General features: G+C 52.1%; 8 protein-coding genes across 15 annotated transcripts in view; 5 read left to right on the top strand and 3 right to left on the bottom strand.

The window, feature by feature from the left end:
* LOC122387187 (cilia- and flagella-associated protein 161-like) overlaps positions 1-7,793 on the bottom strand; it is an 8,318-nt gene extending 525 nt beyond the window's left edge. Inside the window, exons 1-6 of the mRNA XM_043377116.1 lie at positions 7,255-7,793; positions 6,767-6,966; positions 5,992-6,129; positions 5,592-5,717; positions 936-1,097; positions 1-369 (exon numbers count right to left, since the gene is read on the bottom strand). The exon at positions 1-369 is cut by the window's left edge and continues 525 nt beyond it. Coding sequence (XP_043233051.1) covers positions 91-369; positions 936-1,097; positions 5,592-5,717; positions 5,992-6,129; positions 6,767-6,925 — 864 coding nt within the window. The 5' untranslated portion in view covers positions 6,926-6,966; positions 7,255-7,793 and the 3' untranslated portion in view covers positions 1-90. The remainder of the gene's footprint in view (positions 370-935; positions 1,098-5,591; positions 5,718-5,991; positions 6,130-6,766; positions 6,967-7,254) is intronic.
* Positions 7,794-9,255: 1,462 nt separating this feature from the next.
* LOC122387185 (E3 ubiquitin-protein ligase RNF167-like) lies at positions 9,256-22,976 on the bottom strand. Of its 2 annotated transcripts, none has more exons than XM_043377114.1 (11): positions 22,838-22,976; positions 21,998-22,220; positions 21,136-21,325; positions 20,568-20,667; positions 19,286-19,391; positions 14,498-14,675; positions 13,925-14,115; positions 13,543-13,623; positions 13,050-13,181; positions 12,130-12,241; positions 9,256-10,939 (listed from the first exon to the last, which is right to left on the bottom strand). In XM_043377114.1, exons 2-11 carry the CDS (start codon positions 22,181-22,183, stop codon positions 10,713-10,715), a joined length of 1,503 nt encoding a protein of 500 aa, XP_043233049.1. In that variant the 5' UTR covers positions 22,184-22,220; positions 22,838-22,976; the 3' UTR covers positions 9,256-10,712. The 2 variants fall into 2 exon arrangements, with proteins under 2 accessions (XP_043233049.1, XP_043233048.1); XM_043377113.1 differs by having other exon boundaries at positions 21,998-22,238; positions 22,838-22,958.
* A 416-nt stretch (positions 22,977-23,392) lies between these two features.
* Positions 23,393-28,458, top strand: LOC122387205 (male-specific lethal 1-like 1). 4 transcript variants are annotated; one of them, XM_043377156.1, is made up of 8 exons: positions 23,393-23,419; positions 24,203-24,316; positions 24,628-24,726; positions 24,908-25,337; positions 25,672-25,793; positions 26,262-26,386; positions 26,661-26,891; positions 27,359-28,458. In XM_043377156.1, the coding sequence occupies exons 2-8, from the start codon at positions 24,230-24,232 to the stop codon at positions 27,435-27,437; spliced, it is 1,173 nt and encodes a 390-aa protein (XP_043233091.1). In that variant the 5' UTR covers positions 23,393-23,419; positions 24,203-24,229; the 3' UTR covers positions 27,438-28,458. The 4 variants fall into 4 exon arrangements, with proteins under 4 accessions (XP_043233091.1, XP_043233089.1, XP_043233093.1 ...); XM_043377154.1 differs by having other exon boundaries at positions 23,406-23,467; XM_043377158.1 differs by lacking the exon at positions 23,393-23,419 and adding an exon at positions 23,438-23,460.
* A 997-nt stretch (positions 28,459-29,455) lies between these two features.
* Positions 29,456-32,156, top strand: LOC122387182 (small ubiquitin-related modifier-like). The gene is made up of 4 exons (XM_043377108.1): positions 29,456-29,592; positions 29,723-29,788; positions 30,995-31,072; positions 31,590-32,156. The coding sequence occupies exons 1-4, from the start codon at positions 29,584-29,586 to the stop codon at positions 31,719-31,721; spliced, it is 285 nt and encodes a 94-aa protein (XP_043233043.1). The 5' UTR covers positions 29,456-29,583; the 3' UTR covers positions 31,722-32,156.
* A 750-nt stretch (positions 32,157-32,906) lies between these two features.
* Positions 32,907-60,838, top strand: LOC122387181 (kidney mitochondrial carrier protein 1-like). Of its 3 annotated transcripts, none has more exons than XM_043377106.1 (9): positions 32,907-33,185; positions 48,662-48,769; positions 50,664-50,808; positions 52,237-52,373; positions 55,514-55,656; positions 56,288-56,412; positions 58,832-58,892; positions 59,182-59,298; positions 59,988-60,838. In XM_043377106.1, exons 2-9 carry the CDS (start codon positions 48,694-48,696, stop codon positions 60,105-60,107), a joined length of 924 nt encoding a protein of 307 aa, XP_043233041.1. In that variant the 5' UTR covers positions 32,907-33,185; positions 48,662-48,693; the 3' UTR covers positions 60,108-60,838. The 3 variants fall into 3 exon arrangements, with proteins under 3 accessions (XP_043233041.1, XP_043233042.1, XP_043233040.1); XM_043377107.1 differs by lacking the exon at positions 32,907-33,185 and adding an exon at positions 40,405-40,520; XM_043377105.1 differs by lacking the exon at positions 32,907-33,185 and adding an exon at positions 45,398-45,805.
* Positions 60,839-69,839: 9,001 nt separating this feature from the next.
* On the top strand, positions 69,840-76,094 carry LOC122387183 (zinc finger protein 628-like). Of its 2 annotated transcripts, XM_043377111.1 has the most exons (5): positions 69,840-69,920; positions 71,195-72,366; positions 72,659-72,859; positions 74,310-75,482; positions 75,948-76,094. In XM_043377111.1, the coding sequence occupies exons 2-5, from the start codon at positions 71,234-71,236 to the stop codon at positions 75,955-75,957; spliced, it is 2,517 nt and encodes an 838-aa protein (XP_043233046.1). In that variant the 5' UTR covers positions 69,840-69,920; positions 71,195-71,233; the 3' UTR covers positions 75,958-76,094. The 2 variants fall into 2 exon arrangements, with proteins under 2 accessions (XP_043233046.1, XP_043233045.1); XM_043377110.1 differs by lacking the exon at positions 69,840-69,920 and having other exon boundaries at positions 70,289-72,366.
* Positions 76,095-76,785: 691 nt separating this feature from the next.
* Positions 76,786-98,582, top strand: LOC122387184 (solute carrier family 25 member 36-like). The gene is made up of 8 exons (XM_043377112.1): positions 76,786-77,361; positions 78,329-78,613; positions 78,874-79,052; positions 85,835-85,959; positions 87,331-87,440; positions 88,448-88,548; positions 96,011-96,197; positions 97,796-98,582. The coding sequence occupies exons 1-8, from the start codon at positions 77,321-77,323 to the stop codon at positions 97,899-97,901; spliced, it is 1,134 nt and encodes a 377-aa protein (XP_043233047.1). The 5' UTR covers positions 76,786-77,320; the 3' UTR covers positions 97,902-98,582.
* Positions 98,583-112,250: 13,668 nt separating this feature from the next.
* On the bottom strand, positions 112,251-138,048 carry LOC122387204 (EF-hand domain-containing protein D2 homolog). Its single transcript, XM_043377153.1, has 5 exons — positions 137,901-138,048; positions 137,403-137,583; positions 114,847-114,997; positions 113,499-113,633; positions 112,251-113,223 (listed from the first exon to the last, which is right to left on the bottom strand). The coding sequence occupies exons 2-5, from the start codon at positions 137,570-137,572 to the stop codon at positions 113,086-113,088; spliced, it is 594 nt and encodes a 197-aa protein (XP_043233088.1). The 5' UTR covers positions 137,573-137,583; positions 137,901-138,048; the 3' UTR covers positions 112,251-113,085.
* Positions 138,049-139,918: the final 1,870 nt, after the last annotated feature.

Below are 139,918 nucleotides of genomic sequence, written 5' to 3'. Positions count from 1 at the left end.
TCGCCTCGTCTCTTGTCTCGTTTCTCCTGGTGGTGTGGGATTTCTGCGCTCTCCACCTGTCCCTCGGTGACCCACCGCGCGCTCGGTCAGTCAGGCGGCGCCGAGCGGCAGGGCGCTGAGGCACCAGCGGTTCTCAGGCAGCGGCCGGCGCCGGCTGTCGGTGGTCGCGTGCGCCGTCACCTCCCACTCGTGGCCCAGCAGGGAGGTGACCGGGTGGCCGGCCTCCAGGCGCAGCGCCTGGCCGCTCGGCTGGTGGCACACCAGCAGCGGACTGCCGGCCGGCACCGGGCTCCCCTCCGCCTCCATACGGTGGCTGTTCTCCAGCAGGTGCGCCACCCAGCGGCCGGCCGGCGCGCGGCACTGGGTCAGCTGAAACACGGCACGGATAGCTGAAATACGGCAGCGAATCAGCTGAAATATGGCACAGATAGCTGAAATACGACACGGCATCAGCTGGAACACGACACAGATCGTTGGAATACGACACTCGGTGAGCTGAGGCCTCTTGCACCAAACTACCTAGCAGAGCTAGGTAAAATCGAAAAACCGGTTTCAGAATAAGCTAATCTAACGGTGGTAAATTTGTTTGCAATAGCCCGATACATAATCCTACATGTGCTTGCTAAATTTTGCACGCAAATTGTTACATTTGAGACTTGGACTGGGTATACGATGCAAAATAATCCAAGCATTGGTGCAAGAGGATTTTGGTGCAAGAGGCCTCTGGAACGTGGACATAGCTGAGGTACGGCGTTGGGTCATAGCGTTGAAAAAGCGCAAATAAACTATCTGTCATGATTCATGCTTTTACCACTTGTCGGATGGGAAATTGTCACAGTCTCGGCACTGTGTCCCAGCCTCGCCCAGGTCTAAGCGCCTGTTCACCACGCTGGGCACGCTGTGCCACCCTGCCCCGCCCACCGGTCCCCGCGCACCTGCACAGCCTGCTGACGAGCCTCGTTGGGCGGCACGCAGTAGGCGGTGGGCGGCTCGCTGGTCAGGTACAGACCGGCCGGGTAGCCGTCCTGGAGACGCAGACTGAACGGCTGCCCGTACCGCAGAACCTCGCGGCTGACCGAGCCGTCCGGACGGGTCACCTGGCGCGAGGACCATGCGACAGTGTAAGGACAGGACGAAAGGTGAACATACGGAATGTCTGTCATCAAGTAGGCACATACGCTGCTAATTAATTTGTTAACAGCGATGTAAGAAAGAAAACGAATTAACTCAAAGGTCTAAAATGCTCGTAGCGAAATAAAAGAATATCGAACGGTAGCACCATTGAATAACAACAGTGAAACGGTTTATCATCGGAGCCCTAATATTCCCGGTCTTCCGAGGTCTCCTGCCTTGTTTTTTATTTTTTATTTTAGTCTGATCCACTTCCCAAAATCAGATTTACCCCAGGGCCTCGGCTAAGGAATTTTGACTGGTGGGCCACTTGGGCAGCGACATGAACTGACCTTCGTAGCCATAGCCCCGCCCCCCCCCCAATTTTCGATTTCTCCCCAGATTTCGGCCACTTTATCCTGCAAAAAAAGTCAGGATGGCATTAAAAAAATGTAAAAAACGGGTCTCGACCCCCCCCCCCGACTCTTCAGAGAGGAGAGAGTAGGGACCCTCAACCCTCTCAGTGGGGATACTCCGGCGGTGCACATAAAATCGCACAAGTATGCACAAAATATTGACGCAGATTATAAAACTTTGGACGATAACTTACGGCCGGTCGGATGTTAAAAATCAACGAGCCCTGAGTGGATCGCTCGCCGACTAGTCGGAGATTCGGAAACGGTCGGACGGGATCGGGCGTTGTCGGTTGGATCGGGAGGAATTGTGAACAGCACGAGTGCAACTTTATATATAAAGTGGGTTGTAGCAGGAACCCCAAAAGGGGGTTGTAGCAGGAACCCCAAAAGGGGGTTGTAGCAGCAACCCCAACATCGCTGAAAATGATCATTAAGCCTATTGGTGTCGCATAGAAAATAATTGACTCAAAAGCCCAAGCGCGCTGCGCAACCCTAATATTTTCTTAAAAAAAAGTTATGTACACTTCTGATGAACAGTGTCCCAAACTTCAGATTTCTCTTGGGTGTCTGCGTGGAAAATTCTAGCCACCCAAAATGTGAGAGTGGAAAATTATCCATTCTTATTCTTGAGTGTCATCTTCAGCCCAAATGAGAAATTTTTGGAACGCTGACTGTGAACGGTTTGAAATTCGCCCGACTGGTCAGATTTGTAACTGCAAGCATCATACCGGTCGTGAAGACGCATAATATCGCTTGCAGACTGCAATCGGCTGAAAGTCGCCGACACTACCTGTAGTTTAACTCTGGCTTATATCGTGTCCATCGGCGAGCCGTCCGAGATCGCTCGCAGGCATATCCCCGACCGTCTGAACTGGTCTGTTCTTTATTCGTAGTTTTTCTTGTAACCGACTGGTCTGCGGCAGATGCTTATGTGACTGCAACAACTCGATCGATCGGAAAGCTTGCAAGAACTCTCGCAGACCTCGATTGTCTGGAAGCCGCCGACACTATGTGTAATTTACAGAGGCAGACGTCTTTCACGATTATTGCATAAAATTTAAAGCCTCGGTCACACTTCACCGGATTGGACCAACGGACGAGAAACGGACGAGAACTAACAGCGTCTGGTGATGTCCGTTTGTCATCCGTTAATATCCGTTCCATGTCCGGTGGTGTCCGGTTGAGCACACCGGACACCACCGGACATGGAACGGATATTAACCCGCGCCCTGATGGGGGGGGCCATTTTGGCCCCCCCTGTGGTTTTTCTTAAATAGGGAGAAAACGGCGGCGCGCAGCGCCGCCAAATTTTGGGTACCTTACCGGGCATCAATTTAACACCTTCACACAAAATTTCAAGTCACAGATCACCTCAGGTCAGGAGTTATTGAGGTCAAACTGAGGTCATGTTCGAGCAAAAATGAGCAAAAAACATGACATCTTGAAACGCTCGCCAATTCTACAGTTAACAAGCAATTTTAAAATTCTTTATGTGGTTGTGTAGAGAAAAGACGGCGCTACAAAACTGCTATCTCGGATTTTCGTAATTTTGGGATTTTGACCCCCAAAAATAAAAAAAATGATTTTTTTTTTAGAAAAACTCAAAATATTTCCATTTTTTCGAATTTCGAAAAACCGGAATATATGTGATAGTCCCTACGCTCTTCGATACACATACCAAATTTTAGATCGATACCTCTTTTTTGGCCAAGTTATAGCAAAAAAACTGTTAAAAATTGATGACGTCAAATTTTTGAACTCAATTTTTAGCAATTCTAGACCTGGTAGCGCAAAACGGAGACCACCATTGAACTCCCCGTGACGAGCTGCATCGAATCGACCCATTTTATGCAAAAATATCAACTTTGAAATTTGACCTAATTTGACCTGACCTTGACCTGACCTTGACCTGACCTTGACCAAAACGTGACCTAAGCATGCCCTAAAGTCTGTCTGACCCACATAATCGCATTTGTCATGTAAAATGGACCATAAAACATGTATCACACGACACTTTCATATTGTGACCCCCCCCCCCCCCAGTGACCTGACCTCTGTGACCTGACCTGGTATCAGTGACCTCAAATAGCAAAATATGTGTTTGAAGAACATTTCTCCACCGATGATTTTCAATGAAATGCATTTTACTCGATTTTACAACGCATTTCTTGAAATGCCTGTAAACGGTGAAAATTCGACCTTTGACCTGACCTGTGACGTCATCGGTTTGACCGAGGTCAATGAAATTGGGTCACAAGGTAGTTCCCCGTTGGGGCTATCCAACACCGTTTACCGCTTGTCGCTATATTGCGTGGTTCTCGAGATCTGAGGGGGGGGGGCAAAAATGCCCCCCCCCCCCCCATCAGACCGCGTTGCTCGGCAGACCCCATCTGGGCGCGGGTTAAAGGGACCCTCCCACCTTAACATTAGATTTGAGTTGAGATAGCCAAATTGGTGGCCATGGCCTGAAAATACCGGTTTGGGCATTCACAACATCGAAAAATGCTTTAATTCGGAGATATCGAATTTCAAACTTGCAGTTTTCGGATTCTAAGGGGCTAATGCATTGGTATGCCCCCTTAGAATTTGTGACGTCAGCGGAGATCTAACGATTTTAAATCTTTTACTAAAACGTTTGGTAGCACGCGGTGGTATATGCTGCTTTGCGCGCAACAAATGCCGCACTTTCAAATAAAGTCGCTAGGAACAGCGGAGATCCCAAAAAGTAAACAAAAGTAAAAGTCTAATATCTTGAAAACCGGTGAATATTTTTCGATGAAATTTGGTAGATATTCGTTTTTGCTCTTTCTGAACCGAGCGACATCACTTTCATGCCAATTCATTAACTTTTTTGAAGGTGGGAGGGTCCCTTTAACGGATGAGAAACGGACGTCCAACGGAAACGAACGGACATCCCCCGGACATCACCGGACGCCGTCCGTTTCTCGTCCATTGGTCCAATCCGGTGAAGTGTGACCGAGGCTTAACCTACCGCTGTCTCAAGAAACCGGGAATGGTGATGGTATTAGGCGGCAACGACGATCAAGTTCTTACTTCTTAATAAATGCAACAATGTGCTGTAGTAGGGCCTCTGTCTCGGTCTGTATCACAATGTTACCTACGTCATAGTACGTAGTAAAAATCATACAGCAAAGACGTAGGTGATGGATTTTTTTTTAAGTTGCGGGTACTATAGTCCACTTTTTACCCCAAAAGGCTATTGCAAACAATAGGTTGAAGTTTTTCACAAGAATATGTTTCACCGATGGGTACTTAACAGCCTGAAAATGTATGATAAGATCTGCTAATTCAATTTGAAATGTGAAAAATGTGAAAACTTATATTTCTCGGAAAATTCCTGGTGGGCCAAATCTTTGAGGCTGGTGGGCCATTTCGGGTCACTGGTGGGCCATTTGGCCCACCAGTTAACATGTTAGCCGAGGCCCTGATTTACCCGATATGCACATTGTACCTTGTAGTAGTTTACTACCAATGAGCCATGCGGCACAGCATGCACCAGGCGTCACAACCCGCCTGACATCTAGCGGCTAGAATAGAAGCTGTATGAGTCGTGCGGCACAGCATGAGTCAGGCGTCACGAGTTACCTGACATCTAGCGGCTAGAGTACAAGCTGTACGAGTTATGCGGCACAGCATGCTTCAGGCGTCGCGCTATGGCTGACATCTAGCGGCTGGAAGAGTAACTGTTGTATGAGACATGCGGCACAGCATGCCGGCGTGACGACCCCCTGACATCTAGCGGCTAGTATAACAACCGTAATGAGAGCCTTGCGGCACAGCATGTGTCAGGCGTCACAATTTACCGGACATCTAGCGGTTATTGTAGAAACTACTGCATGAGCTATGCGGCACAGCATGTATTAGGCGTCACGATTTGCCTGACATCTAGCGGCTAGAATAAAAGCCGTATGAACCATGCGGCACAGCATGTTTCAGGCGTCGCGCTATGGCTGACATCTAGCGGCCGGTATAGAAACGAGCCTTGCGGCACAGCATGTATCAGTCGTCACAATTCGTCTGACATTACGTGCTCGGTGCGCTCACCGTGAAGACGTTTCTGGCGCACGGCTCGAGCCGCAGCGAGGCGCACACGGCCGTCGGAGAGGTCAGTTGGGTGGGACACGCGCGAGCAATGTCGAACACGTTGGCGGAGAGCGCCACCTCGGGTACCTGGCGGGACGGACAGGCAGAGCCCAGAGGTCTCAGGTCGGTGACGGGACTCACTGAGGTCTGTGATGGGATTGGTCTGTGATGGGATAGGACAGGTCTGCGATGGGTCAGAGAGTGAGAGTGATCCGTCACCTGTGACGAATCAGTCACAGCTCGGTGACAGCTTATCCACAGGTCGGTGTCGGATCAACCATAGGTCAGTGACAGGTCATTCGCAAGTCGGTCACGGGTCCGGAATCGGATCGTCTGTGGGTAGCAGAACCCGATAACTGACCTGGTTGCAGCGTCCCCCGGCGGCCCAGACCACGCCGGGACATCTCAGCTGGATGCTGTCGCCGATCCAGATGTTACCGTCGACGGCCGGCAGAAGGCGCACCGGCGCCAGCAGCTGACTGATAATGGCGTCCGCCTTCTACTCCCTCACACACATACATCAATGCATAGTCATTTCGCACCACAGTAACACTCAGGAAGGGAATTCAGTGGACGGCGCAACTAGAGTATGGACAGAGATCTGTGGTTCTGTGCCGAGCTATAAAATGATAAAACTTATGTTTTTTGTAAGTTAATTTGAGAGTTTGTTTTGTTGGGTTAGGCCCTTTCGGTCCAATGAGACCATTTCAGAGCCGGGAGGATGATAGGATATAGGGAGAGACATTGGTCTGGGCAGGCACCCTAGTAAATCGCCGGGGCTGAGCCCGTTAATTTGAGAGCTGGCTTATGTCGTCTTATACTTTACTTATCGTCTTATGTCGGTTTCGGAAAGCACAGCGCATCGTGGTAGATCCCTTCTGTCTAGTCTAGGAAAATTAAATATAGTTTTATCGGGGTCCGGTCAGAGCACGGTAACTCATAAAGATAGTGCGCGGTGGTGGGGTTGAAACTGGGCCTCTTATTAAGTTATCTTTATCTTTAATATCTAAGTTGAAGTTCAGGGCATATGTTCGAAGACACAAAACTCCAGGATCCATTACAATTAAATACCACCAGCCCAGCTTGGGCACCCAGACATTTCGAGTTCGTCTTGTCGCCCGTCTCAGCAAACTCGCCTGGATCATCAGCTCGCCTCGCTCTCTGCGCCGGAGGAAGTCGCGCACGCAGTCGTCCTTCCTGTAGCGGTCCTCGAACCAGTTGCCGTTCTGCGTGCACGGCTTGTAGCGGCACACGAGCGGCCGCAGGTCGCGCGGGGGCAGCTTGGGAACGGCCATGCCGACTCACTCTCCCAGCCGCCGAGACGTCCCGTACTCCACTGTCGAATGCATTGCAGAGGGTAGCGTCAAATGTGCACCCCAGCGACGATATAAAAATCAGTGTGAGGAGTCACCGTCTGACGTGTTATGATTCGTTCCAGGAAATAAATCACCTCAGAAATGCAATTAATTTGACCACCGATTAATTTGACGAGCAGTCTATCACGTTCTTATTGCCCTCGTATGTGCCCTGCTACCACGAAATGTTGTCAATTAATCTACGTAACACGCTCAGTGACGTGTCTTATCCGCGAGTTGCTTCAAACACTAGTTCTCTTATGACTCACGGCAGTTGGTGTGCTCTGGGGTGAAACTGATGGATCTTCGCAGAATTCGGTGCCTTGAGACGGTGAGCGCACAAATTTAATTACGACAGTCGGTCAAGCATCGATTCGATTTCGTTCAGCGATATCACAAGAGCAAGCGCACTAATTAGGGCAAGGCCATAATTCGGAAGCTGAATTTTATTGAGCATTTTGAGCGATTGAGAATGGAATTGAAATTACGAGCAATCCTCGCGGTTCATCAAGTGTGAGTTCCCCCAAGTCACAAAATTAGAGATTTCTGTTATATTTTCTGTTAGAGACCATTCGTTGACATGCGACGTACCATTTTCGTTGGACGATTTTAAGGTCATTGACAAAAAACGTTCAAACTTTAATTTAAGAATTCTGGAATCACTTCACATTTTCAAGTCTAGGCCTTCCATCAATGATAAGTTGTCGGCGTATAAGCTAGATATCGTTACCTAGGGGTCCTCGATGAAACATGAAACGTTTATGATATGCATGATTTTATGTGCGATACTGTGTTGCTCTTGTTATGTCGCCTGATTGCTTGTTTTCTCATAATCTATATTACTATTTGAGGAGGGTGCGTCTGTCCGTTACCGAGGTCCCGACTTGGTGGTGCTTTGCGTGGACTACAGGCCAGACCGTTGCACCTAGCCCGGTGAAATTTGCACAACTTATAGATCAAGGATGCGCGACGTGCCTTTGAGGGGTCTCAGCTCGATCGGATTGATAGGGAGCGCGTGGCGCGTGCCCAAAAAGTGCAAATTCGCGTCATAGACTTTACATGTATAAATCGGCGTGCGAAATCGGGCGAAAACGGCAAATTTTGGCCGACACGGGTCCGGTCCCCGTGCAATATCTTGGTGACCAGGGGTCCGACCGGCACGGGAAAAACAGCATCGTGTAGATAATTGAACGGGCTATCGAATGGTGTACGATGCAGAGGATGGCACGCGCCAAGTGCACCGAGGAGGGCACTTTTATGTGGAAAATTGACGTTTTGGACGGATTTTGGAATTGATTTTATTTTTAGGTGACCGTTAAACGGAGCGAATTGGAACAACGCCTGTTGGCAAGAGAAAGGTACCGCCTCTCATATAAAAATTGTGAAAAGCTGATTGATCCAAATCAAGGTGGTGCAAGTCACAGGAGAAAATGGTGTTTGTCAATTTTGTGCCACTTTATTTATCACACGGGTTTTGCTGCATAACCTGATACCTTTGGCAATTGAAAATGGCACCGTTGGAAAGAGCATTCAATTCTGTCCAAGATTCACTCTTCATGTTTGCATGATGAGCAACAGCATTCTTAAAAATGTAAATGTTCCAAACCATTACATTGTCATTTTTAGCGAAATTCAGCGATGGCCCTCAAAAGATTTCACGCCAGTTTTCGAATCATTCTTAAGTAGAACGCATGATAATACGACACGGGCACCTCGATGCGATGTATCTTTTTGTTTTATTACAAAATGCTTGGCCGTCAAAAAGCAATCGAACGAATTGGATACCAACCAAACCGACACAGACCAACCCAATACCCACGGGTCAAAAATAACCCTTCTTCGCGTTGCGGAGCACGCGGGTAACCCTAGTGTGTACTGTTATGTGTAACTTCACTGATGATGTCTTTGCTCAGAGACGAAACGTTTGATTTTACATGAAGAATATAACGATATGCCTTGTAATAAGGTTTTTACTGCTCCTGAAGCCAACAAAAGTCACAAAATTATGACCGTTCAAAGATATGTCGGTGACTTCTATGCAAGGTGTTTCGCTGCTACGCTATCAATAGTTACCAAAAAATACATTCAGCCTGATACATTTTTTTTTGGTGTGTGTGTGTGGGGGGGGAGGTAAGCTGGCAATAATCAGCGTTATTGATGGCCTGTCACTGCGGAGAACACCGCACCTTCATATAAACGCAGCAGTAACTAATCGAGACCTTCAAGCCTTCTCTACTGCGCTGATGTATCGCGGTGTTTGACAGAAATAGTGACGGATGATCGAGACTTTATTCGGTTAATCATTTGCATGGATACAATGTATGCACATACATATGCTCTAAAGCTATGTCACTAGTTCATACCCCGTCGGGATGGCAGCAGACAAACGGTTAGGCAACACTTTAAGAAGTTTCTAATGTCCCAAACAGTCGTCCGCACATCATACACTCACTAAAACGGTGTGAAAGACCCATTTACACAGTCGGCCCGCTGCATTCCACAGATAGCCCTCTCCGTCGTCAGACAGACGGAGCGATACGTCACTGTGCTGACTCAGACCCCCTGTCACTCACACAGCTGTCAGAGCCGCGTCACGGCGGAGCTGCAGCGCCGGCGGCGCGGCGCTCCGGTTCTGCTGTTAGTGGTACGGACCGGCCGGCTATCTACCGTCGGCAGCTGCCATAGCCCGCGAGCGGAGACTGACCCGGGAGTTGGACAGGGTGACAGTCCGCAGTGACCGGGTGACAGACCGCAGTGACAGGGTGACAGCCCGCAGTGAAAGGCTGACAGTCGGCTATCTGACATACAGGACCACACAGCCACCGACTCTACCCGTTACCACTCTGACCAGAGACGCACACACACCATGACTCGCGCTACAACACAGACGCTGTGTGACCGCTCACGGCAACACGGGACGCAGCCGACCGTCACGGAATCGTCACGAACCGATCGTAACAATGGTAGTGACTGAGCTATTCGTGACGCAGCCGACCGCCAGCGTCACACCGCGGTCGTAATGCGTCGTCCCAGCTATAGTAATACAAGATAAAACATACTGACAAGGATTGCAACCTTAAATCGGTACGAATATGATGACTCTAATGATAAAACGCTCCGTTAAAGGCAAATAAGCCTAGCCTTGGACCATACGTGGGTACCAAAATGAGAGTAACATTTAAACACACATACACACTGCAGTTCAGTGCTCACAACACGTAAAACAGGACAGCACATACCCAGGCGGTGCTCGGAAGGCCACTCAGAGTGCCTGTCATACAATCTCTCGGCGGTCGTAGTCCGCTCAATGGGCACACTTGCTCGTCGCACTCTGCACTGTGGCTCGCCTGCTGGTGGCTAGGGTCAGGCACCTATTCAGCGTTCGGCGTTCGCCTTGGCTGCCGGCGTAAGGAGTCGGGGTAATGGCACTCTCCACTGTCACGACGGATGGAACTCTGCGTGGCGGTCCACATCAACACACCAGCCTCTGTGGCGGTCACAGTGCAGCAGGTTGTTGTTGTTGTTCCCCCCGGTACCTGCCTCAGCCAGTCGCCTACGAAGGAGTGACCTCAGCAGCATTCCACAATGCCATCTCCACCCTCAGCAGTGTCCAACTGGGTCCAGTCGCAGACAGCGGCCGCCTCCTTCGTCCCCGTCATCAACGGACAGGTCGCCGCTCTGCCCGTATCCTCTCAGTGCCACGGCCGGCACTTCTCGCCGGTCTGTCTCACACGCGCTCTCCGGGAGCCCCTCCGTCGGAGCCGTCGGTATCGTCGTCGGCCTCGACGGTCACCACTCGCGGCTGCCGGCCGGCGGAGTCGGCGGAGGGAGCGCGAGGCCGTCCTCCGGTCTCTGGTGTCACCACCACCACGCGCGGCTCGATGGGGGCAGGCTGCTCCGCCGGCCGGTCGGCCGCCGCCTCCTCGGTGCCAGAGCCGGGGACGGGTTCGTCGTCTGTGAGACAGATACAGTCAAATGGGTGCATCAGATCTCCCGAGTAAGCATCGCACAAGGAGATGCGGCATCTTCATCAGCACGTGCATCGTGGCGATAACTACGGAGGTATGCAAGCTCAGCACTTACATTCGAGATAACACTGCATTCCAGTGTTTGATTTGGTTACGGAGCGAGCGAAGCGAGCGGAGTCTTTCCTTAGATTAACGGAAATTTCTGAGTATGAGCGGCCGGCCGGCCGTGCGGACGCTTTTGCGAGGCTTATATCTCAGCAACCACTTGACCGATTTACACGCGGTATTTTTTGTAGGGTAGCTTCATTCCTTCTACCAAGTATTGGACTATTCCCGATGCATGTGGCTGACCCCTTATGCACGTGCCACGTGCAAAACGAAGAGGTGTCAGTTTTGTAATTGTTGCAATATCTCGGTAACTTCTTGGCCGATTGCGCTGAAAGTTGGCATGTAGGTAGGCACCCACTAGGCACTGCATATCCATGTGCCAGAGTTGGGGTGCTGCTGCACGTGCGCACGTGCAGGGGTCGTTTCCAGATCTCGAGAACGGCTGGACCGATGGCGCTCAAATTTGGTACACGGCTGGCACTCTACTTTTGGCACTCTACTCTACACTCATCACTCACTCAAATTTGTGAGTACACTCACTCAAATTTGGCACTCTACCAGTTAGTAGAGTGCCGTGCACAAGTCAGTTGGGACCCATTTTGCACGTGCGCACGTGCAGGGTGCTGCTTCCAGATCTCGAGAACGGCTGGGCCGATTGTAGGTACTCAAATTTGGCACATCGCAAGAGACCGGTTAGTAGGGTGCCGTGCACAAGTCAGTTGGAGGTACCCCTCGAAATTTCGCACGTGCAAGGCTCACCCTCTCGCTCGCCCCGTTAGTCGCCCCAAAAGGCGTTATACTGGTATACCAACTTAATTGATGCATAGGTAATTTTTTAATATTCACTTTTTTAGTTTTGACCGGATTTTAAGTGCACAATTGCTACACAACGTCTAAAAGCGAAGAATCTGCATAACGTGAAAGGTCATAGAGTCAGGAAAAGAGTAATACATAACGCAACATACAATCATGGTAAGACTATCAGCCAAAGGTCAGTTTCCATTATACTCTACGTTACGCCACCCCCCCCCCATCCCGGGGCCTATCCACGCCTCCCGCCTGGCCCACCTGAGTCCTGGTCGTCGAGAGGACGGTAGCCACGGGCCGCCGGTCCCTGGCGCCGTGGCAGGCTGGGCGGCTCGACACTGGACGGTCCGGCAGCTGACGGGCCCTCAGCAGCCTGAAAAACGCGCCCGCTGATCAGACACTACGCTATGAAACATGACTATTTTGCGCGATGGAGCATGAATATTGATGAGTATGAACTATGAAACACAGCGAGAAACCAACATCTTTATAAATTGAGGCAGCAACAAAAAAGTTGAATGGCTAAAAAAACATAATATAAAAAATAATAACATATACATCATACACAAATAAAACATAAACACACGGAGAAAATAGGTAAGTGATGAAGAAACTGACAGAATACGCACATTGATCAAGTTCAGCCGCTCTAAAATCTTTCAAATTGCAACACACCGAACAAGACAGCTTACGACAAACAAGGAACTAGCAAGTCAAACCGATATCGGGTCATGCAGATATTGGGTGGAGACTTCCATTTCGCGTCCAGCTAGACGCGTCTAGCTGGACGGCGGCTGCGTCTATCTGGCGACAGCTAACTTTAGACGCGTCCAGCTTGGGAGTCTCCGTCCAACAGTTAGACGCCAAGTTAGACGCCAACTTGGACGTCTGCTCAGTAAGACGGCAGTGGACGCCAGTGGAAGTCTTCACCCAATGTTTGACAGCGAGAGATTAGTACATTGTTTACCTACATAGTTTAGGCTGGCCTAGGAATTCATCGTACGATAAAATCAGACTGTTTAAGTCGCACGTACGATAAGGTAGGGTTAGCGGTTCACAGTCAGCAAGAACGATAAAATGTGGTCCTATTTTCAGACGTTTCATCACCGGTACAATGAAGTTATGAACGTGGGCTCCTCCTGCAGTGTGTCCAGGGCGTCAGATGGAGAGGAGGGACTCACCGGTACAATGAACGTGGGCTCCTCCTCTTGCAGTGTGTCCAGGGTGTCAGAAGGCTGGGCAGACGGGGCCGGTGCAGAGGCGGGTCGGGCGGCAGCCAGCGCGCGCTGGTGTCTCCGCAGGCGGCGAGACGACTGCACCGACAGAAAAACATGATCACGTGGTCAGTAGCTGAACTGCCATAGCACACTGTGCTGCTCCTATCCCAGGCGGGCCATTCTGCCATATCCTGCCAGGTAGGTACGGTCACATAGATCGGTCCGACAGCACAGCAATCATTCGAGTATAATTGCTTAGGAGATTCATAAACATTGTATGAGTCCACACGGAAATTAGGACGGATATCACACCTGACTTGTAATTGATTTAAGCTTAAACTCTTCTAAATCTCGATCGTTAACGCCGACCCGGCAGTGGCTAATTGGGGGCAGGGGGGAGTGTTAAAAGAGAATAGATCATTGAATCAGTGTAGTAGGGGAAGTAGTAGCCACTTACCCGGTGGGGACGGCGCGGTGGCTGGACACCGTCCGAGTCCTGGCGAGATCCACTGGCTCCGGACGACGACCGCTCCCGACCCTGACGGAAACACCGACGGATACACACGGTTAGAGACCAGAATCACACAATGTCAATGTAGGTACTGCGACACAGTGCGACACTGCGATGACGATGCTTTGAAAGCTTGCGTGCCTGGATTGCAAACTAGGTTATCGAAACCCCTTGTCATGCAATGTCAGATCTGCCATAGTCGATGATCGCGATGTCTCGTCACTGGCAAGATAGCACTGCCCTGTAGGTCTAGTCCCCTTCATCCCTCACTGGTGTCGTAGAGTCGTCTCCCCTCCCCCGTCACGCCGACCCATCCCCCCTTCCTCACCGGTCCCGTCGACCCGTATCGCCTCTGTCGTCGCGCGATCAGCGGCTCGCGCTCCGTGTCTGTGTTGGCCGTGTCGGAGTCGGAGCCGGCGCCCGCCTCCGGGTCACCGGCCAGCCGTACGCGCTGCTTACACACCGGACAGACACGCCGCGAGCGCGTCAGCCATGGGTCCACGCACTTGGTGTGGTACGCTGCGGGGAACGGGGATAGGTCAGCCAAGGTTTCACGCACGCGCGCTGTTGAGTGGTGGTGACTACGTTTTGGTGTGATACCTATGCTATCAGGGAACAGTGGAAAGACAAGTCAGCCAAAGATCCATGATAGCTACCGCGGCTTTATCTCAGACTGAGCAGCTGCTGCTGAAGGCTGGTTGAATGGGAAAATCATAGAAGTTACACAGCTCACATACTGTGGTTACCGGTTTGTTTGTTTTTTTGGGGGCTTTAGGGCGCACCGACTACAAGGTCCTTTTGCGCCCAGCTGTGGTTACGGGGAGGGATGGGCCCGTCCGATGGGCCGCTGGCGTACCGTGGTTACATGGCCCACATAACCGTGGTTACAGGACTAACATACCGTGGTTACAGGGCAGTATACGCAGCTGTTCGCCGTCCTCATAGTCGTCCAGGCAGATGGCGCACGTGTCGTATGTGTGCACCGCCTTGTCGAACTTGACCACCGGCAGGGCGTCCAGAACGCGCTTGGGCAGCCGGTGACGGGTCAGCCGACGGTGGTCCGCCCAGCACCGGTACAGCTAATGGGGGAAGGGACGGGTCAGTAACACACCTGTACAACTGGCACGGGATGGTAAAGGGTTCAGTTAAGCATCAGTGCACTGCATACGATGAGTGTTGGAGAGAAGAGGGGTTCAACTCTTCATTGATTACGATATGTATAAGCAACATGTTCGTAAAATAAATAATGCTATTCTACGTTTGAAGGTGGTACTAAAAGTCGCACCATCATGATCAACATGACCATTATAAAAGAAAACAAAGAGACGCTAAGCTAAATATTTACACCCTGCCGACCACGACCACTGAACTCATGTCCAAGGCAATGCTGGAATTGTGAATTTTGGTCCTGGTTCCGGAGAATAAAATTTGTTCCGGAGAACCGGCCAGCTTTTAGAACACGCAACAGGAAAACCATATATGTTTGGCCTACTAAATGTGACAGTCGATAGAATGTACATGCTCACTGCTATAAATGTATGTTATAGGCGTAATAATAGCAGTTTCCTTTACATAGTTTGGAAATTTCAGAAATTTCAGGTGCCGGAGTATAAATTTGTAAAGAAGCACAAAATCGTTTAGACCCGACTGGGACCAGCGAAGGGCCTTATTTCCAACACTGGTCCAAGGTCAAATTCTGACGACAGACTCCCAACTCCAAATGTACAAACATCCTATCCTTGCGCCAGATTGCACCAAGAGACACCCCGGCTCGGTAGCGGCGTCCAATTGAGACCCACGCTCGCTAAAATACCCCGCCACCAGTGCCCTCTCCCTCCTCCTCCCTTCCCTCCCCCCCCCCCCGCGGTCGTGGGTGCCATGTCGCTGTGACGCGCAGTAGGCCGCTGAGTCGGCCGCCGCGCGCCGCACACGTGTGTCACTATTTACACTGCCCGTTTCATGGCCACCGTGCAGGGGCCGTCACTGGCCGGGCGGTGTCGACACAGCGCGGGCCGCAAGGTCAACCAACGCTGCGGGCGAACAGATGGAACAGACGTAGTAGCGAGGCGGAGGGGAGGGAGGGATAGGGGCGAGGGAGGGGATGGAGTGTGGGGATGGAAAGGCGAGGAAAAATAAAAGCAAAGGGAAGAGATATGGATACCAAAATGGGACGGGCAGACTAAAGGACAGACACGATGCGGAAATGCCCTACGACCGGACGGAGAGGCCTCAGTGAGGGGCGAACTCGGAAAGTGACGCAAGGCCGGTGAAGGGAGCGGGGATAGCCAGTGTATGTCGCCGACCCGAGTACCAGCTAGTGTTTTTTTTTTTCCCAACCGATCGTACTAGCGTATAACCAAAATCATGAAAGGCATCCTGCGGTCACCGTCTACATTGTATCGGCTGTCAATCTCGGCTTTCAACAGCAGCATCATTAGCTAAGTTACGAGCTGTAAACCCACTTTAATCGTATTTTAGTCGCGCGGGATTGTTTTCGCGCTGATGCGGGTCGGTAGAAGTACGAGGGGGGGGGGGGCACCTTACGAGGGAGATGAGGGAGATGTCCTCGACCGGGGTGAATTCAAGGGCCCGTTACAACCAAACTCCATAACGGCATTCGCTGGCTAACAGCTCGACCACCGGAGGCCCCGCCTACCGCTCCGCACCGCCAGTGGCATGAGTGACGTCACCACCAGCCCATGGTGTAAACACGGCCGAGAGGAGCGGCCGCCCGCTGGAGGGAGCGGCCGCAGCGGGCATCCATCAACAGACACCGCACACTGGGCCGATCGCCAGGTCTAGCACGACATGGGTGTAAAAATCGAACTTTGTGGATGTGCAATGAAACCTATACCAATTTGTTCAAAAATGATCATACTACATTGCTGTGGTCTTTGTTTTCCAACACAATTGCTATTTCATGGCGAAAACTCAGCTTAAACACGAACTTCGGAATCGTTTGGACCGAACTCGTCCCCCGCACTCTTCGACAGCGTATCTTTGATCCACGAAAACAATCACAATTTGAGGAGGAATTCCACATTTGTATACATTAAACGATAGCTCCGGGTCTGCAGAACACACATAACCACATGAAAATGGCGAACTCTTACTTGGCTATGATGTATTTGTACCACAAAGATTTAAAGATGAAAATATAATTTCACATAATTGATGTCACACACAAATAGACTTTTAAAAAAAGTACCGCAAAGTACCGCTTCGAAAATCTCGCTACATGTCAATGAGTTATTCCACTACAAGATCCAACAGTCATTTCTTGCGACTTTTTGCGACTTTGGATGTAGCAGCCAAACATCAACCCGCGCCGGACCGGTGCTCGGCGTCAAACGCGCCGGGCCGGGAGGCGTTGATTGAACACTCCCCTTCTAACTCGGCTCCTGGGCCACATAGAGACACGTAGTAAGTGGCATTCGAAAGAGCGCCCGAAATTCCAGATAGTATAATTAGTCATTTCTAGGTCAGGTCAAAGATCACTTCACCAGAGGTCATCAAAGGTAAAATGTTGTATATAACAACATTTCTCGAAACACCGGCCCTTACCTCGGGGACCAATAGAGCTGCATCGTTGCGTAAAAGTGCATTCAATTGCTCTTTTGGCGGTCTTTCTGAAATAAGCCCTCAGATTTGGCGTAACCCTCGCCCCTAGTGGTGTTTTTCCAGCCGCGGACGTATAGAAGGGGTCCGTTGGACCCCCTGCCGTTTCGCCCCTGGTCGAGCTAGAGCTTCCCGGAAAAGACGAGCGTGTTGCCCGTGACAAGAGAAAGCTGATGATACCCATTTGTAGGCCCTAGGTCATCGGTTGATCTTCCAGGTCAGGTTAATGACCCAAAAGTCGGGAAAATTGGGACCAGTTAGAACGTCGTAAAGGGTGGCTGCTACGGGTTTTTTGGGTGCTGATCACGAATATAATGATATTTATGATCATAGATGATGTCTTCATACATTTAGGCCAGGTCGGGTCAGGTCAGGTCAGGTCAACCAGTAAGGGTTTTGCCGGGTATTTGTAGTAGGTGGCAACCGCCTCTGACAGCTTCGTAACATGTTACGAAGGCACCAAAGCTACATAGCAAATGTTCAAATGGTTGCTAGATTCGAATTCAGCTCCAAAAACTAGCCTAGAAACATGTAAAACTCGAAAATTGACCCAAGGTCATCAAAGGTCAATGACCTTACCTGACCTTCCGGTGACCTTGACACCCACCCTAATGCATGGGAGCAACATAATACTCCATGCTTGAACGCTTTAAACCACGAAAAGACTGCAAACTCGCGGCTAATGCGAGCCGACATACGCTGAATCGCGATTCCGGCCAAACATGGTCTCGAAAGAAGGTCACAGGTCAAAGATCATTAAGGTCAGGGTCATGAAACTTCCAGGTTAGCTGTGAAATTAATTATCGCGAGGGTACTGAAAGTTTCGTTGCGATCGGCCGCTTTTTACGCGAATTACTCGGGAAAAACCGAGGGTTCCGTTCGAAGATTCAGGCCCTGTCGCGCTGGAATGGCATATCGGCCCACTGTGCACCGGCCGGGCCGGGCCGAGCCGGCAGCCCCCGCAGCCCGCACGAGGTCCCTGGGGGACGCGTGGCCACGGCCGGTCGCTCCGTCCGCGCCGGCGGGCCTGTCAGTCACACACACGGGCTGTAGACGGCTTGTTACCACCACGTGCCCCGAACCGTGGCTCCGAGTGCGTGTGTCGCAATCGCTATCGGCTCGCAAAGTGGGCTCGCCGGGCTGCGCCGATACTGACCCACTGGAGAACGATAGATAGGAACACAAATCGGCCGCACAAACGCTATCGATGTGTCACGAGAGACGCATAGAAACATAAATCCACCGGTAAACAGAATAAAACTTCAGCTTAACCACTTTGATACCACTATCTGAGCGTGGGAACAAATGTTTTACCAGCGATTTCGACGATAATTTTCACTTCACTCACAGACATCCGATGTGGGAATTACAGGCGTCAAGTGACTATGGAGACCAATGACCTCCACTGACCGCATTGTCACGCAAGCAGATAGGCGGGCCGCAGCGTCATGGTCGGAGCTAGACACGCTGCCGCCCGGGATCGCAGTGTGAGTATGATGGGGAATATATTCATGAGAACTGCAGCATCATACTGGGGGTGCCGGGTGGAAGATATAGGTACATTATATATACATATCCCCGGCGGTTGGAAATCTAACAAAGCGTCACGAAATCCCCGCCACAGGTCCGACCGGAAATGACGAGCTTCCGGTCCGCCTCTCGCTGTCACGGGACGACTTTCATCAGAAACCAACGTAGCCGACGGTGCCGAGGTTTGCGCGGAGTATACATAGCTCAGAACTTGGGCCAGCCACCGAGACGGCTGTACACCTAGCGACCGGGCCCCATTCGGCCGGTCTGACCCGCTAGAGTAATAATCACAACATTTGGACCGCCTTGAACCCCCTGACTCCTGACCGACCACCGACAAACACAAGCCGTCAGCTCGACCGAGCGACCCCAACGCTCAAACGAAGGTCTCCGAACCCAGTCCCGACCAATGGCGACCAACCAGCCCTCAGTCGCTAGCTAGTGATCGTCCCCCAGTCCCGGGAACCCGTTCTCAAGCCACGGTCGGCCGGTCCCCAGTCCCTGCCAGCCGGCCTCCAGCGGAGGGCACCGCTCAACTCACCATTATACCGACGAGCACCACGAAACAGACGGCGATCACCACGGCGAACGGGATCAGGTAGTCGGCAAAGTCGAACGGGTAACTGTTGGTAATGCGAAGGTGATACCTGAAACCCACGGCGGCAGCGTATCAGTTGGAGTCGGTCAGAGAAAGCCGAAGGAATGGGGAAGTGAGGCACTGTACACTGAAAATGCCGTACGGGGAGCTTGGCCTCCTACACCGCTCAGACAATGCGGGAATAATGCAACGGAATACCAATAAAATCTTGTGGAAGGGGGAGCCGAGACGGGCCATCAACCGGGGAACACTAGATTAAAGGGAGGGCGTCCCGAAAAAAAAATAGCACTCACACGTGTCAGTAGTCCCGTACAATAATGGCCATTAAATTCACAAAAGTCGGTCGCATGATAGTGATGGCAGCAAACACAAACACCCATCACGTAACAGGCCAGTGCTGCGGAGTCGGAGTCGCTCGGAGTAGGCAGTTCTACCCGAAGTCGGAGTCACCGAAAATCCATCGACTCCGCACTCCGCAGTTCTGTAACTAGCGTCTAGCAACATCCTATGCGTCATAGCGCACGCTTGATTGAAAGTGCGCCGCTTGCCCATCCCGTAACACAAAGGCATTCCCCACAACGCTGCACCGGCAGCAGTGCCCCTCCCCCCCCCCCCCCCCCCCGTTACGGTGTGTGAGTCATCGAGCGTGTACGACGTACGACCGCCGGCGAAGGGAGATCAGCGACCTATCGTCACGTGCGGCCATCGCATGCAACGACGGCCGATATTAGAGATAGACAGACCGGAGAAGGGAGTGGGCCCTGGGGAGTCGGGGCGGGGGAGTCCCTAAACCATGTCGTCTGCCGGCCTCTTGCTGTCCCAGATATCCGCTCTGTGTGTTATTGCTAGGCGGACAGCCCTTTTCCAGATCATCAGAGGTTGGGAAAAGGGGAGGGGATGGCAGTCGGCAACAGACCGTATTAAAACGAGCGGGCCCACAGACAGACCGAAAGGCAGACCGACAACAAAAAAACTTAACTACAATAGACGGGCAACAGGTGGTCCCCGCTCTACAGACCACTTATAAAATGCTTGTCTGTGCCGGTGCCCTAGCCCTGCCCACCCCTCTATCGCCACCAACAATCCCCGCTCGATCCCAGCCTTCTCTTATACAAGGTCGTCAGCATGCGGGCGACAGGCAGCCACCAGTCGGGAAGTGCCAGCGTAGCCGCACCCGGGACCTAGTCTGGTATCCGCACCCTGTGCAGCCGCGGTCACAACTCACCGTGACGCGTTGGTGTACCGAGTCAATCGAAGTCCATCCGTCATACCGACGAAAAACGACGGAATGCGTACCTCTTGTGCACCATTGCCGTGCATCGGTGCTGTAGGGGACACACTGTCGTTAGCTGCGCAGCCACCACAGATGGGCAGAAACACGGCGGGGAGGGGGACGAGGGGAGGTTAGGTAAGGTGACTACATCCACAGGTGACACCGCCCGGAGTATCGTCACGGCAAACAAAGGCCGACGTCTGCACGCCGCCATCGAGTGTAAATATGACCAGACTAAACACCGCAACACGCGACGCTGCATCGCCGTCGCGGCGATGAATGTAGACGAATTACAAGGTCACCGACATAGCGTAGCGTAAACGTGCGAGAATATGCCAGCGGCTATACACAAAACATGACTGTATGTAAACCATGCCACTATATCAGCTCCAGACAGTGTCGTCTTATCATGACTGAGCGAAGTCAGAGTATGACCAGACGGTGAGGCGGATACTCACTAATAGCATAATGGCATTAACTCACTAACTCACTAAAGGTGCACACTGCACAGACCACTCACTGATGGCATTCGAGCCGACATTATAGACGATAGCCGCGCCGAAGCCGGCGTTCTGCGCGTTCAGCACTTTGCTCTGGAACTGACAATCGCCACGCTCGATCAGCAGCACCCAGATCCGGTCTGTGGTCGGCGCGGTGACGTTCAGGCGAGCGCCGCAGGCGTTGGGCGGGTCACTGATCACCAGCGGACCCTGTCGGTAGGGGAGGGAGGTGATGCTGCAGACTGCAGAATTGTGACCACTGACCATCACCCTTAACTTTGCTGCAAAACATGCCAATTTTGACAAGTTCTCATTTTGTGATCGCTTAAACTGCATATCTTTCACCATAAGGTGCGGATAATTGCCCAGTTCGAGATTTTCTCGCAGAGATTTACCGCGGAGATTTGATGCTACGAGGATATTGTATGCGGCCTGATGTAAGCCTTAAGTAGTACCATGCTGAGTTGTGGAGCCAGTGACGCTGGTGGTCAGAAAATGATTCATCAGACATCATAGCATGGCTGGCCAGTGAGCAATCAGTCTTTGCTCACTCCTACCTTATTTGCTATTCAAAAGGTGGACATCCAAAGTATCTAGTGTGAACTGTGGATTGTAGGCCTTTTTTGGCATCAGCTGGTGATAATTTCCAGCCTGTTTGGCTCAGACCAGTGTGAATTGGTCCCCCGACTTGCCAAGCTCTGTTGCTATACCTTGTAGTCTGGCCACTTACAAAACTAAGCTGAAAACATGTTATAAAAGTTTCAGCTGTTTATGCAATTCAGCTAGTTAGAATCATTATGGTTATGATGGCTGAAACATTGTTACTGTGATGATTAGGTACTGAGCTTATATACCATAAAGTGACTTTCCAGCATCACTCACCTCTAGTCCATTTACATTGACCACGGGGCCAAAGGCGGATGGTGCATCATCCATTGACAGCACTGTGGCATTGCGGTCATCATCGATGACGTAGATGTCAGCAGCAGCAGGCAGTGTTGCCCTGAGCCATATGAGTGCTGTGATGGCCACCAGCAGGAGTGACTGGTGACAGCCACAGGACGACATGGCCGAGGGACAGCCCTCGGCAGATAGCAGTGGTCCGCTGGTAATGGAACAGCACCTGTCAACAAGATTGGGAGTTATCAAAGAGAAAACAGTCAACAAAATGGTAGGTACTTAAGTAACCAGAGGGGTGTTCACAGGTACCGCGGCGCAGACTGCTGAGTGCGGTGTGTGCAGCAGGCGTGGGGGTAGGGGATGGGTAGACGGTTCTGACGTCACAGCTGCGTGCGGTGGACGGTCCTGAGGCTGGTCTCGACTGACCACAGTGGTCGCTGTGTTGGGATAGAAGGATGATGTAGGGACACAGTCACACAGTAGGCGGAGCTTACAGCCTGTGTACAGTCTAACCACACACAAGGCCTGTGAAGAGCCCTCCGGACATCAGAAATACATGTTGCTAGTTGGAATTTAAGGCTGATACACTGGCAAATTGGAATTGTGAGCCCATAACATAAACACATTCCAGCACTGATATTACAACAAGTCTTCAGAGATTTTTAATTTTCCACTTATGTTCACTCCCATCAAACTTTGAGCTGAAACTGTCAACTTATTTGCTGGTACGCTATTGCTGTGACAATTCAGATTCAAATAGACTGCTAAATAAATTACGCTTTTCGAGCCACAATCGCATACCGAAAGTATACGAGTACTGACCTTCACAGTGTTATAATTTAGAATGACAGGTTAAACCACATCAAAATTCGAATCCCACAAAATGTAAAATTCGCAGGCCTCTCCGCGCACACCTCCACAATAATTGAGCAGCGAATGGCGCATTAACTTCACGCAAACCAAGGTTGAGCTAAATAAAGGAGCAAACGTCTAATTCACAGATAAAAGGTTGAAAACACTTAAAAATATGAAAAGGATCTATCAATCTCTTGACTTTAAAAATTATGTATTATGACTTAAAATGTTGAATATATAGCGAATGAATGCATTTTGAGATGTTGTTTTTCTTTAAAAGCCGGTAAGATCAAGCATGTTCACTGAGTGTAAAACACCACATTCACCAAAACAGAAAAGAAAACTAATAAAATAAACATTTAGAAATAGTATTCAAATATACTGATACTAGTTATTATTCAAAAATTGACGAAAATATAAAAAAAGTTTTATTTTGGCGAATTCGAGTCAATTTTAGATGTTGTCGGCCTTTCTGGCTTTTTGCAGTGTAATAGCAGCTTGAATTGAAAGCTTGTGATCTTGCGCCGTAAATAAACAGTTTAGGAATTTGTGAGTTTGTGGAGTGTGGATGGGATTCCTTGCTTTGAAATGTAGATGGTAATGTGGTTTATAAAAGTACTTGCATTAGTACATATGAGAAAATCAAGAGAAAGCAGCGCGCACTCCTTTCCATTTGGTCACCTCTGGAGCATTTCTTTGTTTGTGATTGCAGTTTCACCTTTGACTCTCAAGTCTTCATCTTTTGGGGTCTTGGAAGTTGTAAACTTCTCATTATTGATATGGGCTTTGACTATGAGAAGAATGAGATGAAAGTATTTGCAATTACCACTCAAAATGTTCCAGAGCTCTTCATGCACATCATTGGAAAGTTCAAACGTGTTGCATTGTGTGTGTGTATCTGATTACGCCTTTCAAAAATGTGATCTGGGGTTATGCAAAAGGCTGAAGCATATCCAAATCCATTATCCAACCCTTTCAGTTTTCTTATCTCATGAATACCTCTTATGATTAAAAATACTGGCACATAAACTAAAATGTCTTATTTTAAGTTTCAGTTAGGTAGGCTGAGAAAATCTTGTTGAAATAGGCATGTACTTAATTCAAAGTTTAAGATAATTGTAGCCAGCAGGGGTCATTTCAATTTCATTTAACTTCACAGTATTTCATCACAACAATGATGCTTTCCCTGTGTGATCAAGTATGATTGTATTATTGTTTCTTTTCACAGTATATTTTATGTTCAAAGTGTCACTGTTTAAATTGCATGAACATCAGCTCAATTCAGCTGCCCATAGGTACATTGTTGATGATGTTGGTTCTACTTTGTTCCAGGACCCAGAGCTGCTTAATGCTATCTGAATGTCAGTTTATGCTTCAAATTGCAAGACCACTGCACTTGGACCAGATGAGAGGCATAGAATGGAGAAGGAAATCAAGAAGTTAAAGGTATGTACCTACTAGTCAACAATGCTGGAATCAGAGTATATAGGTAGTTAGTAGGTAGATACTAGAGATATCATTTGAATGAATTGAAATTGCTAAAAACTTAAACAATGTTTGTGATGTTGTTTCATTGATAAAGTTTGCATTTTACAATGTTTCCTTATTATTTATATGATGTATTGAGTTGGAATGAAGCACAATCCTGATAATCATGTATAGTCACCTTCATGGGTATTTATTATGTAATTCAGGGCATTTGGGAATATGTATGGGATGTTACCCTGCTGATGACATGATGTGCCGCTTTTCCTCAGGAGATGCTCTCCATTCATTTGGATTTAATCCAGCATCAGGCTGACCAAGCTGCCACTAGGGAAACTCAGTTCAAGGCGCTTCGGCGAGAGAATGAACTGGTGAGTGCCAACCTCATTGTAGGCATGTCATTGTAGGTGTGAGGGATGCTTACCAGACTTCCCTCTAAATTTTAGTAAATCATGCTTTGTGACTGCTTGGAGCAGTGTTGCCTGTGGAGGCTTTGATACTGTGTTGATTGCCATGAGTGTCTGACTGGGTCTGTCTGGTCTGGTCGTGCAGTTGCTGCAGAAGATGGAGCGGATGGAGCGGCGGCTGTCTGTGCCCGCCCGCTCTCCGGGCGCCGTGCCGCCGCCGCCGCCGCCGGCTCCGCCCGCGCCCGCCCCCGCCCCCGCGCCCGTCCCCGCGCCCGCGCCCGCGCCAGTCACCCGTGTCGACTCGGCCACCTCTCCCCGGTCTCCGGTGGCACGCACCAGCCAGCAGACGCAGACCAGCGGCGACGAGCGGGCGCCCACGCCGCCGGCGCCGGCGCCGCGCCGACCCATGCGCAGCCGCGCGCGGCGCTCCTCGGCGGCCACCGAGCCGGAGCCGGGTCCGGCGGAGCGGCACCCGGCTCCGGCTCCGGCTCCGGCGCAGGCTCCGGCTGACCGGCCCGCCGAGATCTCCACATCGACCGAGAGTCGCCGGCTGCAGCGCAAACTCTACCGCAAAGGTGCCGCTGCAGAACGTGCAGAGCACTCACTTCATGGCCGTAATATCACTCCGGAATTTTCCACCCGGACAATATAGCACGATCTTGATCTCATCATTCATATTCAATCAATCTCTTAGCTTATCGCAATCACTATCAATGGCCACGGTCATGAGCGTGGTTCAAATCCCGTTTCTGAACGATTGTGCCGTGAAATAAATACAACGTAATTAGTTATCTCCGTACCGTAATTCATGCCATCGGCCCCTTGCTCGCAAGTCGAACCGTCTGTGACCGTACCGTTGCACGTCCCCTCCTGCCCTGTACCATCCCTGACGGTCCCTGTATCCGGCAGGAGACGAGCCGGCCCGCCACAGGAAGTGTATGTTGACAGACGCCGAGTACTATCAGTACATACCAGCCGAGGCGGAAGAATCGGACACGGAAGAGGGCGCCGGGCGACAAACGTACATTGAGGTCAGTCAGACCACTGGCACAGAGAGGAAAGTCGGACGATGGTGGTTCAGTTACGTCAGACCGGTGCTGACTGCTGATCTATTGCCCCGGCCGTGGTCTCGTTTTACGATTGTCCTTGTCCGCCTGACTTTGGATCTAGCTCTGGCCTTGCTCCATCTTTTTACGTTCGTGGTTCGCACTTCGCCTTAAACTGATTCATCACGACCCTGCCTGATGCTGGTTTTCACTGGTCCTCGGGTCTGCCTGACACAGCAGCTGACGCCGATTTCGATTTAGTTATACTGTAACCGGTTTCTCTGTTTCCTTATGCCTAAGTGTCCTGCGCTAGTCTGAGTGAACCTCGCATCGGCCAGCTTGAAAGTTTTCACGACAGTAATGGCTGTTGCTCGGTGCTCTGGAGTAAATATGCCTTCCTCACCTGTGCCTGCGGCGCCCTCTAATTGCCCACCCCGGGTCCGATGTCGTCAGATTCCGCGCTGGACCCTGAACCCGCTGACGCCGCTGCCGAACGCCGAGCCGGCGGAAAGCACAGACGACGCCGTCTTCGCCAAGCGACACCTCAAGCTGGAGGTCGACGAAAAGCGCCGCAAACGGTGGGTGGATCGTGTCGCAGCAAGACGATGCAGGGAGAGAATATGCACAATGCACGGTTCTGTTGTTTGTGTTATATGTAATGTTTGTTTGGAACAACGCTCAGTGCTGAAAGTGTGTAACTGTCTGCTATCGACATAAGGGGGAGCTGAGGTCAAAGCTGATGATTGGATGAAGTGTTTCGATTCGGGCTATCGTCCCGCTGGCTTTACGCTAGTGGTCCACGTGAATAGGTGTAGGAACCTGACGGTCTCTAACCCGAGCCCTGACCCACAGGTGGGACCTGCAGCGGCTCCGCGAACAGCGCGCCTACGAGAAGCTGAAGCAGTCGTACTCGCGGGGCCGCGGCGGTCGCTCCGCCAGCAGCGGCGGCGGCTCGGCAGACCCGTCCGAGTCGGAGCGGTCGCTGACGCTGCGCCCGCCAGCCAGCGGCGCGCTGTACCTGCAGGTGGCGCCTGAGCTGCCCGTCTGCGCGTTCGGCTCCAACCTGCCCGTGCTGGCGCATAGGTGAGAGGCAGGGCAGAGGAGCGAGGGCGCTGGAGGTTACCAGGGAATGGTGCTACCGAATGCCGAGCTGGCGTCTGTATGGTAGCAGATGAAATGCCATCTTACATGGAGGCGGTTTGACAGGCTTGTGGTTCTCAGTTCACTTAGTCGCTTGTTTTTATGCATCGTATTTACAAGGGAGGTGACTTAGATGCCTGAATAAGTAAGCTTGTTGTTTTTACCGTTGTCTAATTAAACGACTTTTTCTAAACGATACATATTCCTTTCTCGCCAGCCAGCGTCACCTTGTCATTTGTTATTTTCTAGTTGGCGTACTGATTTCACTTATGTTGCTGGACTTGTCTGCGTGACTGTGAAAGTGATGCCGAGTGGACTGATACCGACAGTGTCTGTGCGACTCCGTATGGGCCGTAGCCCGCTGTGATGAATGTCCCAGTCTGACCGCTCTCCGTGTGTCCCTGTTACAGAGAGTTCCAGCTGCCGTGGGCTCCGGGGAAGGCCCCGCCGCTGCCCGGCGCCCGCGGGGAGACGCGCAGCCGCCGCTAGGGGCCGCCGCCGCCGCCACCGTCTCCGATTTACCCTGTGATCTATAGCTGTGTGGGAACGGGGTCCATTCATTCAGTGTCCGGGAGGGAGGGGTAGATGTCCCCTTTTCGGAGAAGGGCTCTCTGCTTCTCCTGCGGAACTCTCGACTGTCTGGGGAGGGAGGGGCTAGTAGAGTGATAAACAGAGAGCGGGTTTTCCCGGGCGGGCGGGGTGATAGGCGAGCAGTCAGTTGTTACGACAGTAGTCAACCAGTGTTTTGTTGTGACAAATGTTTGTTCTTTGGCAATGCTATAAACCAGATCTGCTCGTTCTCGGTGTTGGCGGGAAGACGTCTCTGCGTGCCCCACTTGTGTTTGCTGTGTGGAGTTGTGTGCGCGGATCGGCGTGCTGGTGTGTGTATTTTCGGACGGCGGCGCCATATTGGAAGTGTCCCAACGGCGCCATGTTGGATGTCCCCGGCCGACTCGGGACTGTCGGTGTGTGTGTCTGTGTGCGACTGTATGTTCAAAGGGTGACCGGCTGGACCGCATCCCACGTGCCCTCTCCGCCTGCTCTGCTGTTCCACATTTTCCCAGGCAGCAGTGGTGGACGGAGCAGCCACGACGCTGTTTTCCCAATCGAGTGTAGCACTCTGCGTAGAAGCACGGCGTGAGCCATTAGTCCGGCCTGTGTTACGTGTTGTTGATCGCGCCGCCCGCGGTTTCTGAGGGCGGCACAGCGCGCGTCGGTAGTGAACCCCGTGTTAGCTCATGTCATCGGCCGCTATTGCTCCACTGAACTCATTCGTTGTGTCCGCGTGGCGCCGTCGGCCGGTCGCAGTGCTGTCCGTCTGCCGGCGGCGGCCGAACGTTGTTGCGAGTGCGATATCCTAGACCTGTCGGTCCCGTCTCCGGTCCCTGTAGGATCCGATGTGGATCCGGGCGCGGAGCGGTGGATCCGGTGTGGATCCGCAGCGCGGCGGTCTTCGCGTGCGGGTGACCGCCTCTTTATTCCGTTACGAAATACAGCCTGTTGACCGCGAGGCGCGTCTGTGCACGTCGGAGGACTGCGCGGCAGCTGAATGGGAGATGGCGCACTGACGTTCGTAATGAAGGGTAGCTACATTTGGCGATGAGAAGCGTATTTTATGTTGGCCAGGAGTTTAGGGCTGATAGAAGCTGAACTGACACTTGCATGCGATGATTCCCCGTGGTCAAATGTGTTCAGTCGTTCGTGGATTATTCATGGTTTTGATACGTAAGAAAATATTTCATTGGCTCTTTTCCAGACTGATGTTTTTGTGATTATTTCACTGGAACTTATTCGTGAGCGAACCCATACCAAGGCTTTAGGCCGCATTGGCTGAGGGAGTTGGTGGGAGTTAGCTAGGATAGTTCAGTTCATAACAAGATGCCTATAAGAGACCTATCATACGTTCCTACTTCATTAGTCGGATCGCTGGCTAGGTCATGAAAAGTCATAAACCCGGTTTACATAGGGTTTGTTGCAAGCTAATATCTCCGTCCGTGATGTTGCAAAAGATGCGAATGGTGCTGAACAATTTACAAAATGATCCCCTCTAAATATTTGAAGACCACTGCATCGAAATTATCGCCAAATTAACGAGCTAGAGCCTCGTCAAATATGCTATGTAAACCGGGTTACAGTCCCGTGGGCCATAACTTGAGATATCATATCATAGATAGGAACTGAGATGCTAAGCTCAGTCTGGTGTTTATTTCGTCGTTTAGAAATATTCAGACAATTTACATTTTTTAAAGAATAATCTAAAGGAACTGCATGCGGAGTGCGGACAGAAAATTGGCTGCTCTAAGGTGTTAGTAATGGAGTAAAAACGAATCGATTGAAACTAAATTCGGTTTAACAAATATCCAGACCAAAAAATCGACATAGTACAAACAAAGGAGAAATGCGAATAGAACTTATTTTTACAAGCTGATATGCACGGAATCTTAGCAACAATGGGTCAAAATTTGACAAGATACATCTCTATATAAGTAGGGACGAATGCGGCGCACGGCCATGCAGTTATTTGCCGCCATTAGCATCCTTTTTGGCGCCGAGCCGGTTGGACTTGTTCGCGGTCGTGAAACGTGGTTGGAAGTAACTTATTCATAGATATTTTGCATTTTCTTCAACTCTAAAAATGGCTGATGTAAGTACGCACTGCTTGCTTGCATATATTTCTGTTTTGCCAATTTTGCTCTGATCAGACATAAGGAAGGTGCATGGGCTGCACTTGTCGGGATAATCCTGATGGCATTCTAAAAGCTGTTCTTTTTCAGGAGTCTAAGCCGGCGGAGGGTGGAGATGCTGGGTCAGAATACATCAAGCTGAAGGTGGTAGGGCAGGTACGTTCATATTTACTCTTGGATTGACCAGTTTCTGTTGTATGGGAAGTGCGAAAGTGTTATTTGTGATGTCGCAAGGTGCGCCGTTTTCGTCATAAGTTTCCTGTATGCTGTTTCAGTAAATCATTTTAACTAATTGAGATTTGAGGCATAATAATTGGCTTATCTTCCATTGAGTGATAAATGTCATGCTCATAAATAGCATGCCAAATATATAGCCTATCTTGAGTTTCAGTCTTTCTGTATTCAGCTCGATCCTTGCCTCTTTCAAGTTTGAAGGTTATTTCAATTTTTGTGGATTGCTATGGCTGACCATCATTTCTCTCTCTCTCTCTCTCTCTCTCTCTCTCTCTCTCTCTCTCTCTCTCTCTCTCTCTCTCTCTCTCTCTCTCTCTCTCTCTCTCTCTCTCTCTCTCTCTCTCTCTCTCTCTCCCTCTCCCTCTCTCTCCCTCTCCCTCTCCCTCTCCCTCTCCCTCTCCCTCTCCCTCTCCCTCTCCCTCTCCCTCTCCCTCTCCCTCTCCCTCTCCCTCTCCCTCTCCCTCTCCCTCTCCCTCTCCCTCTCCCTCTCCCTCTCCCTCTCCCTCTCCCTCTCCCTCTCCCTCTCCCTCTCCCTCCCCATCCCCCTCATCCCCTCCCCCTCCCCCTCCCCATCCCCCTCCCTCCCTCCCCCCTTGGTAACCTGACCTGTGACCTGACCTGGTGCTATCAGTGATCTCTAATAGCAACATATGTACTAGGCAACTGACCCTATCGCTGATTTTCGAGAAAATGCGTTTTACTCGATGTTATAGTGCATTCCCTAGAGGACCCATGGCTGGCAAAAAATTTTCTTTGATGAGTTTGACCTGACTTGTGACATCATCGGTGACCCTGAGGTCAATGAAATTGGAGTTCCCTTGGCGAATTTGACAGGGCTTTCGAACGCCGTTTGAATTTTGCGGATCCGTCCAGTAGTTTCGGAGATGGGGGGGTCAAAAAATAGCCCCCCCCCCCCACCAGGTTGTGTTATAAACAAACCCCACCAGGGCGCGGGTTAACATTGGTTTTAAGTTAAGATAGCCAAAATGGGCTCCGTGGCTTGCACTTACAGGTTTGAGCACTCACAACATCGAGAAATGCCTCAAATCGAAAATATCTCATTTCAATTAAATGAAAAATATCCCATCCCATCGAAGTGAAGTTCTTCACCCACATTTTTGTTTTCAGGATTCAAATGAGATTCACTTCAGGGTGAAGATGACCACGCAGATGGGCAAGCTGAAGAAGTCCTACAGTGAACGAGTGGTACGTATCTGCGTGCGAACCATGCCAAGTCTAACGCTACCTCTCCATTGTTGTTTTAGCAGAAAGCTACTGATCCAACTTTGCTTCATTTATGCGTGCTCATTGTCTGCCGATATCGTTGCGACGTAAGCGATATAAGTGACATTCGATATGCGGTTGATTGATGGGATAGATAGCGACTGCTAAGGCATACATCGATTTCAATGCGTTCCTTTGTCTGATCAAAGCAATTTGGGCATTTTGGAAATGCTTATGTCAATACCGGTTTTTAATGTATTTGACGTCATGTCTATCGATTTTCGTTATTTCACTGCCGGCAGTATGGGACTTTGTCATGCAAACTATATTGTTTCGGCGCACTGGACTTGACTGTCGACTGCTTTTGTAATTACCTTCCTCCCCGTCGCCCGATGGGTATTTCTTATCCAACTTTTTCGTCGGCTGCTCCCCTTCACTTTTCCCATCCCATTGAACTATCCCTGTTGTTCCCCTCTAAATTCCCTTTTGCCGTCGGCAGGGCGTGCCCGTGACGTCACTGCGGTTTCTGTTCGACGGCCGTCGGATCAACGATGACGAAACACCCAAGGCGCTGGAAATGGAGAACGACGACGTGATCGAGGTGTACCAGGAGCAGACGGGAGGGCGCTGAGGGCGCCGAGGCCGCGCGCGCGCGCTCGCTCGCGCTGGCTCCATTCCGGCGGATGTCGCCGCCGCCCGCCATCGTCACGTCGTCACGTCATCTCATCATCACCTGCCCGCGGTCACGCCGGCCGCTGCCGTGAACCACTAGTTGTCGGTAACGCCGCCAGGTGGCTGCACGGTCTCCGCCGCTGCCGGTCAGGAGCCCCGGGGCGGACTCAACCGGCGCCGTCAGATAGTTTTAATGACAGCGAAGCACAGACAACTTCTCTCTGAGGCCGAGGCCCGCCCTGAATTCCAGCTCTGTGTTGGTGTTGTTTTAATGCCGTATCCATGGCGACCAGGGGCTCCTCGCCATGCACGTGGCGCATCATCTTGTAACCATGTACGTCTTTGGCTTGGGATTAGCTCACGTCCCTGAAAATAAAATTGTGCTATGATTCTTGCTGGGCGTTGTCGTGGGACGGTTGGATTTCCGGGAGGTTACCGGGATGAGATGCGTACTCAGGTAATCATTGCTACGGTCCTGATCCGAGTGCTTTATGGGGTTTGCGACGCCTGGGCAGCAAGGTTTAGCGATCTGGTTTCTCATGGCGCAAACGTTGTCCGGAGTGTTATAAACTGATACCGCGCTATCACTACACAATGGCGGTTGCGTCGACTGTCGAGCAACCACGATCATAAAGCATGCTTCATCTTTCATGATAAAAGTAAGGAACGGGGTCGCGGAAGGCTATTCCGATCGCTAAAAGAACGGTCACCTATTGTGGGGTGCTACTTGATTCCGGTAACGTGGAAAACCTGAAACTGGCCTCAGTGAGCAAAGGCCGAGTAGCTATTGGCTTTGGGACTACTATTGGGATTGGGAGTTATTGGGGAGTTCGGAGTAACACATTCACCGCAGACAGTATTCACTATTCAGTATTGTGCCCTATAATGAATCAGAATTCATCACACACGCCTATCAAAGGCCGTATCGGTGGTGCTGATAGACCTTTCGAATATCATTTTATTCACAAACTGATCGTTTTGATATGAAGTCTTGTACGTTCGGCGCAGGTTGAAGGGGTGAGAAATAATGGCAAGATTCCTTTAAAAGCAAGATCGTAAATCCAAGATTGCGTAAATCACTTCAAGCAAAAATTCGTGTGTAATTTGGTAGCAATATGGTAGCTCCCTGCCTTTTCGAACGTGACGCATGCGACGAATTAGTCTGCTGTCGGCTCGCGCATTTTTTATACATTCGTTGCGCTGCAAGCTGGTGGGGACTTGCCGCTCATTTACAAAAAATACTCAAGGTTTTGCAATACGCTCTTCAAGTAATCTGAAAATTCATTGAATAAGGCTTGATATCTGTGTGAAGCCACTCGTCACGGTCAGCACCGCATCTTGTGGAAACTCTTCGCACGTCGCAGGTTCCACTTTGACTTCCTGTGAATTCGCCGTCGAGCCGGACAAGCGCCACGCTGAAAAGGTAAGAATTTTTCGTACAAGATATGTCTAATTTGATCTTAAGGTGAATAATGACATAAAGGTTTACTTATTCCATTGGCTACTGAGTGCTAAGTTCGGACGCCGGTGAAAACAGGGCGCTGGAGGGCATATTAGTCACGTGACATTTGAAACTTCTCCCCCTTTGTCTGCCTTCTACAGGCTAAACGTCATGTGTAAATTTCACGAACCTTGATCAAATCGCCCCAGGCGCCCTGTTTTCACCGTCGTCCCCAAGGCCTCGTCTAACATGTTAACTGGGGGGGCCAAACCCCCGCAGTCATCGACCTGGCCCCCCCAGTCAGGGCAAAAAGTCACTACTGGGGGGGCCGGCAATAGCCAAGAGGGAAACGAATTTTTTTCGAGGCGTCAGTGCACATAGAAACAAATGCGTAAACGAAACGATGCAATGTGAGCACATTGAAATACCCCATTACCTAGGGCTGTTGTGTTTATTTTGTTTACCTGAACCATTTTTTTCGCTCAGCAATACGTTACATTTCGTCTTTGTTTTCAGGCGCCCAACTCCGTGTCCCGGATATTCTTTTTTCATTAATTTAGTCTGAACCTTTTGAATGGAAGGATTCACAAGTACAGAGCCCCCGCTAAGCAGAGCTTTACGTTGGCCCTGCCCTCTACCCTCCGATCGCGCAATTCGTGATCTATGGCAGAATTTAGAGCCCAAAGTTTAACGTATGCACATAGCCGCGCACGGCCGGTCCCCTCACTGACTTCGAATGGCTACGGCCTGCCACCAACCGTAACCATACTCGCCAGGAGGCTCATAAAGATCGAGCGGTGTCGCGCTTCGAACCCGGACTGTTATAACCGGGACGCGTGCCCTCACCACGCGGAGTCCAAGGCTCTACCGGCAAAAATTTCTCCTTTAGGTATCAATCTGTTGTTTCTGTCCTCGGGGCGTCAATCTCTTGCTTTTGCCTATCGTCGACCTCGCTATGCGGCGTCCAACTTCTGGCTGGACGGTCACCGGTGTGCGGCAAGAGTAGCTCCTAACCGTAATGAAGCAGGCTCCCGTTTTGGGTGGTCGTACGTAGGCGCAGATGCCAGATTGGTGGTCTGTCTGTGGGGACGGGAACTCTGACAGCTGGATTATCTAAAAAAGTCGGCATGGAGTCCTGGAGGGCAAATGCCAGCCACTTAGGGTCCCAACGGGCCTCAAAGCACTACTATCTTCATTTTTGTTTAGTTTAGGTATAGCCTCTGTCGAAAATCCACGGCGATTACGGAGAATCCACCTGAGAAGCCATCAGTCTCCAAGTTGATACACAGGCATTACACTGGTCTGAGAGGGCCCTAGTGGGAAAATACGGTCTCCACTAAGATTGACCCTTAAAGCCTGGTATGGATCATATAAAACCGGTGTGGGCTACCATAGAGGCCGACGTAGGTCCAGAAGCTGGCATTAGCCCTCAGAGATCGGCATCGAGCGCTCAGAGGGGCCCATCAGAAACCGATGTGGTTCGCAAAAAAAAAATATATGCGTTTGGGCCCTCGACATAAGGCTCGGCATGCAAATTCTTTAGACAAGGCACTGCCACTCAAACACACGCTCAACAACGAGAAGTGTGATTATTATTGTCTGATGGGGCAATGTGAGGAGGCTATAAACTAATATACAAGCATGAGTCGGATGGCCGACTACTTTTTTTTGTTTTCAAAAAAAAAAAATATTCATGGTGTCAGGGCTGTGATGAAAAATAAGTGGTCTAAATCCGTTGAGAAAACAGGATTTGGGGGTACCCTAGGTTTGGCTCCTTCAGTCTCTGGCCCCCCCAGTGAAAATTCCTTAGACGAGGCCCTGGTCGTCCCTAAGTTCAAGTTGAAGTTGATGCCAAAATTACACCCACTAGCCAAAATAGCTGCGAATCGGTGAAACATGCTAAAATTTACATATATAAAAATCAAAACGTCCGTATGTATGTATGTAACGCGTCAGTCACGCTTGGCGGGCTATTGCTCCGGAACGGTGCGGGCTACGGGGGTGAAATTTTGGACTTAAGTCGGACGCGTGCATCTGTTTGTCGTATTAAATTTTGGTGGGGGTGGGTGCGGTGGTTTGCACGTGGCGGGCGCATCTTTGCGGGATTTTGGGCCGCGGCCGGCGCCGAGCAGACGGCACGCGCCCTAGGCTCAGATTGTTCGCTGCGAAAATGAGGGAAAACAGAGCCGGAAGGTCACTGACCTTTGGCAATGAATACCGGAACAGGGCACCGCCGGCCAGGAGGAGTCTCCAAATTTATTCTGGCCATAACTCGGCCGCTACTGGGCCGATTTTTATGAAACTTGGTTTATTACGCTGCGCGTAATGCTGTCCCTCTTTACGCTGCGCGTAATGCTGTCCCTCTAGTTACATATATAAAAATCAAAATGTCCGTATGTATGTATGTAACGCGTCAGTCACGCTTTAAGGGCTATTGCTCCGGAATGGTGCGGGCTACGGGGGTGAAATTTTCGACGCAAGTCGGACGCGTGCATCTGTTTGTCGTAATACATTTTGGTGGGGGTGCGCTCGCCGGTTTGCACGTGGCGGGCGCATCTTTGCGGGATTTTGGGCCGCGGCCGGCGCCGGGCAGAGAGCACGCGCATTAGGCTCAGTTTCTTCGCTTGCAAAACTGAGCGAAATCAGAGCCGGCAGGTCACTGACCTTTGGCAATGAATACCGGAACAGAGCACCGCCAGCCAGGAGGAGACGCCAAATTTATTCTGGCCATAACTCGGCCGCTACTGGGTCGATTTTAATGAAACTTGATTTATTACGCTGCGCGTAATGCTGTCCCTCTTTACGCTGCGCGTAATGCTGTCCCTCTAGTTTACTTATATAAAAATCAAAACGTCTGTACGTATGTATGTATGTATGTAACGCGTCAGTCACGCTTGGCGGGCTATTGCTCCGGAACGGTGCGGGCTACGGGGGTGAAATTTTGGACATAAGTCAGACGCGTGCATCTGTTTGTTGTATTAAATTTTGGTGGGGGTGGGTTCGGTGGTTTGCACATGGCGGGCGCATCTTTGCGGGATTTTGGGCCGCGGCCGGCGCCGAGCAGACGGCACGCGCCCTAGGCTCAGATTGTTCGCTGCGAAAATGAGGGAAAACAGAGTCGGCAGGTCACTGACCTTTGGCAATGAATACCGGAACAGAGCACCGCCGGCCAGGAGGAGACGCCAAATTTATTCTGGCCATAACTCGGCCGCTACTGGGCCGATTTTGATGAAACTTGGTTTATTACGCTGCGCGTAATGCTGGACACCTAGTATGGAAATGAAAATTATTGTCATTTTCATCAGTGCAGTGTGATAAGCCATCAATGCTTGTAATATTTTACATTAAATAATCATATGACCAGCTCCACCACCTGTGGTGCAGATTGCAAACCCTTTTGCTAGGATTTAGGAATGACGAATGTTACAGACTACAAAGCGTGGAAACAGGGTTGACCAGTTGCACTAGCTACTAGCTAGGGTGTCAACTGACAAATCTGCAGTCTGCACGAGTCCCAACCTAGCAGACTGGGAATCGGCACCACTGCCAGAGTGCACTGAATATAAGCAATCCTTAAATGTTTACCACCAAGGGTAGGTATTTGCACTTTGATGTGGAAAATTACAACACAAGGCTGATTATTTGGCTGACCCTACTGACTTTACCTGGGTCTCTCATGCATCAGTTGTGTAGACAATGATGTAGCAACATGGCCACTTCCATATATGGTCAATTGTGCTTCACCCCAGCCAGCATTATTACCTTGGCCCCACATTGGGCCAAGGTGGGCCACTTGGTGGGGCCCACATAAATTTGTCCCTGGGAAAATGGTGGGACCCATCTGGGCTGACCCACAGGCCACACGGGCTCAAGATGGGTACCATATGGGGCCCACGTGGGCCCCATATGGCTGCCCACATCCAGCCCACCTAAACCCCACTACATGGGCTGCCCACGCAGTGCCCATGTTTACCTCATCATACGGGAACACCGCGTGAATGCTTGCAAAAATATATGTTCACCAAAATTCCTGGGTATGCCCTCCTATATGGTGCAGACAATCTCATCTCCAAGCACTATGCATGTCAAAAAAATACATGGGCAGCCCATGTGGGGCCCACATGCAGCCCACATATCTGCCCATCTCTAGTCCATGGCCCACCTAGCCCACCATGCCCATCAACTACTCATATGGGGCCCATATGGGCATGTTGGCTGGGACTTCATTAAAAGATCTGCACCATGACCCAAGCATTGTTTTGGAAGTGTTGTGGTGCAGTGATGTTTCAGAAAAAAATGATTCTGGACTCTGGTTTGGGTTGGGCTGGGATATTAGATTCCCATACATTTTTACAAGTTAAAAACTTGTGATGAGTTTATACGGTTATTACACAATTGTTAAGCTCATAATGTTAAGGTTAACCTATAATAAGCTGCATTATCAAATTCTGTCTTGTCCCCTGCTCAATGAACTATTCTGTTGGATTGCCCACTGGATGATATTAAAAACAGGCATAATTAGTTTCTGCCATTTTATTTATAAACCAACAAACAGTGGTAGTGAAAACTGAAATGAGGCAGGTGTGTACTGTGGCATCCATTCATTCCAGTAAGTGTCCAGCACAAGCAAGTTTTAATTATCCACCCAGCTGGCCATTCCCCACCATGAGCCGATATGAACTGGCCCAGATCCGTTCGACCGCTGACGTGGACCAACGTAGAGCATTCTAACCCGTCGAGAAAGGCCTTTCACACCAGGAAAGTGGTATCGGCCGTATCGGCCGTCCGAGGCGGCGTGTCCCGCTCAGTTACTGCCATTGCCAGAAGTCGGTGTCGGCCCCGCCCTGGCGGTGGTACTGTCCTGCTCACACCACACCACTACTGATGGCCCGCGCTCCTGGAGTGGCGCCAAAGCGCCGGTCGGTGGTTGCCAGCCGCTGAGCACTCGACCCACACACGGTGGCTAGGTCAGCACTTAGCCGTAGCACCAGCCGAGTCTGAATAAGCACTTGTGTTGATCACGTTCGCTCTCCTTGATTGCATGTGACTTTTCTTTCGTGGTTTCGTCACACCTGCATTTTGTTGCGGAAACCGGGTGTTCTAATCTATCAACTGTTAGAGATGAGTTTGTGTAACAGAGCCCTTGGCCTACTGAGAAGACAATGTTTATCATATCAGCGCGCCTGCCACTCCAAGGATCTGCATATTCTGGTGTTCGTGCGGATATTTTACTTCTTATGCACGCGTTGGCTGTGATCCCGGGTTTAAAGAATTGCCTGCAAGGCTCCGTGAAGCAGCCCACTCTCCATATTAACTTGTGACCTTGTGCAATATAATAATAACCATTGTACTGATGTGATAACTTCCATTAGCCTCAAACCAGTGGTTGGCTTTTTGGCCAACAGTTCTTTCAGCTGCTTCATTTGTTTGCTACTGGCACGTAGCAAGGTTTAACGTGTCTTATTGTAAGACATTTTCAAGTATGTAGTTTTCGTTGTCTGTTGTCACTTGTCGCTTTACTATACAGAGCTGTATCGGCTTCAAGCTGCCGTCGACTGTTCCGTTTGGTAAGCTCCTCTTCTGGACCGCTGTGCCACTTCTGACCGCTCGCGGTCCCCGGCCGCCGCCGGCGCCGTGGACCGCTGCGCCGTGCCGCCGGCACCGAGTTGCGACACCACGCCTGCCCTACGTCCGCCCTCCGCCGGCGCCGCTGGCAGACCAGCCTGCGGTGCGCGCTCTGTGGACCAGACTACACCCACCGCGTATGTGGTCCGTCAATGTGTATCGCCCGCCCGCAGGGAATATGACTGGACCGGCCATGCAGGCGCGGTCGAACCATGCTGCGACGCGGGTTGGTGTCGACGCATACCATTGACGCAGCGGACACGGGTGAGCCCTGCCGCTGAACGATCATTGGAGGGTGAGCGTAACCGGCTTATCTGGGCCCATAGACAATTCAGAGGCGATTAAAGTCTCCTAGCACTATTGTTGGGCTAGCACTCGACATTGTTGTTGGACTCGAGGACGAGCTCTGTCTATCATCGCCGGAAGTTTGTGTTGAAATCGAAGTCACACTGAGCTTACATTGACTATCTATGGACTATCTGGGTATACGGTGGATGGTGCACCGTGTCAAGCTGGCAGGTTTCTGTTGATCCCTCAGCTGCTCAGGCTCGTTGGTCCGGGGTGACGCTATCAAAGTGTGGATTCTGATAATGTCATCAACAGTCGTGACGAAACTCATGATATATTGATGACGCAGATTGGACGGACAGGGGAGCCAATCTAAGGACTACAAGGTTTGAGCAAGCTCAATGTAAACAAATTGCCGTAGATTGTATCGCGCGCCATCGCAGTTCACAGATGACAAAGCGCCACGGCCACTGTCCATAGCGTAATTACCTATCTCACGGATAGCCCTCAATCTTGTTTCGTCTCGTGATCTATTCAAGTGGGTGCTCTGCTTGCCGCTTTCGTCCTTTAGGAGGTTACGCCGGCCGTCTCGCTACTTGGCATTGCCTTCGTCGTATCACTTTTCGGGGAATATTGGAGCTGCACCGAGTTGAGGGAGTGGACGCTTCTCGGAATGGTAACCGTTAGCTCGTCGTGATCAATACTGTTGAGCGGTGAACTGTCTACCGCAGACTTGTGGAGCTGATCTGTGGAAATTTCGTATCTCCAGATTACCTACGCAGTTTGTTATGCTAGTGTAGCCGAGATTGTACAGTAGGTCTACAAAGCAAATCCCCGCCACCAGTGCAGGTAGCTTATAGGGCTGCTCAGGCGCCGCCTGCCCGCTTATGGTGGGGACTTATTTTGTAGACCTGTTGTACACGCAAGAGCTGATATGTCGCTTTGGTACCAGTTCATTGGTTTGTAGTAATTTTCTCATTTTGTTATCTTCTGATCTACATTGTGACTTTTATTTTTCTTGCTGTTTTATAGTTCAATTCCTGAGTTAGATGGCCGTTGGCCCTGGTCAGAGGTGTCGCTGGGAGTTCCGTGGTCAGACGAAGTCACCTGGTTATGGCTCTGAATGAGATCACACCAGATCAGGCGTGCTCTCCGTGCTCTGGGTGAGGAAGGTCAAGTGACCGGACGTCGGGCGGGCGGGGCTGACCTTTAGTAGCGGCCGGGGTCGTCGCTCGTCGGCGTCGGCGGGGGAGGGGTCAGTCGGTACCGTCGGCGGTCGGTCAGACCCGCCAGACGAGCGGTGGGTGGCGGCTAGTGAGGGTGTTGGTATCGTGTGCTCGGACACCGGGTCAGGTCAGGTGACGGTGAGGGGTCGGCCGACGTCGGGCGCTGCGCATTATTCCGGTGAGTAAGCCGCCGGTCCGCCGGCCGTCGAGGACCCGAGCTGTGTTTACAGTGGTACTGCGAGATACGGCTTCTCAGTATTACTTGCGTAGACACAGCGAATCAGCTGCTCGATCCGAATTGGAATGTCATGCTTAATTGCCATATTTGGTTATACAGGGTGTTGCAGCTAAATTGGGAATTTTTTCCGCTTACACTTAAAGTGGCATAACTCAGTAGAATGAAGAGACAGAGCTTTCAAACTTTGAACGTGTATTGACGCACATGTTCTCTACCCTCTCACTCAATGTGGCCACCATGAGCCTCCTTCACCATCTCCAGGCGGCGTCGGAACGCGCCGCACGCGCGCTGAGCCTCCATAGGATCGATGCTGCTGGCTGCCTTCTTGATGGACTTCTTGAGGCTCGAGATGCTGTCATGGGCACGTGCGTTGGACCTCTCCTCAATCGCGCTCCACATCCAAAAGTCGCACGGATTTAGGTCGGGTGAGTTTGGAGGCCACGTATCCTTTGGGACATACAGAGGGATCTTCCGACTAAGGAAATCCTGCACCCTCCGGGAAGCATGAGCTGGAGCCGAGTCCTGTACAAGTGTGACTTTCTTCAGGTCGTAGTACTTCGCCATCCAGGGCAAAAGCACTTCTTCTAGGATGGCCAGATACTCCTCTGCGCCGATTCTTTCTCCAGCAGGTATGAAGTGAGGGGGCATGACGCGACCGTCGCTCGCGACGGCTCCGAACACCATCACAGAGGCTGGATTTTTGCTTATCATCACTGGTGGAACATCACCGGGGTTCGAGGCGATGACTCTTGAGTTCCGGCGGTTGGCAACTTCGTCTACCACAAACTTCTTTTCGTCCACAAAGACTCTCACGTCTCCTCCATGGTTCTTGAGCTGGTTCAGAACCATCGGGACCCTCTCCTTCCGTAACGCTTTTAGACGCTCCGTCAGAAGGTTCTGCCGTTTCCTACTATACGACCTCATCCCGAGGTTCTCCTTGACAGCCCTGCTAATGGTGCTTTTGCTCACCCTTCGGTCTCGCGCTAGCTTACGCATTGAGACACCTGGTTTGGCCTCAATAGACCTTTTCAAGCCCGCGAGAAACCGAGGATTCCGTTTGCGGTCACTTCGCGGCGCATGGGGACGTCTACTGACATCTCCTCCACCGTCCATAGTAGCGACAGTGCGATATACCGTAGACTTCGGGTATCCTGTTGCGATAACGATCTCTTTCGCGCTTTGTCCAGCGCGAACTAATTCAGCAACTGTACATCTACGCTGTTCCTCCATGACTGTTATCGGTTTTCGTGCATCAAAAATATTAGCACGTGAAAGAGCATTGTTGAAATAGTATCATGTCAAATTTTCAGCCATATCCTCCAAATAACAAAATTGTGATTAGGTTACGAACTTTGTCCCAATTTAGCTGCAACACCCGGTAGTGTATCTAGGTGTAACAAAAAATTCGTGAGTTGAACTTTGCCCAGTTTGTATTGATTCTTAAGGACCTGTCTGGCTTTTTTAAGGGCAACAAAAACGCCGTCTGGCTCGCTTGGGCAGACTGGCAATCCTGTGAGACGACTACCTCTTGTGGAAGGACGGGGAGGACATAGTCGCGTGGGTCACTGACCGATCTTTGAACCATCTCAGGGTCCTCTGGGACCATGCTGTCGACCACCTTCCTCATCCCCTTCCCCTCCCGCCCCTCTCCTCCTCTTACGTGTTACGTAACCCCCGCCGATCGTCCAATTAATCGCTGTGTTCAGGTCAGCACGCTGCTCTGACGTCACAGTACCAATATCGACACGGGCATCAGCGCTGCATTAGTGATTGTCACGGCTCTATGACTCAGTGTCCGGACACATTAGCGCGCCGGCATTGATGTCGGGCGGCCTTGTCGGTCGATGGAGGTCGTAACTGGGCAGTGGGCTGGGTCGGTCGCCGTCGCCCGTCACCCCTCGTGCAGTGATGCGGACTAGCATCGGCAATTGGCGTGTCAGCTTGTAGCCGTAGACGGCTTTACGGGTGCTGTAGCCGCGGACTGGGGTTTTGGACTGATAACCTGAGTTGTGCTGAACGGAACAGAACAGATGAAATTGTTGCGCTCGATTGTGTTCAGGCAATCTGCGTAGGAGAGCTCATTGGTATCCTCCGAGTAAGAGCGCCCGCCTGACACCTCAGATCAATGGTGTTCTGAGAGGGTGAGCGAACTCGGTTGGTGACCCGCCCCCACCGCTCTTCACTCTCTAACTCTGTCCTCTGAGATCAATACAGCTGCTGCCAGCCAGCCGACAGGGCGGCGCCGCTTCCTCGAACCTTGGAGAGGCCATGGATGTCGATATCTAGGGCAATTGGAGTTACGTTCGGCACCTCGACCTAACTTATTCACTGATTCGATGTGTGCCGTGGCCCATGGGTATCCCTCGGGCCCAGAAGGTCGAGACCTGACGAGAACTGCGATTGTTCTCTTCTTCGACTGGATGAATGGCATCGTTGTCAGTATGATCATATGCAGTGGCGGCACGGGAGCATCAACAACTGTTGGGAGCCACAAGAGTGCCAGGAGGGACTTAAAAACGGCAGCATCTGGACCATCAACAGTGACAGGGACCATCAACACAGCGGACCATCAACAGTCGCTGCCACAGAGATCCATCAACATCTCCAGCAAAAAGTCAACAGATGAGGTAGTTCCGAACTCCGATGAGCAAAGGACGAGCGTTGCTCCTTTTTTTGTGGTTGTTCATACATCATATAATGCTCTTAATTCTGCAGTGCTGCACAAATGGTACTTACATTGACATAAGTAGGTTTGACCCGGGTATATCAGCCTCAAATATGGGATAAATGCAGGACATTTATTAATCCAGCCCACGTCTCGATAAGTACCGGATCGATCGCTCCTGCAAGTCCTGATGCCTGTCCGTCCCAGCGCTATCGCCCGCTGGTGTTTTCTTTTGCTTTGGTGTTTTCGTCCGCTGAAGTCCGATCCACTCATCGGCTTGTGCCGTCGCACAAGTTTCTAATGCCTCCTGAGTAGCGGAAGCTCTCAGCTGGAATTAACGAGGAAAAGATGGTTTCCGCATGATCTGCCCTTATTGATGCGTGTAATGCCCGATCAGCAATCTTGGCGTCTGGTCCTGGTAAGACGTAATGCGATATTCTACGGTTGTCTCTATTGGAGCTGGGCTTCAAGCTATTAAATTGTTGGCAGCACTGAAAAATGACCGATCTCAGGCAACTATCTCTCCATCGCTGAATTAGCTGATCTCTCACCCTGTCATATATTTCTGTCTGTCCTGTCATGGCCTAACGTTGTGGTAACGGACGTTGCCAAGCACAAGTCGGCGCCCTCCATTTGCACCCTTAATGCGCCTGTTTTGTCTTTTTTTTCTGTTATATATTATGTGCCTGACATCCAGTCGTTTATTTTTGTCGGTGGTGGTTGAAATGGAGAGCTGTTTTGCAGTATCACGCCGGGATGTCGTGCAGTGCACGACTCGGTGACGCCCAGCCCACGGCTCTGTCACGCCCTGTGCCGTGTCTCGCCTTCCCGTACCGGTTCCTAATCGCGCCTTGCCTTGCCAGTTGCCGTGCCGTGCCGCGCGGGCCATTTTCGTGCCGGTGCGTGGCGTCGGTGGCGTGCCGACTGGCCGTTTTAGAAACATCCGACTGCTCGAGGGTCTGGCGTGGAGCCATCAGCTCGACCCTGCCCGGAGACGGCGCGCACTCACACACAGGCCGGGGCGGGGGTGCCGCCCTGACCTTGGCGCCCGCCGCTGCCCCCATACCGTCGAGGGCACAGACGGGCGCTGTCCCCGCATCGGGTCTGTCAATGGTGCGGGGGGTGTCAACTGGGATGCTGGCCGGTCATTGAACGGGTGTCGGTGTGTGACCCGGGGCACTGACCGGTCACTGTGCCCGTGTCCGGTCGGAGACAGTTTCACGGATACTGACTGGTGACTAACTGACAAACGCACGGAAGCGTTGGCAGATGGCGTGAATAGTAGCGGAATTAAGAATTGAAACAGTTATAGTGCCTCTATACATCTAAGAGATCCCGCTTTTAATTCATTTAGGAAGCAGTAAATTAGGACAGTCAAGACGCATTGCCGCCCATCCGTCCACCACTGACGTCAAACTTTTTTCACCCAGCTCGCTCACCGATTTAGATCGCTCCGTTATGCCTCTGGTCACCGCACCCGGTCTGTTTATCTTTTCGGGAGAACTCGCGAGCAGACGTCTGGAGGCGGGGCTTACGCACAAGGCCGGCTGACGTCAGCACACGCATATGCAGTATCGACTGGTGTGCGGACGTCCGGACGAATGGGTGGGTGTCTCAGCGGGTTCACTGCACCTGTGGATGGTGGCTCAGCCCGGAGTGCGAAGTCACGAGTTCAAAGCGGTGCGGCAATGAGATGCCCGTCTCAGAGACCGAGATGAGGTCGGTAGAGACCATGTGTAGCAGGAGACGAGCATGCGTTTACGTCTGTTTTCGTTTATGGATATCTGAGAGGAGTCTTGAAGTACCGCAGAAGGCGGGCGGGACAGATGCCGCTGCACTGTCGGACGCTGTTGACCTGGGCCAGGAAATGTGGGACAATGGGGCTTCTCCCTTCTGTTTATCAGGGTTTCCTTACATCCGCCCCGGCCTCGCCAGTACCTTGCATTCGACCCGGGCTGTTAGGCTGTCAGGGACTGTCTGCCCATGGGGTCCGGAATGTTTTTATTGTCTAGAAAGTGCACCCGTCCTCGGCCATAAACACCGGCAGAACTCGAGAGTCTATCCCAGGCGGTCAGTTCCTCTCTGGCCACTCCTTCCGCTATATCCGTGACGATCCCAGGAACGGGCTCAGTCACCGGCTGCAGGAAACCCCACTGGCAGCCGCGCCGACTGGGCACGCAGCCGCCGCGTGGAGGCTGGCACCGTCACCGGTCACGTGATCGTACGAGCACGTGACGGGCCGGGCCGGGGAGGCGGGGCGGCCCCGTGCTCGGCTCGCCGGCCGGCCGTGAACGAGAGGCAGGTCTGTTGTCAGTTTGTCAGCTGCCGCGGTCACGGTCGGATCCCAAGTGCCGGCGTTTTAGCGGCAATTATATCGTTGTCGTGGACACAAGTGCAGTGAAAGTGCCAAGTAGATTGAAGTTAAAAGCGTATCTTTCTTTGCGCGTGATTCAGAACGCTTCACTTGCCGAGGACGGTGAAGGTTGTGCAAAGGTGGAAACACGGGAAACGGGACCGGACGATTGAACACATTCATCTGGCATTGTCGCTAACCCTATGAGTAAGTAAATCTGTTATCGATACTCCTTTACCCCTGTGAGAGGTGTATCAGTTTCGCCGTCACCCTGACCTACCCCACACCCCGTCCTTGAACCCGCTACCTCATTACAGCTCTGAGCTGCTCCGTTAGCTGGTGCGCCCGCTGACCTTGTCAGTAAGTGCCCGGTCCGGTCCCCTGCGGCGGGCCGCTGAGAGGCCTGCCAGGAATACCTGTGCTCTCCTTGGCGTTACGTAACCTCATGGCCCTGCGTGCGGGTCCGGGGTCATGCCGCGACCGTTCGGTTTGTAGAGTGCTGGTCTGTCAGAAGTCCGATCATCGGTCGTTTTGCTCCCATTATTCTTTCATTAGCTTATAATTTCTGTGCATGTTTGTGACCGGTTGTCCGTGTAGCCCTACCAGCCGAATCTCTGCTCTGAGCGTTACCGGTGGGCTACGGTCGTGTACGGACTGCGGCGGTGCCTGGCACTCGAAGGCGGTGTGTTTCACACTTCATGGCTTAACACCGCCTGTAAGTGTCAATGGGCTCACCGGTGCTCTTGGCGCCTGGCCAGCTACTCTGTAGAGCTACTGAGTGTCACACGTCGACACCGGCGCCATAGAGGCGATCCTCACCCGCCCTTAGTCAGTCCATTCTGCCTTGCCTCTCTCCACCTCGGTATGCCTCTGCCCGTTTCGCCCGACATCGTTCCGCCTCGTTCGTCGCGGCTCGACTAGCCTCGTTTTCGCGTGTTTCACCCGTTCCGCCGCCTCAGACAGCTGCTTTCCACTCTAATGTGGTCCGTCGTCCGTGTTCGGGGCGGCGGACAGCTGTTCGCTCAGGGTAGAGCTGACATGTTTGAGCGGTGTAATCACCGAACAGTGGCTGTCGTCCCGTGCTCAGTGCGGCTGACAGCTGTTCGGAGCAGTTCAGGTGTGTTCTGAACGAGTGTTCGCCAGCAGTCGGTATTTCTAGTTTAGGAAGGCGTATTGACAGCTCTTTCTGCTAACAGAAATCCGGTATTGTTGTATCAGCAAAGTGACACGGCCTTGAGGTCAGCAGTATTGAACATCTGTGGGATTTCCACCCACTCCTCAGTGTCTATCCAGGTGTGAGCCATTCACCCACGTCTGTGAACAGCTGTGGGCAGCCCACCCCGCGCTTCAGCCTGTGGACTGTCGAGTCAACCCACATACCTCCAGTCTGTGAGCAGCTGTTCGATTTGGGGCTGCCGACCGGACCAAACCAATCAGCTGACAACGATCGACGTGTGGGTCCGATCGACCGACAGAGTTTAACGGCTGGGGAAGCCCATCGCTGCACGACTGCCTCCCCTGACCTTACCCCTGCCGTCCTATCTGTCCGTGTGACTGGCTGTGTGCTGTGCTGGATGCGGTCTGTCTCACCGTTTCTACACCATCCAGCGGTCAGTTTCCGTTCTTTCTGTTTTCTTTCTTTCTTCCTTGTTTCAGTTTTTTTCGGACAGTCTCGTTCCAAAGGTCTGCCTACCAGTCTCCCCGTTGACTTGGCTGTTTCTGTGCTGCCCAACGACTTCGCTGTTCTTACTTATTCCTTTTTGCGCGGTGCGGTGTCAGTGACCTACGTCCAGCTAGTTGCCGTCCGAAGGACGAAGATAATAGCAGTCATTACCCGGCGTTTTCTAACCGCTCGGCCAGCCAGCCCGGTGAACAGTGCGTGCGCCGGCGCGGTGGAGCGGTGGTAAGCGGTGAGCGGCTCTGGCAGGCCTGTGCCTGTGGTCGGTCAGGCTGTGTTTGTGTGTTTGTGTGTGTTGGTGGCCAGGCGGGTTTGATTTGACGGACGGCAGAAGTCGGTGTGTAAGCCAGTCTAGGCGGTCTGGGTATGAGAGGATCTGAGATTCTGTCATCTGGGTGTGTCTGGTTTGTCAGTTAAACAGCCAGCTGTCTTATCTGCTGACCAGTGACCACCGATTGCCATTATATTATTTCCGTGAGTGATTTTAATTTCTGGTCAGGTGAGGCGTTTCTCCTTTCTGTCTGCTTTCCCCAAACAGCACTCGGCTGGCCGCTCAAATGTTTATGCTCACCACCGAAATAACGCCGTATCAATGAGATTGTGCCATACCGACAGCCTCGTAGATTCCTTTGGCAGGGCCGCCCTCTCCCGTATTCTCTCGTCCTTGCCTGCGCCTCTCGCTAGCTCGTGACTCGCTGACTCGTAGCGCAGCGCGTGACCACACCGTGGACACCCAGCGGCGCAGGTCGGGGACCCCAGAGCCGGAGGTGGGTTTTACGCTGCGCCGATAGCCGTTCCGCTATCATTGGCGGCTGACCAGCGAGGTGACCGCAATCCAGAGCTGTTTGTGTTTACTGCCGAGGTGCGGGGCTGACCGGCGGCTGGCACTGAGAGGGAACTACGCTGACCTCTGGCCATTGCTTGTGTCTGTGTCTGGACCAATAGTGGGCCGTGAGCCAGCACAGGAATGGGCACGAATGGGCTATCTGTAGGATGTGGGCTGTTTGCGAATCAGTGCAGGAATACCTGACCTGTGGGCTGCGACCCACTCCATTGCTCCAGCAACGTAGCGTGATTGTGCTGCAGGGTTCTATTCAAGCTCAGACCATGACCTAGGTGCAGGAGTACGGTGCTACCGTTCAGATTTATAACCCAGTACCTACTCTTCATACAAAGTTGGAACATGCTCTAGACTGACTGATTATTTGTTAGATATCCATTGGGCTGGAGTATGTGACGCAATGTGACCTGTTATCACGTCGTTTAACCTTACATATGTGACTGAATGTGTGACCGCTTCAACCCATATAACCCCATATGGCTCTATGGCACCTTGCGTGACCGATTTGACCCCTCACTGACCTCGTGTGACCTTTGCGTTTCAGAGCGGCGCGCGCCGGAGCGGCCGGCGACTAGGATGGGGCCCCAGTCGACCCGGCGCGACTGGCGGCCCTTTCTCTACGGTGGCATGTCGTCCTGTTTCGCAGAGTTCTGTGAGTATCTAGACACTGTGTGACGTGGGACGTTTACAGAGTCATCAGTGTAGCACGTAATGTCTTTGATCGCATGTGTGTGTAACCGTTGCGATATGACCGAGACGCCTAAGTTGCTTCGCTCAGCGCATTAGTCAACAACTTAAGAGGTTGAACCGTGCTTCCGAGACCTGACATTCCTCCAACCAATTATACCAACCACTGTTATACAATATTCCAGTCCAGAAGGTTTTTGACATTGTTCTCCACAATGACATCCACTTAGCTCGCGGAGAGCCAACTCCGAAGGCACGCCACGCACGCTGAACTTCTGAATATCAACGAACCGGCCCAGGCCTGTCCTTTGCCCAACATGACTGGACGAGGGCCTGTGCGCCGTGCGGTGCGCTGGAAGAGACTTTTGCAGACGGCGAACAGAAGCCGTAAAATTTCGCTAATAAATCATCGAGCTTTGACGCACGTTGAGACAGATATGTCGACGGTAGCCGACCAAATTCAAAGGCTAAATCTGTGGCTGAAGCTGTCTATTTAGTTTGCATGCAGATGCTAGGCTCATTGTCCGCAAAGTTTGCCCATCAACTTGTCTGTTTCAGACTACTTGGTCCGTCTCAAATATTGATGTTGATAAGAATGAATTCGTAATGATTGCCCACATTGTGCCTAGTTGCGGCATTTCAACTCGAACGAATCGTGATTGCATTGGAAGACACTGGGCCAATCCACTTTGTGAAGGGCATTACCACCACGCCAATCATACTCTCTGTGGACAAGTCCGACCAGAACAAACGCAGTTCCTTGTCGTGTAGCTATTGATCGTGTGACCTTTTCTGGGTCCGTGTTTTGCCGCCTTCTCAACAAGAATCGAGCTCAGCCAATATGGGTGTTATCCGCTGCCTGTCGCGCCTGTCGGTGCCTGCGTCACAGGGGCATAAGAGAGTGACTGCCCAGCGTTAGCGCTGTGCCACCGGGGGATACCAGAGTTAATCATCGGCACTGCGTCGTGGATGTGTCTGCCGATCACTACAGACGCTGTGCCTTAGGTGAATGCATAGTGTTTAGTGCCCTTTAGCGGTACTTTCCCGCCCTTGTAACATGAACTCTGGGGTTGACGGTATTATACCCGAGCTCACGGTACTGCTTTATTCATACTCTAGTCCGAGTCACGGTCGGTGCGAGGCACGCTCATGGGACATGATCACTGCGGATAGCCCTGGCCGGCCGGTGTCCAGGGAATTATTTATGAAGGATGTGTCTGCTGATATGTCGGTGATATGAACGCCTCACCAGGCTAGACTGTTGCGCTGGGCGGGGCTCTGATGCAGCTCCTTACAGACCGATATTACTTTTTTCTTGGCGCATTGATGAGCTTTTCGAGATAGATACATAATGACCGGAAGGCGTGCTGCCATTGACTAGCCCTGATGACAGGAATGTGCGCTGTCATCACTCCTATCACCGATCTCGTATCCAACAGCTGACCTACTATCTATCCGCTACCGCTGGAGTGACCGCGCCTGATCAATGCCGAGTGCTGAGCGCTGCTGATAAGCTGAGTGCTGACTGAGACTGGATTGTGCTGACTACGCCAGCACAATCCACAACGCCAGCCAACTGCGGCTACCGACTGTCTTCGGCCGCGTATTGTGCCTCCTGTCTGCTGTCTCTCGAACGTCTCATGTCCCCCTGCGTGTTATCTGCCGTCTGCTTCTGTCGCTTGCTGTCATCAGTCTGTATTTATTATCAGCTGTCTAATATCTCCTGTCTGGTTTTCGCTGTGCTATTTTCTGTCCCCTCTGTGTTATTGCGATCTGACGTTGACTGTTTTCTTGTGTCCTCTGTATGATGTCTGGTCTCCCTGTCTGTTCTTCTGACGGCACCTTATCGTCTGTTCCAGGCACCTTCCCGATCGACACTACAAAGATCCGGTTACAGGTGCAGGGCCAGCGAGTGGCCGGTCTGCGCGAGCTGCGCTACCGCGGCATGAGCCACGCGCTCGTCCGCATCAGCCAGGAGGAGGGACTGCGGGCTCTCTACCGAGGGTGAGTGTCAGAGTGTCTGCAGACAGACATCCTCCGCAAGAGTGCTGGCTGGTCCGCGCCGGGTGGGACCTGTCATAAATACATAAAGTCGGGTTTATCGTGTGCCCTGCTTGCTGCTGATATCTATGAAGGGAAAACTTACCTTTCGACTCTAGACTAATCTGCAGACTACTGATACTGATGCAAACCGGCCTGCAGATCTTTGGGTCACTCAACCAATTTTGAATTTATTGTCAGAAACTATGCTCATCTAATTCAGACATCCGCCCTGTTATGTGTGTTGATTCCCCCAAGTAATCTTGGATTCCCCTAGGAACCAACCGCACGTTGCTTTGGTGGCCTTTTTGTTATTCCCCGTCCGTTTGGTGTCTGTTAGCTATTCTGATGCAGTGGCGCCCCTAGAATAACAATAAACGTTAGGCCCTTGTTTGCGGAGCGCGTTATTCGATTTGCTGCTCAATTGATGTGCGTTAGCCGCTCTATTAGTCCCTTGGCACATATTGTGTCCAGGCGTTGTTTCCATGGTCCGACTCTGGAGTGTTTTTGTGTGTGGCTAGAATCGGTGAGCGATGAGCATAGCAGAGCACACTCTCCGTCCGTTCTTTTTTACATCAAAAATACACATGGTATCCGCGACTGACTGTCATGTGACTGCACTTTTCATCAATGATTGCTCTGCATTACAATTTGTTACTATAGTTTATTTTTCCTTACTGCCCAGTCTTTGTCTTTCCTCGACCTGCTCGTGGACCATTGTCTCGGCGCAATGCGGCATGGTTCGTCCGTCCCTGACCCGCCGTTCGCCCGGCACTCCTGCAGTCGCCCTCCTCGAGTCACTGGGTGCGGCTGCCCCTCCCGTCCCGTCCCGGCCACCGGGGCTGTAACGATCGAGCGGCCTCCGCCCAGCCCGGGTCGGGGCGGCGACCTTTCGCTGCAGGGACTGACCCGGCTGTCTCCCTGGAGATGGCTGTGTAATCATGGTGACCTAGCGAACAATCTACTACAGTCGACTGACGACGCAGTGTGTAACTGGTTCATATAGCAGGACCGTCCAAGCGCTTCGTTGTTCAGACTGATTTGGGGTTGAGACTGGGGGGCTGAAGTTCCAACTGAAGGCGACGGGTCCAGTGACGGTCGACTCCAGCCAGCCATCACGTCTGGTAAACAAATCACGGCCCAGTCATTCAGTCGCATCGTTTACAAACCACCCAATCGGAACAGTCTTGCTGGTCACTACTCGGAATTGTGGAGAGACTCAGGGACCTAAACATTCCGTCATTCCTTTGCAGTCCCACATAACTTGTCCATTCTGCGTTGTGTCCGCCCCTATGTCTGATCCCGCGTTCCCCCTGACCCGGTGTTTACCACCCCCCCCCCCCTGTGACCGGACGCCCGCCCCTGTCTGACCCGGTGTTGACCTCTTCTCAGGATCTCTCCGGCGGTTCTGCGTCAGTCTACCTACGGCACAATCAAGTTCGGCGTCTACTACACTATGAAGGGCGTCATATGTCCAAACCCTGCTGACGAGACGCTGCTCTCCAACGTCTGCTGTGCCATCGTTGCTGGTGAGAACACGCGCGGGCTGGGCGGGTTGCATAAGGTCAAATGGGTCGGGAAGGTCTGTCAGATAGGACACTGGGGGCATACGGGAACGTTTGAGTTCAAGGGGATTAAAAAGGGATCGCATAATGTCGTAGGGATCACCGACTTTTACGGGACGCACGAGACCACCATATTTTTGGTGAAAATTTGGTGCCATTGGGATTACGTGACACTCACAGGAACATTAAAGAGAAACATGCAAGGCCACATGATGCCACGAAGAGGTCACATGTGGACGCAAAGATTTCGTGGGTCATGAGGCATCTGATAAAACCAGGTTCGTGTTGGGTCACACAAGGCCACGCCGGGTCACAAAACTGTTACACCGGATCATTTGGGCGCCGCGGGGTTTGTCCACCTTCTGTATTACCGGGCATTGCACTGGCTCGCTCGGGTAAAAAAGACTAACGCCTAACGCAAACCGTATTCGCATGTCACGCTGTAGCACGGTTTACACTGACTCGCTCTGAAGTTAAAGCCATGCCTGACTGTTGGGGCTGCAGTCCGTTTGGTGATTGGTCGTGTATCACCGACCTTGCGGTCGCCTTATCATCACAATAAGTCGCCGGTGACCCCATTACACATGACCGTTGGGTCCAGCGATCATATAACTGGTTTTGTATCATGAGCCCCACGAGTCATCGGGTCCTCGTGGAGTTATTTAATGTACCGACGATGGTTTTAGCTGCACTTAGGGAAATTATCAGCCGGGATATGTTTTAGGATTGTGTACTGGAGCGAGCTCGTTTCTAACTCCACACTGAACACTGTGAGCAGTTATCATTAATGTGGGGTTGTCGACAGCTTATCTTTTAATCCCACCAAGTCCTCATTGCCCCCCCCCCCCCAGGGCACTGTGTGTTGTTCTATCATTCTAGGCAATAATACGGTCTGGGTGGTGCGCACTGTGCAGTTCACTTATTTTTACTCGGTTTGTGCTGTTTGGTTTAAGTTGCCTTACCTACGGCGCTACTCAATGGACTAGGGGCCACTCAGTGGACATTTGAATGCATTACAGTGCTGGGTTTCCTGCCCACTTTCTGCAGTTTTACTATGACCTTTCCCTTGCTCGCCGGACGCACTCGCGTGATTACATGGCGCGACCGCTGGTTGTTTGTGTCGGCAGGCCCGCTACCGGTCGACCCGTCGCGTGCTACCACAGTGTTGTGGTTCGTGCGCCCGTAATGACTTCCTGCGGTGGTAGGGAGGGCAGGGGAGTAACCCTTTAGACGCAATGTCACGGACTAAGGTCGAGTGTCGCGTCCTCCGGTGTTGGGTCGATAGGGCGGCCTTGTGGGCCCGTCTGCCTCCGAGCAGAAGGTCACCAGAGCTGCAGTGGGAGGGGTACCGCGCTGGTACGGGGACCCGCAGTTGCCACTGTACACGAACCCCGAGTCTATGCCTTCTGTCCTGTCCAGTAGGAACTGATAACATGATATCGACTGCCGGTCCCTGTACAAGAGCAGTTGAGGGTTTCTGTGCGTGCGTTACCAGCGGTGCCGGCAATCCGTGCACGGCCTTGCTCGGCTTTCGAGGGATATGCACATTGGTGGTATTGATTTTGTAAAGGTCGCCTGTACGGCACCGACGGACATTTGCCGGACTTGGTCGGTGGTTATGACAGTTTGAGTGGGACGAGACACGGCAGCACTTCAGGGTCAAGTTCGTGACACTGAATGAAATAGCCTAAGTAAAGAAAACGGAATATTGCAGTCGACATAATGCAGGGAGTTCCCTTATTTGATAAAGTTCCCTTATTAAAAGTCTTATTAAAGGCAGTATGATTTCAGTACGGAAAGCAGGAGCAATGTAGCTCACTAGCATACGCAGCAAATAGCAATTGTGTTGTCTGTTGAGACGTTGTTGCATATACGCCATGGATATAATTATTTTGCCTCTCTGCTCTTTCTTCATCGGATATTTTCAACTGGATTGGAATTTTGGTTAGCAATCGGTTCCATCCGTTCTGCGCAGCAGTGGCCAGGGTCTCGATGTTAGCAAACACAGCCTATAAATAGACGGCTGCTCTACATACTTTGACCAGACAGTCACCGCTCGCGAAATATCAGAGTTCAGGCGAGACTAAAGCCACTCCTGTCCAGGCCCTATGCATGCAACCGCAACGAAACGGTAGATCCCCTCCCCCCCCCCCCTTTACTCCTCAGCGACAGACACTGCTTCTCATAAATACGTGTCCGCATGCGAATATGCAAAACCGATCATTTCTAAGGCCACTAGTCGGCAGCCAGGCTCGTTGCCGACTGCCGCCCCATGCTAATGCTCCTCTATCTGGTCACGATACCCGGGTCTTGTGATGCTGCCGCCGCTTTATATTCTGTGCCAGCGATGACTTGTATCATGTGACGATGATGTGGGGCGTTCTCCCGACAGCGTGTGACGTCACCGCGTCACCGTGACGCCGCTGATCGTGCGGCGCGATCAGTGACGTGTGTGATGGTGCGGTGCGGTGCGGGTTGTGATGGCGCCGACTGCTCGTCTCCGTGAAAGCACGGTAGGCGGACGGACGGTGGTCGGTGCTGCCCCCCCCCCCATCCCCCTTGGTGACGGGTCTCATCCTCCTCCAACCAATAATGACCGCCTCTGAGATGGGTCTCGGCCTTCATACATCCAGCGCTGCCGTCCCCATATGCCGCCACCCCATCCCCTGGCGTCTCTTTGTCTCCCTTCTCTTTCTATTTTCCGTCCCTCTCCTTTCGCTGATCAGTTTCAGCCCTATTCTATAACGTCACTGCAACAGTATTCTCCGGCTGTTGACTGGCCTGGACACTCTAGATATCCTTCTGACGCGTCTTCAGAAGCCGAGTCCGCTTTACTCAGCACCCTGACGCCTTATCATATGACATGCTTTTCATTGTTTCATCTAACGCATCATCACATATTTTATATTTATCTACATTTCTTTTCCTCGAACATTTTCTCACTGTCCCCTGCCCACCGCCTTCGGATTGTTTCTTTGTACCATCCTCTGACGGCCCCCCTGGGTTCATTGGCCACGACGTGTCTCCGAGCAGCTGGTGTGAGACTAGCGCAGCTCTGGCGCTCGAAGACCCCAACCCACCAATACGTCCCTCTCTGTTTGCAGGCGTGGTCTCCAGCTCGATTGCCAACCCCACGGACGTGCTCAAGGTGCGGATGCAGGCGGCCAACGACTCGGTCCGCCAGAAGGGCATGGTGCGCTGCTTCTCCGACATCTACCAGCAGGAGGGCGTGCGCGGCCTCTGGCGGGTGAGTCGACCCGGCGGAGATCGGGCTGCTGAGTGTGGCTCTAGCAATCCTTTGGTCTGAAAGAGGGGAGAAAAATGCAGCCAAGACAGGGTTTCTTTAGCAGCGTGACTCTAGCGACGGGGCAGTGCTTGGACTATCGACTATATGATATGATATGATATTGGACTATATGATATGACTATCGATCCTCGTGAACTGGACTGCGCTTCCTATTCCGATGTATCCCTCCCGCTTCTTCTTTCTGAGGGCCAGACTCACGGTGGGACTCTGACAGTCCACCTCCTTGCCTTTACTCAGGGAGCAGTCCCACTGCGCCACTCCACTAACTGACCCTAACCCCTAACCCCCTAAGTCAGTGAGGGGACCGGCCGTGCGCGGCTATGTGCGCACGTTAAACTTTGGACTCTAAATTCTGCCATAGAACTGGAATTGCGCGATCGGAGGGTAGAGGGCAGGGTCACCGCAACAAGCTTCGCTTAGCGGTGGAACTGTCCTTGTGAATCCTTCCTATCAAAAGGTTCGGGCTAAATTTATTTAAAAAAAAAAACCTAACCCCCATAACCCCTCTATTCTCAGGAGGTCGGTCCCACTGCGCCACTCCCTTTTTCTAACCGTCAATTTCTGTTCTCAGGGTGTCGGTCCCACGGCTCAGCGTGCCGCGGTCATTGTCGGCGTCGAGCTGCCGCTGTATGACTTCTTCAAACGCTACTTCATCCAGAACGACATCATGGGCGACTCCACCGGCAACCACTTCGCGTGAGTTGGTTCTCCCGCCGGCCGCTGGGCAGCGCTGCTGTCGTGTGATCGACCGTCCCTCGCTTGGATTGGGGTTGTGCTGTGGGGTAGGGGCGCGTGCCGGTGCCAAACGAAACTGGAAATTTCGCTGTACCGAATTTGTCCAATGTCCGTTCTGTTGTTTGACGGGGCAGCGGTCGTCTATCGGACTAAATCAGGATACCTATGCATTGATGACATGCATTTAGTAGCCCAGTGGTTGCGTGGTAATTCTCGACACCTATTTACTAGAAAGCATCTTGACACACAATGTTGCACTTCGATGACAATTTTTTTGTGTTCAAAGGGTCAGACGGGCTTGGACGGGCCGCTGCCCTTATTCGAACTTCTAACGGACATTGGACAACCTTTGTGTGGAATTAGCGGACCGTTCGTTATTAAATGCTGCCGCAGAGAGATGCTTGGAAAGAAACTGACTATGGGGCGCTGAGCAACAGTATTGTGTGTGTTTGCAAGTTGTGCCTTAGCTATTTGAAACGTGCAATCCCACCTTTTATTGGTTTCACCTTAATATATTTTTCATTCCGAAAATTAATTGCTTGAGTTTGTGTGGTATGATTGCCTTGTAGTATTTAGTTATGTTGGGTTAGTTTACATGTTCGCTTATTTTTTCTCTGTTTTGTTTACCCATTCCGACCGTATTTTTGTCCGAACTTTATCTTGTTTTATCCTTGACATTTTCATGAGTTTTTCCAACATAATTCTTCTTTATTTTTGTTCTCTTTTGTGAGCAAAAACATAACTAAAAGCCATTATAATAAAAAATACATACAATCCAAACACGCTCACTTTAGGGGGGAATAGAACTGTATTTTTTCGCCTTATCAAATCTCAGGATGGATGCTTCTGCGCTTTCAACTGATGTCATTTTTTGGCAAATTTCCTGGACATTATAATCACTCAAGATACCAACATCCTCCCTTCCACTTCCCAGTTTCCTTTTTATAACTTCCACGCTGTGGCAGTGAGTTAGTTTATGGGCGCTTGCAGTTGTGTGTCCGAGAATCCCATAATCTGTCTGCGGACAGTAGTGCCACTAGCGGTTAATGCTGTGCTGCTGTCAGAAGCCAGAGGTACCTCTGCCACTGGCTATTCGGGGCAGCGCAGTCGTTGGCTCCCCCGTCCCAATCTCTCGCGGTACCCGCTCCCGTTCACCGGCCCTCCGGCGCCGTGTGTGTGCGCGTGTGTGTGTGTGTGTCTGCTGTTCGCGTGCCTCGTGCCACGCTGACGGCGAGCGGCGCTCGGCAGCGCTCGGCGGGCCGCCTCCTCGGCTCTCACCTGTGTCTATTGCAGACGGCCGGCCAGGCTCGGCGCTGCGCGCGGCGCCCGCAGCGGACGTCCCACCGGGCGCGCCTGACCTCGGGCGCTGAGAGGTCGGCGCCCGTCGCGTGTCGGCTGGTGGCGTTCAGTCGAGCACCGAACGCCACCAGCTCAGAGCTAACGCACAGATAAATCGCCTTCTTGTCTCTCTCCTAAGTTGCACGAGCTGACGAAGTAACGATAATATCATATTTCAAGCCGTAACGATAGTTTAAATTATGTCATTCGTTGAAAATTTTAAACAAACTGTTAACTGAAACACTAATTGTTTATTTGATAAAATTACACAGTAAAGGAAATAGTTCACCTTCAATTTCATAGGGGTTGAGGCCACGCCGGTTACTGCCTACTGGGTTATTATGGCCTTCTTATTATTATTGACGCTATGTTCACAACGGTTCAAGCTCGTAACCCTCAAAAGTTTTAGCCTGAAGGGCTACTGGAGTTCCGCGATTTAACTAGCGAACTCCTTTTCATTCAGCATGTGTCTTGAACAGCTACGCTGCGATAATATTCAGTTGACTCCTTTTTCCATTCATTTGGCTCTTGGTTTTTAAGAAACAAAGTGGATAGGGGATGAGGTTTAGCCCCTTTTACCCCTTCGTCAGCGCATGTGTTTATCTGGACACGATTAAAACATATTTTGCCTTGAATTCGCTTATATTTTTTGCGATGTAAAGCAATATTTAAAAATGTTTTCAGAAGGTGAACTATTCCCTTTCAGTTTTGCCGCCACACAAGTTATGAATCAAATTTACTCTATTGTTTTGTTTTAGTACCTAGATGCAGTTTGAAGAAATACTATCTAATTAACAATACCTAGCGCCTCGCATAACTTCATTTCAACTATGGGGTACATGGACTACCTTTAGAGGTCCATATGGTACCCCAGACTGTGTTTTCTCCTTTCTGCGCGGGCCTACAGTCTGGCCGGGGCTGGGCAGGAGGGACCGGGTGGGACGGGGCGGGAGGGCCTGGAGAGGACGCTTGCCCCGTGTCCGCCTATTGGGCGGCGCTGCCGGTACTGAGCGCAGTCGCTGACTGTATCCCATGTCCACAGCTCCAGTCTACTCTCCAGCCTGGGAGGAGCGGTCGCCTCGACTCCCATCGACGTGCTCAGGGTAAGGAGGTGCACTGGAGGAACGGGCATTCCGCGAGGGATGTAATGTCCGACTTGTCCGTGCAATTAATTCTGCTGCCAATTGTACCGGTTATAGGGATTTTTTTTCTGGATGAAAGTGGGCCGATCCGTTTTCGTAGCACCTCCCGTATAACATGGCTGATTGATATCGGCCAGCATAGCTCAGTTCGCCTTGTGAGACTGCTGAAAGCAGCAGCCTGTTGCAGCTGAGCTTCTGTTTGTCAGGATTTCTGCATGATCTTACTGTGGTTGTTGCGCGCTACCCACAGACACGAATGATGAACCAGCGCGCGCTGCTACACGCCGGTCCGGCGGCGGCCGCGGCGGCCTCTGAGGGCGTGGTGCCGGCCCACTTTTACCGGAGCAGCCTTGACTGCCTTTACAAGGTGAGAGAATGACAGAGACTCAGGACCTTACAGTCTCGACTGTACAAGGTGGGTTTAGGGCGGCCTCTGAAGGCGTGCTTCCCGCCCACTTTTACCGGAGCAGCCTCGACTGCCTCTACAAGGTGGGTGTGGGGCGAGGACTCAACTCAGGACGTCACAGTCTCGACTGTACAAGGTGGGCTTAGGGCGGCTTCTGAGGGCGTGGTGCCGGCCCAATTTTACCGGAGCAGCCTCGACTGCCTCTACAAGGGGGTGTGGGGCGGGGATATTTTCATCAGAAGCGCTCAGACTCTTTGCAAGCTTATGATGTCCGTCACGGGCCTATAACAGTCGTAGGAGGGCTGCTTCGACTGTCTATGGAGGATGGCCGACGGGACTGTCGCAGCCATTTGAGTAGGACCGAGACAAAAGCTTCGGTGTTACATTGTGGGCTCACGAGGCCGAGTCTGCTGATTATAACGCAATTTGTGGAACAGGATTTTTTTAACCATGCATAGATTACGCGCAAATAACTCAAATGTCGGTCAATGACGCTCACGCTGTTTTTGATGGTGTTAGTCCTTGTCATCAGCCTTCTTTCTTCATCAGGGTCATCTCCTTCATCAGCGTCCGGAGCAAGTGGAGACCTTTTTGCCTGACCTGTGACCTGTTCCGACTGACATTTGAGACCCTAATTCTGTCTGTTTCAGACGGTGCGGTACGAGGGCTGCCGGGCGCTCTACAAGGGCTTCGTGCCCACCTGGCTGCGTCTCGGCCCGTGGAACATCATCTTCTTCGTCTCATTCGAGCGGCTAAAACAGCTCTACTAGGCGGCTGGTCGGCGGGGCTCCGGGAGTGTGGAGCACGTCCCCACTAGTTCAATTGGTTCGGCGTGGTGCGGCCCGGGCCGCTCGGTCCGGCCGCGGGGTGCCAAGGCTGTGAGGACCCGCGGCGCTGCGGGCGCTACCGACGAGTGTTCAGTGACGAGTGTTCACTGCGATCTGAGTTCTGCCGGGCGGCGGCCGCCGGTGGGAGCTGATTGGTGTGTGAAGCTGTATGAAAGCTGTGGCTGGGTGGAAGGCTGGTATGAGAACGCCGTGGATGGGAGCTGATGTTAACGGATGTGACAGAGTCGGAGAGTGGGTGGCTGCGTGTGCGTGTGTGGCTGTCAGCGCTCATCCCGGCAGTTTGACGAAAACGACCGTGAACAACATGGACAGACGCCGTCGAACACGATCGGTAGTCGCCGTGTTCTCTTCAAGCATTATTCGCTCATGGATGGTGTTTCCATATTGGGGTTGCCAAATGTCATTTTCTCGCCTCATATGAACGCTGGTCGATGTTCAGGCGCACTCTTGCCCTGCTCATCGACCAATCACTGTACCATCTCCCTTCATGGGCAACTTTTCTCTGAAACGCTCGAGCTATTTTCAAATGTAATCATGTGTAAATCGCTTTAAGAAGTTGATCTGTTTTTGTCGAGTGACGGGCCGGTCCGGAGACTAGGCGTGCCCGCTTCGTCACTGTTTCAATGCTCTGATCAATAAATCTGCAGTATATTGCTGACGTGTCTATATTGTGATTGAAGTTATCGGGCGGCAATGACCACCGTAGTCCAGGGCCCTGTTTCACAGACGCTGCCAGCACACAGGGCAATATGGGTTTCCACTGAAACATCAACAAGCCCATAGCTCCAACACTACCACATGTATGACGTCAGCTCAAGGAATGCGCTTGCAGAGCCGTGAAACACCGCCCGGATGGCCCGGATACCATTACTCCCTCCCCTCCCCCGAGGTTATCCGAGGACATATAAGGTTATCCCCTCCCCCGAGGTTATCCGAGGACATATTAAAAATAGGTACGGTACCCGCAGGGTGGGATTAAATTCGTTCCCTCATATACAGTGATCCTTGATCAGTTGCATTGAGCTCGGATCGGCTACGCAATGAAAGTGTATTCACTATTTAAGGGCTGTTATTAAAGGTCCACACACAGGTGGCCTAGGCCTTAGGGCCTTGGGCCTGGCGACCCAAATTAATTTTGATGGAGTTATTGGAGGGATGGCTGTGGACGCGAGGCCCAAAGCGCAAGCCCAACGCAAGCCTCCAAAGTCCAAAATACTTTAATTTAATACCTATAAGAAAAATACCTATAAGACCAAAATACCAAAATACCTATAAGAAACCAAAATACCAAGCCTGCCCAAAGCCTGCCTCATCATGAAGGAAGCTCGGGTAATGTGGAAGCAAGCGTATGTTGCATACACGGCGCCTGTGCTATATTTTCTTTTATGTTCGAAGAGCTCACTTATGAAAAGCGCACGAATCGCTGGTGTATTTGATTGGCTTACAGATACCCAGATAAGCACTATGATTGGCTATTCTAAGCTGTTAGCGAAAACGAACAAATAACAATTATTATTCTGAACACGCTGCTGACCATAAATGTTTTGAATGTAACGGAAGTTGGCACAGATTCAGCACAGGTTCAGCACAGCACAGATTCGGTAGGGGGAAAAAAGGCCCCGGTAGAGGGAAACCTTTATGACCCGTTTTCCCCTAGAAATGACGTCACAAAGAGGTAAAAATGGGTATCAATCGAAAGCTCTCGTTTACCCAGACACAGTCCTGCAGGAAAATTTCACTTTTTCCCCATAGGAAAGTTTGTACGGGAAAATCAAAATTTTGGGTCAATGGGGGGTCCCCCCCGATTTCGTTCAAAATCGGCACACAGGTGCCCCACCACCAGCCGAGAAACTTTCCCCAAAACGGTCCCCGTTGCATTGACGTTTAAGGCCCGTAAAGCCCCCTAGACTCGTAAAATATCCGTAAAATCGCCTTTGTACGGACAAAAAAGTGGTGCTATGGTATAAATGGGTATCAATCGAAAGGTCTCGTTTACCCAGACACAGTCCTGCAGGAAAATTTCACTTTTTCCCCATAGGAAAGTTTGTACGGGAAAATCAAAATTTTGGGTCAATGGGGGTCCCCCCCCGATTTCGTTCAAAATCGGCACACAGGTGCCCCACCACCAGCCGAGAAACTTTCCCCAAAACGGTCCCCGTTGCATTGACGTTTAAGGCCCGTAAAGCCCCTTAGACTCGTAAAATATCCGTAAAATCGCCTTTGTACGGACAAAAAAGTGGTGCTATGGTAAAAATGGGTATCAATCGAAAGCTCTCGTTTACCCAGACACAGTCCTGCAGGAAAATTCCACTTTTTCCCCATAGGAAAGTTTGTACGGGAAAATCAAAATTTTGGGTCAATGGGGGGTCCCCCCCGATTTCGTTCAAAATCGGCACACAGGTGCCCCACCACCAGCCGAGAAACTTTCCCCAAAACGGTCCCCGTTGCATTGACGTTTAAGGCCCGTAAAGCCCCTTAGACTCGTAAAATATCCGTAAAATCGCCTTTGTACGGACAAAAAAGTGGTGCTATGGTATAAATGGGTATCAATCGAAAGGTCTCGTTTACCCAGACACAGTCCTGCAGGAAAATTTCACCTTTTCCCCATAGGAAAGTTTGTACGGGAAAATCAAAATTTTGGGTCAATGGGGGGTCCCCCCGATTTCGTTCCAAATCGGCACACAGGTGCCCCACCACCAGCCGAGAAACTTTCCCCAAAACGGTCCCCGTTGCATTGACGTTTAAGGCCCGTAAAGCCCCTTAGACTCGTAAAATATCCGTAAAATCGCCTTTGTACGGACAAAAAAGTGGTGCTATAGTAAAAATGGGTATCAATCGAAAGCTCTCGTTTACCCAGACACAGTCCTGCAGGAAAATTCCACTTTTTCCCCATAGGAAAGTTTGTACGGGAAAATCAAAATTTTGGGTCAATGGGGGGTCCCCCCGATTTCGTTCAAAATCGGCACACAGGTGCCCCACTACCAGCCGAGAAACTTTCCCCCCAAAACGGTCCCCGTTGCATTGACGTTTAAGGCCCGTAAAGCCCCCTAGACTCGTAAAATATCCGTAAAATCGCCTTTGTACGGACAAAAAAGTGGTGCTATGGTAAAAATGGGTATCAATCGAAAGCTCTCGTTTACCCAGACACAGTCCTGCAGGAAAATTTCACTTTTTCCCCATAGGAAAGTTTGTACGGGAAAATCAAAATTTTGGGTCAATGGGGGGTCCCCCCGATTTCGTTCAAAATCGGCACACAGGTGCCCCACCACCAGCCGAGAAACTTTCCCCAAAACGGTCCCCGTTGCATTGACGTTTAAGGCCCGTAAAGCCCCCTAGACTCGTAAAATATCCGTAAAATCGCCTTTGTACGGACAAAAAAGTGGTGCTATGGTATAAATGGGTATCAATCGAAAGGTCTCGTTTACCCAGACACAGTCCTGCAGGAAAACTTCACTTTTTCCCCATAGGAAAGTTTGTACGGGAAAATCAAAATTTTGGGTCAATGGGGGGTCCCCCCCGATTTCGTTCAAAATCGGCACACAGGTGCCCCACCACCAGCCGAGAAACTTTCCCCAAAACGGTCCCCGTTGCATTGACGTTTAAGGCCCGTAAAGCCCCTTAGACTCGTAAAATATCCGTAAAATCGCCTTTGTACGGACAAAAAAGTGGTGCTATGGTAAAAATGGGTATCAATCGAAAGCTCTCGTTTACCCAGACACAGTCCTGCAGGAAAATTCCACTTTTTCCCCATAGGAAAGTTTGTACGGGAAAATCAAAATTTTGGGTCAATGGGGGGTCCCCCCCGATTTCGTTCAAAATCGGCACACAGGTGCCCCACCACCAGCCGAGAAACTTTCCCCAAAACGGTCCCGTTGCATTGACGTTTAAGGCCCGTAAAGCCCCCTAGACTCGTAAAATATCCGTAAAATCGCCTTTGTACGGACAAAAAAGTGGTGCTATGGTATAAATGGGTATCAATCGAAAGGTCTCGTTTACCCAGACACAGTCCTGCAGGAAAATTTCACTTCTTCCCCATAGGAAAGTTTGTACGGGAAAATCAAAATTTTGGGTCAATGGGGGGTCCCCCCCGATTTCGTTCAAAATCGGCACACAGGTGCCCCACTACCAGCCGAGAAACTTTCCCCAAAACGGTCCCCGTTGCATTGACGTTTAAGGCCCGTAAAGCCCCCTAGACTCGTAAAATATCCGTAAAATCGCCTTTGTACGGACAAAAAAGTGGTGCTATGGTAAAAATGGGTATCAATCGAAAGCTCTCGATTACCCAGACACAGTCCTGCAGGAAAATTCCACTTTTTCCCCATAGGAAAGTTTGTACGGGAAAATCAAAATTTTGGGTCAATGGGGGGTCCCCCCCCGATTTCGTTCAAAATCGGCACACAGGTGCCCCACCACCAGCCGAGAAACTTTCCCCAAAACGGTCCCCGTTGCATTGACGTTTAAGGCCCGTAAAGCCCCCTAGACTCGTAAAATATCCGTAAAATCACCTTTGTACGGACAAAACAGTGGTGCTATGGTAAAAATGGGTATCAATCGAAAGCTCTCGTTTACCCAGACACAGTCCTGCAGGAAAATTTCACTTTTTCCCCATAGGAAAGTTTGTACGGGAAAATCAAAATTTTGGCTCTATGGGGGGTCCCCCCCATTTCGTTCAAAATCGGCACACAGGTGCCCCACCACCAGCCGAGAAACTTTCCATAAAACGGTCCCCGTTGCATTGACGTTTAAGGCCCGTAAAGCCCCCTAGACTCGTAAAATATCCGTAAAATCACCTTTGTACGGACAAAAAAGTGGTGCTATGGTAAAAATGGGTATCAATTGAAAGCTCTCCTTTACCCAGACACAGTCCTGCAGGAAAATTTCACTTTTTCCCCATAGGAAAGTTTGTACGGGAAAATCAAAATTTTGGCTCTATGGGGGGTCCCCCCCATTTCGTTCAAAATCGGCACACAGGTGCCCCACCACCAGCCGAGAAACTTTCCCCAAAACCGTCCGCGTTGCATTGACGTTTAAGGCCCGTAAAGCCCCTAGACTCGTAAAATATCCGTAAAATCGCCTTTGTACGGACAAAAAAGTCGTGCTATTGTAAAAATGGGTATCAATCGAAAGCTCTCGTTTACCCAGACACAGTCCTGCAGGAAAATTCCACTTTTTCCCTATAGGAAAGTTTGTACGGGAAAATCAAAATTTTGGGTCAATGCGGGGTCCCCCCCGATTTCGTTCCAAATCGGCACACAGGTGCCCCACCACCAGCCGAGAAACTTTCCCCAAAACAGTCCCCGTTGCATTGACGTTTAAGGCCCATAAAGCCCCCTAGACTCGTAAAAAATCCGTAAAATCGCCTTTGTACGGACAAAAAAGTGGTGCTATGGCAAAAATGGGTATCAATCGAAAGCTCTCGTTTACCCAGACACAGTCCTGGAGGAAAATTTCACTTTTTTTCCATAGGAAAGTTTGTACGGGAAAATCAAAATTTTGGGTCAATGGGGGGTCCCCCCGATTTCGTTCAAAATCGGCACACAGGTGCCCCACCACCAGCCGAGAAACTTTCCCCAAAACGGTCCCCGTTGCATTGACGTTTAAGGCCCGTAAAGCCCCCTAGACTCGTAAAATATCCGTAAAATCGCCTTTGTACGGACAAAAAAGTGGTGCTATGGTAAAAATGGGTAACAATCGAAAGCTTTCGTTTACCCAGACACAGTCCTGCAGGAAAATTTCACTTTTTCCCCATAGGAAAGTTTGTACGGGAAAATCAAAATTTTGCGAGTTATTTTACGAGTCTAGGGGGCTTTAAACGTCAATGCAATGGGGACCGTTTTGGGGAAAGTTTCTCGGCTGGTGGTGGGGCACCTGTGTGCCGATTTTGAACGAAATCGGGGGGACCCCTTATTGACCCAAAATTTTGATTTTCCCGTACAAACTTTCCTATGGGGAAAAAGTGAAATTTTCCTGCAGGACTGTGTCTGGGTAAACGAGACCTTTCGATTGATACCCATTTTTACCATAGCACCACTTTTTTGTCCGTACAAAGGCGATTTTACGGATATTTTACGAGTCTAGGGGGCTTTACGGGCCTTAAACGTCAATGCAACGGGGACCGTTTTGGGGAAAGTTTCTCGGCTGGTGGTGGGGCACCTGTGTGCCGATTTTGAACGAAATCAGGGGGGACCCCCCATTGACCCAAAACTTTGATTTTCCCGTACAAACTTTCCTATGGGGAAAAAGTGAAATTTTCCTGCAGGACTGTGTCTGGGTAAACGAGAGCTTTCGATTGATACCCATTTTTACCATAGCACCACTTTTTTGTCCGTACAAAGGCGATTTACGGATATTTTACGAGTCTAGGGGGCTTTACGGGCCTTAAACGTCAATGCAACGGGGACTGTTTTGGGGAAAGTTTCTCGGCTGGTGGTGGGGCACCTGTGTGCCGATTTTGAACGAAATCGGGGGGACCCCCCATTGACCCAAAATTTTGATTTTCCCGTACAAACTTTCCTATGGGGAAAAAGTGGAATTTTCCTGCAGGACTGTGTCTGGGTAAACGAGAGCTTTCGATTGATACCCATTTTTACCATAGCAACACTTTTTTGTCCGTACAAAGGCGATTTTACGGATATTTTACGAGTCTAGGGGGCTTTACGGGCCTTAAACGTCAATGCAACGGGGACCGTTTTGGGGAAAGTTTCTCGGCTGGTGGTGGGGCACCTGTGTGCCGATTTTGAACGAAATCGGGGGGGGGGACCCCTTATTGACCCAAAATATTGATTTTCCCGTACAAACTTTCCTATGGGGAAAAAGTGAAATTTTCCTGCAGGACTGTGTCTGGGTAAACGAGAGCTTTCGATTGATACCCATTTTTACCATAGCACCACTTTTTTGTCCGTACAAAGGCGATTTTACGGATATTTTACGAGTCTAGGGGGCTTTACGGTCCTTAAACGTCAATGCAACGGGGACCGTTTTGGGGAAAGTTTCTCGGCTGGTGGTGGGGCACCTGTGTGCCGATTTTGAACGAAATCGGGGGGACCCCCCATAGACCCAAAATTTTGATTTTCCCGTACAAACTTTCCTATGGGGAAAAAGTGAAATTTTCCTACAGGACTGTGTCTGGGTAAACGAGAGCTTTCGATTGATACCCATTTTTACCATAGCACCACTTTTTTGTCCGTACAAAGGCGATTTTACGGATATTTTACGAGTCTAGGGGGCTTTACGGGCCTTAAACGTCAATGCAACGGGGACCGTTTTGGGAAAAGTTTCTCGGCTGGTGGTGGGGCACCTGTGTGCCGATTTTGAACGAAATCGGGGGGGACCCCCCATTGACCCAAAATTTTGATTTTCCCGTACAAACTTTCCTATGGAGAAAAAGTGGAATTTTGCTGCAGGACTGTGTCTGGGTAAACGAGAGCTTTCGATTGATACCCATTTTTACCATAGCACCACTTTTTTGTCCGTACAAAGGCGATTTTACGGATATTTTACGAGTCTAAGGGGCTTTACGGGCCTTAAACGTCAATGCAACGGGGACCGTTTTGGGGAAAGTTTCTCGGCTGGTGGTGGGGCACCTGTGTGCCGATTTTGAACGAAATCGGGAGGGACCCCCCATTGACCCAAAATTTTGATTTTCCCGTACAAACTTTCCTATGGGGAAAAAGTGGAATTTTCCTGCAGGACTGTGTCTGGGTAAACGAGAGCTTTCGATTGATACCCATTTTTACCATAGCACCACTTTTTGTCCGTACAAAGGCGATTTTACGGATATTTTACGAGTCTAGGGGGCTTTACGGGCCTTAAACGTCAATGCAACGGGGACCGTTTTGGGGAAAGTTTCTCGGCTGGTGGTGGGGCACCTGTGTGCCGATTTTGAACGAAATCGGGGGGGGGACCTCCCATTGACCCAAAATTTTGATTTTCCCGTACAAACTTTCCTATGGGGAAAAAGTGAAATTTTCCTGCAGGACTGTGTCTGGGTAAACGAGAGCTTTCGATTGATACCCATTTTTACCATAGCACCACTTTTTTGTCCGTACAAAGGCGATTTTACGGATATTTTACGAGTCTAGGGGGCTTTACGGGCCTTAAACGTCAATGCAACGGGGACCGTTTTGGGGAAAGTTTCTCGGCTGGTGGTGGGGCACCTGTGTGCCGATTTTGAACGAAATCGGGGGGACCCCCCATTGACCCAAAATTTTGATTTTCCCGTAAAAACTTTCCTATGGGGAAAAAGTGAAATTTTCCTGCAGGACTGTGTCTGGGTAAACGAGAGCTTTCGATTGATACCCATTTTTACCATAGCACCACTTTTTTGTCCGTACAAAGGCGATTTTACGGATATTTTACGAGTCTAGGGGGCTTTACGGGCCTTAAACGTCAATGCAACGGGGACCGTTTTGGGGAAAGTTTCTCGGCTGGTGGTGGGGCACCTGTGTGCCGATTTTGAATGAAGTCGGGGGGACCCCCCATTGACCCAAAATTTTGATTTTCCCGTACAAACTTTCCTATGGGAAAAAAGTGAAATTTTCCTCCAGGACTGTGTCTGGGTAAACGAGAGCTTTCGATTGATACCCATTTTTACCATAGCACCACTTTTTTGTCCGTACAAAGGCGATTTTACGGATTTTTTTACGAGTCTAGGGGGCTTTATGGGCCTTAAACGTCAATGCAACGGGGACTGCTTTGGGGAAAGTTTCTCGGCTGGTGGTGGGGCACCTGTGTGCCGATTTTGAACGAAATCGGGGGGGACCCCCCATTGACCTGAAATTTTGATTTTCCCGTACAAACTTTCCTATGGGGAAAAAGTGAAATTTTCCTGCAGGACTGTGTCTGGGTAAACGAGAGCTTTCGATTGATACCCATTTTTACCATAGCACCACTTTTTTGTCCGTACAAAGGCGATTTTACGGATATTTTACGAGTCTAGGGGGCTTTACGGGCCTTAAACGTCAATGCAACGGGGACCGTTTTGGGGAAAGTTTCTCGGCTGGTGTTGGGGCACCTGTGTGCCGATTTTGAACGAAATCGGGGGGGACCCCCCATTGACCGAAAATTTTGATTTTCCCGTACAAACTTTCCTATGGGGAAAAAGTGAAATTTTCCTGCAGGACTGTGTCTGGGTAAACGAGACCTTTCGATTGATACCCATTTTTACCATAGCACCACTTTTTTGTCCGTACAAAGGCGATTTTACGGATATTTTACGAGTCTAGGGGGCTTTACGGGCCTTAAACGTCAATGCAACGGGGACCGTTTTGGGGAAAGTTTCTCGGCTGGTGGTGGGGCACCTGTGTGCCGATTTTGAACGAAATCGGGGGGACCCCCCATTGACCCAAAATTTTGATTTTCCCGTACAAACTTTCCTATGGGGAAAAAGTGAAATTTTCCTGCAGGACTGTGTCTGGGTAAACGAGAGCTTTCGATTGATACCCATTTTTACCTCTTTGTGACGTCATTTCTAGGGGAAAACGGGTCATAAAGGTTTCCCTCTACCGGGGCCTTTTTTCCCCCTACCGAATCTGTGCTGTGCTGAATCTGTGCTGAATCTGTGCCAACTTCCGTTACATATGTTTTGAATGTGTTGTGCATTGTACATAAGTGTTTTGATTGCTTTTGATAGTAAGCTATTGCTGTATAAAATTATTGGTTAATTTTGTGTTATTCCTGACACATAATGTACTAAAGAATAAGTTGCAAAAACTTATCATTTTCCATGTGAGCAGGGTAAGTTTTTGTGCAAGTTTTTGAATTTTGACTGTCCAGACTGGAATAAGTTTTTGGTCTTCTTTTTTGCAAGTCCAGGGTTTCTGATTATTTTAACCATTTCAAATCATGTTTGATAGCATTTAGAAGCTTTAGAAAGCTTATTAGTCACATGCATGATGCAGTATGCACCCACTATGTTTTATTGCACCCATAATCCTTTGGCTTTCACGGAAAGGTACTTCAATGCAAACTTTGATTTCTGGGAAAAGATGTCACTTGCACTATCTGCTTGACCAGAGGGCTGTTTGGCTGCGCAGCAAAAATGAAGTATGAGGCACCATATATTCACAGTGAGCCGTGAGGGCTACATTGCCCGTTAGTCCAGCCCACACAGTTACATCACATGTGTGGCGTTTGCTGTTTGGTTGCCTACCTACTGTACAATACTTCCCTGCTGTGCAGCATGAAATTTGGTGCTGCAGGAGACAAAAGTGGCGCCAATTAAGGTTAACCATTCTTTATTTCCTATTTTAAATATTTTTTGTTGTTTTTTGGGTATCATTATCACTATCATCTCTTTTCAGTGGAACATGCTATTAACCACATTTGAATGCATTTTACCCAGCCATAGGACGAAAACCACCAGTCCATCAACCATCCGTGCCATGGTTCCGCCGGGCACAGAATATGCTGCAGCAACACTCTGGTCCTGCATGCCGGCCTAGAATGGGCAGAGCCATCAGCCAGGCGGCTTACGAAGTGTTCAGCACAGATCTATGCTGCACGGACCTGAACAGCCCTCAGACCTTGAACCTGAACTATGCTCAACTGATGCCCGTATGAATTTGACACTTATGCAACAATTTGATGAAAGATGCTACTCAATCTTGAGTCCTGACAGTTTATGACAGAAGGATTGATCCCAAAGACCATGCTATTGAATACTCATTTTCAAGCATTTGACCTGACCTTGACCTGACCTGACCCATGATACAAACAATTTTAAGCACTTAGGTATTGCTATCTGTAAGAATCTTGGGTATTGCAAGTGTCTTGTCGGTTGTTACTGGCCTTTATTTGCCACCTGCTTGCCTTGTGCTGCTGGCTGCTGCAGTTACCTATTGTTTCTTGAGTTATTGGCTGGGGGTGTTAAATACCCCTCCACTGCCCCAGCAAGTGATGGCTGGCGACTGATGGAATACTGTGGCAACTGACAGGTTGATGTAGTGTAAGTGAAGGGGATTATCATTATGTAACTAACTTTGCATTTGAACCATTTCTGATCTTGACAGACTGCCACCACCAGTTTGCAGACTGCCGAGGCACTCACCATGGCGTCTGCCGCGGTGCACGTCTCTCTGCCGGCCTTCTCCCGGCTGTGTGTGCTCTGTAACAAGTGTGCGCCGGCGCCGCGACCCACCCGCGGGCTGCGAGCCGTCCTCTCTGACGCCGCCACGCTGTCGGAGCTGGAGCACCGGCTGGTCGGGCTCGACTCGGAACTCCCTCTGGTCAGCGGTATCTGCAGCAGCTGCCGGCGCCGACTGCGGCGCTGCCAACGGCTGATGACGCGGTTCGCCGCCGCTGCTGACGCCGTGGCCGCCGACTACCGGAGGGCGGCGGAGGCGCGGAGCGGCTGTAAAGTCCTGCTGCGCCGCGGCAGACGCCGCTCCGAGACCTCGTACGCAGCCTGTTGTCGGCTGACTGCCGGCGGCGGAGATCCTGCTGACCTGGTGCGCCGTCTGGTGACGGACCAGTTCGGACTGGAGGCGCTGCGAGGCAGGATAGTCATCAGTACCAGTGTGCCTCCGCCATCGTCCGGGGAAACCGCCGCTAACAGCGATAACTGCGGCGACGGCTCGGATCTCAGCGAAACAGAGAGCTGTAGCTCTGAGTCGGAGGACCGGCAGACGGGAAGGGAGTCACAGAGGACATCTTACCTTACGGCTGACGAGGTTCGGGAGACAACAGCGGACCGTCGGGATGTCGGTAAAGCAGCGAGCGCGGCTCCAATGTTTCCAGCCGTCACGAGCGGCGCTCCTATTGGCTCAGACATCTGCGAGCCCTCCGCTGGTCGACCTATCTATCCGAATATCGCCACTCCTACTGCAGCAGCGGAGAACGGTCATGACGAACAGGAGGACAGGGAAAAAGAGGTCAGTCTTGTACAGGATGATGTACACAAGGACGACCATATACAGGAGGACAATGAGCAAGAGGACGACCACTTAGCGGAGGACGGCCAAGATACCAACTCGGACCCAGACTGGCCTGGCTGGCGAACCATTAGACGTGCCGCCGCGCCGGCCAGCGCTGTGGTGCACCCCCAGACAGGGGACGCCCGATGGGATCAGTTACGGGTGGCGGGGAAGACCCGGCGTTCTCTCTGCTGCCACATGTGCCGTCAGACGTTCGGGTCTGAACGCAGTCTCAAGGCGCACGTCGAAAAGCTGCATAAGGTCGCAAGGTGAGTGCTGGTTCGGTTTTTGGTGGGATCTCGAGTCGGTCTTGTTTTTGGTAGCGATGGTTATGCACGAGACTCGTTAATGCTCGTTAGAAAGTATTATTGTTCATGACAAGTAACTGCGGCTATTCAAATAGGGTTTTATTTCTTTTGGCTGGATCGTCAGCTGGCAGTCACTAAGATTTTCGCAACGAGGTAGTCAGTTCGTAACTACTGATGTGGTTACAGCCGCCAGCTGAAGAATCTTCGTGTTTCAATACCTTACACTGTCTGACGACCCCGCCCCCGCCGACAGCGCCGCCCCGCCGGAGCAGCCGGTCCAGGTGTGGTGTCCCGCATGCACGGCGCTCCTGCCGCCGGATGACGTCCTCAGTCACGTGACGGAGCGGCACGGCGGCCGACTCGAGTGCGGCTGCTGCCGTCTGACACTGGCTGGAGCGACGGAGGCGGCCGGTCACTGCGCCGAGCGACACACCGCCAACTACATGTGTATCGTGTGAGTGCATTGTGTGTGTGCATTGCCGAATGCCGGAATCAGAATGGCAAGACATGAGCTACTTGGGTTGTAATTGTAGTGGTTGGTAGTGCTCGAGATCAAGTGGCTAACCCTAGCGGCAGCCCGGACACTGTAATGAGTTTGATGAGAAACAGGATCTGGCCTTTTTGACCGGATTACTGCAAAAGTACACCAGCAAGCTGGTAGGGTCAACGCACTGAACTCTATAATGTGGAAGGCGCATCGGCCGCCAGATGGTGTCCAACGGTGCCGGCATGTTGCGCAGACCAAGAAGCGGCCGCCGCCTGTGTTGGGGAATAGGGAATTCGGGACCTTGATTTACGTTTGCGGCCGCTGCATCCGTTACGTTCAAGCTATGTAGACACGGAACCCGGCATCTTACGCAGAATTGAGTGGAGAACAAGGTGACACCTTTAAAAATCCTCAGATACAGGAAACTTTTACATTAAACCCTTATAAGTCTATGGGGAAATATGGAAATTGCTATTTTAGCGCCGGGAATGATCTGAAACTATATCAAGCATATAGAATCATGATTTCATGCACTCCTTGCAAGGTTCTATGCTTCATATTTGCATTGTTGCCCTTGCGTGACGTCATTTGTGACGTCACAAGGGTCACAATTTTTCTTCAATAACTCCCGATCAAATTGAGCTAGCGAGTCGGGAAAGCCACCAATGGACCCAGGAAGACCTGCCGAATCGAATGATATGCGACATGACCTCTTTCGACCAACTTCGTGACCTGGGGGTGCTGACCTGACCTTGACCTGAGGTCAACACCCTCAGTTGACCTGACCCGAACAAAAAGCATATCACTCGATGCGCCTGAGCCAGCTGAACACGATGATGCCAAAATCGCGGCTCTACGGCCATTTTTGGCGAAGTTATTTACCAAAAACCGAACCCGTGCCTTAGATCACTTGACCTGACCTCAGAGGTCACCGGTTGACCTGAGACCTTTACAGCGGGTTCCTACCAGTCACTGCATTATACTTTGCCGCATACGACCACTTTACCGCTTAATTCTAGCTTAATTAGCGGCGCATTAGCGGGGTGGGTTCAATCAACCCCCTCGGCCGGGGCAAATGTAGGTCCGGCGAATGAATTTGAGGAATTCTGAAGATACGATCGTGTTCCCCACTCAATTCTGCGTAAGATGCCGGGTTCCGTATCTACGTAACTTGAACGTAACGGATGCAGCGGCCGCAAACGTAAATCGAGGTCCCGAATTCCCTATTCCTCAACACAGGCGGCGGCCGGTTCCTGGTCTGCGCAATATGGCCGCCACCGTTAGACACTACGGCCAATAGGGTTGAAGCAGCAGTGCTCCCCTGTGGGTCAACGACTGCCAGGGAATTTTGGCTTGCTTGAATTATTATCTTCGTTCTGCTGTACGCTCGACACTAACTCCAGTCCTGTGCCGGCAGGTGTCTGCAAATGTACAGCGATCAGGAGCAGCTCATCAGCCACATGAACTCCAGTCACGAACCTCTGTCGTCCTCCGACGGACCCGCGCCGTCCTCCGCCTCCAGTCCCGACTCTGCCGACCCAGTGGCGGCCGTGTACGCGGACCTGTTGCGCCGGCTGCGGAGTCGCGCGCGCCGGCTGCGTCTCAGTCTGCTGGGCCGCACGGCCGTGCGGTGCCCCTACTGCGCCCAGACGTGCTCCCTGCACTATCTGCGGACTCACCTGTACAAACACCGAGCGGCCGGGTTCCGATGCCGCGTGTGTGACAAGCGGTTTAAGTTTCCCGTGTCGTTTCAGAAGCACCTGCTGGTGCACGCCGGTCGGGCCGACAAGTGCCCGCAGTGTGCGGCCGTGTTCAGCAGTCGCAGTAACCTGCTCAGCCACCTGCGCACGCACAGCTCCGAGCGCCAGTTCAGCTGTGACCGCTGCCAGAAGCGGTTCAAGTTCAAACAGACTCGCGACGCGCACGTTCTGCGCGCACACGGTGGCGGCTCGTCCAAGGTGTGTGACGTATGTGGCGCGGAATTTCGGCTCCAGTACCAGCTGACTGTCCACCTGGCGCGGCACGTCAACGGGCGCACCATCCGCTGTCCTCTCTGCCCACGACTCTACGAGCTCAACCTCGACCTGAAGCGCCACCTGTACAGCAAACACAAGCTGCGGGCGGCAGAGGCCGAGCGACGGTTTCCCGAGATCCGGCGGCGGCCAAACACGACCCTGGAGCCGGGCGCCGGCCGGACCGATCCCGCAGCTGACCCTGACGAGCCATGTAGAGCCACCGGCGACTATCGGGTCCCTGATGACCCTACTCAAGTCTCCGACGGCCCCTGCGAAGAGCCCCAGCAAACAATGCCGCCATCCGCAGGCTCTGACTACCCCGCCGCGGCCGCCGTCTCGGAAGCAGTAGCGACCAACGAATATCTATCTACCGCCGGCCCGCCGCCCGCCCCGGACGGCGCCCTGGCGGGGGCGGGGGCGGGGGCGGCTCAGGTGGAGGTGGGGCGGCTCATCACCGTGCCGCCCGAGCTGCTGGCGGGGGCGGGGGCGCCGGGCGCCGGCCAGGTGCTACTGCTGGTGGATGGAGGGGGTGGTGTTTTGACACGGGATGTTCTGCCGGCCTCGCCTGCAGTGTTGTAGGTTTAGTCTGGGGTGTCTCGGGGATCATGATAACCTATTGGTACAACTTGATAATATGACAAATGCATGACAATGGTGCTAGTGTGTAACGCAGAACGCTATTGGTGTTTCTTTTGCTAGGCTGTGCCGGTGTCTCTGGCTTCAAGGCAGCGTATGCCTGTATGGTACTGAGTGGACCTACTGCTGTTACATGGAAACGAGGGGTATGTGGGAGTGAATCTCTGAGAAGTGGTTCTCTCCGCCCAACGCTATTTATTTCAAGTTAGTGTCGTTGCTCAGGGAATTATAGACTTGCTTACGTGCTATAATAAATTCAGCACGTTCACTTTGATAGGAAGACTGTAGCAAATCGGCAAAGTAATGACATTTTTGCGAGTTAAATACAGGCGTGTGAACATTACTTCTCCTGCCGTGTTGTTTCTTACGCGACCTAACCTACACTGTCTGATCCTTTGCTGCAGGTGCCTCTGAAGCTGGGAGAGGCCAGAATATCCTGACCAGCAACCTTTACCAGCTCCTGGCTGCTGATTCATATCAGACCGCCTGCCAGCCTATGCCATCCTGAGCTGACGCCTTCTCCTGCAGGCCTGGCCGGGATCAGCCCTCTGCTGTGTCGAGATTTCGGTGAGCTCGAACACTGTGGACATAGAACGGCTTCAGATGGATAGGTACCAAGCGTATTGTGGACGACTTGCTGTTACAAAAAAATAGCCATGTTAACGTCATGCGGCCCTCGGGTGAAATTTTATCCGCAGTATCCCTAGCGGTGAACGGTGCAACTATACTTTAGCTTTCCCACTAGATGGCAGTATAAAGGGCGCTTGTAGTAAATGTTGTAGGCGGTAATGGCATTATCATCTGCGGTGAAAATGGAAGAATTAATGCCCTTCCACTCAGAGATCAGACTGAGTTTTCAGCATCTCCTGCTTCACCCTCACAATCCATGAACCATCACGGTGGTCTGCTGGCTCAAGCGATTGTTGCATCAGGCTACAGGTTGATGGCTAGAAATAACCACAATATGAAGATCCCACTTTACTTTTGTTTAAGGTTTCAGATGGCCTCTTCATGAAGCATGTTTTGTTGCATTTTACATTGCTTGCGCCTTGCGCATTACCTAGCGCCCGACACGTGCCAATTTTCTATTGACATCTCAACTCCGACATGTGCCAGTCAGCTCTAGAAAATTTTCACCTATGCTCATCGAAAGCGTCGTTGTTCTCGGTACTCCTGATGCTCACCATTATTCCATACATTACTCCCAACACCCTCTGACACCTCAACACCCCCTGTTTTTAGCCGAGGGGTCGCCAACAGCCAGTGTTTACCTGAGTCCGACTCCATTCTGCGCCGTCCACCTCTATCCCGCCGGCGAGCCCAGCCGGCTGGCTGCCAGGCGATCACGTGAATCGCCGAGCGTCTCTACCAATCGCCGCCGCCGGTACAGACCGCCGACCAATCAGAGCGCCGCTCTCTGCGCGCCGTACTACTGTTCACGTGCAGCGCTGCCGACGGGAGGGGAGGGGGACGTTCAAGGCTGTCAGCGGGCGTGGAGGCGCGGCTGCGCGTGGCTGGCCGCCGGCAGACGAGCGGGACGAGGCACAGTGGTACGAACGTGCGCGGTGGAAGGTGCGGCCAGCAGCGTGCTTTGACAGAGCGTGCTAGTCTGACATACGGAGATCGAAGCGAGCGAGCGGAGAATCTGACGGTCACTACTATCCGACTGGTGTGCTGCGCAGTTTCGTCTTGGCCTGTTCCGCCTTGTCGTGTTGGTGCGTGACCTCTGGTGCCGACTGCGTTTGTCACCAGTTACCGGCCGTACGACGGAGACGAGATGGCCACGAGGGACACCTTTGTCCACCTCCTGGCTGGAGGGTAAGTTCGGAAACTCACCTCAGACTCTCAGGGCTACCTGTCGCTCGTTCATTATGTAACGGTCTAGAAACTGACCGTCCTGGTGTGGCAACTGTTCATTTGCATTGTTAGCTGCGCCAAGCTCGGTTCATTGGCATATTGATTGACCAGTCTAGGACTAGTCTGTGTACCGCACATTTAGCGTTAATTGATAGACAAAATCGCATTAATCCCGTAAACTGTCTGACCCTGTCCTCTTGTCACGTGCTTGCCGCCCGTCCGTGCGCATTAGTTGCTGCAATGTTTGATTCACTTCCCATGGGGATGGAGAACTCTCGAGTCTTCCTGTTGGTTCGCCGTAGATCTGTGTCATGGGGGTCGTGCGCAGTGCAGTGCGTCGGTCCCTGACTGCGTGCTGACTGTGTGACTGGTTCAGTCCAGCTGTCCCAGTTCTCTGCGCAGTCTGAACTGGAACGGGGAGGGGTTGTCAGGTGCGCATTAGCATGGCGGAGGGTGATGAAGCTGCTAGAAGGGGTCATGAAGTACGCATTAATGCAGTGAATGTTTGGTGTGGTAGGGTGGAAGGTACGCAGTTTGTTGGCGAACCTATGGGGACTGGGAGGGGCTGTCAGTCCTTACAGTACGCATTGGTGGCGACTGGCGAACGTTCGAGTGGAGCGGAAAGCACGCACTACGCAGTAGCGTCGGCTCCACCCATTGCCCGGGCCAAGAGGTAGCGGTGCGTAGCTGCTGGGGAAGTGCGATGCAGCGTGGTGCGCGTAAATCTGCAGAGTGCAGCGTGCACCAATTTGTGGGTGACCTTCGAACCACGAACGTCATTGTTGACATTCGCCTGGGAGGAAGGAAAAGAACGAAAACCGAGCGGTGGTACTGTCGGCCCGGTGGGCGGTGACCACCTACATGTGACTATAGGCTATGGCTGACTACTTGTGGCTGAGACTGAGAATTGATGTCTGTTTCTCTGCAGGACCGGCGGCACGGTGGGCGCCGTGGCCACCTGCCCCCTGGAGGTGGTAAAGACCCGCCTGCAGTCCAGCCGCAGCGGCTTCGAGCGGCTCCAGGTGCCGTCCATCGCCTCCGAGCAGCACGGCCGCGGCTCGGTGACCTGCCGGAGTGTGGGCCAGCGGCGGCTGCTGCACACGGCGCCGCCACACCTCTCGCGCCAGGCGGCCCACCTGGTACTGGGGCCGGACCTGGGGCCCGGACCGGCGCCCAGCCGGGCGGCGGGACCCGGACTCCTTCAGTGCATACGGTGAGTGGGAGTGGCTCGCTGGGGTGCAGGAATGGAGTCGCGAGGTTAACCATGATTGGTCTTAGTTTCACGCTTTTTTCATTTTCTCATTTGTGGTTTGATTACGAGACCCACTTTGTAGATAAGATCACAAACCCTTCAGCTATTTTATTTAGGGCGCAACAAGGCTGTTCCCTACAGCTTTGTCAATGTTTTATCGTCTCCTAACGACGCGGTCCCATCGGCAGCTTAGTAACCCATCTCATCGGCTCATTCCACAGGATCATCGTTGAGAACGAGGGCCCGTATGCGCTGTTCAAGGGTCTCGGGCCGAACCTTGTGGGTGTGGCGCCCTCGCGAGCCATCTACTTCTGCGCCTACCAGAACGCCAAGCAGTTTTTCAACGGCCGGTTCACCCCCGAGACTCCCCTGGTGCATATGACCTCCGCCATGTGTGCTGGTGAGTATATATGGTTTAGTCCGCGTTCAGGGTTCAGATTGAGTGTATTCAACCTCCGCCATCCTGGTCAGTAGGCTATAGTTCAGCCTGATTCGGTTTCAGTTTTGTTATCTCCGCCATGCTGTGTTGGTGAGTAGTCAGTTTGGGGCTAAGTTCAGTTTCAGTCCGAAGTACGATAATACCCGCTGGTGAGTAATCAGGTGAGTCAAGTGAGCGCATCATTTGCCAAGTTGTGCTATGTGAGTGGCATTGAACAGGATCCGACTTGTATCAGCTGGTTTGCCGATTGGAAGTTAGTTAGACTTGGTATGTGTAGAATTCAATTGAACATTATTCTAAATATTCTCCTTGGACATATCGTCAAGCCTACAGGGATCGTAAGGGGCGTCAAGTTTCAATTGTGACTACCAATAAGTAGCGTATCCAAAATCAAACTCTGAGCATCTGTTGCGCCAGAATTCCTCCAAATCAAGTCGCCAAGCTGATGGTCGGGCGATACTCTACGAGCGGTCGCTTGGTGTCGGCGCAAGGCTCATTATGATCCGCAGCCTTGTATATGTAAGTCAAAATACGGATGTGAGCTGCCCGTGGCGACTTTTTACCTACGAGGAATGCCTCTAGTTCCAGCGCTTCCTGGTCCTTTGTAGGCTGCTGCACATTTGCACGCACAGCTGACGTTCTAACCTCGGAAGTCTGCTATATTTAGCTACCCTAGCCAGCTGCGTCGGCAATCCTTGCAGTTTTATCGCTCTCATATCGTCGCATTCTCCGGCGTTGCAGCACGTGTTGCCGCTTGTTTCACTGCAGTTCCTCGGCCTCTGCCTCTCCTTCCTTCCTTTCCGTCTGTCGTCCTTCCGTCCGTCGGACCACACGCGTCGTCTCTCCCCTCGGCCGTGACCGAATCACTGGGTCTGTCGGTCGTCCTTGGCGGCGGCGCAGACTGCTGTCCGTCTGACGTCAGCACCGTGCACGTGCACACGCATGTGCGTCGTAGTTGCTCGCCGTGCACCCGCACCCCCGCCCCTCCGCCCCGTCCCGAAACCGGGCGACCTCGTTCGACATGCTCCCACCAGCTGATGGAAAACTACTCGCTGGAACTGTCCGGATCTGTGGTGGTAAAATCGCTGGGTAGATCCGGTAATATCTGGATATTACCGGTTACACGGGTTCGGTTGTTTATCTAGAGGTCAATGTGCGGCCGGTCTGTTTACTCTTGCAGTGAGTGAAGCCAGGTTGTCGGCAGGCCTCCGGGGTCGCTGCGGCGGGTCCGTCCGTCAGTAGCGGCGGCCGGTCCCGGCTACTGCGACTGGCGCACGGGGCAGAGCACGAGATTGAAGCACGATGCAGGACACGGGGCTGATGAGGGGCCACTGTTGCAAAAAACAGTTCCTGAGCACGGAAGGCCGCCAGCAGAGGCCTTCCAGGGGACGCAGATGCTTCCACCTTTTGAGACCTTGGATCAGATGGTGTTCGGTACATTGTCAATTATAGGAAGAAAATCGCGAGATCTTTTGCAATATTCCTCACAGTCCTGAAGACGATACTTCAAAGAGTGGGTGGTGCCTGAAACCCTGCGCACTGCTGGTGCAGGGCTTAGATATTCACGGTTTGGCCGGCGTTTCAGTTATGCAGCCTTACCTGCTGTGACTCGTCGCCTGGCGCTGTCGCTGTCACATGCAGGTTATGCGTCACTGTCAGGCTATGCTAGCCGCTGGACGATGTATCCCCATAGATCAAAGTGACTGAGCCCATACCGTTCGATCGGTTCTCTTAGCATGGGCGGCGAGTTCCCGAGCCCTCATTCTCCCACTGTCTTGCCGAGGAGTTGAGTCGCGTCGGCGTCGGTTTTATCCACCTTTGTCCAACCTCTGATCGGGTTACCGTCTCAGCTCGATCCTTCCAGTTTTTACCCTGAACTTCGCCTTGACCTTCCACGCAGTATCCTGATCTGGCCATAACTACTGTCTCTCCGTGCCACCACTCTGCCGGAATAGCCATTCAATCGAGATTGGAGACCATATCGTCTAAAGTTTTCTGCTACTTCCCTGGAGGCGCTGTATCCGCGCGTCATCAGCGTCCGCCCCGACCTTCACCTCTGTGGAGCAATTGGGCGCGGTCCAGGCCTGTCCCGGTCGGTAGTTTGGTCTGCCGGAGGCCAAAGAGGCCCCGCGGGGTTGGACGAGGCGAATTCCAGCCGCGGGGGGTCATGCAGAGGTCGCCAACAGTCACTGACTGACCGCGTGAACAGGGCGGGGCGCCCTTGGAGATGGACAGGCCTCCTCGGGGGTAAATACCCTCTGGGTGAATAGGGCGCCCCTCGTAATGGAAAATAAGTCCATTTAGGGTGGACGAGAAATCTTTTGGGGGTGAATATGACGTTCCAAGGATTGAGGATGAACCCGTATGGTTAGTCAGGGCGCCATTCGGGTGAGGGGTGTACCCGTGGACCGTGGTGTGAAGTGATGTCCATCGGGCTAAGAGTTGCCCCTCACGGTGCATGAAGCACCCCTCGGGGTAGACAAGGTCACCCTCCGAAGCTGGCGTCCGCTCTTTCCGGAACGAACAGAGGCTCGCGAGGACAGAGTGGGCGAAGCGTCCCATCTTGGCTGGCTACGTGAATGCCTTTCGCTAGCATCAAAGAGCCTTATATAATCCACAGTCGTCAGCGAACGTTACGAGAGCCGGGGGACCGCCGACGGGTCCGGGTGGCGTCGTGTTCTTGACCGTGACCTTGGGAGGTCTCCTTGCGGGCCTCTGCAATTAGCGGCGTGCATGGCTTGCGGGTGTTTGGCGTTTGCCATGAGTTGTGGCCTAGTATGCTGGATACTGGATAGTATACCAATGAAATAAAAGCGTTGCAACGCTGCGCACCACCAGCCGACTTGCTAACTGCGTTCACTCATGGCTTGTGCATGCTTTGACGTCTTCCATCTGATCGGAAATAGCGTGAAAATGGCAGGATTTCGTCACTTACCGTGCCCATATTGCCGGCACTCCCATCACACACGGTGCTCCCAGAATCCAAATCCAAATCCAAATCCAAATCCAGTGTATTGAGGTCTCCATTTAAATGGCTTTTCAGCCCTCTCGTCGTGTACATACAAGTATTAAAATTCGCTGACAAACACGTGAATCATTACGCAGTACGTACATAAAAGGCTAAAATGAACGCAATAGCGAAACACTAAACACCGAAAGAAATAAAAGACATCTAAAATACATGGTTTTTCATCCGCTGCCGACCCCGCCAACGCTGTTCCACGTGGACACAGATCTGTAAGGGAAACAGCGCCTCGCTCGCTCACTCTTAATTTTAGGTAGCTCCAACTGATGTCCGTGGGAGCATCGGGTGTGTCTCTGTGACACGTCCGAGCGACGCTCTGTACAACCTGGGCCAGTGCAGGCGGCGCGTCAAGCGAGACCAGCCTTTGTATAAGAGCCACATCCCGTTTCTCAAGCATGCCCTCGAATCGCTGCCATCCAAGCGCCTGCAGAGCAGGAGTGACGTGCTGCCGTCGGGCCAGTCCTGTGACGACACGTGCCGCGAAGTTGATCGCCTTCTGGATACGGTGCTTTTGGGAGGCAGTACATCCTCCCCACACAGTGCAGCAGTAATTGATGTGCGGGAAAACGAGCGCCTCAACCAGCAGCTTCTTAGTCTCGTATGGCAGCTTGTGTCTCAACTTGGACAGCCCGATCAGAACAGAGTAGCAGCGGCGGATCACCTGTGACACTTGCCTCTCCCATGTAAGTGCAGAATCAATGAATACTCCAAGAATTTTGGCGCACGGGGAAGGTGAGATTTCGCTGTTTCCGAATTTGATAGAAAAATGGTGCTCAAGTTTTTTTCTTTTGTGACTTGATGATCAACAGCTCAGTTTTACCAGGATTTATCTTTAATCTATTTTGCGTATACCATTTGAGCGCCAGTTCTAGCGTGTCTTCGACTCGCTGTTTTAGAGTGGTAAAGTTTTCGACAGCATCAGAATCTAAAAATTGCACGTCATCGGCATACATTACTTGTTTTCCAAAAGGCAAGTGTGATTCAAGGTCGTTTGTAAAAAGTGAAAACAATTTCGGGCCCAAAAGCGATCCTTGGATCACGCCATGTGTCACAGGCAACTCCCCGACGTCACTACCCTGGATTCTCTGGGTCCTACCACTCAGCCAGTCAGCAAACCAATGTTCATCAATACCATACCATCCCAGCTCACTGGCACCGCTTGGCCGGCGATTAGGTTACTGCCATTGAGCGCAGGATAACCCCAAGTAGACGGCGACAATGTGTAGTACGTCTTCCTGTCCCCTTCCTCTCACTCACGTGACGTGGTTGTCACATGGCGCGTGAGTCCACAACTGCGCCATAATAGACCGGTTTTGTTTATGGTAGCCCCCGGTGTTGGTAGGTCTTTTCTTCGTCGTCTTTTTTTTTTTGTCTCGACATGTCTGTGGTCTGGGTCATCATAAAAACTAGTTTGTTGATGTTTTGAACGGTGGAATTTTACCGACACGCTGAAGCCGGTTCCAGGAAAATAGAAGAGCCACATTAGAAATGTGATTCACGAAACGTTTTGGCGTGCTTCGAGGATGGTATTGGGCGACGACTTCGCTCACATGGTTTGGTATGGATGACAATGCATTGGACTGGTTTGAGAATCGTGATCACAGAATGGTGTGTGATAATAAGATCATGGGTCAGCATGGAATTTCGAGGTCGCGGGAACGTGAGAGCAATGGTTATCGATATCAAAAGCACCTTACCTATCCACCACGCATAAGGCGGCTAAGGACATGCCTCAGTAATTCATTGAGAACAGCGCAGCTTTGTTGACCATCGCCTTCCTGTCTATGGCGCTTGACTGAGCGTGCCAGAGAGTCGACGATATCGACTGTCCTGTTAAGTATGCTGTAGAGCATGCTAAAAATAGTGCTCTTCAAACAGAAGTAGACACCACTGATATCGGTGTTTGCAGATGATTGTGATGTCTTGTACTCAGAGGATATACCGACGGATGAACAGTATGGAGTATCGTCCGTCTGTCCCCGCCCCGCGTCTATATCCCATGTTCCTGTCGGTTGTTTATATCCGGGTTCCTGGCCGCACGTCCGTCCGCCGGCGGCTACTGACTCGCTGTCCGATCACGCCGCGTTCACGTGGTACAGCTGGGCCCCTCGCCTCGGCCGACCGGGTACGGCCTTGTCGGCGCCGGCCCGGCCCGGCCCGGTATGGGATGCCGGACTCCACAGTTGGCACAGGTGGTCGATGGCCCTCCGGTCCAGTATCCCCCCCCCCCCCCCTGACCGTCGGTTCACGTGACCCTAACCGGTCTAGACCAGTGGTGTCAATCGGAACTTGAATCTTCGGAATTCAGATTTTGTCCAATGTCCAATTCGGAATTCGGTTGGACAATGACGGCAGGCGTTGGACAACTTTGGACATTCACTTGCTACACCTCAGCATTTTTATAAAGCAATCGTGTTTAACACTGATTGGCGAATAGAATGCTCAGCTTTTGAGATGATTAACACAGTAAAGCTGGTAAAAGTACATTTAAAACAAATTAAATAACAGTGTTGAGTGTAAACTATTGCGTAGGTTTCGGACATCTTTGGACAAATGGCTGGCTTGGACATTTTTGGACGGACAATCGACGTAAGCATTGGAAATTGGACGGACATTGGACATACATTTTCTGAAACTGACACCACTAGTCTAGACCGATCACATCGGTAGCAGTCACCGGTCCGTGGTGAGGCCGCCGCCGTCTGTACCCGTGCCTGCAGAGCGCAGACGACACAGGGGTCATGAATTAACCATGCGGCCACGTCCCGTCGGGGAACAGTCTGAGTGCCCTGTGTCCCTCAAGTCCGAGTGCTGAGCTCAGCGGCGCGACAGATATTGAATGGCTATTGTAATGGTCGATGCATTGCCAATGTGCTGGGTGTGAAGAGATTTGGCCGTTCTGTTCAGGAAGACAAGCTTCGATTGATGCTTAGGTAGTTTGTGACGTCTTCTGTGCGAATTACCTTGGCGAATAATCAAGTGGCTCCGACGAGAGGGCCCCATGGAGCTCGTGGAGACGCCATGAGGTCAGAGAACCTCATTGACCCTCGTGGAGTGCCAAATTGGCAAGGTTTTGCCACCAGCCTCCCTCTTCCCTCCCCTTTTACTCCCCTAACAGACGAACCGGCCTTGACCTGGCCCTGGGTCTGAATTCCTGAAGGGGAACATCACTGATTCATCCAATGTCAGGCGGCTGAGGTCGCCGGGGAGACGAGGGTTTTTACCCATGCCAAACCTGCGCTGCAAATGTCACCACCTTGTTTGCTTTTGCGTCGTCTCAGTCGAGTCAGTCTTCCGGCATTGCTCAGCTGGTTGTTTATGCGAGGGCACAGAAAGAGGAAGAGGACATACCCGGCAAGGGCGATGAGAAGGTCGTTCTGGTTGTCCAGTTGTACCCCTCGTTAATAATCAATATTGCTGAATCATGTAGGCATGGGCCAGAGAACAATGACCTGGAAGCCTCGTCAGATTCTAACAACAAGTACCGTTTCGGAGAAGTGAGAACATCAGCTGAGGGAGGCAATAGAACATGTTCCTCCCTATTCCCAGTGTTTAGCATCTATGAAGTGCGTTCGACTTCTGAATAACCCCATTATTGCGCTGTTAGTTGACGGATTTTATGACTGTCCTTATTCACTATAACATATTACTGCTGGCCTGTTTGCAATGTTAGTGATTGACCCGGTGACTGAAGGAGTGTACTGTCTGTGTTCGGCAGGGTTCACCTCGTGTACGCTCACCAACCCGATCTGGTTCATCAAGACCCGGCTGCAGCTGGACCAGCAGCAGTTCGGGAAGCGACTCCGACTGGCCGACTGCGTCTACCGGGTCTACTCACAGCAGGTCAGTAGTATCCCCCCCCCCCCTCCCCGGCTAGTGGTCAGGGAAGCGACTCCGACCGGCCGACTGCGTCTACCGGGTCTACTCACAGCAGGTTTGTGACACTAATCGCTCCAGACCCCGTCTGCTGTGACGAGAGGGGACGAAAGGGTAGTGTCAGCGGGCAGCGTCGTGTCCGAGGTCCAGGGCCACCCTCGCTCGAGAGTAGGCCGTCCGGTCCGGACTTCCTGCTCTGTCAGGTCCGCCGTCTGTAGACGGTGTGGCGGTAAAGTTGGATCTCTGTGCCTCAGTGATGTCTGCTCGTCTCTTGGTCGGCATCCACCATTGAGGGGTTTTATGGGTCCAAATGATTGGTGGGAGCGGATTCCCAGGGCTGGAACCTGGGCGGGCATAATACGTTTCTATGGTTCGTAATCAAAAATCCTGTCGGGAACCACGCGAGGCGCTTGCGGTGTGTTCGATAAATAAATATGAGACACTTTCCGGAAGGAGGAGTCATTGGACGGTTTGGTACAAAACTTGGCTAAATGAGCATAGCCGCTGCCAGTTCAGCCAGCCAAACTAAGCCGTTCTGGGCTGAGCGCCATTTATAGCTACGGTGCCTCCAATCTTGTTAAGAAGTTCGGATTAAGTTTCACACAGTTTGGTCCTCGTTACTAAGAACTCGGATCATTGTGAATTCCAAGCTGCTCTTTTTATTTGGCTGTATGAAATCATAGATATGTCCTTCCGGGTCATTTATATTCGAAATTATTTCGTTTATTCGCTGCCCCGCTCTGCTCAAGCACGCCCGCCGCCGTCTGCCGGTGCCGCCGCTGAGCGCGTCTCCGACTGCGTGCGCGTCGGCCGACCGAGGTCACCATTGACGTCACACACCGGTCTCTGACGTCACTGGGTCGGTTCGCCGCCCCAATCACCCCTGGGGCGGAATGGAGTCGGCGGGAGATGACTTTGATTGTGGAGATCGATCGAATCGGGAGGAACGCTACGACCGGTTATGAGGGATTATTGTGGGTTTTTATTTTTATTAGCGAACGAGATGCATTCAATTATTTTTATATTTAGTTTTGTTCTATATCACTGGCAAAATTCATTCCTAGGGACATGCCTTAACTACTTGTTCGATGTCCCAGTTGGCGTGAGCGTCGAGTTTATGTAACTTACAGGTGTTCTGAATCGCACCTACGATACTTCTGGGCGCAGTGCCACCCCTCCCCTCCGTTTCCCCTAACACTGACTCGCCAGTCATTTTCTTGGCTAGTGCTTCTAACCTCGGTCACGTTATTTCTAACGTGTGAGCTCCTGTGTTACTCCAGGACACCCACAACAGCTGCCACGAACCCCAAGCTTACCGATTTTTGCCTTCTCTTACAGGGCCTGCGCGGCTTCTACCGCGGTATCACGGCCTCCTACTTCGGTATCACGGAGACCATGATCCACTTTGTCATCTACGAGCGACTGAAGCGGCGGCTCCAGCTCTACAGGTGAGACCTCTTTCGATGTTGGACGCTATTCCGTCACAGGCGCTGGGCCGGGCGTATTTAGGGCCTTGGGCCGGGCTATCTGTGGACCGGAGGTACCGGTGCAGCTTTGGCACTCCCGGTTGAGCGACGCTGAACTGTTGCCATGGTTACCGCTCCTAGTGCTTCCTGCACTGTCGCCGGAGGCAAGGCCCGACTCCGAGGCGTCAATACCGTGCCGATGCCGGTTACATATCACAGGGCAGGCGCCGGCCGTGACGTCAGTTCTATGACGTCAATGGGAGAGGAGGGAGGCCTATTTCGGCCCAGGAATGTGCCGGGGCTGTCGGAGGGCCCGCCTGGGGTGTCGGGCCGAACTGTCAGACTGTGGTCGACTGAGAGTTAAGTGTCGCGATGGGTCGGCGGTGGACCAGTTTTGGGCGATTCTGGGTGCGGTCAGGAGTCGAGACTGCTGGGGGTACTAACCAACCGGACTTGGTGGGGTGGGGTTTGGAGAGGGGTAGGAGGGGTTGGATCGATGGTCAGTCTGTCTGAGATGCCGCCGCGTCGCCCGAGGCCAATCCAACCCACTGAAGTCTGAGCAGGATGGGCTGTGGTGTACCGAGGCCGCGACCCAGAGAGGCTGGGATCGATAGTGGTCTGTGGCTCTCCGGGAAGGACAATAAACATCAGTAGAGAGGCGGGCTGAGCCGGACCGGGCCGGAGAGCGCCGAACAGGCGCGGTCCGGAGGCGCGGCAATGAGTTAGGACCTAGTGTTGATCTAGTGGTCAAGGGTCGTTTCCTTCTCTCACTGACCCGTAGTCGGGTATTTATCATTTAGCACCTTTCGTTCTTGTTTGCAAATCCCTTCGCCACTCCTTATTCTTGTTCATCCTTTCTTTAATCCCTCGATTTAGTTCACTACTTGAGCTTTTTATCCGTGTTGATAGATCTTTTCCTCACTACGTGCCATCTTATTCTGCTACTCTTGCCTCAAGTGTCTCTGACCGTCAGCTCTTTGTGTCCGCAGGTCCGCTGACCCGACCACCAAGACCAGCTGGGACTTTGTCGAGTTCATGCTGGCCGGCGCCGTGTCCAAGACGGTGGCTTCCAGCGTCGCCTACCCTCACGGTAAGTACCAAACGACAACATCATTCTCTCTACCGTCCCTTCCCTGCGCCGCAGTTCTACCCTACCGTCCCCCGTTTGGGTACTGATGTCCTGGCCTATATGTCCTCTATGACCCCTGGAGGTTATTCGGGCGGCGAGCGGCGGTCAGCCATTTGTCACTATCAGTCGTATTGGTATGGACTGGACCTTTGACGACAGTAATGACGTTTGACACTGCCACGGCCTGATGCAATCGTCTCCACACCACACGGCCGTCGAGGGTCTGCAATCTGTCACTGGAGGGCGTCAGTACTAATGAATTTTCACAAGAGGCTTCAGGGGCGTGTCTCCGGGCTGTGGAGGCCCGAGGACCAGGGCGGTGCCATGTGGGGTCTTAAACAGCAGAGCGCATGCAGTCAGGCTTGTCCGTCTCTGAGGCCGTCGCTTCGTGATCGGATGGAAAAGCGGTCATTGGAGGGTTTCTTCTACTTGTGGAGTTTGCATAATTTGCCTGCACTTCGCAGTCTTCACGTCTTGTTGCTCCGTCTGCAGAGTTGTCTCTGGGGACATTTATGAGACACGGACTGTATCGCCAGCCTTTCCATTGGTACGACTGTACTGAGTCCGCCAGTCCCCTACCGTCCGTCGGCTGACGTTCCACTGTCCCCCCTGTCGCCCCCCCCCCCTCCCGCCGTCAGCAGTGTAGGTCGAGGTGACACGGCCCGTGTATTTTGTTCGCCACTGACAGGAGCAGTGTGGGACCTTGCCTCCTACCCTCCCCTCAGAGGGAGGCATGGGAACTGACGTTTGGTAGTCAATGATAAGCGATACGGAAATAAGCTGAGGTCCTCTTCACACTCACACTTAGACGTAGGCGGCACGTGGCAGTCTTTTGATTCGAAATAGAAATACAATATTTAGGGCCTTGAGAAATACGATGGGTGACGGCATGCTTTTGCCGTGATTGCAGTTTTTTTGTTGAAGTTGTTTTATGTTATCACCGTAATCGTTTTTGCTAGAGAACACAGCTGATCTACAAACACATGCGCCATTTTTTGTGCTCATTTAAGTTATTTTCACTTTTGATTCTCCATTAATTTTGTTTGTTTGGGTCTAGTTTATTTTGACCAGCTGTATTCGTTTGGCAGAGAGGAGCAGATGTTGGTATGGGATAGGTTCACATGGTACAACTGCGCAGCTATTGGGTATTATTAGTTATTATATTAGATAATCTCGGTGTGACAACATCGCACGCCATTGTGGTGCGACATTGCTCGAGGGCCGTACCCACTGCCACAAGTGGTCTGCTCTATTTTAAGGTTGAAATGCTGCCCGAAATGAATGTGGAGTTGTTTGCGTTTGGCGCGATGTAGCCGCTGATGAAGCCATAATTATTTCCGTTCATAGAAAGCGTCGGACCAAATTCAAACGTGTTTTGTGGTTCCAGTCTTGGAGCACAACTTTGTGTCGATTTTTCAATCACTCAGGCCTTTGCGTATTGTTCAATACACCAGGCTACATAATAGTGATACACGCCATAAGGTACGGCCCTACCGAACACCTTCTCCACTGCCGGCGCCGCTCGGTTCGTGCCGGCCGGCCCTGAACCCGCCCTACCTCGCTCCGCGGTCCGCCGTCCGCGGGCCGTGACCGCTGTGAACGGACGGGCTGCTCAGGAACTGCGCAGTTCCGACGACCGGTCGACCGACGGCGGCAGGACTGCCGACTGGGCGGACCGGGTCGGACTGGTGGGGTCGGCGAGAGCCGGTACAGGGTTCCGTCGATCGTCGGTTTCGATTGTGGTTGTTTCAATTCGTAGCCGATGAGTCAAAACGATAGGTCCCATGCCCATAGCGGAATAAGACAGAATGAGGCTATACACATTGCAGGATGATTGCATGGTGTGACCCGCCGAGACGGGATTATGGTCGGGGCACGGACTACGGTCGGCTCAGGTTTGGTCGGCTGGCAAACCGCCACCGCTGTATTTTCGGGCTAATAATTTAGCTGAAGGACCGGCGGCGGTTCGGCCCGGTTTGGCCCGGGCGCCGTTCGGCCCGGTTTGGCCCGCCCGCGCATTTACAAACTGTATACACGCCTTCGGAGCGCCAATCATATTGCACCAGCCGCTGGCGTGACGTCGGCCATGACGTCAGAGAAGGGGCGGAGCGAAGTTGGTTAGCCAGCTGTTTTCACAGCGCGGCGGGCGGCGCAGTGCGGCGAGCGCGCGATTTTGTTTGTAAACAATCGTTGCCAAGGCCGTATTGGTATAGATGGTTGCAGCGTGATTGATTTTGATTGTTTGATTGATGTGATGCGACGAGTATCATGGATGAGGATACTTACGATAGCATAATTGGTAAACACAGTTGCCTGCAAATTTTGAATGTCAATCAGACCGATTGTCCACCGATCGCTTGTGGCCATGTGGCTATGATCCTCGTATATCACCTGGAGGAGCCGAGTTCGTTTCTCGGGGCGGCGAGTTTTTCTCATGAGCTCCGACGTCTAATTGAACGGTTTTACGTAAGCCTATAAGTAATATAAAGCAAACCCCTCTTATTGACGAACGCGGTTGGCGGCTCACACGCATGTTGCAGGTCAGAGTGGGTGGTATGAAACGACGCGTCTCGACCGTCTCCGTGTTGTTTGCTAGGTGTGCACGCTGTCAGTGCACGGGTTTTGTGCATTTCGCCGAAAATCATTCTGGATTCTAATGAAATCGGACGTCTAAATAGGCTGACTCGGCGGCGCTCTGAACGGCAGACGGCTTAAAAGATCAACTTGAAACTTATACGCCCGTCTAGCGGCATCGACTTTGGCGAGGCACTTTTCGGATCTCTAACTATGCTCCAAAATGCCGAAGATCTCTAACTATGCTCCAAAATGCCGAAGATCCGAAAAGTGCCTCGCCAAAATCGATGCCGCTAGACGGGCGTATAAGTTTCAAGTTGATCTTTTAACCCTATTAGTGGCAGGCTCCTGGCTACCCCATATTAGTGGCAGGGGGGGGGGGGCTGTTTACGACCCCCCCTTGATATCTCGAGATCTAACCGGCCGATTTTCAAAATTCAAACGGCATTCGATTTGGCTCAACGAGATCTACATTTCTAAAAAAAAAAAAAAATTAAAAAATGTCAATAGGGGGGGTAGAGGGGGGTAAAAACGGGCAAATTGCAGATACATTTTAGACTGTTTATCACGGCCAGGTTTCTGAACCAATCTTAACGCAACTTTTGCCGATCGATAGAGAATGAACCAGGAATTCACATGGATCCTAAAAATATGCATTTTCAAAAATCATAGGCGGATACAGATCATTGAGATTGGGGGTACACAAAAAGTATAGTAAAGAAGGTTTTTGTTGGTACTGTTTCTAAAAAAGGGGGCAATGGTCTTGTTATGTTACAATTTTCTTATGAGAGAACGACTAAAATTGTATTGGTCATGCATAGGCGGTGTCAGGGCACCTATGTTGGGAGGTAAAAAATAACCCCCCTTTTTGGACGCCTGGATCCGCCTATTATAGCAAAAAGTGTCAAAAGAGGATGCACAATAACTTTGTATATGTTATCACATGATACCTTTCATTCACTGTTCGTAAAACTGGTGCAGCATCGTGATCTTCGCCCAAATGACTCGCTTTACGAATAGGACCCCCCAATTTCCAGTGCTCTGGAGCCGCCCCTGGTAAAGTTATGAACTTGAAATTTTCAGGGAATGTGCCCAATTTAGTTTTAGGAAAAGTCAGAAAATTTCAGCATCGTAGCTTCAGCGGTTTCGGAGATATTCCCGAAAAACCTGAGGGGTGGATAAAAACAACCCCCCCCCCCCCCTCTGCCACTAATAGGGTTAAGCCGTCTGCCGTTCAGAGCGCCGCCGAGTCGGCCTATTTAGACGTCCGATTTCATTAGAATCCAGAATGATTTTCGGCGAAATGCACAAAACCCGTGCACTGACAGCGTGCACCCCTAGCAAACAACAAGGAGACGGTCGAGACGCGTCGTTTCATACCACCCACTCTGACCTGCAACATGCGTGTGAGCCGCCAACCGCGTTCGTCAATAAGAGGGGTTTGCTTTATATTACTTATAGGCTTACGTAAAACCGTTCAAATAGACGTCGGAGCTCATGAGAAAAACTCGCCGCCCCGAGAATCGAACTCGGCTACTCTAGGTGATATGCGAAGATCATAGCCGCTTGGCCACAGGCGCTTAATGGACAATCGGTCTGATTGACATTCAAACTTTGCAGGCAACTGTGTTTAACAATTATGCTATCGTATTTCGTAAGTATAACTTGGTCTTTCGGATGAACTATTTTCCCAAACAAGATCAGGGGTTTTAGCTAGTTGTAAATATTCAACACAACATTACAATTTCTCATCGAGTAGGTAAGCTCCACGATCCGCGAGTCTTCCGCTCCGCCCCTGCACTTGACGTCACCTGCCAAGCGCCGCTACAGCCTTTCACTCCGCCCATTTGGCATGACGTCACGGCTCGGTCTCCGAAGACGTGTATACAGTTTGTAAATTTGCGGCCCGGCCGCCGCGCCCGCCGCCCGTGCAGCGGCCGTCCATGGCACACGGCAGACGGCGGCGCCGGCTCAGTCCGGTTCAGTAGCTCTGCCGGCCGGCCGGCAGAGGCAGCACAGGTCCCTGCGGCTCCGCGGAGGCCGACACCGTCCACCAGGCTCCAGTCGGTCGGGGCCAGGTGCGGTATGGCGATGGGCAAGGGATCTGGCAGGAGATGCCATTCCCGATGGTGGACCTCGGGTCCTCTCGGAGGTGTGACACTCACCTGACCTGTCTTTCACCATGAGTGAGACTGTCTCCTCAGCTGCCTCCGCCCGGCAGGGCTCGTCTATGGTCTCAGGATGAGAACGACATAGCTTTCTGACACCTCGCCGCAGCATGGCACCGAAATCAAGGCTAGTATCATACCCATTGGGATGGAAACGAAAATCTCCTAGATCCCTCGACCGCTCATGACTATGTTCAGGGTTTATTACAAAAAAAAAAAAATATAAGGAGTAAGCTATTGATAATTTGTGGAGTGTGTTTCCATCTAAGTTAACTTTTCTTGCGCGCCCCTAGTTCCAGTATGCATTGAGCGGTGCCGACAAGCCAAATAGGTGTTCGACGGGCCCCGGTTTTCTCCCCTGTCCGAGGTCCAGACCTCGTCTATGTGAGGGAACCGCCGCCCCGTTACGGACTGCCTTCTGCTATCGATCGGCCCAGTAGTGTCAACCGTATATCATACGACGGCAATTGGCACATGCACCAACCATGGCGGGCTGCTGCTGCGGCAGCTGCAACAGCCGACTTCCTGCACCGTGCACTGGGAAGGGGAGGGGTGTGGACTTTGGAGTACGTTCAAGGACAGCCCGCCGGCCGGCGCCTGGCGTGGCACGGGCTCGCCGATACCTACTGGGACCTCAGGCTGCCGTCATGACTGTTACAATTGACAGACCCAAGCTGTCATAGGTGACAGTCGAGTAGGGTATTCGACAGGGCAGTTAGTCATGCTCTTGTAGATGCGGGCAAACGGTGACCTTTGTGTGCACTGTACAGCAGTCAGCTAATTTTCGTGCGCCACAATCAGCTGATTTCCGTGCTCGTTGCACGCCAGCAGCGTGGGAAGGCTGGGTTTTCCGGCACACGCTCGACCTTCTCTTCTACAGAGTGACGCTTATCCAGTCGTCTGACCGGGTCGGGTCCGAAGGTCTGGCTCACCGAGCTGCTATAGTGTGGAGGAGGGTTACATCAGAAAGATGGCACGGGTGACCTCCGTGGGCAGATGCACGAACCGGGCCACCACTTATTACGAGTATCAATGTCTATGCAGCAGTTTGGTCATCTTCCTTAGTAGGGTATTCCTGGGGAATACCTCTTTGTATTGCGTGCAGCCTCAATGACTTACATTGATTTAGTCTCTCGTCATTCCTTTGTTTTTCTTCGCAAAAGGCTGTTTCCACGACATTCCGTTGTTTTTCTCCGCAAGGGATAGTTTTCACTATATACAAAAGATGCGACATTCTCACACTAGCCACGTACTCGACATACCTCACAGATCTGACGAAGACCTCGGTATGCGATATCGGCACCCGTCCGATCACCCTCTCCCGCTGAGCCACCCACCCCCCTGCGGAGCCTCGCACGGGTGCACCAACCGACCACCACGTGTCGCCGGTCCGCCTGCCACGTGCCACCGGTTGGCCCACCACGTCTCGTCTGTCTGCCACGTGTTGTGTCGTCGGATACCAGCCTATCTTGCTGACACAGTGATGTATTTGCCACGTCCGACAATCGATCCCACAGTGTATACGACTGTGTCTGTCTGCCTCAAGGGCCTTACCCACTCTGTCTGTCTGTGTGCCTCTGTGCTGACCGGTGGACTGTGTATACAGGCATGAAGGTTTCCCGGAGTGGTCGTCCTATCAGACGTCGCCGTTGATGGACAGCGAGACCGGGAGCCCGTCGGCCTGGGTCGCCGTCTTCACCGTTCGTCTGTGCGTGTCTGTCTGTGGCCTATGTCTGTGTCCATCTCTGCCTGTCTTTTGCTGGCTGTGTGTCTATCCCTGGCACGTGGCAGGCCGCCACCCATCCCACCCCCTGCCGCCTCCCGTCTAATGACAGCTTCCACCGGTCTGCGTCGTTGGTCCGGTGTGGCGTTGTTGGCGAATAGAGAGAAGGTGAAGAGAGACTGACCGAGGCGAATTCCTTGCGCTGTCAAGACCAAACGGGACCGGTGGGATGAGGGATTGATGGCGGAAATGTTGACGTTCGCAGAGGACTGACGCGGCTCGCCAGAATACAATAATGCTGTCTCAGCTCTTCGCCTACGACGTAGTTGTAAATGACGTTTGTTTCAAGCATACTTTTATTTTAACCCATATCGATGTCTCTTCGCTTTTGGGCCTTGAGTGGCTTCATAGTGTCCACTTATGACGCTTTCCATCTGCTCAGGTTAACTTCGATCCTGCCATGGATCTTAGCTCAGATTACCTAATAGTTGTGGTATTGTCTAATGCATCGACCACCTCCAGCGGTGAACGTTGAACACGACTCGACGGCAAGAAAACAGAACCACCAACGGAACATTTTCCGCCAGATCATGCTGTTTCGCTCTCCAGTATTGTGACAGCGCTGGAGCGGTCGTTTCCATAGTCTGCCTGTCACGCTCGAGTGTGTTGGTGACGTCACTGCGAAGTGGGTGAGAGGTCACTGACCGCTAATGGAAAAGAGAGTTTGGTGGAAGGAGAGTGTATGCGTCCAAAGTACAACTGCTGAGTCAGGAATTCAGTGGATATGTCGAGGGCAGCGAGTGACTGGCGCCGTTTTTCTGACCTTTCTCCACCCCTTTCCCTCAGTGACTTGAACGAACTCTTGTGTGGCGTAAACGCTGTGTAACCTTTATATGTGACCCGCCCGTGACCCACCCGTGACCTGACCTGACCGTACCCTCCCCTTCTCTCTCCACAGAGGTGGCTCGCACCCGTCTGCGCGAGGAGGGCACCAAGTACCGCAGCTTCTTCCAGACCCTGTACGTGGTGTGGACCGAGGAGGGCTACCGGGGCCTGTACCGCGGCCTGGGCACGCAGCTGGTCCGACAGATCCCCAACACGGCCATCATGATGTCCACCTACGAGGCGGTCGTCTACCTGCTCAGGTGAGAGGACGGAGAGGGATAGGGAGAAGTAGGGAGTATTGCGATTTCTTCTCGGGTGCGGTGCTCAAATGCACATCACAGTGATTTTTCTGAGCCAAAATTTACAGCCGTCGTGCCTTTTTGATGCTGCTTGTATTAATGGACTCTAATTACGAATTAAGTCGAAGTGAAAATATATCTGCAGTTCTACTTATGTGCTCCGATTAGCTGTTTCAACACCAAATGCGAATGAAGTTCTCCTCCTGTCCTCCTCAGAAATATCCTACAATTCCCATCATTCAACACCTAACCTTGTTTGCCTTGCCCATAGTTTGCAGTAGCAGTTTGCGATCATATCCCCCCTCCGTGGGTCACTGGCGCCATTCTGCAGTCATTACATAAGCCAGATGGTTGCCAGATGTATCGCAGTATACCAGTATGTCAGTGTCGGAGCTTCCTGTAAACACTGGGCTGGCCAGTGCTCGTGTCCAGTCTGTGTTATTGCGGCACACCCCGCGGGCTGCCCAGATGACCTGTGACCTCCGACGTCTCGTGGAAAACTACCCAGTCCCGGTGACACAGCGAACTTGAAGTCGAGGCGTGCGCGGCATTCGAGTCCGCAGTTGGCGGGGGCCAAATTGGCGATCATTGACGTCAGAGGTCGTCGTCGATTCCGTCAGCAGGGGCTCGAGGGGAGATATGCGTCAGAGGGGTCCCTTTGGAGGGGGGGGGGGAGTCTGCTTTCCGTAAAGATTCTTGCTAGGGGTCATTTCTTGTGGCCTGTGGGAAAATTGTAGCCTGAACGAACATGTCAGAGGTGTCACGGGGGAAGGGGAGAAGGGGAGCTGCTCTGCGGTAACGTAGTACCTCTAGTAGGTAGTGGAACCTACTCTACCCTTACTACTTTAGAACTAAAGCAGATTGTTCGCTCTCCCAACTCCCAACCCCCAACCCCCACCCGTATCGGACTTTCCGTGCCATGGGGCCCGCCGAGGAGCGGTGGTTTCATCAGCCCCGTGGCGAGAGGTCAGTCGACCTGCTCACTCAGCGCCCGGTGGAAAAATAGCCGCCAGGCCAAACCAAACACCAGGGCGGCCTGGCCGACCGTGGTCACCCAGGGCCATCCCGGAATTCCTCACAAGCTCTTTGTGGTCGTTGATATCTCAACGTCGGTGAAGCTATTCCATGACCTGTCCTTCCAGCATATTATGATGAAATTAGTTGAATGGAACAGTTCCGTTGCCAAGTGAATATCAGTCCTGACTGAAATGGGCAGCTGGGGTAGTTGAGTCACGCACGGCCTGGTCAAATCTGGTAGGGTCAGCTCAGTACGATCAGTTGCAGTGGATCACATATTCTGATCGGGACATTCTGATGGCGCCGACCCCCAGCTGCTGCTCCACCTTGTTAGTCACTCCGCTGCGTCACAGCAAGGCCTGTGGCCGCTCAGCTGAAGCGCATATCCGCTCTCCTAACTTCTCAGTTCGGCCACTCCCCGTCCTCACGTGTCTCGCTCCACATCTCTTACTTTGACAGGCATTCTTCCGTAGCCCCAGGCTGATTGTTTGTCCCCGGATCATCACTTCAGTCACTGACCGTCTGTTCCTTTGCTTCCCCAGGGACCAGTCTGGCAGCAGTGATGACCTGTATGACGACGACTCGGACGCCGCCTATGGCGACGCCACCCCGGCGCCGACCACCCAGAGCCAGCAGAGCTCGGTCTAGTCGCGCCGTCCCCTCCCCCCTCCCCCTGACCCTGCCCAGTGACCTGCCTCTGTGATAGCCGTGGGTGATAGTTATTGTTATGTTATGCATGTATGCTCAGAACGGCGCGGGGCCGGGGCCTGTGACGGCAGGTAGTGTGATTGTGAACCCTCCCTGGATGGGTGGGTTCGGCGTCCGTGGCCCCTCTCGGCTGACCCAGGTCACGCAGCGGTGACCGGGGTACGCCGGGCGGGCCGAGTGACGATCTAATGTCCATCAGGTGTTATCGGGTATGTGGCTGCTTACTGTTGGTCGCCTCTCGATGGTGGCTTGTTTCTGCGCGGTTTTGTAGCGTGAGCGGCGCCGGGAGACGGTAGTCGCGCGCCGCGGCTCAGGACGGGCGATGGGCCGCCGGCCCGCTCCGGCGGCCCAAGAGTTTAGGTCGTGTTCGGCAGGCTGTGGTGGACGGGCGCCTTGGGAGCACTGGGCTGCCCGCCCCACTCTTAGCGACATCTATAGTGATACGGCCGTGACCATGGCGACATCTATATGATTCAACTGTGACCAGTAGTCACAGCGTGGTCCTGTTTCTGGGTTCCTGTCACTGTGGTACTGTGGTAGTGTAAACTGTGGTTACCCTGGTGTAACGTGCGCTTATTATAATGAGTTTTGCATCGAAATAAATATATATGAAAGACCTCACTCAGCCTTTTAAACCTTCACTCAGTAACGTATGTTTGGCTGTCGTCTGAAGCTGATATGAGCTCAATTTACTTCCTGAAGCAATAAGAGATGTCTTCCTGGGTCACGGGACATCCATGGCTCTGCTTCTTGATTATCCCGGCGTAAAAACATGATATGCTTCTCTTGCGAGAGGACAGGGAAGACGATGAGCTGCGGTAGTCATGAGATGGTGCGCAAATGCGGGAGGGCACCACAAGAGGCAGTGGGGTTTTCTCTTCTTCATTCTCGTTTGCCGCGATAACTTTTCAGTCCGAGGAGAACCCCTGGTTGGAAAACATGACTGACTCGTATGGCCGAAAATTCCAGACACTATTTGTAGTCATTTGTTATTTGGAACAATTACAAAGCTGCCAACGCTCTCTGGCCAGACGTTCTGGAGACTTCTTTTATCTGAATGTTACCTGGCTGTATAAGCAAAGCAATGTACAGTCTGTCTTAAAAGTATCGCGCAAAGTGACGGTGGATCCATCAAGCCTGATCGAGGAAGGGCCTGCCATAATTTGAAAGTCACCGAAGCAATTGACCTGGGGAATGGACGAGGATGTCAATTGCTTCGGTTACTCAAATTTAGCAGGCCCTTCCTCGGTCAGGATTGATGGATCCACCGTCACTTTGCGAGGTACAGTAGGTCTATTAAAAAAGTCCCCAGCACCAGTGGGCGCTGCCTTCGCTGAGCCGAACCCCCGTCTGCCTGTCCCATATCGCGCCGGGTTCAGGTCAGGTAGGGTCAGCGGGACCGCTCGGTCCGGCCCGCGGGCGGTGGACGGGCGGCCGGTAACGCTTTCCGCCAGCCAGCTGTAAAATCCAACAAACGGGACGACCACCGCTCAGCGCAGCGAAACTGGTGTTAAAGAATGGCAGTAGATGTTCATGGCCAAAATGATTATGAGATAGTCATTGTTAGCCCGTGCCCCACAGGAACGCCTAGACTCTCGCGCCCTGTTGGAGGGGAAATGGGGATTGAGCATCATTCTTATAACTCAGCTTTGGGTATTTAAGTGGTATTTGAAGTAGCGTCAAAAGTAGCAAAAAGAAGAAAAAAATACTTCAGCCAATTTTGGATCGGGTCATAGCCAGAGGTCATGTCACTAGAGGTCATCGATGGTAAAATTTTGCTTAGACAGGGTGCGTTGCGCGCACCGTGCATTGGGTTTCCAATTTCCATGGAAACATGAACAGACTCGGAAGCTCGCAACGCTAGCGTGGAGCCGAATTCATATCAACCGCCGCAACAATGCAGCAGCGCAGCGCAGCGTGCTGCAGCGCGGGGCCGTGAAACACCGCCCAGGGCTATCCATGTGTCAGAGCAATCCAACCACGTGATGGGCTTGGCCCCAGCGGAGCATGAGGTCCAGGACTCCCGCCCAAGCCCCCTGTCTCCCCCTAATTCCTATCATCCTTCCCACTCTGAAATCGACCGAAAGAGCCTAACCTAACACAACAATAAGCTCGTTTACCGCTACGTCTGAATTATTTTGTCAGATTTAATTAAGGTCAACGGCTTAGCATGCAAATAACGACAACTGCTACCATCGGTTTTATGAGAAAACCAATTGCTTTTCCTCAAACACTTTAAAGTTTTTAGCTTAAAACTTGCATGAAATTAATTTTACCAGCCTCGTGTTCCTCTTATCAAAACGCTTCGAATGAATCAAAAGTTGATCTTTAACCCTATTAGTGGCAGGCTCCTGGCTACCCCTTATTAGTGGCAGGGGGGGGGGGGCTGTTTACGACCCCCCCTTGATATCTCGAGATCTAACGGGCCGATTTTCAAAATTCAAACGGCATTCGATTTCCCTCAACGTGATCTACATTTCTAAAAAATAAAAATTAAAAAATGTCAATAGGGGGGGTAGAGGGGGGTAAAAACGGGCAAATTGCAGATACATTTTAGACTGTTTATCACGGCCAGGTTTCTGAACCAATCTTAACGCAACTTTTGCCGATCGATAGAGAATGAATCAGGAATTCACATGGATCCTAAAAATATGCATTTTCAAAAATCATAGGCGGATACAGATCATTGAGATTGGGGGTACACAAAAAGTATAGTAAAAAAGGTTTTTGTTGGTACTGTTTCTAAAAAGGGTGGTAATGGTCTTGTTATGTTATAATTTTCTTATGAGAGAACGACTAAAATTGTATTGGTAATGCATAGGCGGTGTCAGGGCACCTATGTTGGGAGGTAAAACATAACCCCCCTTTTTGGACGCCTGGATCCGCCTATTATAGCAAAAACGTGTCAAAAGAGGATGCACAATAACTGTATATGTTATCACATGCTACCTTTTATTCACTGTTCGTAAAACTGGTGAAGCATCGTGATCTTCGCCCCAATGACTCGCTTCACGAATAGGACCCCCCAATTCCCAGTGCTCTGGAGCCGCCCCTGGTAAAGTTATGAACTTGAAATTTTCAGGGAATGTGCCCAATTTAGTTTTAGGAAAAGTCAGAAAATTTCAGCATCGTAGCTTCAGCGGCTTCGGAGATATTCCCGAAAAACCTGAGGGGTGGATAAAAACAACCCCCCCCCCCCCCTGCCACTAATAGGGTTAAAGGTCACTTGAAAAATTTGGCCAAAGTTCAAAGACATGACCTGACCAGAAATGGTCATAATGCATAGCAAGATATTAGATCCGTATCGTGGAACTTTACAAACACTTCAGATGACTTCATAACTTAAGCATGTTTATCAAAAATAATTATTACATGCTCATGTATGTAAGCTGGGTGTGTGAACATGCTTACGAGTATGTTGAACGTAACTGACAATGTTCTGTTGGCCACAATTTCTATATTTAGTTTATCCTCCCAGATTTCATTCATATTTTTGTTGATGACACCTTGACGATGTCGAGAAAAACGCTTAGGAGATTTAACAGCCTGAGATACATTCAGTATAAGGAAGCTTCCGTCCTCGCTATCCTCAAGAAAAACCAATCCGCATCGCCCCTAGTCTTCATGCTTCCCTCTCTGGACTGGAGGTCACCCCACCAGCCAACCTGTAGTTGATGTCGGATCCATTCCAGGACACATAATCCTCTTCGGGTGACCGTTTGGGAGACGTCTGGACCGTCCCGAAAGGGCAATCGTCCCACGGGAACAGTCTCGCTTCCGCAGATCACTGTCGCTGGCTCGCACAACCAAATTACTACACCAGAGCATAGTTATGTCATAGCTCTGCAAGGGCCTTTTCAGACCGAAAAAGATGGCCCCCAACAAAACAAACAATTTTATCATTCAGTATTGTATCTCATCAAGCACCACATGTTATGCGTTCCGTCCAAAAAGCGCAGGTCAATTTTCTCCCATTGACTTGAGTGATCTCAAAATTGACCCGGCCTTTCTGTCAACAATGTCAAACTTGCAAAGCAAACGTTTCAAATACATAGGTATACTGTTGCCCATTAAAGGGACCCTCCCACCTTAACATTAGATTTGAGTTGACATAGCCAAAATGGGGTCCCTGGCTCACAATTACCGGTTTCGGCACTCACAACATCGAGAAATGCCTTAAATCAGAAATATTGAATTTCAAAATTGCAGCATTTTGATTCAGAGGGGCTAATGCATAGGAATACCCCTCTGAATGTGTGACGTCAGCGCAGATATCTAACGATTTTTAAATGTTTGACTAAAACGTTTTGTAGCACGCGGTGGTATATGCTGCTTTGCGCGCAACAAATGCCGCACTTTCAGCTGCCAAACTATTGCTTCCAAATAAAGTCGCTAGGAACAGCGGATATCCCAAAAAGTAAACAAAAGTAAAAGTCTAATATCTTGAAAACCGGTGAATATTTTTCGGTGAAATTTGGTAGATATTCGTTTTTGCTCTTTCTGAACCGAGCGACATCTTTTTCATGCCAATTCATAAACTTTTTTGAAGGTGGGAGGGTCCCTTTAAAATCGCTGAAAGTTCTGAAGCGATCGGTTAGTCGGTGTATCTAGATATGATGAGCAGAGGAACTTTCCTTGAGGTAGGTAAGGTCACTTGACGTGCCCTGGTGTTATAACCTTGAATTGAAAGACTTGGGTGGAAAAAATGGGTCATTTGAAATCTTAAGATGCTAGATTTTAACAATAATTGCAAACACTATCCCGGCCAAATAGTGAGTGAGAAGGGAGCGTTTCCCCAACCCCATGTTTAGCTCCTATAATTGAGCTAGCTGCTAGAGCCTCGCGGGAAAAAACGAGCGCTTGCGTCGTTACGTGACGCAGCGACTGGTACCCCATTTTAAAGGGACTATCCCACCTTCTAAAATGTTGTTAAAACCAGTTAAATTGTGCCCGACTTTATAGATTGGATGACCAGGAACACGGTTCTGGCATTTATTTTTCATTAAACATCTTAGGCTTCCCATATTCCAAACACAAACTTTCAAATATGTGACGTCACAGCCCAAAATTACCTCCTTCCCCAGGCCACATTACTGCCATAAAGCTGATTCTTTTTACTCTGTAGGCACCACAACAAAGTTCAGACCAAGTTTTAAGCGATTTTTCAACGAACAAACCCATTAAAATCAGAATGACTAAACGAGGTGACGTCACACTAACGATCGCTCCATGTTGAAGATAGGGCCTTGTACAAGGCCCATTTTCAAATGAAGGGAACGAATTTCCTCAACACCAAGAGGCCGCGGGGGTTGCAACCTAGATAGATAGTGGTTTCTGAACCTCGCCGCAAACTTGGCTATCTCAACTCAAACCCCATGTTAACCCTCGCCCCGTTGGGGGGGGGCCATTTTGGCCCCCCCTGTGGTTTTTCCTGAATAGCAAGAAAACGGCGGCGCGCAGCGCCGCTAAATTTTCAGTACCTTCCCGGGCATCAATTTGACACCTTCACACAAAATTTCAAGTCTTAGGTCATCTTAGGTCAGGAGTTATTGAGGTCAAACTGAGGTCATGTTAGAGCGAAAATGAGCAAAAAACATGCAATCTTTAAACGCTCACCAAATCTACAGTTATCAAGCAATTTCAAAGTTCTTTATATGGTCTAGTAGACAAAAAGCGGCGCTACAAAACTGCTGTCTCGGATTTTCAAAATTTTGGGTTTTTGACCCCCAAAAATTCAAAAAATTGATTTTTTTAGAAAACTTTTAAAAAATCCTAAAATTTTCCGAATTTCGAAATAACCGGAATATATATGCTAGTCCGTGCGCTCTTCTATATACATACCAAATTTCAGATCGATATCTCGTTTTTTGGCCAAGTTATAGCGAAAAAACTGTTCAAAAATGATGACGTCAAATTTTTGAACTCAATTTTTAGCGATTCTAGACCACGTACGGCAAAACAAAGACCACCATTGAACTCCCCGTGACAAGCTGCATCGATTCGATACCCATTTTATGCAAAAATATCAACTTTGAAATTTGACCTAATTTGACCTGACCTTGACCTGACCTTGTCGTACTGCGCTGTGGGTAGCGCGTGGCTGGACGGACGGTCCGTGACAATCTATTGATCTGTGGCTGATCTATTAGAGTGTCCGTCCGAGAGCCGTACGACGGCTGACAGAGCCTGGGGGTCGCGAACTGGTGTGGTAACCGTTACGCCCACCTGGGACGCCCGAGTCGGTACGGCACTTGCGGTGTCGTAACCGGATCGGCGGGAACCAGCAGAACGCTGTTGGACCGGCGGTGAAAGTCGGAACCGAGCACTCGCCCACCAGTGGGGCGTCTGGTCGAGCAGGTCTACCCGCTAAGGCAGCCTGAGCACGAACCAGTGGCAGGGTCCGATCAATGACCGTGGTCCGACCAGGGTGTCAGCGCAATGGCCAGTCAGAGGCGTCTTTAAGGGCGCAGAAGCCCACCTCGGTCGACTGTGGCCGGTGCAACCTAGTCAGGTCGTTTGTGTGAATCTCCGTGTTCTTCCTTCGCCTCAGAGTAGCCGCTCTTCTCCAAATGCCCGAGCCGTTTTCTATGTGTATTTGTCTTGTAGCGAACAGCAGAGTCGAGAAACGAATTGACAATGTCGCCGAAAACCGCGGTCACATGCTGGCCGTTCCTAGTACTACCAATATGCCCGCAGGCGCGGCGAGAGACAAGCTTAACGTATGAGTCACCGTCCGGCTGCCGGGAGAGCCCCTACCGCGACCTTTGCTCACAGTCATGACGTCACGACAATGGGCTCCTAAACGTACGGGCAGCGGCCGCCTCAGGGGTGCCGCCGTGACCTTTGCACGACACGTTCTATAGCGTATGGCACAGCGGTTACTAGAAAGGTTGAGGCCAGCGGCAGGCCGGTTTACAAATGGCAAACAAACTTGACGCGCAATTGACAACAGGTAACAGATTGATTAATAAAGCGGTGACAATATAAATGAAAATGACAATATGAAATGACAAATCGCATAGATGATCCCTACAGTACCCCCTCGCCAGACATGTCGCGGACAAAAGTGACATGGCGATATCTCACCGGAGGTCGTACGACGCGGCCGGAGCGGGTCGTCCGTAGTATCGGCTGAGGCTGCAATGGTGCAGCGTCAGCCCGAGCGACGGCTGCAGGGCGAGTTGGTGCGTCACCGTAGATCAGAAGCTCCGGGCCGCTGGGCTCATTGCTGAGCGGTGGCGCGGCCGGCGGGCCGCTGGACTGAGTACCGTGCGGCTGCACAGTCGGCAGGTCAGACTGTCGATGACCGGATTCGTCTGGTGTCTCCAGGAAGGCGGCCTTACACCGGTCGATGCTGATGACCTCCTTTTTCTGTCGACGGTCGATGGTGATGGTTTTGGTGGTCCTTTCGGTAACCGGGAACGGTCCGTCGTATGGAGCGTCCAGCGGGTAGCGGTGACAGTCCCTGCGCACGAAGACGTGTGTCGCCGTCTGGAGTGCCGTCGGGACGTACGTGGCGCGCTGGACCGGACGTGGGAGTGTCGGCCGCACCTGAGACATGGCGCGCTTCAGGTCTTGTACGAAACCGGCCGGTGATGCTGCTGAGGCTTGGCTGCTGATGAAGAACTCACCAGGAAGCCGCAGTGTGGTGTTGCCGGTATTGCTGCTGTTGTCTCTGCTGCTGCTGTTGCTGCTGCTGTTGCTGCTGCTGTTGCTGCTGCTGCTGCTGCTGCTGCTGCTGTTGTTGCTGCTGGACGGTCGAATGGTGCCTTGCTGGAGCATCTTGTTGAACTCGGCACGTGCGATTTGAAGGCGCTCCAGCGGGAGGCGTCGTGGCCGCTGGTACACCGGTGGACCCTTGGTGACGATGTGGTGCGTCACGTTGTGCTTCACCGGTGTTGGTCCAGGTTTTGGTGAGGTCACATCCGGGTACCGGGCGAGGACAGCTGCGAAGCGAGCAGCAGCCTGCTCCCGGACGAGACGCACTCCGATGGAGCACAGCCTTGACCGCTCGGCGCTGGCGCAGACGGTGCCGTCCCGCAGGAGACGCTGGTTGGCAACGTCCACGACGAGGTGATGTGCGGCCAGGAAGTCGGTGCCCAAGATGGGTGTGGTGACGTCAGTGACGAAGAATCGATGTTTCAGGCGGTGCTGCTGACTCAAGGTGACGTCCAGCAGGCAGGTGCCGTGCACCGCGATCGGTGAGCCGTTTGCCGCGACGAGCTGCTGGCCGACAGGAGCAGGGGTCAGCGTAGACCCGTTGGGCAGGCAGCGGCGAGGCAGCACGCTGACCTGCGCCCCGGTGTCGACTAGAAATTGCCGGTCCGTCTCCGTGTCCCTCACGAAGAGGAGTGGCGCGGCAGGAGGGGCGCCCGTGCTTTGCGCCATCAGCACGGGGCGCCTCAGTTTTCCGAGGCGATCCAGGAGCACGGCAACTTGCATCGGCGCGCTTGGGCGCCGAATCGCTGGTGGTACCAACACAGCGTGTCGTCGTGCGGCGGCGTTGAAGGACGAGCCGGTGACGGGCGGCGTGACTGGCGAGACGCTTGGCGCGGCCGGGAACGGCTGCGGTCGCGTCGCACGGCGTCCTCGAGTCGTCGGTTGCTGGCCTCCAGGCGCTCCATCTTAGCGACCAGGGAGGCGATGACGGTGTCCAGCGCAGGGGTTGCAGCTGGCGCTGGGGCTGTCACTGCAGCAGCGATGGGCGGTGCCGGCTGTGTGTACGGCTGTGCCGCGATCGCTGATAGCCGTGGGTCGGGTCCGCTAGCTTCCAGGTACCGGTCGGCCGCTTCTGCCAGTGCGTCAAGCGTGCTGTCGGCTGGCAGGAGGGCGAGGGCAGCACGGACGGGCTGCGGTAGCCGTTGTTGAAATAGGGTACGGAAGAGCTCCGTATCAACCGGGGCGTCCCCGGCTGCGGCAAGCTCGTTGCGCATTGAGCGCAACAGCGCCGTCGGCTTCTGATCGCCGAGCTGCTGGCGGCCGAGCAGGGCTTGTAGTCGGTCGGCGCGTGACTGTGCCAGGCGGGCTTGGAGCGCTGCACACAGCACGTCAAAAGACCGAGATGACCGGATGACGTCCTTGACCTGGACGGCGATGTTGGCGGGGAGGTTTGCGACGAGGAGCTTAAACCTCAGCTCGTCGGAGTCGACCCCGCTGACGTCGAAAGCGCACTGCACCTGCAGTAGCCACAGGTCGGGCTCTTCCGGAGAGTATGGTGGTAGCCGGAAGCTAGCCATGGGCCGATGAGTTGACTCGGAGGCTGAAGCTGGAACGCTGGCTGGGTCTTGAGCTGCGGCGCCGGACTGTGCGCTGTCCGCCGGCATGACGAGAGGCTAAGGTTGAACAACGGAGATCACGTCGGGGTCACCAATTGTCGTACTGCGCTGTGGGTAGCGCGTGGCTGGACGGACGGTCCGTGACAATCTATTGATCTGTGGCTGATCTATTAGAGTGTCCGTCCGAGAGCCGTACGACGGCTGACAGAGCCTGGGGGTCGCGAACTGGTGTGGTAACCGTTACGCCCACCTGGGACGCCCGAGTCGGTACGGCACTTGCGGTGTCGTAACCGGATCGGCGGGAACCAGCAGAACGCTGTTGGACCGGCGGTGAAAGTCGGAACCGAGCACTCGCCCACCAGTGGGGCGTCTGGTCGAGCAGGTCTACCCGCTAAGGCAGCCTGAGCACGAACCAGTGGCAGGGTCCGATCAATGACCGTGGTCCGACCAGGGTGTCAGCGCAATGGCCAGTCAGAGGCGTCTTTAAGGGCGCAGAAGCCCACCTCGGTCGACTGTGGCCGGTGCAACCTAGTCAGGTCGTTTGTGTGAATCTCCGTGTTCTTCCTTCGCCTCAGAGTAGCCGCTCTTCTCCAAATGCCCGAGCCGTTTTCTATGTGTATTTGTCTTGTAGCGAACAGCAGAGTCGAGAAACGAATTGACAATGTCGCCGAAAACCGCGGTCACATGCTGGCCGTTCCTAGTACTACCAATATGCCCGCAGGCGCGGCGAGAGACAAGCTTAACGTATGAGTCACCGTCCGGCTGCCGGGAGAGCCCCTACCGCGACCTTTGCTCACAGTCATGACGTCACGACAATGGGCTCCTAAACGTACGGGCAGCGGCCGCCTCAGGGGTGCCGCCGTGACCTTTGCACGACACGTTCTATAGCGTATGGCACAGCGGTTACTAGAAAGGTTGAGGCCAGCGGCAGGCCGGTTTACAAATGGCAAACAAACTTGACGCGCAATTGACAACAGGTAACAGATTGATTAATAAAGCGGTGACAATATAAATGAAAATGACAATATGAAATGACAAATCGCATAGATGATCCCTACAACCTTGACCTGACCTTGACCAAAACGTGACCTAAGCTGGCCCCAAAGGCTGCCTGACCCACATAATCGCATTTGTCATGTAAAATGGACCATAAAACATGTATCACACGACACTTTCATATTGTGACCCCCCAGTGACCTGACCTCTGTGACCTGACCTGGTATCAGTGACCTTAAATAGCAAAATATGTGTTTGAAGAACATTTCCCCATAGATGATTTTCAATGAAATGCATTTGACTCGATTTTACAACGAATTTCTTGAAATGCCTGTAAACGGTGAAAATTGGACCTTTGACCTGACCTGTGACGTCATCGGTTTGACCTAGGTCAATAAAATTGGGTCACAAGGTAGTTCCCTGATAGGGCTATCCAACACCGTTTGCCGCTTGTCGCTAGGTTGCGTGGTTCTCGAGATCTTAGGGGGGGGGGGGCCAAAATGGCCCCCCCAACGGGGCGCGTTGCTCGGCAGAGCCCAACGGGGCGCGGGTTAAAGGTGGGATAGTCCCTTTAAAATATCAGTGACTTCTTAGGGCAGGTCAAGGGCCCCAAGGCATTTGATCGGTTTTTTGGAAAATAGCTAAACGCATTATCGTCATTTCGATACAATCGTGTTTTCTGTTCTCAAACGCGTCGATTTATAGATTTTTTGTTTAGGTGAAGCAATTTAGGATGTTTACCTCAGGTCAATGTCATGTTAGGGCAACGCAGATCACGAAGCTGTTGAAAGGAGGACATGTTGCATAACATTTGATTCGGCAAGTCTTGCAAAGTCCATTGATGGCTGTCCCGACTGGCTAGCTCATTTTGGTCGAGAGTTATTGACGAAACACTCCTATGACCCTAGTGACGTCATAAATGACGTCACGCAAGGTGAACAATGCAAAAGTGAAGCATTAGACCTTGCCAAGAATGTATGAAGTCACGATTTCATGTGCTTGAGGTATAGTTTCAGATCATTCCCGACGTCAAATTAACAGTTTCCATAATTCCCCATTATGCTTATATGACACTAAGTGCATTGCGGATTTGCATTATTTTATAACCGACAACCGTGCAGAGGTTTACTTAAGACGTCATAGTTAACCCGCGCGGGGCTGGGGTCTCCAGCCGAACGCGCGGGGCTGGGGGGGGGGGTAAATTTTACCCCCCCTGTTATCTCCCGAACTAATGGTCCGATTTGGAAAATTCAAACGCCAATCGAAAGCTCTCATCACGAACTACTAAAAACATGTATTTAATTTAAAGTTTGAGGTCAAGGTCAAGGTCAGGTCAAGGGTACAAATTGCAAGTTTCCACAGTATCGGCCTTGCACCGTAGTTGGCGAAGAATGGAGTCATGGACTGAGACTGATCGCCCAAAACGTGTTCTTAGGCTACCAAGACAATATTAGTTGCATACAATATCATTCAGAGGTCAAGGTCAAGGTCAGGTCAGGTCAGGTCAGGTCACCAAAAAACAAAATATAGAAAAGGGCATGTGCGACACATGTTTTATGGGTCATTTTACTCATAGAATTCAATAGGCACACTCAATAAGTGATATGGACCACCTCTGGATGAATTTCAGGTCGAGGTCAGGTCAAGGTCAGGTCAAGTGAGGTCAAATTTTGAAGTTGGTTGTTAAGGCCTAAAAAGGTGTCTATCTGATGCAGTTTTTCACGGCGAATCGAATGGTGCTATTTTTGTTTCCGTACGAGGTCTAGAACTTCCAAAAAAGTCATTTTTCTAAAAATTTGTGTGTCGTGACGTCATAAAATTTTGAATAACTCCCACATTTTTGAACCGATTCTTCTAAAATTTGGTATGTAGGTGCACATAGACCACTTCTCTGACATATATTCCGGTTTTTTCGATAGACTCAAAATTTTGGATTTTATAATGATTTTCCAAAAAAAATCAGTTTTTTGAAAAAATTTAGGCCAAAATCCAAAATTTTCAAAAAACCGAGATAGCCATTTGATAGACAAAGTAAAATTACGTATAACCTTTTTTGTTACGTCTTGATTCCTTTAAAAATGAAGATGTTAGCGGCGTTTGAACTTTTGCCGTTTTTGAGGCGAAAATGGCGAACATGACGTCACTAAAACGTCAATTTCTCAAAAATTTTCCGACGGATTTCGCTCAAATTTTCAGGGAAGGTGTCAAATTGATTTAAGAAAAGGTACTGAAAGTTTGGCGGCGCTGCGCGCCGCCGTTTTTGTGATATCGCAAAAATTCGCGAGGGGGGGTAAAATTTACCCCCCCCAGCCCCGCGCGGGTTAAGTGACCTGACCTGAAAACGTGGTTGATGTCAAGTGATCCGGCTTAAATGAAATGTAAGGCGTGTGAAATGTCAGCCTTCTATCATCAGTGTGCTTTGAGCTACCGCAAAAAATACATGGTGGCGGCATCCACCCCTTCTTCTCGGCCGGCGAGGGTTAAACCTCGCTTCGAATTATTGCAGATAATGATGCGACCGAAAACAAAGCATTTATCTGTGTCTAGAACGGCCGCTGACTTGTTGGACAAGATCCCCAATCTTAATTCGCTAGATGGGAATAAAATACTCGGTATGTGATACATATAGTTATACCTCTCGATTTGCCCTCGCGCTAAGTCTATTCTAATCATCACTGTCGCTTTTTTATCCGAGATGATGTCGCCGCTAAACGGGTTGTTTTGTTTGCTTGCTTGCGTTGAATGGCCATTACGAATTATTGAAGGATTATGATAAAATAGGAATGAGGCAAGGGAGGATATGCACTGCAGGTGTTTTAATTTAGATCACAAAGGCATCATTTCCGGCATCGTGCAGAGTCATTATCTTCCCCTCCTCTGCACTGCGGCATCTCTGCGCCCCACACACGGCGTCCTCACTCCACAGCCGGCCGCCGCCAACTGACCCACTCGCCGGGCGCCGCGACCTGACCCGTGTCGCTGCCGCGGCCTGCGCAATAGAGTCGGGGCTGGAATCCGGGGGTTCGGCCGGCCGGCCGCCTCTGGAGCGGGGGACTTTTTTTAGTAGACCTACTGTACTTTTAAGACAGACTGTACTTATCATTTGACCATCCCATCAATTATCAGTGTAACAAAGAGCTACCGAATAGCAAGATTACTTTACTAACCAATGCCCAATAGGACAACAGGGGGAGGAGGGAAGGTTTCGGCTCCATACATGATAATATATGTGCAAAGATCAAAGGCCATTGCAAACATATATCGCTTATCCACTACCATCGTAGTTCCCGGAGCTGACACCAGGTGTCAGGTTTCTGCAGCAGGTCCTGGAGCATAGGTACTGCACGTAGCGCCGGAAGTTTAGTCCACCCTCAAACTCGGCATTCGAGCCAGCGTGATGGAAAAGTACGGTGTTAGGTCGGATGACCCGAGGAGAGGCGCGCTGTTTTGTTTAGCTTCGGCCGGTTATTTCCAGAATAAACTGGTTATATCTGGAAGCACTAAAAACGCCTGGCGTGGCCTATGGTCAGTTCGTACTAAGTACTAACACCGCTTCTCCTCAAATCTCCGTAGCCACGATGGAGAGCGGCAGGGTCGCAGCCGAGGCGGCTACGGGTATCAAGATGCCTAGATGGCAGCACTGTACGGCTGTACCTCAACAGACTACAGATGGCAGTAGCAGCACCTCACGGTGCGCTAGGACAGGTTTGGGACAGATGTAACACAGCGCCACCTGTTTTTTTTTTTTCAACGTTTATCCAGACCAATATCTCCCCCCAATTCCTATCATCCTTCCGGCTCTGAAACGGTCTCGTCTGTCCGAAAGATCTCTCCCCCCCCCCCCTAAAGTGCACCACTCACCGCTAGCTCTCTACCACACTGTTCACTTCTCTCCAGTCCCTTCCCTCTCCAATTTTCCCGTATTTGTCTTCCTTCTTCAGTCTAAACTACTGACTACATGACCACGAAGACTTCAACTCTGTCCAGCAAAACCTGTGTCCTGCGAAAACCAGCCGCCAACGGTACACATGTTTGTATTTGATCGACACGCTGGAAGGTTCAAGGCTCTGAACACTAGCGCAGCAACGGATATCACATGAACGTAGCTAACATATGTCACATCTCCAACAGCTCAGCGCTCTCACACAGTGCTCTACAGACACGCTAGTATGCTACAGCCGGGCCATGGATCGGTATGAGCGGCGAATATGAACGATATGTCCAGAAATACGTGTGGCTCACGGCTACATCAGCTCGCCGAAAACCTCCAAAGCCACGGGCTCGGCTGATCCTGGTCCCTACTCGGTCCCCGAGACCACAGGACCTGGAAGCTGGCCTCTAAGTGATGGAGCTCTGTGATCAGCCTAGCTAAACATTACTTTTAGGCCGACTCGACCCAGGCTCACTAACGAACAGCCTAACCAGCCCTAGCGTACACACACGGCGTTCACTCACACGCGTACACGTACTTGTTCCACTCACGCAGTGACGACGACTTAGTCTAGGCTACCGACACAAAAATATACAGAAATACTTTTATTAAAATCTCAGCTGAACACCAAAGAACACAGCAAATGGAAATGGACAGAGAAAGGAAGAGGCTTAAAACGTGTTTAAAATCTCATCAACGGCACGCTAAGATCGCAGCAAGGCCAGCTATTATACACTGAACCATTCCGAACACAATAAACGATCTCCCTCACTGGCAACACTGCACTCGACCTTCCTGGCAGTCAACATCTCCTCACATATGGCAGATATGCATCCTTTCAGCAGTCCGTCTCACCCACTGACTTTCGTCGACAGTGGCGCCGCCTTTACCCAGTTTGATCGCGCTGGTGGCGCCACCTTTACTAGGCGTGGTTGAAGAGTGCGGCGCGCTGTTTGAATTCGGCCTTGCGCTCGCGACGCTCCTGCTCCAGGCGCTGACGCTCCTCCTCCTCACGGCGGATCTCGGCCAGGAAATTCTTGTCACGCTCCAGCTCGGAGATCTGCCAAGAAGACGAGCGGATAGTTACACCCCCACGCGACAGGCCCAGGCTGTTATTTCTCACAGGAGTCATGAGTTCGCTAATACGAAGAGGGCAGCCGGGGAAGTCATAAAACTAAAGTATTCGGCATAACTTATCTTAGATTAAATCATCTGGGAACGGGGCACATAAAACTACTTAACACATCACTTTCAAAGCAGCAAGGTCGATACAGGTGGATAGACAGTAAGACACCTAGGCGACTACGCGTCATTCTCGGAGCATATCGTGCTCACCTTGGCCTGGAAGAACTGTTTGGCGCCGGCCACGCCTACCTCCTCGACACTGATCTCTGTGAGTTTGGCCAGCTGACTGAGACCAGAGTCGGCCTGCAGCTCTCCGGCGGCCGCCTTCCGGAACACGGTCAGAAACTGGGGACAGACGAGGGAAACACGGTCAGAAAGGGGGACAGGGTACGGGCAATACGGTCAGAAACTGGGACAGACGAGGGAAACACGGTCAGAAAGGGGGACAGGGTACGGGCAATACGGTCAGAAACTGGGGACAGACGAGGGAAACACGGTCAGAAACTGGGGACAGACGAGGGAAACACAGTCAGAAACGGGGGCAGGGTACGGATAACACGGTCAGGAACTGGGGACAGACGAGAGAAACACTGTCAGAAACTGGGGACAGACGAGGGAAACACAGTCAAAAACTGGGGACAGACAAGGGAAACACGGTCAGAAACTGGGGATAGAAGAGGGAAACACTGTCAGAAACTGGGGACAGACGAGGGAAACACGGTCAGAAACTGGGGACAGACGAGGGAAACACGGTCAGAAACTGGGGACAAACGAGGGAAACACAGTCAGAAACTGGGACAGACGAGGGAAACACAGTCAGAAACTGGTGGCAGACGAGGGAAACACGGTCAGAAACTGGAGACAGACGAGGGAAACAGTCAGAAACTGGGACAGACGAGGGTAAACACAGTCAGAAACTGGTGGCAGACGAGGGAAACACAGTCAGAAACTGGGAACAGACGAGGGAAACACGGTCAGAAACTGGGGACAGACGAGGGAAACACGGTCAGAAACTGGGGACAGACGAGGGAAACACGGTCAGAAACTGGCGGCAGAGTAAGGACAACACGGTCAGAAACTGGGGACAGACGAGGAAAACACAGTCAGAAACTGGGGACAGACGAGGGAAACACAGTCAGAAACTGGGGACAGACGAGGGAAACACGGTGAGAAACTGGGGACAGACGAGGAAAACACTTGAGAAACTGGGGACAGACGAGGGAAACACGATCAGAAACTGGGGACAGAGTAGGGTAACACGGTCAGAAACTGGATGCAGAGTAGGGAAACACGGTCAGAAACTGGGGACAGACGAGGGAAACACGGTCAGAAACTGGCGGTAGAATGGAACGTTGTCAGAAACTGAGGCACAACCGCACAATATTCATCTTTGCTCGATTATCATCGTCATCTTTGCTGGAATATATCTATATGGGGAATCAAATAAAAACTGGCGATGAAACAGGACATATTTCAACAGCAGGTGAAAGAAAGGGGCATCAGCTCAGACGGTTGGCGAGTCATCAGTCCGATACTGATTGCAGAACGACTTGCTCACCGCTCTGAAGCTGATCATGTGGACGGCCTCGTCATCCGTCGCCTCCCTAATCATCTGCTTCAGGCCGATGTGAGTCTGCGGCGCCCCCAGCTTCTCCATCATCTTCTTCAGCTCCTCCAGGTCCAGGTAGCCGTCATTGCCGACATCATACCTGCGAAACAGCAGAGACGTCTGGTGAGCAGGGTTAGGAAGCAGAGGTGAGTGAGACGACCGCAGTGGACAGCGGTGGCGCTGCGGTCGATCCTACGGTCAGATGCAGTCAGCACTCGGCAGCGTGTGGTCATTACGTGCACTGATTGTACGATAACATGCCGATGCGTCACTGTCGAGAAGGCGGAAATGCACCGGAAATAGCGTTATCTGTTTGCATAGCGTGACTAGAAGAGAAGGTAGGTATACTTAGACAAAGCATGTGTACTGTGTAGCCTCGATTTAGCACAAATCTCGGACTGACGCGTTAGCAAACCGCATAGTACTAGCGGTGCAAGGTATGGCGTGCACGTATCAGGAGCACTGATCAATGATCACTATTATTTGAGTGGCGATATATCGCTAGCCTTTGACCACAAAGCTGTTTTTCCTAACCGCACTCGGCACTGAGTACGGACGGTGGTAGCGCCAAAAGCAGCTAATTTTCCGGAGAAGTCTGCCATTTCCTACAACCACCGCACAGAGGAAATCATTGCCTTTTTGAGGAAACAGCTAAATCAGCTACCATTTGTCAGAGCAAGCTGATCAGGGCCGACCCAGTGCAAGGTTGAGCGGAATGTCCGGTGGCCTCCACAGGCCTAGGGTCCAAGAACGCAAGAATGAGGGAAGAGCCGAGATTTACCTTGATACGCGGTACCAGTATGGACATTGACCATTGCTGCTAGATATGCTAGCATAGCAATATCATCTTTGCTTTCAAGTCGAATATTCAGTAGCATCACATTACAAAGCATCAACGAGCCGGGCCACGGCCAGTCTTTGTGTGCGAGTACTTTGCGTATCACAAGCCAGAGTCATTCTTTGTAAACACTCTGGCTATCAGAATTTAACTAAGAGCCAGTCATGAGTGTTCGGTGCTGCTTTAATAGATACCACACCACAAGGACGCACTTCTTGACAGTACGTGGCGGCCATGATAACTCTGACTAGCTAGCTTTTGCCTTTGTCTGCTATCTGCACCGGAACTGGGCGGAAGTTCGCCCTTCCGGTGGCGGTCATATATTGAATCAAGCATCCATCCCGTCCGCTGCGGTTGCGGGATCCTCCAACAGGCCAGGTGACGGGAAGCACCTGCCCTTCCCGGTCCCCAGCGATGGGACACCGGACATCGCATCAACCCCACACCTGTGTCCACTCCCCGCTGGACCACCGATATGGTGAGTCAGCGGCGCCGGCCGGGCGCGGCGGGTCGATTTGACCCGAGGGCTGCAGGGGATGACCCCGTCACGCACCGGTCGACAGGTTAGGGAAGGGAAGGGGAGGGTCCCCTGCAACTAACACGGATCGAGCCTGCTATATCGACCGCCCCTGCCGCTAACTTCAGCCAGGCACGGGACTTCCAAAACGAGCCAGCAGTGACACACCCACACCCTGACGGGTGGCTCGACAACTTGTCCACGAAACGACCACTCCCTGACTGGTGGCTGATGTCTGATGGACCAGCACGATCGGCTGTCCACCAGGACAGAGCACATCAGGAGGCTCGAAATAAACGGCAACACGGAAATATTCGACACTGAAACACCCGACGACAGTGAAACCCCAACAGTGTGACAGCTCTGACGGTCACTAACCCACAAAGGTCAGCTCTGACGGTCACTGATACCACCACGGTTAGTGCCCCCTGCTGGTCCGTGACCACTGGTCACCAATTCCCAGCAGACCCATGTCACAAGCTGACACGGCTTTACCGCAGGTGACAGACGAGGTCACAGACGGCGGCAGCGGAGGCAGCGGCCATCGGCAGACCGCCGCGCGTGTGGCGTCTGCCGATAATCAGCGAAGGGGCCGCCGCTCAGGTGTAAACAATTATCACTGGAGCAATTCAAACAGGCCCAGGCCGACCAAAAACAGCCAGCAGACACGCAGTCGCTGCGCTATACAGATTACACAGCTGAATAGGGGCACTGCTGGGATCACAATCATCTGCCGATTTTGCATGTCTATAGTTTGACTCGGCAATATTACATATTTGTCGTGATGGGTCAAGAGTCTTTTCCTCCCCACCCACGACGCAGGGAGCGGGCGGCATTTCCACTTGTCGACGCGTCTGCCGAGAAATCGTGCTCGTACATTATCTGTAGACCCTCGCGATGAGTGCGGTGTGTGAGCGCGTGCCCAGCCAGGGAGAGGAGAGTGCGTGGGGTCCCCATACGCGAGCCAAGAAGGCCCAGCACAGTGGGGTGCCGAGGGGATACGAAGTGCGAGGTGCGTTAGACGGGCTTTGCGGGGGCCCACTATGTCCCGTGCCGGTCAGCTATTTCTGGCCAACTATTATGGACTCCCGCTCGGCTCTCCCCAGCCTTGGACCCGAGTCGCTGTGCCGCCACTCGCCAGCCAGAGTAATAATGTGGCTCGAACACAGAGACCAAGCTGTGCCGCCTACATGGCGATAGAGCAACGGCATTCCCGCCTCCATCCATGGAACGACCATACACACAGAGTTAAGGTGCGTATGAAAGCTGCCATCATGACATTGAAGTCGCCCCACCGCCGTAGCAGTCCCATCAGCCACAGGGATCCGTGAGACATCTGCAGATTTGACGGATAATCCAGCCGAGCGACGGAGCAGTCCAGTTACACAATATCAAGCGGCTAAACGCTTCCACCAGCCAGCCACAGCACCGCACAGCGAGAGCAGCCGCTGCGCTGCGCAAGCGACCCAAGATTGGGAAACAGGCGGACGCAGGACGGGCGCTGACAAACGGCTGTTATTCTCTCTGCACTCACAAAGCCGCCGTCTGCGCAGGACTAACACACTGTGACTGTGAACCAAGGCTCTATAGCTGTGAACGACCTGCGTGTGTTGAGAACTGTAAACACGCAGGGCGGGGACCTCAAATGCAGCCCAAACTTTGCCGGAGTCTGCCACAGAGGTTCACTGGCGGGCAAGTCAAATCGTCTACACTAGGCCGAGCTGCGGGGTTCATGAGCTCAAACCACACCGACAGCATAGTTAATTATGTCAATATTTGGCTAGTAGGATGGGCTGCTGAGTCATCGCTTGAACACTAACGGCCTGGGTAATCCCTACTCAGTGCTGTAATTACTGCGATAGAGCGCTCATGACAGTACCGCTCTCTTGATATCAACACCCCCACCCCACACACTATGACCGCCTGAAAAGGGAGTCCCATTTGATCATGTTATGATCGCCCGGCACTGAGGCGGCGCCGAGTTCACTCGCGGGACACACATGGCAGTGATGGACGAACTCGGCACCCTCGCGGTGATGGACTGACTCGGCACCCTCGCGGTGATGGAAGGACTCAGTGGCGGTCATCAGTGTCGGGGGACCGACTGGCCGACTGATGGGGAGGATAAACACAAATACCGAGCGCCGGGAGAGTCGGACGGTGGGGTATGGCTCTGAGAGTCGGACAGTGGAGTTTGGCTCTGATGGACACCAATGTCACTGGCAGGGGACGGTAATGAAGAGAGGCGCCCGAACGCACAGAGAGCATACCTGCCATTCTGCCCTATCGCGACCCGGGTCCAAGAGCCAATCACGACACATCAGAGGAAAATCACTGCCATCAAGAATAACAATAAAAAAATTGCATTCGGCGTTCCACCCATCAGCAAACCAGACCATCACCATCACCAGATCGCGCTTCACCAATTCCATGAAACAGGTAGGCAAGTTCAAGGCCAGGGTTCAAGGCTGGCCTACTGATGCCTAACCTCACTCCCCTCAATGAGCACCTACCGCCCATCAGCCCGATCTGCCCCTCTGACCTTGGGTCGGTCCCTCCACCCTGGCGAAAGGGTGCCCGTGGAATGGACGCGCGCGCAGGCGCCCATAGACATCAGACAGCGCCCCAGAGGCAGGCCATTAGTGATTATCTGGAAGGAGGGCTGCTGAGCGTCGCATTACCGCGCCGTTGGCAGTGGCTGAGCGGTGCTGAGACACCGGCAGCCGGCGCTGAGCTCAGCAGGGGCGCTGAGCTCAGCAGGGGCGCTGAGCTCAGCGGCGCGGTCAGCAGCTGGTGGGCCGGCGGCGGCCCCATCTCAGTCCCACAGCGCCGGCCGAGGGTCACACCGGCAGCTGGTCACTGCGCGGGCCGCTCTGTTTTTACCCAGTCCACACAGGAAACCCGCCGTCATTATCGTATGATCGTCCCGGAGAGCCGAGCACGGCAGCTGGAGCCGGGAGACGGCGCAGTTCCAATCACATAGTTCTACTGGGACCGGGACAGAGGTAGGGAGAGGGAGAGGGAGAGGGGAGGAGAGGGGTAGAGAGCCGATAAAAATACCGGCAGTTCCAGTCGAGTGAGCAGGACGGCGAGAATCAAAGGCAGACACCATTGCCCCAGTCGGGTGAACTCCGTATCACCGCCCGGCGACCACTGACCCAGAGAAACTCCTGGCTCTCAGTGAGATCGAGCCGGACCGGTGACCTATGGAAGGTCACCTCGGACATCCCCGGGGGGAGGGGACGGTCGGTAGGGTCCTGTAAGACCATCCAGTGGACAGCCCGGCGCCCGCGGCTTATGGACGCACAGCTTCCAGCCGAGAGAGCGGAGGGGAGTTAGGGAGCGACACCGGACGACGGCCTGATAGCAGCAGTTTGCAGACGGCGAAGCGGCCGGGAATGCCATCGGAAATACAGGCCATGGGTGAAAGAAAATTCCTTCGTACATGGACAGGCCAATAAGCCGACCGACCGATCGGACGACTCGACCAAATGACCAGCAGATCGGACCCGTACGGACGACCTTTACCGAGCAATGGTGCCGGCTAATTTCAGCCACTACCAGGCGGAATCCACAAGCTTTCTTTACAACTGAGCACAGAGCGGTGCATTTTTTTTTTTTTTACAAAGGACGGATAATGTGGGGCTGGGATAAATGTGAAAGATAACTTATCATTGAGCCAATCAAGCGTTGAGGAGCCAGAGTGAGAGCTTATCGTAATTGGATAAAAAATGTCCAGATCGTAACGAGGTGAAACTGGAAATAAATCAATTATGGGCTGCTTTCAGTAATGGCGATAGGTACTGGAAAACTGCATTCGCCTGAACGAAGGAGGAGGAATCCTGTCGTTGGTATGTGACCGTGGGACGTTCACGTATTTGACGACTTTGTCTCCGTGCCACCCGACCCTGTTCGGAGCCGCCGCGCCGGCCGCAGCGCTGGTCATCGCAATTAGTCGGAATTAGTGGTGTTGGCTCGAAAGTATTGTGGGATAGTTGTCGAAGTACCCATCCATATACGACATTTATCCGTTAAAGATGGCATAGCCACCAGAGATGTTTTTAATGTCCAAATGTTGCATAAAAATGTATCATTCTGAAATGAAGGTCTACTAAATTATCATTTAGCAAACCAGCTTCGTAAATACTATAATTGACCACATTTACTTGGCCTGATACTACCAGCATATCCACACTCCGCACTGAAATTTGCAATTACAAAAGCTGTAGCTCCGACTGGCACCTGTATGGAGTTATGGATCCGGGCCCCGGCCCTCAGTTCATGTCGCCGAGCGATCGAACGTGACTCGAACCGACACGAGGGGAGGGGGAAGGCGGCGCCGGCACGGAGACGGACAAATCCGGGAACCGAGCTGCCCAGCAGGGCTGCACCAGTCGAGCACGTGCTACAGGCGACCTGCCTCCCCTCCGCTCCCTCTCAACTCCCCAGCCCCCCCCCCCTCATGTCAGGGGTGTGCCGGGCTCACAGGAGCGGTCCGATGGTCGGTCGGGCCGGACGTACCGAATAATCGTGCTCGCCTCGCGTTGGAACAGGACTGGACAGGAGCATGGCGAGGGGAGAAATAGGCCTGTGGCTAAATCATATCGCGTACGACGTAGGGAATGGGGAAAACAAGCCGCTGAATCAGAGCGGTCAGGCCTATCTGTGGTCCTGAACGGAGCCGGGTCAACACGCGGCGTATCTCCCGGGCACTCGTTTTTTATGGAACTTCTTATCGTATGCTGCAGCGCGTGACTCGACTTCTGTGGTCTTTGGGAAAGTCCGTGAGCTCACGCGTCCCGAGTTGGAAACCAGACAGAGCGACCACATGAAATACCCAGCTACCGGTATTTTTCTACAGTCGATCATAGGCAGACGCTTCCATCCAGATAGCAGGAACGTGGGCGTCAGTGTCGCTCCAATGGGATAGACTATTCAGGAGAGTCGACACTTTCATCGGAGAGGGAGAGTAGTCCAAACAGCACCAAAACAGGTCTGAAGGGCGCCAGCCAGCGAGTCTGAGCGCGGAGAAAGCCGCCGTCCACCGCCAGGCACCCTCGCCGGGGCTCTGCGTATGGATAACGGCCGGTATACCGTCGGACAAGCACGGGAAGTGGCTGAGCTGCGGTGCGGAGGCTCCGGCCGGCAGTGGTGATATCAGGCCGCCGCGGCTCGGCCACGTCCGCTGGCGGCCCGGATACGGCGTCATTATATTTTCAACGTCTGAGAGCGGCGTCTGCTTCATAAAAAAAAACAGATAGGGCGACGGCCGTAGATGATCATGTCAGTCGTCATCCCATGTCCCACTGTGTCTCCGTCATCACCACTGAAAAAGTATTTTACTCACGCCGGCGCCGTGAATGTAGCCAATACCGCCGCACTGTCCTTTATTCCTTCGATTTACCTACACAACGACCCGAGTCCACCGCCCGCGACAGCCATGTGAGGGGGTCGACGAGACTTTGAATCCCCCACGCAGGTGCCGCCGCATCTGTGTGACCCTCTGTGTCTGGCCACCGGACTCGGCGGCACAAATGTGTACCTCGACTCCACCGAACGGCGGGTACGATATCTGTGTCAACTGTCAACCGGTCCCAATACCAATCAACTCAACTCAGTACCCCGTTCTTTACGTGGACACAAAACATCCTGAGAGCGTTTCAGCACCATCAGCGCTGGATCACCGACTTCCTGCTCGCGCCAGCACCCTCGTCACCCGTCGGCTACCGACCCCGGACAGACGCGGCCCGTCAGATCGAGCAACTGAGCCAGACGAAACGTTGCGCCACCGAGCCGTTGCGTCGGAGTCCATCCCATCCAACCAGGCCGGTCGGGAGGCAGGAAGTTGCGAACGCTATCCGGTCTTTGTATGAGAGCGTGCGATGTGGTAGGTGCCCGTTCTAGAGCTAACGGTCACCGTTCCGTACTGCACATAGTCGGACAGGACTATCTGTCGACCTTATTTCTCTAACGACTGCGCCAATTCTTAGTTCAATACTGAACACAGCCAGACAGGACACTATAAGACAGTCAGTCTCTCAGACAGCGTCTTTCCATGTCTTCTACACTTCCACGCCGTGCACACCAGACACAACCGGACAAGCCCAGCCCATCGGCGTGTCTCCCTGCCCCTTGTCGTGCACTAGCCGAGCCTCAGCTCATCGGCGCGTCCCACAGTTCGATCCGGCAAACAGGCGCGGCCTCTTGCCGCGGCGGCGGATTACCACAGCCGTTTGGCTATCGTCTCGCCGATCGCCAGTCCGTGCCTGCCGAACATTGGTGACGTGCGCAGCGGCAGGCGTCTCTATGGCAGCGCGCCGATCACCTTCGAACGTCAATGCGAGGACGGCTGATCGCACAGTCATCAGAGCATGCATGAATGTAGGTACCCAGGCTAATAGCGAGCCGAGCGGCTGCTCAGGGGCTCAAATTCCAGACGACATTCACATGAATACCAGTAAGGAGAAATGCTCCAATTACTTTAGCCTCATGGAGAGGGCGTGGGCATGGCAACCAACAATGACAAACACAAACAGATACAGCGGTTCCGTATAAGTGTAGCATATCATGTTTCAAAATCATTTTACACTAAAATAATGTTTCAGTATCAATGTAAAATAACAATATATAACTTGTAATACTAATATTATTAGTGCTATGAGAATCAAGTCAACAGAGGTCCAGGCCAGCGGCGGAAACTGATTCAGGCTTCAGCGCCTACAAAACAGGGGTATGCGCAATTACAGAGCCGCGCAGATAAACAATTATTGACTGGCCCAGGTCTGCTCGTGTCTACCGGCTGCTGCGACTGTCACTAATCAGTGCCACCCCACTCCGTCAGGTAGCCTCCCAGTCTCAGACATACAAATATGGCCAGCTTCCCCAACCGGTGACGCGCAGCAGGCTTGTGGTGGCCAGACCGGCTCTAGTCGAGTGACGCAGTTGCACTGATCAGGTGAACACGTAGGCGTAGGATGACCGACGGTACTCTCTTGTTCGACCGAGGCCTCACTGGGATTCTACAGAGCTGACAGGGGATCTCTATAGGCTCTTCAAATTCACTGACATCTCATGGGGGGTCACTGATGCCTCACAGAGGCCCACTTGGTGCTGGAAAGTCCACAGGGGCGCTCCAGAGCTATTCCGCGCAGTCCGGAGGGACCATCCTCCTCGCTCACCTCGCAGGTGCTGTGACGGCCGGCCCGGTACACTGACCAGCGCATCGATCAGCGATTGGGTTGACCCAAACAGCCGAGCACCGACTGTTTATTGGTATTTGTGTTATTCGTCGGAACTCACTTCCCATCGCATCCATCATCGTGTGGGTAAGGCGCCGCCATAATCGGAATCCCACCGGGCAGGAATCCAGTTTGTTGGAACTTGGAATGACAGACCTCCAAACCGCTGCAGACGGGCGTCCTTCTAATGCCACTCGAAATTCGGTCACATCAGGAGACAACATGCCAATCCCATAACCAGTTGTGAAACATAGAAAGAGGGTGGGTTAGATCAGCTTTGACTTGCCCTTGTTCCACTTAGTAAGATTACATTTTCCCGTTATCACAGCCTCTTCACCGTATGTAGGTATACTGGGGACAGTGACGAGCCGGTTCGCCCGCAACTCTTTACGCCGCCGTGTCCATGTCACCCTTCGCCGCCACCCTTCCGCTCACCACCTCGCATGTCAATACCACGCCTGCCCGTCGGCTGCCCCCGCCAGCCCCCGCCGGTCCATCGCCGTGCCTCTGCTGTTTGTGTTTATACCATCCACTCTCCATCTCCGGCGAAGGCAGCGGAACCGGTCCGGTAGACTGGCCCCTGTGACGGTATGACTCGGCTATGTGACCTCCCAGGGAGGCTTGGAGCCGGCGGAAACGAGCCGCCGAGAGGGCACAGCCCGTGGCGGCCCAGTCTAAGTTAGGTGGTGACATACACATATCGTACATTGTTTATTTCCGCTGTCATTTTCTTAACTAAGTCCCATCAGGTAACGAGCGAAAATATTTTTTTTTTCTTCAGACCGCCCCTATCAAAAAGGAAAGAAATACGAGAAATTCTACCGACCTTCACTCAATGCCCTTTGCAGGTTCGTCACTTTAACCGGCCATCCAAGACAGACCGCATTAGGCGGTCTCGTGCGCACTGCGCAGTCCTGTAAAAACGGCTATCAGCTGAGTGGGATGACCTCTGACCAATCAGTGACTAACAGCCGGTCACAGGTCAATCACAAACAGACGGCAATTAATCCTGCATTCAGGGTGAATACCCAGCTGCGACACAGTAGCGGTGTGACTCAGACACGTGTGACATGCGGACTGTGACGCGTCACAATCCGTCCACGGGTCTATACCATGAGTCACCCGCCCGGCCAAGGGTGCGTGAACATAATGTATTCATTCTATAAACAGCAAAGAGTACAATCGGAACAGTAGCACGGCAGTATGAGCTAGCCTACTTGCCAGGTCTACAGGTCGGGCTGGCGCAAGGCAGTATGGCTGGCGTATGTCACGGATAATTTACGTTACAACTCCACTGCAAGGGAAAAATTATCATCAGATAGGGGTTGTACAAGCAGCTTTGGCTTGGGCTAGGAAGTTTGAGGAGTGTGGGGTTCGTGGCGATTTAATCTGTGTATTGTAGATAATGGTCTCTGGCAGCTGGTTCCAAGCTATCGTCGCCTCCATCGGTATCTCATATCTGTTTTCCGGCATATAGCCGCAGCTGTGTGTGCAGTTCATGACACATCAATTGCACAACATTTTGAGGCGCCATCAGATCAGCACAGGACAACTGCGCCGCTTGAATCTGTGCCAGTCACTGCGCACCTGCAACCTGAAAACCACATCTAACAAATTGGGCATTGAGCAGAGCTGCGTCGTACCACAGACATTCCTCTGCGTACACCAACGGTTACATAAAAATGTGACACGGCCTGCAGCACACCAAGCCCCGCCTCGCTCACGGGGGCCCCATGAGCGCTGGATCCCGGCTCCCCTCACCCCAGAGAGGTGGGGTGCGTGCAGCAATGTGGGTCTGTCAGGGATCAGCCACCCCTCCCAGCTCGTGTCAGTAGGACTGGGAGTGGATTGTGTCGAGAGCGTGACGCCGAATCCGCCGCTCCCCTCCAGTCGGACACCGGACAGGCAGCGGTCACTGGGGCAGCTGCAGCAGTCGTGGCACAACCTCGCCCCAATCCCGTCTGTGCCTCCTTTTTTATTTTTTTTTTCTCTCTCTCACAAATCTCTCACAAGTCTGTGCCTCCTTTAGTACCTAAATCACATGAAGGTTTATGCAAACTGCTATAGAGCGTGGTTACTGATAGAAGCTTATCTGGAGCGCTCCGGGGTGAAATAATGCGGGGTCGCACCCGCGAATGTGTGACGCTTCAATTTTAGATCAATGAATGAAGCGCAAGTAAATAAGGTGTTAGGCTAGTCTAATAAAGTCTTATCCTCGTAATCGCTCGACGCTATATAAATGCCTCCCTCGATAGAAGTGAACGAGTAGTGCTGACGCTAAGCTAACTGCTCAGATTCTTTACGTCACCACGGTGGTAACATGTGACGTCACAATCGGTGACATGATGACGTCACGGCTAGGTCAGAGGTCGTGCGCCGACCCTGCGAGGTCGAGCTTCTCTCCATGGGGCGCCGTAGACCACTTTCCCGGACGACTTTCTCCGGAGCAGCGGCACTGGGCGCCGGACCCGCCCCGGTCGGAGATCGAGGCACAACGAGCAGAGGCACTGTCTGACCCGCGTGACCCCGGGCAAGCAGTGTTTGACCTGTGTGACCTTAGGCGCACAGTGTCTGACCTCCGTGACCCCGGGCACGCACTGTTTGACCCGCGTGACCTCTGATGGATTGGTGACACTGCTGGCGTATGGACACAGCCTAACCACGCCACGAACCACGATATTATATTATCATCTCATAACACTCCCAATAAATTTTGGCGATACCTAATAGCAGAGGCTTCACTGGCCATGATTCATTTTCAGCATTGTCAATGTCAATGTTTCGACATATAGAGATACACTTTTCGTAACTCAGCTTATGACAAATGATGTCCATGCGACTTCCGCCATCATCGAGTCACCACCCGAGCCCACCTGTCAGTCCTAGGTCCGTCACTCTGTATACACACACGGTGAATCAGCGTGCCGTGATTCGGACGCACCGAGGTGGATCGACATAGGCCATGAGCTGGCGGTATGTGGTGGCCGTACCCGAACTAATCGCTCTGAGACAGAGCATTACGGAACAGACAGCCGGCGTGACGCGTCACAGCGTCACGGGCGACCGACAGGGTCACGAGGAGTCACGAGGTGTCACGTGCGACGAGTCTGATACACAGACGGATGGGGTTAGTGCAAACGGGTCGAGGCACAAGGTCAGGTCAGGGACAGAGCGCAGGTCGCTGTCATATCTCCATCAGGCACACGGATCTGTCAACAGTGACCCGGCCCCTCGCCGCCGTGACAGCTGGTCCAAAAGGCGGCTCTGCACGCCGTGACCCTCTCTACACAGAGGAGCGATGCGTAGAATGTGCGTGACACTGGACTGTGCCAAAGAGAGTGACCGAGCACTCATTGAAGTGAGAGGGCGGAAACGGCCACTTGACGAGAGCCAGCCAGCCGGAGGACCCACAGCCAGGGAGACAAGGGAAGGGGGACAGGGTAGGGATCGAAAATGTTTATAAGGGGTTGGTGACAGGTTTACTCCCTTTCCCGTCACTGTGGCAGGTTGACAACGGAGAAACGACGTCGCTTTACGACCGATCCTGAGTCCCAAACCAGCTACCTACGCTTTCCAGCTAAGGACGGCGGGATACCTAGCGGCTCAGCATTTAGCGCCGTTCTTGGCCATTGTTAGGGTGTAGCCATATAAAAGCCATTGTAATCAGACGTGTTTGCCGTTCAATCTGAGCCCATCCGGTGGGGAAGGAGGACCGGCCTTCTGCTGGTGCGCCAAACATTTCGGAAGGCTGGCCGGGACACAGAGGCGTCTGATGGGATAACCGAGTCGTGTTGGCGACCTTGTGAGAAGGCGCGGGGACACACGAAAAACGGGCTACAAAGGCCCTCAGGCCTCAGGGCAGCCGCCTGGACCGGCAGGCACCGGGTGCCACGACCTTGACGTCGGCAGAAAGACGTTTTTCGCAGCGGCGCGCGACGGCACGCCGCTTCCGCCGCCAGTCGCACACGCCAGCGTCTGTTCCGCCTGGCGGTAAACAGAATCCATCAGAGTCGGCGGAGGCGGGGGCGGTGTTTATAACAGCCGCTTGGAGTACACACATACACACACCTCCGGGCGGGGGCGGCGGCGGGGGCGGCGGAGGTTCCCGCTGCGAGAAACCGGCGCCGCCGACCGACGCGGGGCGCCGACGCCGGGCGCCCCACGGGCATCGGAGAAACGCCGGCGCCCGGCTGACCTGGGAACCGGGTCGGAGTGGTATGTAATGTGCACTAACTACTCATTGCGGCGGTGATACCGGGGGCGGCGACCGAGCCGGAGCGCACCCGGGTCACGAGCAGAGTGGTGTCCGAGACGGGAGTGAAACCAGACGGCGCGGGACCACACGCGGAGAGCTCAGAACATTCGTGTTACCGATCTGAATCAGCATATGTGTAATGTCTTAAATTCCAGCTAACGATAAACGCAGAAGGTGGCGCAACCAGCGCAAAGTGGCAGATCTCCAGGTTATGTGCGTAATGTTGCACAGCCTTCCGATCCGGTGCACACCCGACAGCTAGTTTGGTGTGAAGTGACACAGGGTACAAAGAGCCGTGTTTGTGCGTCCGAGCGTGGCCGAACAGCGCTGCTAAATGTCAGGACTACCTAGCAGGAGTTCAATGTCATCAGTTCACCCAGCTGTGCACTGTGCACCCCAAATTGACGACACTGCAGGCATCCGCCGTGTTAGGTATGAAAGAGTTAAAAACGGGAAATCAAATATGAACATGTGAAGAGTGGTCAAAGTTAGAAACCAAAACAAATAAGAGCGTCTCACATAGACGCGGTTTATTCATAATACGGGATTTACTTAAGTCGACATATTCGCCCATTAAACTGCAAAAAAAATACTGTTCCTCGTAACAGCCGACTGAACTATTTTGCGATAGCTCCATTCTTTTGAAAGGCGCACACACAGCGCTGAAAATAAACGACACTTTCCGGCTAACGCCCACGCTCCGCTGGAGCCCGAGGCAGCCAAAACTACCAGCTGGGACCGGATGTGCCATAAGGCGCACCATTTCAACCCAATTCAATATCAGCGCCCTTGCCCGGCTCTCCCGGGTGTCGGTCTATTTTAGCTCGGCGCCGGCTGCGTGGCGCCACTGCAGACTCGGGGAGGGGGGGTGTCCAGGGGGCGGCCTTGGCCTCGGTCCAGCGCCTGCCCCGGTGGTCGGAGGGGGGGGGGGGGGTCACCACTGGGATGGGATGCGATCGATGCCTCCCGTCCTCCGTCGGCCTCCCACAGCTCCGGCGCCGAACCGTCTGCTCCCGGGAATCAATGGCACGGAGGCTGAGACGCTCAGTTCCTGCCACTGCCGGCGCTGGGACAGCGGCCACTGCAGCATAAATACTGCACACTCGGCACTGGGCTGGACCGACGACCGTGGCTTGTGGACCAGCAGCGACCGCGTTTAATAAGATAAATATTAAAAAGTATATTTTGCTGGTGGCCGGTGAGAAATATCAATGACCCAGACGGCAAACAGGTACCATGGCCGACAGTCCAACAGGTCATTCCAAAATCTCTCAGCTGAACGCCTCTCTCCACCGATAACGATGAAGAGAGAGGAATCGCGCATGCATCTGCATCTGACAACTTGTCATGCCGTAAATGTAAGCAGAACCTGTCCATTTCCGGGAGAGAGTCATACTCATGCCCGATCCCGCCGACAGCACACAGACATGAAAACGGAACGCATTGGCTTCAGTCACGGCTCAGCAGCTGCCTATATGGTGATATTACCGTGATATTATCCCACCAACTCTCGTGACCGTTGACACCGCCTGACACCAGTGACACACACCACCGCCCGCGGCCCGATCGGAAGACCCCGAGTTTCTAACGGTGGCTTTCCTGTCTAGGCGAGGTGGCTCGGGTGACGGACGCACTTTCGCCCGGCGGTATTTCTATAGAATTTATTCCAGCCACATAGCCCCGACGATCCAGTTTTGGGTCCACAGTCCCGAGTGGAGAGTGTCGTAACATCTAGATTCCAACAGAAAAACATTTGAATTGAAATAAAAAAGAACTGAGTTTTGTAAAAAGGCATTTGGAAAACGTTTCAGCCAGTGGTTTGCCAGACTCTAAGATCAACAGTTTTGAAAAGAAGTTTCATCGTTAGGACTGCCGAGTGCCGACTGATTTTACAATAAAAACGATTTTATGTACTGATTTGAAAACTGACCGGGCAGCGCAGCCACATGTTTACATTCCACTACTCCATCAGATAACGTGGCACTGATGGCATTTTCACTGCGGAGTGAAAGGGAAAACAGACACAATATGTCCAGAACAGCTTAGATCACAACTGCGATAGGACCATTGTCTAAGAAGGCGAAATAGTGAGGAGGGTGAACGAAGCAGGAAGGGTTGGACAGAGGCCCACTGACCACTACCATATCTATCACGACAACGAAATCGTTTCCACCTTTAGCCGCTTCCACCTTGACCTATATCTGTGCAGGGGACAATTGTCTATCACGTTACCCGTGACCATCGAATCGCATATGTCGCTGGCATCGCCGTGACCGCGTCGTCTCCGCATCTACACACAGGTCACGTGACGCGTGAGTGACGCCACTCTCCGGTCATGTGACCTGTCGCCATGACCGGAGCGATCTGTGTTTACATATACAGTCCTGTCGTAGGCCGGCGGAGACCGATCGGAACGAACCCAGCTGGTCATCCGACAGCTGAGGGGCGACGGGCGTAAACTCTTCACATCGCCCTCTCCGGACCGGGGTGTGACGCCAGCGCGCTCCCCGGAGTCTGGATCGTACGCCGGAATCACGAGATGCGCAAATTCCTGCCTGCTAGCGGTGCAGACGAGGTCCAGACACTGGCCGTGCCGTCCCGGACCGAGTGTCCAAAGGGCAAACAACCACCTAACCAAGTGCCATATTAGGGGACGGATGGGGCTCAGAGAAGACATGCAGCAGTCACGGCCAGACCTAATCTGCTGCAGAGAGCCATTAGACTTCTGAAGGTGGAGGGTTGCATGCAGCCAGAGGGGCGCGGTCGCTTCTCCGAGAGACCATGTCGGTAAATCACTGAGGTTCACGGAGACAGCTCCGTGATGGGGCACAGGGTTAACTGAGACAAACCGAGACGCCGTGATGTCATGGGCATATCCGCTAAGTTAGGATACTGAATATGCGGCGCAGTTCCATGGCGCACAACGGAGGCCAAAGCGCCAATTTCCGCCATTTCTCTGGAATAGGGACTAAAAGCGGTAGTCAGTGGCAGACCCAAAGCGAGCGAACAATCTGGCTTGTGGTTTTGAGACGTTATCATTCCAACTCTGTCCAACTCTTCCGGGAGCCATCCCCGTACGCAATCGATCTCCGAGCACCCAGGTGCACGAGAGCAGAGCACGGCTGATAACCCGATCTTCAGAATTAGAGGTGGCAAAATGTGGACCCGAGGACCCGGTCCAAAGAACCAGTCTGGACCCATCTGGGTCCAGACCGGTTCCTGGAAATTTTCTGACGGGTCCAACCGGGTCCTACCATAAACTATACATCTTGCACACTACACATTATTGCAAAATATGGAGTGAATGAAGTGAATGTTTCTTTGCACACAGTAGCTCATGAGTATTCCCAGTGGGAAATAGGCTGTTTTACATGATGCAACTAATGACACCTACAAGTGGTTTTTGGAAAACGGGTCCAACTGGTTCCGATTCCAACTAAGACCGGGTCCGACTGGTTCCAGAAATGTCCAGCCGGGTCTGGTTCGAGTCTGGTTCCCAAAATTTTCATCTTTTGCCACCTCTATTCAGAATCACAGTTTCAATCGGAGGGTCATCTTAAAAACGGAGGACTGCTCGCCCTTGCAGATGTCCCCATGAAATAAAGATCAATTCACAAACGGAGGACACTTGGCGAAGGTCGCATTTAAATGCACCTGGTCGATCTATCAGTGGTGGCACGGCTCGGAGCGGGGTCAGGTGACTCGACAACCATTATTCGGGTGCTCGGGTGACAGACGGGGTGACCCAGCACTCCTGCCGACACGGCACTGGCTGCAGAGGCCGGTACAGGAGGACCAACAACCAGAGACCGGGGACCGGATATCAGAGACCGGAGACCAGACTTGTCAGGTGGCCTGAGAACACCGCGGCGCACCTGATCGAACTGTGACGGGCGGAACGTGATACAACCCCACGTGACAGTACGCCACGTGAGGGCAGATCACATGACAGGCGTCACCTGATGACCGCCGAGGCTCCTTCAGGACTCGAGCTCCGGCGTCGCACAATGACAATGTGCTGTATAATCGGGAGAACGAACGGACGGACAGGCAGGCAGACGGGCGGGCGAACGGACGGACAAGATTACCGATTCGTCGACCCCGTCCCGCAGGGCGACGGTCCCCGGAACGTTTTAACATTCAGCGAGCAGGGGAAGCCGTCTTTCCAAGGCCAGTCGCTCCTGGACAACGGCAGAAATTCAAAATCAAGGACGAAGGACTGAAGCAGAAACGTAGGGCTGGTCGTGCTAGTTTATTCAAAACGTCTCGTGCTAAATACAGCACGAACAATGTCTGTTTGAAAAATAAACCCGGGAAGTGAATAGTACAATGCTCTGTTTTTATGATAGTTGCCACGATCTGCGATTCCTGAGAAGTGAGACACCGGAAAAGGCGCCAGGCCCCTGTCTACTGTCTACAGTTTCCACGCAGCACCTCGCAGAGTAAACTCAACCACCAGCATTTCTACGGGGGGGGGGGGCTAAACACCACACAAACACACCATATGTGTAGAGGTCACTGCACCGGCAATCAGAGCATTCCTCAAGCAATGCTATTCCACTTAGCCAGCCCAATTCTTTTTAATCACCGATAGTCAAAATCCTGTCTGATAAGCGTCACTCACGTCCACTCAGTTCACGACCAGGGTTCATCCACTGACTCCCGGGCGCAGCTGTAATGGGTCTGCCTCTACCATTCTGCTCGCTACTACACGTTACTATACACTGGCGGTCGCAGCCGCTAGCAAAAGGGGGGGGGGGGGGCCAAAGTCACACTCGCGGGACATAACATTTATCAGTCACCGGAGGGGGGGGGGGGGGTGATCGGCTAATTTTTTACGTCCACGAGGCGCCGCGCAGTTGGCATTACTTATGCTTCATCCACCTCATTCTTGCGTGAAATCTTTAAGCTCAATTTAAGGCAAAAGCACCAGTTCCATTTCCCATCCCACGGTGTTTCCACCGGTCGGGCCACTGCACCATGGCGACGGATCGGTGTAGCATATACTGGAAGGTCGGGCACGCGGATTCATGACCTTACCACAATAAAACAATTCGGAAAAGTACGGATACCTTTTGCTTTGAACAAGCACGTGAAACCCAGAGAGCATTTTCAGACTATGACATTTATCCATATAGTTGTTTGGCGGCGGGAGAGAATAGGTACACCGACCTCTGGAGACCCCCGGCCCCACAGGTTGCTGGTTTTCAAAATTGGCATCTGATGGCCGCGCACGACTCGCGCGGGGCCTCGCAACGGCCCTATTGGGGCTCAATCAACCTGCCTTATAGTCCTACTGCTAAAAAGACTGGCCCTGAGCCCTAAGGACTTCATCAGTCTCTGCCAGCCCCAGGACCCACACCGGCTCATGGGGTCCCGACGTCGAAATATGAAGGACTGCGCGGGACCATCAGGACGTAAAGTAATCTCGATCAGGACCAACGTACGTCTGTGCAGGAGTCCGCGTGAGCCCTGTGATCTTCAGAAGCCCACCCATGTATGTTTTCACTTAGAGGCCAGTTTAGGGCCCTCAGAGACCAGTACAGGGCCTGCAAGCTGCAAAGGCCAGTAGTTTGAGACCATCAGAGACCGAGTTGGGCTCTCAGAGGCTTATGTAGGTCCTACTCATTACAGGCCAACATGGGGCCCTCAGAGGTCAGCGTGGGGCCCTAAAAGACCGGAATGAGCCGTCGTTGGAACCCAGAGGCCAGCAGAGGGCCCTCAAAGGCCAAGATGAGCCCTCCTCAGAGGCCAATGCAGGCCCTTAGAGGCCAGCATCGGGTCTTCAGCAGCCAATGCGGAGCCCTCATTGGCACCTAAATGTTCGTCTTGGGACACCAGAGACAGCAACAAGGCCACTAGAGACCAGTGTGAGACCCTCAGACGCCGGTTGGGGCCCCTGAGGCCGGTTAGGGGTCCTCATAGGTCAGATGTGGGGCCTCAGAGGTCGATGTGGGCTCTTAGCGGTCAACGTGGGCGCTTGACCGCCACTGAAGTTCCCTCAGAGGTCAGTGTTGGACGCTCAAAGACCGGTGTGGGAGCTATATTAATAGCTGGGCGTGTTTTTTAGCCTCGTGACGATCGAATCAGGGCCAGGGTCCCATACACCTATGGGGGCCCATCGGTTGCTTGAGGGGGGGGGGGGGCAAATGATATGATGGCCCCCTTTATGTGCCTTGGGGGGCATGGCCCTGATGCCCCCCGCGACCGCCACTGTGTACACATTACATACAGGCCTCTAAAATTATATACTAGCTAATGCAAACTCTATGCAGGCCCCGGAGATCCCACGCTAATCCTTAAGAAACCAAGCCGGCATACGGCGTCACTACCGGGCTTCTGAGGTGCACAGCACCAACCCATGAGGTCTTACTTTAGTGTCGTAGAGCCACGCTCATTTGGCAGGGCCCACCCGCCACTGGGAAGAGGGTCTCATGCCAGCCATTGCTGGGCCTACGAGAGTCTCAAGTAAACCCACGCTGATATTCCATATAAGATCCGGCCATACCGTGAACCGGTGCCAGCGACGCTGACCGCCAAATTGACAGAATACGAAACTGAGCCCACTCATGAGTGAAATTTACGTCCTTTGATGGTGCAAGAAAGAAAATGAAACATACAAAAAGCTTTTCTAGGACTTCTGTTCGATCTGAAAGGTGGGGCCAAAAGATAGTATGGCCCCACCTTTCAGCACCAAAGGGGGGGCCATGGCCCCCGTGGCCCCCCCTGGGACCGCCTATGTTACTATATCTCACTGCTCCCCACACAGACCGCTCCACGGCGCGGCCGTGAGAGCGAAGACAGCCGTCCACGACTCGGGCTACAACTCCCGGCACCTGCCCGTCGCACGGGAGCTACTCCAGCGTGACGCCGCCGGTCAGTGTGTCCGTCTGTGAGACCGCAGTCCGGCGGCGAAAGTAACGAGTTGTGGGCACTCTGAGTGTCACAGACAGCGACCACTCAGGCCAGCCGGTAATGAAGTGAGTGCGCCGCGCCGACCGCTGGGACAGCAGACCGGTCCCGTGACTTCGATACCGAATGTGGGCCCACGAACCGAACCAGTTTCGCCGGGCATTGTCCACACGGAGCTGGACTAATGTAAACGTGCACGCCACAGCGAATGCACGGCACGGAATACTGCTACGAATTTAACCAGTCATGGTAGCAGTTGAATAAATCCCGTCCGTTTCCTGGGCGGAAATGTCCATATTCAGTTTCACCACGTTGTTCGTTAATGATTTCCCTTTCGGTATTTGTTACCGGTTGCTGTAGAACGGCCCACGCGACTGAAAAACTGAGTGTAAGTTTATTTGAGGATAGAAGACAGAGAGCCATTTGAGGGTAGAGAAGCCACTCAGGCACGCGAATAAATGCAAGAGCGCCGAGTTGGGACGGTGCACAGGAGGCAATTTCACGAGCTGGCCCGCCCCAAAGAGTATCGTAAAGGGATGACCTGCCTGCAGAGTGCCTTAGACGGCTCAGTTACGCGCCTGATGCCATGAATTACGACAAAGACTGGTGTTGAACACCCGCGGTGTCCCGTGCCGCTCGGCGCTCCTCGCTGCCGTGCCTGCTCAGTGCTCAGCCTGTTATCGCGGCCCGTTTCACTCCGGGAACACCGTAACGGACAGAAGCCGCGCACTCATCCGGCCTCTGATGTCAGGCAGAGTCGCACACTTCCCCGGCGATGACTGGCAGAAGACATTAGGGTGGCGGTAATCGCTCCTTTCCGGAGACACTGTACGCTAAACGACGAGCAGACAGTGAAGCGTGGAGCGTCCTCCCCTGTCTCTTTCTCCCATCCAGTCTAGAGACGGCAATCAGAAGGAGGGTGAGCCCCAATGTCCGGCCCAGGTCGTCCTTATCCAGAGAGCGGATGTTGCATCTCACCCGTGCCAGAGTACTTCTAGCCGTCCCAGTCATCCTACCTAAGCATACGGTTTGCAAAGGGGCAGGACGCCTTGACAAACATTACTTGGCTGCTCAGGCGACCTATGAGTTAGATCGGACCATCAGGTCACCTGACTCAGATGCAGCAGTGAGTGTCTTTCAGACCGCACCACTCTGCTGTGGCCGAGAAGGCTCAGAATTGCATTTACCATACGATCCGCGGTATACTGAGCTATCCGTGGTTTACCGACCTAGCCGCGCTTTACCATACGACCCGTACTTTGAGCCGCCGTGGTCGAGAGACCCAGCCAAGGGCTGCGGTGAGGCGACACGCACGCAGTGTGAAACGGATGCGGCGTCTGGCCCGCTACATAATGCCACCGAACAACCGCCGCGCACGGAACTGCACGAAACTCGAGACCGGCTGGCATGGCTGTGTTGTACTGCCGGGGAGCCGGTCGGGGCTGGGAGGGCAGTCCAGTCCGGTGGGACAGGAAACGGTCCGGTGGGACAAGGGATCGTCCCGTGGGACAGGGGAGGGCTAAGTGGGACAGGGGATGGTCTGGTGGGACAGGGGATCGTCCCGTGGGACAGGGGAGGGCTAAGTGGGACAGGGGATGGTCTGGTGGGACAGGGGATCGTCCCGTGGGACAGGGGAGGGCTAAGTGGGACAGGGGATGGTCTGGTGGGACAGGGGATGGTCCGGTGGGACAGGGGAGGGCTCAGTGGGACAGGGGAGGGACCAGTGGGACAGGGGAGGGATCAGTGGGACAGTGGCTGGACGAGCGAGATATCCGGACCAGTCAGGCAGACCCATCACTCGGCAATGTCATCACGGCAGTACTGCAATGCTCCAACTGCACAGCCCGGGTTTCCTGCAGAGAAAATCAGCCGTATACACCAATGCCTACTTGATATTGTTTGCAGTTTGATGACAATCATATCTAACAACTTCGGTTTTTGTGAAGCGTAGAAAGTGAGGTTCGTGAATCCAGAAAAACGCAGATATGATATTACGAGCTAAGAGAAAAGCAAACACAATGTACTCGAACATTTGACAGATAACGCGATTAATAAGACCGATGTAATCCAGATGAGAGATCAGAGACCAAGCGCCGCCAGAATAGCTCGTAAGTCGTACTTATGTCTAGTGCCGTATCAGCTTGTGTGGGCTGTGGCACAGTGAAGGTCGGGGTGGGTGAGGAAGCCCCACCTCGGGTTCAGGAAGGAACAGGGAGCGGGGCGTGGCGGGGCGGGATACCGGCCGGAATCGCCCGAGGACGAGACTCGTTGGCTCACCGCGCAGGCCGCAAGTATTACAATGACTGTTTGGTTAGGTTCAGAGCTTTTTCGTGGTCGAATTGTGCACATATTACTCTATCATCGTCCATGCACCGACAATGGACACGAATATCCAGGAACCTAGGCCTCATCGGGGTTCGATACCGATTGTTTGCGTGTAGTGGCCATACCGTGTGCCACAGCGTGCGCCCAGATGCACTGACAAAACGGAGGGTGAGCCCTCTTCTAGGGGAGGGGCTTCCCATGTAATCTCTCAACGTCGTTTTTTGCCACTCGCTCAATGCATCCTCGAGAATAAGTTCTAAATCAATTTAACTGGAACGTTTGCCGTCAGCCAACTTCCGATGGCCAGCCGATGAATCGGGATTTTTCGTCTATTCAACGAAACGCGAGTTACAACAAAAACGCAAATCCCTTGTCATGTGTGTGGTGGTCGAGTCCATGAGTCCGGGCCAGGGAACTTACTTTTTGAAGATCCGTTCGTATTCTTTGATCTCTTTCCTGGAGAACTCTGGGAACTCGGTGTACGGGTTGAAGACTTTCAGAACTTTTTTCACTTGCTTGCCGGCGTCCAGATCATCGTTGATCTGGCAGCGGCGGTTCAGAACGGCACTCAGCTCGCTGTCGGCCGACATGGTGACCTGACCTGGGTGAAACAGGGACAGAGGTCAAGCAGCGGCGATCACTTGGATTGAGTATCGACTTCGAAGTATCGACTTCATCGAATGACTGTACGTAAAATTAGTCTACGATGTGCCACAAGTAAATAATCATTTTTATGGATTATACCCATAACCCGACTTATACCTATCTGTCGTCGTCCTAAATCTATATAAGGCGAAAATACGCTTTTGATGTCAAGAACAGTCATTGCCAGAGGCGCAAATCTTAATTGTTAGTCAATATTCGTCACCAATATTATATCCAGCTGATCAAATAGAACATCCACAGTCCGATGCTTACCTAATGAGAGTGCAGACACCAAATACAAAACCAACACTTAGCTCCCCCAACAACTTTTACCAGACACCCACACGACCTCACAGTTCAGCGCAAACTGACAACACGAGCGGCGCGCCTCGACGAGTGCCGCGTCGTGTTTGTTTGAAGCGCGCCACACTAGCGCCACACTCTCTTCTGCTAGAATGATCAGCTGATTGCAGAATGAATCGATCTGTTATGATTTTCTTTATTTTGATATTCCAAGTTCCAAATGATCAATATATCTGCTGAGCTACGAATTTCGGCTTCACACAAGCTGAGGAAAATTAGAATTACATCTAAGTCTATATGAAATTGAATGAAATTTTATTTCGGTTGTGGTATGGCGCTTTCCTTTTTAATCACGTGGTATATTATGTATGCACTCTTTGTCCTCAGTTTGAATATAATTCAACAAACACGCTCAGTATAACCAAAACCAATTTAAAATAATGTTTTTGAAATTAGCAGTCATAACAAAATATTACAAGTAACTAATTTTAGGTGAATCACAGAAAAACTCAGGCCACTCACGTGGTATTTGGGATAGGGCACAAGACAGCCAAATATTACACTTCGAATCCTTTGTAAAGCTTGTGTTCGTGCACTCGTATGCGATAGCCAGCGCTGGCCAGCGCAAGCGCTATCGGGCGGCAAAGATTACTCATTCGTCGATTTTGCGAGAGACCTTCCCAGTTTTTCATCATTTGAACAGACTTACAACTTTCACTTTTCGTGCGTCGTCACTCGTCAGTCAACGTCGTTGTCAGGGTTACCAAAGCTTGGGATTTGTCCCAAGATCTTGGGATATTGAACCCGACCTTGGGACCTTGGGATTCAACAGCAAACCTTGGGATTTGTCCCGAGCTTACGACTCCCGCTAATTTTAACACATTTTTTTAATCATTGGAAAAAGCAAAAGTATTAATAAAGACCAAACAAAGGAATCAAGAACACATCTAACACAACTTAATTGTTTTTTTTTTTGTAAACCGTCCTTTTTGGACGAACGCAACCGAGCGTTCTTTCGTTTGGTTTCACTGTGGCCTTACCAAGCAACCAACGAAGCACGAAAGAAGCGCTAGTTCCAAAAAGCGCTAGTTTAAAACTATTGTTATAATTCCTATCGTAAACCATCGGACGCTCAACGATTCATTGGCATTGGTCAACATTCATTCATTTTGATTCATCATTCTGTGATCATCTCGCGGCTCGGTTCGTTATTATACCTTGTGTTGTACCTATTGTTGATATTTTTGCGAGCTGTCCCAATATTTGTTCGGGTTATCGATGCTAGTCAAGAGCGTACATTTTGGATGGTTTTGCCGCCAGACTGAAACCGCGTGAAACGGGAAATAAACGTAAAACCCAGACAGGTAACTTGCTGTGTCTCTGTACCTATGCCTGCGTGTGAAACTGTGCCGAATGCAAGTTATGTTAACGATATTGATTTATTTAGTCAACCAAAGATTTGAAAATACGTCAAATACACTTTATTTGCTCTATATTTGGTTTATATAGACCTTGGGAGTTGGGATGCACATTGGGCTTTGATCCTGTCGACCTTGGGATATGGAGCTCGATTTTGGGAAATTCGAGCGGCGATCTTGGGATTTAGAAAAATTCCCGTTGGTAACCCTGGTCGTTGTGTGCAGCAAGGGCAGCGAGGGTTCAAGGGTTCGTTGTGAGTTGTGAGTAAGGTTGTGTGCAAGGCCCTAAATACAATAAAATAGGTTGTGTGTATCATGATTCTTACAGAGGTTACAGAGGTTACGGCAGAATTCACTCAATATACCCTGGGTCAAGGCCCTATCCCTGGGTTACAGAGTGTATTCCGCGCTGTGTGTGCAGCTGTGTCATGTGTGTATGTAAATATTTAATATTTTGGTGTATGAATCGCTGAGAAATTGGGGTTAATTGTCACCGAAGGTACCAGGAAAGTAATAGCATTATTATTCTTGAGCAATAGATAGCCTTGGTTGAACATGACATTTTTCCAA

This window comes from Amphibalanus amphitrite, unplaced genomic scaffold (assembly GCF_019059575.1).
Source record: "Amphibalanus amphitrite isolate SeventyFive unplaced genomic scaffold, NRLGWU_Aamphi_draft 000276F_arrow, whole genome shotgun sequence".
Taxonomy (NCBI): Eukaryota; Metazoa; Arthropoda; class Thecostraca; order Balanomorpha; family Balanidae; genus Amphibalanus; species Amphibalanus amphitrite.
The sequence above is the reverse complement of the archived record's forward strand: the minus strand, read 5'-3'. Positions and strand labels throughout refer to the sequence as shown.

What these genes read in the sequence shown, in the direction of transcription:
- LOC122387204 (XM_043377153.1), bottom strand. Translation starts at nt 137,572, where the DNA reads ATGTCGGCCGACAGCGAGCTGAGTGCCGTTCTGAACCGCCGCTGCCAG. An exon ending in ACATGATCAGCTTCAGAGCG is followed by an intron (nt 113,634 to 114,846) that starts GTGAGCAAGTCG and finishes GTCTGTCCCCAG; the next exon opens with TTTCTGACCGTGTTCCGGAA. An exon ending in AACAGTTCTTCCAGGCCAAG is followed by an intron (nt 113,224 to 113,498) that starts GTGAGCACGATA and finishes TCTTCTTGGCAG; the next exon opens with ATCTCCGAGCTGGAGCGTGA.
- LOC122387184 (XM_043377112.1), top strand. Translation starts at nt 77,321, where the DNA reads ATGGCCACGAGGGACACCTTTGTCCACCTCCTGGCTGGAGG. An exon ending in GTCCACCTCCTGGCTGGAGG is followed by an intron (nt 77,362 to 78,328) that starts GTAAGTTCGGAA and finishes GTTTCTCTGCAG; the next exon opens with GACCGGCGGCACGGTGGGCG. An exon ending in GCGGTCGTCTACCTGCTCAG is followed by an intron (nt 96,198 to 97,795) that starts GTGAGAGGACGG and finishes TTGCTTCCCCAG; the next exon opens with GGACCAGTCTGGCAGCAGTG.
- LOC122387183 (XM_043377111.1), top strand. Translation starts at nt 71,234, where the DNA reads ATGGCGTCTGCCGCGGTGCACGTCTCTCTGCCGGCCTTCTCCCGGCTG. An exon ending in AAGCTGCATAAGGTCGCAAG is followed by an intron (nt 72,367 to 72,658) that starts GTGAGTGCTGGT and finishes CCCCGCCGACAG; the next exon opens with CGCCGCCCCGCCGGAGCAGC. An exon ending in GCCAACTACATGTGTATCGT is followed by an intron (nt 72,860 to 74,309) that starts GTGAGTGCATTG and finishes CTGTGCCGGCAG; the next exon opens with GTGTCTGCAAATGTACAGCG.
- LOC122387181 (XM_043377105.1), top strand. An exon ending in CTGCGGGCTCTCTACCGAGG is followed by an intron (nt 50,809 to 52,236) that starts GTGAGTGTCAGA and finishes ACCTCTTCTCAG; the next exon opens with GATCTCTCCGGCGGTTCTGC. An exon ending in CTGCTGTGCCATCGTTGCTG is followed by an intron (nt 52,374 to 55,513) that starts GTGAGAACACGC and finishes CTCTGTTTGCAG; the next exon opens with GCGTGGTCTCCAGCTCGATT.
- LOC122387185 (XM_043377114.1), bottom strand. Translation starts at nt 22,183, where the DNA reads ATGTCGTCCTGTGGCTGTCACCAGTCACTCCTGCTGGTGGCCATCACA. An exon ending in CACCGCGCCGTCCCCACCGG is followed by an intron (nt 13,182 to 13,542) that starts GTAAGTGGCTAC and finishes CTGTCGGTGCAG; the next exon opens with TCGTCTCGCCGCCTGCGGAG. An exon ending in TCTCGACGACCAGGACTCAG is followed by an intron (nt 10,940 to 12,129) that starts GTGGGCCAGGCG and finishes TCTGTCTCACAG; the next exon opens with ACGACGAACCCGTCCCCGGC.
- LOC122387182 (XM_043377108.1), top strand. An exon ending in AGCTGAAGGTGGTAGGGCAG is followed by an intron (nt 29,789 to 30,994) that starts GTACGTTCATAT and finishes TTTTGTTTTCAG; the next exon opens with GATTCAAATGAGATTCACTT. An exon ending in AGTCCTACAGTGAACGAGTG is followed by an intron (nt 31,073 to 31,589) that starts GTACGTATCTGC and finishes TGCCGTCGGCAG; the next exon opens with GGCGTGCCCGTGACGTCACT.
- LOC122387205 (XM_043377156.1), top strand. Translation starts at nt 24,230, where the DNA reads ATGTCAGTTTATGCTTCAAATTGCAAGACCACTGCACTTGGACCAGAT. An exon ending in GCGCAAACTCTACCGCAAAG is followed by an intron (nt 25,338 to 25,671) that starts GTGCCGCTGCAG and finishes TGTATCCGGCAG; the next exon opens with GAGACGAGCCGGCCCGCCAC. An exon ending in CTGCCCGTGCTGGCGCATAG is followed by an intron (nt 26,892 to 27,358) that starts GTGAGAGGCAGG and finishes TCCCTGTTACAG; the next exon opens with AGAGTTCCAGCTGCCGTGGG.